Source organism: Falco biarmicus, chromosome 8 (assembly GCF_023638135.1).
Source record: "Falco biarmicus isolate bFalBia1 chromosome 8, bFalBia1.pri, whole genome shotgun sequence".
Taxonomy (NCBI): Eukaryota; Metazoa; Chordata; class Aves; order Falconiformes; family Falconidae; genus Falco; species Falco biarmicus.
Window position 1 is genome coordinate 62827849 of NC_079295.1, and position 112761 is coordinate 62940609.

At 51.5% G+C, this 112761-nt stretch overlaps 1 protein-coding gene across 4 annotated transcripts; it reads right to left on the reverse strand.

Moving 5' to 3' along the window:
- Window positions 1-203: 203 nt before the first annotated feature.
- Window positions 204-84211, reverse strand: JADE2 (jade family PHD finger 2). Of its 4 annotated transcripts, none has more exons than XM_056348343.1 (12): window positions 84080-84211; window positions 76579-76636; window positions 73567-73652; window positions 61068-61225; window positions 40398-40567; window positions 28789-29000; window positions 24720-24887; window positions 24067-24183; window positions 17376-17837; window positions 11949-12066; window positions 7261-7389; window positions 204-4807 (listed from the first exon to the last, which is right to left on the reverse strand). In XM_056348343.1, exons 2-12 carry the CDS (start codon window positions 76634-76636, stop codon window positions 3951-3953), a joined length of 2535 nt encoding a protein of 844 aa, XP_056204318.1. In that variant the 5' UTR covers window positions 84080-84211; the 3' UTR covers window positions 204-3950. The 4 variants fall into 4 exon arrangements, with proteins under 4 accessions (XP_056204318.1, XP_056204317.1, XP_056204319.1 ...); XM_056348342.1 differs by lacking the exon at window positions 84080-84211 and adding an exon at window positions 83264-83905; XM_056348344.1 differs by lacking the exons at window positions 7261-7389; window positions 84080-84211 and adding an exon at window positions 83264-83907.
- Between the last annotated feature and the right edge of the window lie 28550 nt (window positions 84212-112761).

The window sequence follows — 112761 nt, forward strand, 5'->3', positions numbered from 1 at the left end:
CTCTGGCAATGGAAATGTAGATGGCAGCACAGTGGAAATTCAGAAATTTGTTATTCACAGGCAGACAGCAGCTGCATCAGCAGGGCCAGCCCAGCTCTGCATCCCCATGCACAGCGCTACATCCCCTGGGATGCTTCAACGGGCCGTCAGGTCCAAGGGTAAGTTTGCTCGGTGTGACCCTGCTCACTGCACCGACACAGAGGTACACAGAAAACACTGCTTTATTGACTGCTTTTGCCAACACATTGAGGAATGCAAAGGGGTTTTTCCATAAGCAATGGGCCATGGTCCCAATGTGTATTAAAGCATACACTGTATCTAAACAGGATGAAAATAATGGCAGACAGAGCTATTCCAAGGCAACACAAATAGCATGCATAATACAGTCTCACACAGAACGAGTTTGATAACATTATATTGCTTTAAGGATTAACTAACATGGAAAATGTACAAAAAGGAGAAATAGGTTTTTGCATTAATGAAAAATACATTTTTTCTCTACAAAGGAATTTCTAATACAAGAAAATAAATATTGCAACATAAGCCAAAAATAATTTAAAATTGCTCTTTTCAATATATTTTCAATATTTCTCTTTTGTATTAACAAATGGCACATCACGTTCTTTGAAACAAAGAAAACAGAAGGGTTTCTCCTCCTGCGACATTCATATCGTTTCCTGTAACTGATGTGAAGTGAGTCTGTTTTGTGTGTGGAATGGTGCAAACTGTGGGGGGCTTTCTTTAAAGAACAACCAAACCTCACGCCCTGCCCTGCAGCAGCATCTTCCCGCTGGCAGCTGCTCCCGCATCCCGCTCCCACCTCCAGGCCGTTCTGCACCTCGCCCTGGGGCAAGCTCCATCAGGCAGCACGGATCCAATCCCCATCAAATAGGTGCAAGCAAACAAGCAAAAAAAAAAATTAAAATGAAGAAAAAATTTTACAAGTGGGTGTGGGGAAAATGGGTCTGTGGAATTGGGGCTGTCCTTGGGAACGCCCCGCAGCCACTGGGGCTGGGGCTGATGTTGGGGCCGTGCTCCACAATCAGAGCAGGATGCTATTTGCATCCCCTTCTCAACCACTGCTGCTTCTCCAAGGAAACGGGTGCTCTTACAGTGCAAATGGCGATTCCTGCAGTTTATACATCTTAAAAGACAACATTACCTTACTAAAATAAACCCTTTTAATTTTTTTTTCTTTCTATTAATTTCAAAATACATTTACAGTAACATCAAAAATACTTTCCTTGTGCGCTTTCTCTTCTGAATGCCAGGCTGCCCTGCTCCAGGGTGGTGGCGAGGACGCCCCGGGCAGGGGATGCACCAGGGCGGCCGCAGCCACCCCGTTGTGGTCCAGCACTTGCTCAGCCCCATGGCTCATGAGGGCTCCTTTTCTCCTGTCTATCCCCCCCACCCCATTCTTCTCCCCAGGCTTGAGGTGCCCCACCAGCCCCCTTGAGCTTTCCTCACCTAAACGCCGTCTCCTGACGGCAAAATCCGGTGCCTGATGTTTCGGAAGTGTTTCAGACTGTTTTATTGCCTGGTGCTGGTGGTGCCGGGTTGGTTGTTCTTTAAAGTCTCCCCCTTTTTGCTTTCCTGTACTGAGAAGACAAGTAGTGCAGAAGCTGATGAATGGAGCTGTGTACAGTGAAATTTGTGGATTGCTTTTTTATTTTTTAACCATAATTGAGTGAAGCACACGGAAGCAAGATTCATTAAAAGGCAGCATATTGATTATTGTTATGACTCTTATACTAGGATACTGTAGCTAAAGCTAGCAAGCCTGATAAGATAAACTAAGTCCTATTTACTGTATTTAACATTATCTGAACATACTGAGCCTTAATTAATGAGCAGATTTTCATTTCCAACCTCAATGGATTATGCTAATTTGTAACAAAGGTGGTTCCCGTTTTGTTGATTTTCTGGTTTTTTTCTCTTTTTTTTTTTTCTTTTTTTTTTCCAGCTAATAACTTGTGTAACCTTTTTTCCGTCTGAGGAAGATTTCTCCCCAGGCATGGTCAGTCTCAGCCAGGTTACTGTTGGCTTTAGCGAGGGCTGGGTGCAGGCGCTCAGCATCCGACCCGAACCCCCGCCGCTCGCCATGCCTGGGATGAGCTAGGCTGTCATCGCTTAGCTTTGCTGCAATTTTATCAATAATAAGGACTTTGGAAGGCTGATAAAGATGATCTACTCTAAAACATCAATCGAAGGAGTCTCAGAGTCTCAAAAGAAAGCTCACAGTGAAATGAGCAAAAAGCATTGGAAATCAAAACGGCAGGATGCGGTCTCGGAGCAGCAGCATCCCTCGGAGCAAGCTTGGAACCTAACGCCGCAGCAGTGTGTTATGAGTGTGTCTTTAGTCCTTTGTTGCTAAATAACTTCCGATTCTTTTCATACTGACTAGTTTCCGGTTTCTGGCTGTGCTGCTTGACTGTCAAAATATTCTTTGGCATCCACAAAATTGTTTGACTGATTGGTTTGACAATTGCAAGGGTTTTTTTGTTTAGTGATGGGTTTAACCGGTTGCAGAAGTGTCCCAGGTTTGGGTTGCTTTTTTTTTTAGTTTTTTTTTTTAAACATTTTTTATTTTTAAAAAACAACAACAACAAAAGTTTCAGTGAATTCCTTTTTTTTTTTTTTTTTTTTTGTTCCCTGAGCTCACACTGGGGTCACTCCAATAAAACACGTAGCACGACTTAACTGTGACCTTTGAAGCCAAAACCGAAGTAATGGTGCAATTAAGTGCAAACATGGAAATTCGCCTGACTTGTAGGTAACATGGGCTTTTAAACAACATTTAAGGCTTATTGGGGACGTTTTATGCATTAAATTATTGTAATATTTATAATGTCAGCTTCTGTGAATCACCCTCCCACAACGAGTCAACAGCTTGTAACAAGGATTTAAGGAATAATAATAATAAAAAAAAAAAAAGTGATGGGGAGGAATAAATTCACCATTTCCCTTGTAGCGTTTAGTAGGAAAACAAAATGGTGAAGGCAAGCGTTTCCATTTCCCCTTGGTGACAGTACGTTTGGCCTCGGGGCGAAGTGTTTCGTTGTGCAAAGGGGATTTCAAACAGTGGGACCACGGCAGCTGTTAGAGAGAAGCATGGGCAGAAAAAACTCGCTCAACCTCCCGGGTTAAACCACCCCCGACTCCCCACGCTGTTTTTAAAGGATGCTTCTCTCCCCCACCCTGCCCCACATTTCCATTTTCCAGCTTGCTAAAAGCTGACCAATTCACCTGAGTAAATCGCTTCAGTTTTTCTAGCAACCTCAACGGGGCCGACCCGCGGGGCAGCGACGGGGAGAAATTCTGCATCCTGGCCCCTGGACGGATCCCGACCAGATGGAAAGGTGAGGGGAAAAATAACAACCGAGGTTTGGGTTTTTTTCTTTTTTTCTAAAAATAGAAATGTAACATTGCTCTCTTCCACCCCAAGCGCTTTCCTCCAACAAGCTTTTTGTGCTTTAGTCATTATTTATTTTAGTATCATTTAATTTGCTTCCTCGTATCCGCGCACAAGGCGGGTACCTCCCCTCCCGCAGCCGGCCGCTACCGTACCCTGCGCTTGCTCCCTGCTCCGGGGGCAACCGTCCCGGGCAGAAATCTGCCCCTCGTTAAATAATGCCCATTAATTAAACTGTCATCCCTGCAGAAAGCACGGGTACCGGCACCCTCGGCATCGGTCCTGCCGGGCGCCGGCTTGTGTTCCCGGGAAGTGGGATCTGGCAGGGAGCCGGGGAGGGACCACACTGTCACGGTCATTGATGTCGATGAAGCTGAAGCTGTATCTCAGGCGTATAGAGAAGAGAAAGACAACAGTGCTGAATTTCCAACTATATACACATATTAAAAATCCCCCTTCCTACAATACCAGGCAGAAATTGGACATGGCAGTTGTAACTGGGTTGAGGCCTCATCGAGCTGGCGTGGTCGGGGAGGAGTTAGGATGCCAAGATGCTCATCCTGACGATGTCCTCACCGGCTGCATCCAGCTGGCCCCGCTGCGCCCTGCCGCTGCGGGACTCCCCGTCTGAGTCGCTCATCTCTGCGTCGGAGAAGTAGCCGTCCGTCTCGGCGTCGAAACGACGCAAGGGAGCTCCGCCAGCGCCGTCGGGCTTGGGGGGCTGCAACCTCCGAGTCCCTCGGCTCTCCTTTGGTAATTTGAACCGCACGATGGTTTTGGGGCTACCTACGGAGTCAGGCACTTTGGCCGCGGGGCTGAGCTCCGGCTGAGCGCAGCGCGGCGTCTCCTCCTCCTCCTCCTTGCTGATGCAGCCCCTCGCCCCGGTGGGGGGGTGAGGCTCGCCGGCTTTCGGGACACAGCCCTTTTTGGCCGCCTTTTTTGCCTCGCCCGTCCCTTTGCGGTCAGTGGGAAGCTTCACCGCCCCTTTCTCCGACTTGCTCGGTCTGGAATCTGGAGTGAAGGGCTTGGTGGCACCATCCGACAAGTTGCTGGCGTTGTTAGTCCAGGGCTCCGAGCTCTCCGGGTGGCTCCCAGCCACGGCGGGGGGGCTGCTCCGGGGCAGCTTTTTCTTAGTGTTCGTTCTTGTTTTGCTTTTCACTTTCTTTGTGGCCTCACTCTGCTTGAACGGGGATCGGAGGGAATGGTCCATCATGAAGCTCAGCAAGGTCTCCTCATCCTGGAGGAGCTCCTCGGAGAGGCCGGGGGTGCTGTCCTCGTGGTGGGCGTTGTTGAGGGACCACTCGCTCATCGCCATGTTCTCAGCAGTGATCTGGACCGACTGCGCCAACCAGCTGTTGAAGAAGGTCCCATCAATGGGGAAGGACGTTGACAAGCCTGGAAAAAAGAGAAAGGGGCAGATTGCCTCAGGAGCCAGGAACAGCCATACTGCCCTCGACACCTCCACCAACTTCACCAGAACTCCCCAGCACCGGAGAAATACTCAAAAGGTCAAATGTAACCACATCAGGAAACAGAAGGGGGTTTGCTCCAGCACTAATGCTGAATTTGGAGTTCACAGAGGTCACAACACAGCTAGGGTGGTCCCCCACATCCAACACTCCACAAACCTCCCCAAATCTGAACTGAGCATCCTTCTGCAGTGAAGATGCCAAGGCTCAACCCATGCCGAGGTTGAAAATGCATTCCCATGCAAAGGCAGCAGGCAAACAGTTCGGGTGTAAGCCTACAAATGTGGTGACTGCTACCAGAGCGGGACTTGGACCCAGGTAACGGGTTCCCCGGGGAGCAGCTGCCATGGGCCACCACCGAGCCAGGTGGCAGTGGGGTGATGGGACTGGGGCCAAGCCTGCATGCGAAGGCAGGGAGGGGGGGAGGCAGCTCTGAAAACATCTCCTAATACCGGAGAGGTGTGAAAACGGAGGAAGAGGAGCAGAGATGACGGGCTGGAACGGGAAAAGCTGGAAAACTTCCTAAGAATTATCTCTGAGAGCAAGAGCGAGCATTGTGGGCTGGGCTGGGTCTAATTAGCAACTGAGAAGGCGCACACTCACACAAGCACACGCGGTTTTAATCCCCATAACAGAAACCCACGGGTTCAACATTAGAGCTTGTTTTATGGATGAAGAAAAGATTAGGTTTGGTTTTTTATTTCAGGTAAGAGCTTTCTTTTTAAAGCGGTCAGTCTAGCAACAGAAGAGGGAAAGAGCAGCGGCACAGGCACGGTGACTCACACCTGCAATGTTTGCCAGCCTCACTGACAGCTTTGCATCACCCTCCCCCGTGAGGAGTGATATGGGAGGTGACCCTGCACCCCCACACTGTGTGGATGAGTGACCACAGCAGGGGTGACAAACAGAACACCATGCACAATGCCAGGGCTGCTCAAGGGCAGCACTGGGGAGGTTGGTCAGGTCAGATGCCCCCTCGAAGGTGACACTGTCAAGGTGGCAGTACTGCACCTTCTGGCAGGTCACCATGGTCCTTTTGGAGAAGACAGCCCCTGCCCTGGCACCAGCCCAGTGCCGGGGAGGAGAAGCAGGAGCAGGGATAAGCTCAGGGCACCGCGTGGTACCCAGGTGCCAAACAGCCCAAGGTCTCGCTGGCAAGGGCGCTGCCAGGCTCACCTTCCCCCAGCCCTCCTCAGGTGGCTGCAGCCCCAAGCGATGCTTCAAGCCCTGAACAAAACACAGGTTACAAAACCCTGGCAAAGCTTTGGGTCGGCTGCCTGGTTTCCCAGGCTCGCAGCAGTGCTGCCTGTCTCGGAGATACCCCAGCCCTCCATCATCTGATGGAATCTGTCCCAGAAAATCCAAAGTCCCTTTAGCAGAGAACAGCGCAGAGACAAGATGAGCACAAAAGCCCTGTTTCCAAAGGGGCTCCTGCTTAAGCCCAATGGCTTTGAGATGAACAAAAAGCAGCAGAGTCGGGGCAGGCAACGGGCAAAGCAGAGCAAGGCAGGGTGGCCCAGACCTCCCACAGAAATTCTCTGTACCCCCGGCAGGGTTTTATAGCACCCTCAGGCTGTCCAAGAGCCCCACGGGACCCACAGGGCAGCTGAGCATGTGTGGGCTCATCACGTCCTGCCCAGCATGCTGGCAGAGGTGACAGTGCTGGAGGAAGACAAACAAAAACCCAATTACGTCCCAAAAACATACACAGCTGTCAAAGATCTTGTCAAAAAAGATCTTTTTGTTCTGTTTTTTCCCTTCCCTCCCAGTGCTGTGGGCTGCTGAGCAGTGGTAGGTTGCAGCTGATGGAGAAGAGCCAGAGGTGGGTGAAGCATCCCCACAGCCAGGCTGCATCTCCTCACCCCCCGAACAAATTCAAGAGACCGGCCACGCTTTGTGCCTGTCCCCGGGTGCTCCCGGACCGCTGGCACCACCAGCATGACCACACAGCCCCAAACACTATATGCCATGGAAATGCACAGCCCACGTGCTGTACCGGCCATCAGCACACAGCGCAGAAGATACGGGAGGTCAGCCCTACTGCAGGTGGGTAAGTCTGATTTTATCACCGGAATGTGAAATCACGCTTCAGCAGCACATCACAGGTTTTGTAACACATTCTCCCAATCCGGGCACAAGCCCTGGGGGCTGGGGAGGGGATTTTACACCCCCTGCCCTGCTGGGGACCATGTCTCTGATGTGGTCTCTCCCACAGGACCCTGGTAATTCAGGCTGATGCCTGCAAAGGAGAAGGAAGAGGCTCCCACGGGTGTAACTAACTCCACCGTGTATGCGCAGGAGGGATCAGGGCTGGGACTCCCCAAAACAGGGAGCCTCCAGCAGCACGGGTCAGCTCTGCGCCCATAAAATCAGACTTACCCAGTTGTCCCAATACAGTTTCGTTGACTGATTTCCTTTTCTCTTTCTTCTCAGGACTACTTTTTCTACCATCTCTTCCTTTCCTTCTCGGGTCACTTTTCTTACCCTTTGTCTTCTTCCCAGTTTGTTCTGGCATTTTTTAGAAAAAAAGGAAAACTCCGTGTGAGACGAGGCATCAGGGATGCTGTGGTGAGCAAGTTCCCCTGGGACACACCCGTGGACTGGGGACCGGGACCAAACCTGCAAACAGCTCCAAGCCAAAGGGAAAACAGCGGCCGCTTTTTGGCCAGTTGTGGGCTAAGATCTCTGTACGTTAAGAAAATCTGAATCCTGTAGGTTATATAAAAAAGAGGTTTGGGCCTCGGACACGAACGTGGCGTGGCTGCAGGAGCAGTCCCGCTGGAGGCAGGGGACTTGCTGGAAACTCTCAGCCACTGACGTGTCCTCCTGGACCAGGGCTCTGGGGCGAGGACCTATGGGAGCAACCCCGAACCGCTTGGGCACTTCCAGGAGACATAGGGACCACCAAACCCAGTGATGTGTCACCCGTCACTGACACCAGCATCTCCCAGAGGGATTCAGCTGCAAAGCCAGTCTGACAGCAATGGCACTGGCAGTGTTTTAAAACAGACCTTGATTTGCTTAAACCTTTCGGCGACAGTAACTGCTCGAATCCATACAGTGGGGGGGTGAAAAAACCCACCCAAAGCTATAAAACTTAAGCAGTGTGTTGAACATAAGAAAATGGAGTAGGAAAGATGAGTGGCACTGCCTATGGAAAGCCAGGGATATAACTCTTAGCTATGTAGACATCCAGCTAAAAATCAATATATCCTAAATGGCTTTGAACTTGTACTGGATTTATTCCCCTTGGGTAAACAGGACAAACACCCTGTAAAAGTATGACTTACATTGCTAAGCAAAGTACTTAAACAGTTTTTACTTACTCCATTAGGTCATTCTCCCACAGAAGTCCATGCTCGATCTCCTATTAATTTTTAGAGGGGGAAGGATACTGCCCTTAAACCCCAGTGTGGGTGGTTGATGGAAGTGGAGATGAGAGATGCAGTTTTTCAGTCTGGCCCATAGGTTGAACCTGCACAAGCTGTGCAGCTATCAGAGCGATGATTTGAAGAAATAAATCAGTTTGTTGTGTCGGCCAGCAGCAGACCTGCAAACTGCCACAGCAGAGAGGCCGTGGACTGGAGGGGTCAGAGGGAGCAACCTCTGCTCTCCCCTGGCTGTGGCAGTGGAAATGTACTGGGTGAGCGGGGCAGGGAATTCACATTGCACCTGCCTGAGTCTGGATTAACAGAGGATTTATAGCCCTGGGGTTGCCCAGCCAGGAACCCCTCCTGACCAAAGGACTCATTGAAAGAAACAAAAGCAAAAGCAAAATTGGTATTTGCTACGTTCCTGCCAAATAACTGGAGAAAGGCAGACACATTTTTCACTTCGCTTACAAAATAAAAATCTAACTTTGTTTAGACAGCACAATGGGGCTAAAGAGAAACCCGAGCAGTACTTTTTGAAGAGCAACCTGTCAAAATAGTAGCTGTGTTTCAAAGCCAGACAGTGTTTACTTTCCACTCCATGCAAGAAAAATACAGGGGAGAGAGGTGGGTTCATTTTACACGGGCAGTTCTCACTAATTTTATTAAAAATCTCCTGCTTAAATGATCATTTGTCAGCAGGAAAAATAAATCCCTCCAGTTCTGAGTTTTATGTGGGAGCCATTCCAAAAAAATGGTGCCAAACCCATCTTTGAAATAACCCCAACAGATTTCAGTCCATGACTACCGTAACAGCAGTTAAAAACTGGCCCCATCCAGGCAAAATACTGCACTTGGTCCTTTATCCAAGAAACCCCAGGGATGCAGAGCAGCCCGGCTGGGAGCTGTGCAGAGAGGGTGCTACAGGAACCGTCCCCCCACTTTCAAACCAGCCAGCACTCTATAATGATGGGAAAGGCAGCAGGGAGCTGGGTGCTGAGTATCTTTAGCTCTAAGCATCATCAGTTGGCAGGGAGGAGGCTTAGCAAACGTGTGGGTGTTGGGAGCACTTGGGAGCATCGGGGTCTGTAACGGTGTGGTCGGGGTGGGACCAGGATGACAGCTAGGGGCTGAAGCAGAAAATAAACACAACACTGCTTTCCACGGCTCTGCCATGCACTGCCATGCACAGGCACGGCTGTGAAAGCTGGAGCCTGAGCCCTCCTCTGATCCCGCTTATCCCAGCCGCCCCCCCGGGCAGTGCTGCCGGTGGCCCCAGTGCCGGCGCTTGCCGTCGGGTAGCACTGGGAGCTCAGCGTCAGGACCATGTGCTGCACCGGGGAGCACGTACGTACTGATGCTGTGCTCTTGCCTGCGCTATGGCTGTCACAGCTAACCTGAACACCCTCTCTCCCCACGTTTGGGATCGCAACTTATGGCTTGATGCTACGTCCCGGCAAGGGAACTCCTCCCGAGCTCGGGAGACCCTGTGCACCGATGGTGAAAGGCACTCGGGTCCCTAAAGTGCCCTGGCACTGGAAGGACCCAGATGATCAAACCACCTGGAGATCCCAGGATCAAATTCCCACAGCCGGTCCCTTTCCCTGGCAGCAGCAACTTGTGGGAGCCAGGTCCCAGCGGCAGCAGCCGCTGCTTAGGCTCAATCAAAAAGCCCGTCCTGGGAGAGATGACCAGCTCAGCTCCATCAGTTCAGAGCAGAAAACAAACCGGCAAACGCCAGCCATCTGGGGCAGGAGTGAAGAACTTTGCACCAAAACATATGAATCCCCCCCCAGCCTGCAGAGCAACTGCCACCTGGGCTGCCCTGTCACCACGGCTGCTCTGGTCGCTCACCTCCAGGCAGAACCAACAGCAGGTACGGGCAGTCAGGGCAGCCACGCTCCCCCTGCCCCGAGCACACCCACAACGTTTCCAGGAAGGGCGATTGCACCGCGCCGAGCCGGCGGTGCAGACAGCCCCGAAACGTGCCTGGCAGAGCCCCCCCCACAGCTCCTCGCCAGTCAGCACCCCACCCCACCGGAGGGTCCCAGCTCACCCCTCCCAGCCCACCGCGGGAGGAGCTGCCGGCTCCCACCCCATCGCTGCGTTAGAGGGTCAGGCACGCACTGGAGCTGGGGCTCCCCAGGGTGTTTTGGGGAACGCAGGTCCCCAAGGGCATTTCCACCCGTCTAACAGCCTGTCTGCAATGGAGGTGAGCTCAGCAAGCCTTCCTGGCCAAATACCCTGTGCCCCCCAAGAGCTCCAAACGCTACACTGGGTTCGCCCAGCTGAACTGGAGCATCACAAGGCTCCCTGGATCCCCTCAAACCCACAGAGCCCAGCAGCAACAGCGCACGGCAGCTGCCTTCAGGATCTGAGTTTCTTGTTCATCTTTTATCCACCTGCTATTCCCGAGCTGGACCTGCTGCCCCACCACCCTCCCACTGCTGGGAGCACCAGCCGGCACGAATTCCCCGGGTGCCAGGGAATGGCTCTTGGGATACGCGACGTGGGGTCTCTGGCTGGGGGGAACAGCTGGGAACACCATTCTGTGTGTGTCCAGGCTGGTGACCCCTATCACTGGTTCAGCGAGGACATATGGAGCAGCACACAGTGTCACTAATCTGTGTCACAGGGAGCAAGGACCCACATCTCCCCAGAGCACACCCTGGGGTCCCGGCCACCCCTGCCCACGCTGCCGCCTGCCTCTGGCCATCGAGAGGAATTTGCACAGGCTCCAGGTCACAAACATCTCAACGTACACATTTCTCAGCCTCCAAAACTTCAGTCAAAGGAAACCTTTGTCTAGGAAAGCTCAGCCCAGACGGTTTCTGAAGAAACCTCAACCGTGTGATGGCTTCAAACACAACTCCAGAGCCACAAACACAACAACCATTGGAAAATCCTGCCAAAGCACCAGATGCTGCTGCTGGAAAAACAGTTCTGCAGCCATGGGGTTTGCTCTGCCCTGTCACCAAAGGGAAAGGAAGAGGGAGGAGGAGCTGTGGGCTCCGGCACCACTTGTGCAAAAGGAAAAAAAAAATAGGACAGAAGGAAAGCAACTTTATTTCAGCTCCTTGATAAAAGCTGCCAGAGGCTTTGCATGCAGTAGAGTGATGTTCTCCACTAACAGGTATCCGGAGCTGAAAACTGCAGCTGACCAGAGCAAAAGGAGCTTGTCTCTAGGAGCAACAGACATCCCACCAACAGCTTAACCTTGGGTTCTTGACAGAGCCAAAGGCATCTGCAAAGAGTCCAAAGTGGGCGCTGCTGCCCTGTGCCAGGGAGCCAGCTGCTGTGCATCAGCCCCAGCCTCAGCAGCCCCGTGCCCAGGATTTGCCATCTCCTCCCAAACAGCTCCATCTCCGGGAAATTCGCCAAAACACTGCCTTAGCATCACCACCTAACCAAACGCTGGGTCCTTCCAAGTGATTCCCAGGGAGAGGAGGATCGAGAGGGATCTGTGGGAACAAGGAGCTCCGACACTCCGCTCACCCAGGGTATGGCTTTATCGTGTGCTTCTGAACGAAACTGGAGATGGGCAAAGAGTCAACATACGAACTGTGCTTAAATAACAGCGCAGGGGGGACAGCTCTGGTTTCCCGGGGTGGGGATCTGAGGCTTGGGCACCAGTTTTGGGCTTCAGGATGGCAGGGACGGCATCTGTGAGAACAAGCTCTGGTAAGTGGTACTGACCTGGGTAAAGGTCTTTCTCAATAAGCTTCATCTGGAGATGGAAGATCTGCTCCTGCAGTTTACAAATGGTGTGTTTCATTTTCTCCCGTCTCGTCACCATGTAACAGAGATTTCTAACCTACAGAAACACAAGAAACAGCATCTGGTTTAGGCAGGGTCAAAGCAGGTCTCCTCACGCTGCGTCACTGCTTCTGCCGCCCAGGGAAATCCCTGCTTCCCCGGATTCAGTCCTCTTCATCTCACCATCATCTGTGCCACACCAAAACTCCTACCAGGGCTCTTTAGATGCGCCAGGACTAGAGATGGGGGTTCTTGAGCCAAACTGCGTAACATGTATCTGGGAAAAACCGTGCAGTGCATAATTCAAAGCCTGAATCTCACTGTTCTGGCTCTGACAGCCAGGACCCATGGGGGGTAAGGAAGGCTGGCCGGCTTCTCCAGCCCGTGCACTGGTCATGCAGATGCTGTAAGGAATCTCAGGATCTCCAGAGATGTGGCTCCACTCACCCCAGCAGCACATCTCTCTTGTAGCACCAAGTGCTCCTGCCAAGCCCTGCAGACCTGGGTGCCAGGGGCACCCACCCCAAAGCAGAGCAGCTGCCTTGGAGACCCCAGCCAAGGCTCCACCAGCCTCTGCCCTGGCACGAGGGACAGCTCAGCTACCAGTGTTACCAGTGCCTGGGGCAGCAGCGAGCTGATACATTGTGCCCAGGGGGCTGGGGCAGCCCCAGGTCCAAAGCTCTGCCCACGCAGGGGTCCACATAGGATGCTACAGGTAGCAGAGTCTCTCTCTCTCTCTCCTGTCTTCCTCTGAGCACAAAAATTAAGCAAGTTGATCTTCACCTTCTCCCATCCAAGACTGGAGTGCACAGGCAGGGTTTGCCCTCTGGCATCAGTGCCTTCCGGGGCACAAAGTCAGCCCCAGTAACACAGCACACAGGGAGTCAAACGGGGCCGAGTGTGCTGCTAATCTGCTCTGATTATTCAGGATTAACTTTCAGTACTTGTTGCAGCACATCCTTTAACTCTGCTGTTGATACACATCGGCACACAATGTGACCAGGACCCATAAAATGGGAACAGAGCCAGGAGAAACAGGTAAATTATTTTGTAATCTTACCGAGGTACAGCAATGGTGTGGATGCACAGGCTGTTTTAATCTCCTGTTAATTTTCACAGATCTAATGAAGAAGTTAATGTCTCTAAAGGACTTGTTCCCATCTCAGAAGGGAAGGTGCTGTAGAAGGAGCATTATAAGTTATGCAAAAGCCCAGCAGACGCACAGAGCCCCCAGCATCTGAGCATCATGCTGAGCCCCCAGCCCAGCAGCTGCATCACACACGTGCCCTGTTCACACCTGCCATGGAAGCCTGCACAAAAAAATGCCAAACACTAAGCAGGACCTTGGTGCCCTGGGTCAACGCGCCAGTTCTCATCCACAAATTGCTCCTTTTGCAGGCAGGGAGAGACCCTCTTCCCACAGAGCCCTGATGCGACGTGCAGGGAAGGGGCACAGAGATGCCCGTATGAGGCTGCCTGTCTCCTGAACTAGAGCCTCACAAAACTGCCTGTTGGACTAAAGCAAATGCTAGGACAGAACATGAAAAATACAGCAAAATATCCAGGTGGTGCTGGCCCAGGTCCGCAGCTGGTGCAGCCCCCCTGCCCCAGACCTAGCCCCTCTGTACGGTTACTCACACTTGCTCCACATCTACCTGCAGATCACTGGTGCATTTTGTCCCAGTTCAAGAAATTTTATTAACCAGGCGGGAAGCCCTAAATGCAAACAGCAAAGCACAAGACAGAAATCCTGGCGTGAGCTAGCACAGCAGCGGTTAAACCTCGCTCATCACAGGGGGTTGCTGATAAACACCCCCAGCAGCCCAAGATGACAGAGCTACCATGTGACACCCGCTGGCATCGGCCTTGTGACGAATTTCAGTGCCGTGCTTTTTGCCAGCCCCGTGTAAGGGTGGCTGGAGAGCCAGGCTCTGTCACCATGGCTGCAGTGGGGACTGAGGCTCCTGGAGGGAACGGAGGGTTTCAGCTGTGAAACAGAAAATGCTGTTGGCAGCGAACAGGATTTGACAGCATTTACTCAGCTTCCTGATGCTCTAAAGAGCAAACCCGCCTGTGATAAGGTAAGGAGGAGGTGGCTTGAATGGAGGCACGGGCAGTAACTGGAAGGGTATGTCCACACTTGCTCCTATGTCTCCGATTCCTCCCCCTCCTCATCCTCAAACCCCTCTCTGCAGAGGGAGCTGGGGCATTTCCAGGCTTGGGGGACTGTCCCTGTGGGGTCGGGAGCCTCTGTGCCTCCCACAGGGACAGAGCAAGCCAGGACATTGTCCCACGCTTACCTGACGCCTGCCACCACAGGCTGGGAAGGCAGCAGGATGACTGTGGCCATCCCCTGACGGCACTGGTCTTACCTAAGGACAATTTGGAAACACGAATACAGGAGAAAAGGCTGCCTTTTTTATTGTTGAATCCCCCAGCTGTAAATACAAAAGAGCAAGCTATATGCTGCATATTTTACTACGTTCTCTTTTTTTTGTTCTGGATTGGAGAAAACATCAAACTGAAATTTCTTTATGAGGAAAACAACTGCCTCTGGCAACCTGCATCTCAAAGTGTTTGGCGGTCTCTCTTCTCTATGATTTGATATTCCTGGAAGAAAACATTGCTTGTGCTCTGCTTAGAGACTGCTGGTATTTACACACACTTACATGGCTAAACACCAGCCAGCGCTGCTTCCCCAAGCCAAGCTTAGATGCTGGTATGAAAGCCTGGAAACTACAGCTTTTTGTTAGAGCTAATTTAAACAACCAGTCCTTGGAAAAGGCTTTTTTTTTTAAAAAAAAAAAAAACAACAACCAAAAAAAACAAAAATGAAAAGAGGGTTAAAAACAGTCAGAAAGAAAACAGGGGGATCGTATCAGGATTCCTGGGCAATACCTTTAATTTGCTGACACCGTGAAGTGTAGAAATGACAGTGGTTAAGAGAGGGCAGAGGGAAAGGCCATCACCCTGGCTGTCCCCACATCACCTGCCTTGCTGTTTTTGCCTCCCCAGCTCTTGGATCCAGATACCAGTATCAGCCCTGAAATCACAACCAATCCTGACAGATTAATTGCTGAAAACACTAAAATCAAATGTGATGCTCCACCGACACCCTCTGAAAGCCATCCCTCCTGGCTGCTCTTCTCCAGCCCCTGTCTGGTGTGATGCCTCACTGCCTGCCAGCAAAACGGGGCAGCTGTGAGCGGCGCTGACGGACAGGATCAGATACCTGGGATGCACTGGCAGCAATCGGATTTAGACCCGTATCACCCATCTGAGCACCGGACTTTGATCCAGCCAGTGTTTATTGTTCCTCCTCTTGGAAGCAGAGCAAACAAACAGCTCTTCCAGGGCCAGGCAGTGAAACCTGGCAGGGAGTTGCTAAGCAGAGGCTGAACGCCGATGGGGAATGACCCCACGAAGCCTGGAGGCAGCTCTGGAAAATGCAAAATCTGGTAAAACATGTAGTTTTGACACAAAGATATCAAAGAGAAGCTGCCGTGCCGTTGTCTTTGAATTAGGCAGTTCCTGGAGCAAAGCACTGTACCCGGAGACGCACAGTGGTTCACTGCAGCCGGGAGAAGTCAAGCTGGGAGCAAGTGGAAGCAGAGCGAGGCAGCCTGGTTTAGATTTACAATATAGAGAAGCAGATGAAGGAACAAAGTGAGATGAACTTGACGCCCTCGGATCCGGCAGCTGCAGCCTGTTGCCTGCAGCTTGGTACTGGAGACCCGTTAACGGCGGCACCAGCCCAGGCCAGGGGCAGAGATGGAAACATGACGCAGGAAAGGCAGGGGCCAAGGAGGGACAGTCTGGCAGAGCGACGGCAATGATGTACGCAGGGATGAAGGTTGCTACGGCCACAGAAGGGAGACCAGTGGTTTGAGATCTGACTGCTTTTACACAGGAGAAGGCTCTCGGGCTCCGAGACCCACCGGGAGAAGTGGGTGCAGCAAGGGACCAGTGAGCTGGTCCACAGACACGACTAGAGCGCTCACCCGCACCACCTTTCTCCCCATGGGTTACATTATACCACAGACCCACAGCAGCCTGGAGAGAGAGTTCAGGGGTAGCTATGCAGGGGCAGCATCACCATCACCTTTACCTCCCAAGGAACAGCATGTCCCCTGCAGCACCACATCTCCCCTGCTCAGGGCACCGTGGCACCACCTCCACCAGGTCAAAGCAACGCTGTTTTCCTGCTTTCCTCCTTCCTCACCTGCTCCCAGAGACCTCCTGAGCCCTGCCACGGCTTTTGCACCTGGGGTGGGTGGTCAGGCAGGGGTCATGGCTTCACCCCTCTGGCAGGAGCAGGAGAGGGGGGACACCAGGCAGGGCTCCGGTTTTAGGTAGAGGAGGAGAGGGAGCTTGGCCCTGCATGCCAGCCTCGGCAGCCCTGCCCTGCCTGCCCCCATCCCACTGCTGCCCTGTGCTACGCCCCTGTGCCCCTCCTGCAGCAGCACTACTGCACCCGTCCCCTCGCCTGCCTGCTCTGCCAGCTCATTCTGGGTGCTGTGCTTCTTCCCTTCACTGCTTCTCGCCTTCGCCACCCCTCCTCCTCACCAGCCTGCCTCTGCCCCATCCCTGCTCCTTCCCTCTGTGCAGCCATGGCAGCCAAATCCGCAGGCAGACAGCATGGTGCGGCAGTGAGCACAGCCCGGGGGGCTCCGGCACCGCGGCTCCACCGATGCCTGCTCTCCCCCAAAAGCTGCCGTGGAGACGGCTGCTGCCTCCCCTGTGCACGGATGCCCTGCACTGCGGGAGCTGCGGGTGCCTGCATCCCCTGTCTGCATCCTCCGTCTGCATCCTCCCGCATGGCTCTGCCTCCGCCGGCAGCTCCCCGAGGAGCCGACCCATTTTTGGCTGCGGCAGGGCAGGGAATGCCCACTCCCACTCCCGCCGGCCCAGCCGCTCAATCCTGCCATTCACCCTTCTTTGCTGTTTAATATAAGTAAATAATTAAGTGTTCCTGTGCCTTGCTGCTGGAAAGCATCCGAGGGGCAGCACAGGATAGCTCTGTGGCCTGAGACTAATAAAATATAGTGAATATCAGCTGCAGCATCATCTGCCTCCCATCCTCCCAGCCCTGCAGAGGCACCTCTCCCCACAACTTGTTCTTCTGAACCCCCAGCTGGGACGGCCACTAACTTGTTTCATCAGTGTCAGTGTTTCGGCAGTGATGATACCTGCATGCTGAGCACCGTTACTCTTCCGAATAATGCTCTAGATGGAGGGGCGCAACTGCTAGGGGAGACCAGCTGAGCCAGGAGCAACAGGGCTGGTGCTGTCTATAGGCACCAGCAGACAATAAAGCAGCCCTGACAGAGCATATGGGTACACCACTGAAGGACAAGCTGTACTCACCCTCTCCAGGTCTTGCCTGAGGTGCATGAAGAGCTTTAGGCGTCGGTAGAGAACGTCCTGTTCTTGCTGGGCCAAGTTGTCCACTTCATCTGTTTTTGGTGTCAGCAGCGGTTTGTTGGAATTTGCTTTCCTCTTCAGCTTCCAGTACTGGTAGACAAAATCCACCAGCGATTCACTTAAGTCAAGGTTCTCTGCCACCTCCGAAGGCTTCACGAGTTCATAGAAGTCCTCCTCCAGCTGCTGGAGCTTCTGCTTTCGCAGCGTGACCTTCTCCAAGTCCAGCTGGGCTTGGTCGGGTTCTGTCCGCGCCTCCTCAGGCAACTTGGTGGCACCGGTGCTGTGCTCAAGGCAGAAGGACTTGAACTTCACTTCATCGTTGTCTGCTAGAATAGTCCGCATGTCGAGGTTGTGGTCGAAGGCGCAGGTGACGTGGAATGCGGTGACGCAGGCGGGCATGGAGCACTGTGGGGAGAAGGACAGGGCTTACGGCCAGGGCAAAGCACCATCGGTGGGGGGGGTGCTTACCAACACAATGGGACACCAAGTGCTTGCTACAAACCCGGTGACAACCATGCAGTGACAACACCTACCATGAAGCGATGGATGCTCCACAAGAGGTACTCCTTACGGAGAAACACCTGGATTGCCCAAGTCTTAGACACCCATGAGCCAGACACCATAAACCCAAGCAGAAGAAACCCAGGGTTCACTATCAGCAGGCACCTTCCCACCTTACCTGCTTTAGTCCTTCTCTGTGACGGGCCCTGCTCGACTGTCACCCACCATAAACGGGAGCTTCCAATGGTTCTTCCAACAAGATGTGGCAACAGGCAAAGACAACAGCATGGGCTAACGGGATGCTCAAAGACTGCCAATGGATTTCTCCTGATGGAGAAATTTTCATCTGTATTTCACCATTAAACTGCTCCACTCTGTTACCACATCTAAAGCTCAGATGCCACGTTCACTGAAAACATCCAGAGTATGTCAAGGTTTGTGAGTGAATGTGGCATCTCAGAAGCAGCCAGTGCTCCCGGAACACGATGCCTTTCTCCTCTGGAAATTACACAGCCTCTAATTAGCTCCATTAAAAAAAGAAGAAAGAAAAAAAAAGCAACTCAGCATATACAGAGCAAAACATCACAAAATGAACTTTTTAGAACTGGTACAGTGGCTACAGTGTTGTCAAACTTGTATTGGATTAATTTTTTAATGATTTCCCTAACTTACCTCAGGCTTAAATTACTTTGGATCCCACAGGCAACAAATCTCAGCCTGGTTTCCTACAGAGAACCACCCCCAGCCAGCACGGTGCCTGTGTCCACACCAGCACCCTCTCCCCCTCTACTCATTAACCAGTTTTTAATGGCTCAGAGTGTCAGGTAATTATTTCAGCCATAACCCATACAAAATCAGTCTACTCCAGCTGCTAATGACCAGTTAAACTGCAATAATGAGGCATTTTAAGTGGGCTATTACTGTAGGCACCATATTTTGGCATTTACAGAAGAATTGTTCTTGTGGGGGATGAAGATGTAGCTGTGGCCTGAAGGACCAGGCAGAGGCATATGAAACTTCCTGGATGTTGATGACAAACCATTCGGTTTTAGTGGGGCTCTGCTGCACTTGAATTCTCAAAAAGAAAAAAAAATAGTAAATTTCTGGTAGTAGTTGAGGAACAGAAGTTTTATGGCTTTTTATCTTCATCCCATCAGCCCTGAATTCCTGCTCAGTCACCCAGCATGTGAACTTTTGACTTTGCTGCTTTTAGATATTTTCCCTTGACTTTGTTTATGTATCTGCTGGTGCTTATGAAAGCGAGAGACTTGCGCGGCTGCCAGGGCCAAGAAAAGCGTAGGCAAGTGGTGTCCAAGTCCTCCACTTCCAGGACTCTCCAGGCCCTGCTCCAAAACCTCCGAAACCAGCGGGAAGAGCTGGATGCAGCCCCGCCACGGCCGAGCCCTGAGCTGTACCAGCACGGCTCTGGGCAGCGATGCCGGGCTCTCACTCCTGCAGGCACCAGATACAAGCGGATTATGAACACCTACCCCCTGCTTACCCCGTTTAAACACGGCCAGTTGGTTCTCATTTCAGCCTGAAATTGCTCGTGAAAATAGCTGAGAGCTTGCAAAAACCAGCTCCCTCTGCCATGGTGCCGGCGCCTGCGTGGAGCCTGGCATCGTGCGGGACCTGTCAGGGCTCCCCATGCCAACCCGGGGCACCCACCGCAGCACTGGGTGCCTGCCCTGCCCATCCCACGGGATGCGCCCTGCCGCAGCCTCCTATGCAGCTGCAGCACCGTTTTCAATCTTGAGTATTTATTTTTTGTCGTGAAGGAGGGACAGAGGGAGCCCAGCCTGACGTGCAGCTTCCAGGTTTTTTCGGTGCAGTCAACATACCACACACCGGCTTTCAACAGCCATGGAGCGAGCAGCGGTACGAGGAGATGCGATGCTGCTTGATGGAGTCACCCCTCCTCACTTCAACGGCACTTTCAGGCTGGAGTTTTGCCAGCTGGAAGTTCCCATGATGGAGCTTTCTTCTTTGGTAGCCAAGATGGTAATGGCACTGCATGGAGCTAGAGAGCTCCTGATATACTCCTGGCATACTCCTGACGTAACTCCTACAATACTTCTAACATACTCCTTGATGTCCTCCCGACGTACTTGATATACTGCTGATGTACTCCTGATGTACTCCTGACATACTCCTGATATACTCCATCCTGGCCGTTTCGGCATAACAGCTGGGGGTGCTTCAAACTACAGCAAACTTTTGTGCTGTTACACACGTAAATATCTATGGCACAGAAAGTGTCATAGATATTTATGACAATTACTATGACAAAACAGGTATTATGACGAAGAGATAAGAGAACCGGCCGCCAGTGGTGAACTATGTGAGCTAAGGAAAGCCATGCAGCAACGTCCCCTCCCGCCGGGTTCTGCCCCCGGTGCTAACACCAGCATCAACACCACGGCTGTGCCTTCTGCCCGGCCAGCGTCCTGCTAACAGGAACGACCATCGCTCCACCTTAGGAATAAAGCAAGTGCAATGACTCCCGTCCTGGATCTTTCCTCCAACAGATGGCAAGCGGCATTTGTCAGAAACCGTGCCCAAAATGCAAATAGAAAATAATTAGGCAGCTCGGCTGACAGGGCCACAAAGAAAGGTACCTGCTTGGCCACGGCTACCCAAGGACCTTGCATAAACTGACAATAAAAACATATTGATCCACCCCAGAATGGTGCTGGAACGAAGCCACTCTTTGTGGGAGGGAGGGATGTGCCACGCAGAATAAACCAGGCTCAAAAGACTGGCGCAGTCCCTAAGCCTGCTTTGTTATCGATCATGCTTCGTTATCTTACAGCACCTTTCATTCAAGGACTCCAGCATGCTTTGCTTATCCAGGCAAATCCATTCCCAAACACAATTCCAAGAGAGAGGGTGAAAACTGCACTAGAGATTAATGTGGGCTGTTAATTAGTCCTCAAACCACTCTTACTGGGAAGAAACAGAGGGAAATGCAAGGCAAACAGGAGTTGACCGGCTTACAGTGGTGCTCCGCCGCAGCCTGGGGCCGGCGGGGAAGGAAGCAGCTCCTCCAACAGACCTGCGAGGGGATCTCGGGAAGGAAACATTAATTACCGGTGCTGAACTCCGGCCAAGCCATCAGCCACGACACTTCTGCATCCTTACAAAAAGTACCATGTGATTTTTAGTGACCACAGATGGTCTGGATCCTGGTAGCGCTTCTCAGCTGCAACAAGCAATTTCAGCATTACAGCCACCCTCGGAGGATGCGGGGCTGGGGCAGAGGATGGCGAGGGGGCTGCACGCACGCTTGCTCCTCTCCCGATGGCAAGCTGTATGTTTTCAGGGCTACAGGCACAACCAGACGACAGCTCCGGGAACCACTGCACCAGTTATCCCAGTGGATGGGGACCAGTGGCACAAGCAGCTCAAGGGGAGCAGGCAGCAGCGGGCAGAGGAGCGTTAACGAGTGGTGGAGGACACTTCCAAGAGCTTTTTCTCCAAAACAAACCAACAAAAAGAAAGCTGGAAGATGCTGACAGCAAAAGATTGTGCCCTTTGGAGAAACTGCCAGCAACTAACACAGACCTGGCACTCTGCACTGCATTGCAAGGCTTGGTGAGCTCTTCCAGTTGCTCCGAGAAGCGAGGAGGGAGCTGGTGAGGAGGGAGCTGGGTCCCAAGCGAGCGTGGTCAGGACTCGGGCTGTGCCAGAGCCCGGCTCCTAGCAGTCTCTCTTCCATCTCAGCAATGCAAATGAGAAAATTCCTGCTGGATTCTGAGCTCTCTTTGGCATCTCATGATGTCTGACCACAGGAACCACCATGAAGTCGTGATTTCCCCTTAACAGGAGCCAGGGAAAGGGTGCCTCCAGGGCAGCATCCCTGCCCAGTGCTGGGGGGCTGTGGCTCGGCTCTGGCCACACCAAGTTACGCTGAGTACACAGCTCCGTACCAGAAAGCAGGGCAGTAATCACCTGCAAGCAGCAAGGTCAGAGGCATGGAGAGCCGTGGGGAGGGTTCCCCAGGACTCCCTGGGTTTGCTTCCCTTTTGATGGTCAAATCTGGATGGGTAAAAAATAAAACCCTAAGCAAAAATATTTCATGTTTGTCTCTGCAAATGTGGTCGAGGTGGGTGTTTTCTTAAGCTGTGGTGCTGCCTCTGAGTGTTCCCGTGCCCCACTGGGATGACAAGTCTTCTGCTCCTCCAGCTTGCCTTCCAGATCTCGACACCCGTTTTGGTGAAGCCCAGTCCCAACTGGCCACTGGGAAACCCCCCTCCTGGAAGCAACACCCTTCCTTCCCCAGACCTGCCCCACCTGCAGCACCTGAGTCCTGCTGCCAAAAATAAAAGCTCTAACAGAAAACAATCTCCTCCTTTCAGAGCTGGGTCACACGCCTGAAATGCTGACAAAGGTAGTTAGATTACACCTGTATAAACAGGCACTACTCAAAAATATGCTCCATAAACATAAGCTTTCAAAACAGAGCTCTGTCCCACTGATGAGTATGAAGCATGTTTATTTATCTATGGGTGAACTTGTTGATTTACCCCATAAATCCTTAAATAAAGGCACTGCCTGCCCCCTTTTTTTTTTTTTTTCCTTTCCTTCTCCCCCTTTTCCTTGAAGCAAAACCATCCCGAGCGTGCTAGGGTGGCCTTGGCAAAGGCTCCGGTGACAATCTTGCAAAGACTTATAAACCGTGAGCTGCCGACACATCAGACAATAAAGCTCCTGTTCCATCTCAGGTGACCTTTAATACAAATCCATTTGGTCCCCGGGATCTCACAGCTCCCATGCCATGCTGGCACTAAGAGGATGAAGCCTCAGAGAAGCTGAATTCTTTTTGATGCTGCCAAGCCTGTTTGCCTCCTTCCCTGCCCTTCCGTTCTTTGAAAGCAGTTGCTGTTATGACACAGTATCTCCATCTGGCAGGGGGAATAAGCAGATCCACCCAGAGTCATCAAAAAAGAAGTGAGTCAACGCTAGCGATTTAAAGAAGTATTGTGAGATTTCATTCCAAGCTAAGGGGATTGCTTTTTAAATGACTCCCTTTAAAGTATTAAACCCGAGGTGGGAGCAAAAACACAGTGGAGCCTGCAGACCCCCCTGTTCCTATCGCCCCCCTGCAGGCAGCCAGCTACTTCTGGTCCCCCCCCGTCTCTGCCGCACACGCCGACCTCCGAGGTGCAGCTCCTGTTGCTGTACAGGAGCTGATCTGTCAGGATTGGTACACATCCTAGACTTCCAAGTTTTCCAAGCTTAATGGCTATTCCATGCCCTCCCTCACGCCCAGACTGCTTTGGTGCCTGCTCTGCCAACAAAAGCAGTGGGCACCACAGAGCGGCCGATCCTCCAGCCTGTCCGCACGGACCACGGGACATTACGCTGCTGGAGCAGCGGGAAGCAGGGAGAATCAGTGGATGCAGCAAGGCTCCCCGAAAGCTCTCACACCAAGAGCGCTGCATTTTGGATGGGAGCTTCTGCTCCTCGCTCCCCAGTAAGAGAGATCATTGTCTGGGAAGCTGTGTCCCACTTTTGCAATCGGAAAGCCCAGAGCGTCCTGCTTTCAGTCTGCAAAGAGAACGTCTCGCCCTCCCGCTGTGGGAAGAGCAGGCAATCAGATGTCTGCAGTGGTTTTCTTAGATGTGGTAAAACAGGAGAAAATGTGGGAATGTAATACGCAGCAAGTACTCTATTTTCCAAGCCAGCAGGCTAGTGAGGACTACCTAATCCTGGGGTTCCCTGGTACCCCTGCAACAGAACGGCTTCCCAGCCAACCTCCGCTGGTTTGTGAATACTTGGGCTACGTATCTGATGAGTATCTCACTTTTCTGGCAGCTATGCCAAGCCCTTCTGCTGGAAGCTCCCGATTTCAAACCAAGGTCATTTGCAGTCCCGGTGATTAGTGTCACTACAGCAACATAACTGTGTTATGCAAAGAAAGTTAATCTAGATTCCTAGCACTCAATACACTAAATGATTGCAAACAACATCTGATGATGTCTGATGGGCGCTTGTGCTCCCTGTCGTTAGGTTTACTCAGAGCAGGAATAAGCCTCTGCCAGATCACGTTCATCAACATCTTGAGAATCTCCAGTGGCTAGTACAGGCACAATCCTGGAGGTCTGAATTTCTTTGGTGCCGACTTACATACCTGAATACATGTCCCAGTGCACTCCTTGCAGAGGCTGCAGGACAAAGCCCATCGACTTGCTGGGATATGTGAGATCTTCGTTATGGGTTCCATTTTTTCAGGACATCCAATGCTAACCTGGCCACAAAATAGAAGGCAAGTTGTAAATACCGGCTATCATCCCAAATCTCCTGCAGGGGGACGTCTGTGGTAGTTTGAATGAGGGATGGATTTTAATTTTTTAATATATTTTTCAGGTTCACTGGTCATTTGGAAAAAAACCCCAAAGCTCTAAAACCAGAAACAAATCTGGATGAAATGGAAGGAAGTATTTATGTCGGCGTTTCATCTGAACTAATTCCTCATGTGGATGTTGCTGTGTATCTCAGGTAGGCACGTGAAGTTATCTTTACCCTGCCCAGAGGTCCTGTGAATGCCCCCACCTCCGTGCCCTGGCACCCCACACCTCTGTGCCCTCTCTTAATAGGGAACCCTTTGGCTGCTAACTAAACACACAGCCCTCCAACCGCCCGGCCGCGTGGCTCTGACCTCGGCACAGCCCGGTGAGCCAAACTGGGCTTGCTGTTTAGACCATTAATGACCATCCTGGGCTGAGACTTGAAACCAGGTCTGTGCCCACCCATGTGTCAAGAGGAGACTGGAAAACATCTTACTTCAGGTATCCATAAGGCACAGCTAACGTGGACCCATTTCGTCCCGCTCCGGGTGGGCTTCAGCGCTCCCCCCCTCTTGGGGCACAGCAGACACTTTGGCTGAACACCGAGGGCGCAGGTCCGGCACAGCCAGCTCCCGATGGGGACCTTCAGGATGCCGTAGCACGCCTGCACGGACAGCAGGGAGGAGGGTTAGCCCCAGCAGCCCGGGAAGAGCATCCTCCAGCCCTCCTCCTTCACCCCCACCTTCTTCACTGGCTTATTGCCACCACATCTGGGCAACCTAATGAACAGCAGATGAAAAGCAGCTCCGCAGACAACAAGGGTAAGTTCTTCCTTCCTTGCTACCTTCCCTGTTTTCACAGGGATACTCCTGCTGGATCAGTATGTCCTGGGTTTTAATTAAAAGCTAAGCAGAAAAATGTGCTGCCTATCATGGCCAGCATCTGCCCGGCTCCAGGTCGGGGGTGGGCAACCAGGCTGCTCCATCAGACCCCCCACGCCGGCAGCTCTGCCGTGCGGACACCTGCCTGCCCATCCCCGGCCCGTGTCTGAACAGCTACCGGAGCCATGACAAGTCGGAGAAGAAATGCCATGCGGAGGAGACCTCTGAGGCAGCTGAGGGCTGGAAAGCCACAACCCCATGATTGAGAAAGATGGCCACACTGGTTACACACCCCACACAGCCCAAAGGGAAGTGAAAATAACTACGGAAAGGTAAAAAGGGGAAACCAATAGTCATGAATATAAATCAGAGGGAAGGAACCATGAAGGATGACACATCTAAAGGACGATAAATTTAAAGGAGGCAAGGACAAGTCTACGGCCAAGAGAGTGAGAACAAAAGGACTCGGGTCGCTCACAGAACTCCCTGACCTGCTGCGATAGCGCAGGACGCAGAGGAGCCAAGTGTTTCATAAATATTTCTCTTCCGTACTTGGGGAAGAGCCAAATGATAAGCCGTATCGCATAATGACGACGATAAAATACTTTCCACTTCAGCCATAAGTTATGACTGTATCAAACAGCTACTACTAAAACTAGACAGTTTTTAACCAGCGTGTCCCAGTAACTTGGACTGAAAAGGTTTTCAGAGAGGCAGAGGACTGCCCTGGGTGCTGTCGTGGGGCTGTGCCACGTTTTAAGCAAGGCAATGCAATTTATTCTGGACCTGGTGCTCTGATGCCCTTCCAGAAGGCAAGCGGGCAGTGCCAAAAAGGACCCCCAGCACTGTTGGCTGTAAATGGAGCCCAGGCCTTTGTCAACACCATTTCTTGAAGTTTTTGCCAAAAAAGAACAGCTTTTCATCCTGCTGCCGCAGGTCACCATCACCCCAAGTGGCAGTGCTGCAGGCAGGGACGGGGCAGGGGGCATGCAGAGATGCGTGGGTGTGGGCAAAGAGTCTCCTCTGCCTTTGCTGGCCACAAACAGACTTTATAACACCACTTCAGGTTGTCCCAAAGTACAAATGCACTCTGATAGTGATTTCCAAGGGGAAAAAGCTACTTCATGAACAGATTATTGGGATAATAAGGAATTAAGGGAGGTAATGTTATTGCTGTGAGTCTAACACGGTTCAGAGAGACTTAACTGTGTGTTTCACAGCGCCTCCAAATCTGACAGATAGGTAAGTTCTGTAACAGAGGTTTTTAGAACATGCGATTTAGTACCAGACAAAAATCAGCCTGGTATGTACTACCAGGAGAATAAACTGGCTGCCTGATCTCAAAATCCAGGGGTAAACAGGAATTATGACCAGGTATGCATCTCTGGCAGAGTCTCAGCTCTTGGCTATTTATTCCCAGATGTTTCATAGCAGCTCAAGATGCAGCCCTGCTCCTAGGAGCAAATGCTACAGGGCCTCTGTCCTAGACTAGGCAGGGATCTAGAAACAAGGTGGGTTATCAGCTAAACACACTCCCCTGGTCCGGCACCAGAAGGTGCTCTGGGAACACGGAGCAGAGCAGCACTGTGTAGGAGCACAGCAGCTATTTTTATCGCTGCGCCTGTCACGGGTGCAACATCACCAAAAAGGGGACGCCAAAAAACCAGGGAGGATGCTGAGCCACAGAAAAATGTGGTGTGGTCCATGTAACAGAGGGAGGGCTCGGCCGTGTCCCCACACTGGGGAACAGGAATTTGGTAATGACAGGACCGTGGTGCGGTGGCTGGAAGCTGGAGATGGATCACTCCCATGCTAAGCAGAAGTGCGACGTTGCCACCGCGAGAGCGATGAACCACAACAATTTAGCAGCGGGGGGGGAGATTCCTCCTGGCTGAATATTTTAAAATGAAGATTGCCTGTGTTCTCTAAAAGCTACGCTTCACAGGAATTAATTAATAGCAAGCCTCATGGCTTGTGTTATGCAGATGAGATTATCACAACGATACCTTCCAGCACCATAACCCACCAACGTGTGTCTGAGCACCACCCTGCTTCTGTGCCACCCCGCTGGGATGCAGGAAGACGGGACATGGCTCCAGCCGTGTCCCATGGGACCCCAGCTCCCCTCCACCACTGCCTGAAAATGCGAAGCCCGCAGCATCGCTGCCTGGATGCCCGCAGGAAAGCATCAACCCCAGCAGGTTGTGGATGCGGGGCTGGCAAAGGCACAGGGCAGCTGAGATAAAAACCACGATGCCACGTAACACCCCGTGCCATGGCTCTGCACTTTGTGGCTCAGGGTGTAAATTGGGGCAGAGATTAAATCACCAGCAGCTTACAGAATGGCATTGGGCTTCAGGTTAGACTCTGCTCCCTGAAAACTATGGAAAATCTCCTTTTTCTTTCAACAGCCTTGAAATCCAGCCCCCCGCATCCCCTTCTGCAGCACCGCACTGGTCCCAGCGCCAGGACCACTGCCCAGAGCGGAGCTGGTGGGGTGCCGCGGCCGGCGGTGGGCACAGCCGGGGTCCACACGTCCCCTTGGCAGCCCTGCTCACCGCCACTTGGGCACGTTAAAAAAACAAAAAACGCAACCCCCCCCAAAAAAACCCCAAACCCCAACCCTGAATCATCCTGGTATTTTGTGGAATCTGATTCACTGATGGAAACCATTCAAAACACCCACCTCCCGCAACTATAGATATCTCCAACGCTCTCCCACCTCCAGGAAGCACTGATGGAAAAGCCGCCCAAAAGACGAGCAAATGGCTCTTGAGAGGAAAAAAACCCAAACCCCTTCGCACAGAGGGTGAAGCCCAGGAGATGCTGCTGCCATTCCAGTTGCCCTTGCAGCAGGACCAGCAAAACCTCCCTGGACCCACGCAGGACCCAGGAGACCCTCCCACGGCTGCCTTCTCCTTGCCAAGGTTTCCCCAAGTGCAGGAGCCCACAGACACCCCCAGACAAGGGCTCGAAGCACTTGCATTCAATTCTAAAAATAAAATTATTTTCCTCCAGGCAGTAAAATAAAATGAAATCCTACACTCATACAGCAGGGAAGCTGGGACAGAAACCCTGTGAGGTGAGGCAGCACTCGTGGAGCTGGAAGGTGCTACTACCCATCGTGTATCGCTGCAGAGGAGGAGGCTGGAGGTCTGTGCGAGCCCACCGCTGTGGCAAGGGCAGGCTGCGTGCCGGGCTGCGGGGCCACGTCCCTCCCAGCCCACCAGCCAGGCCCGCACACGGTGCCGGCCACCCCTGGGTGCTAAAGATCCCGCTGCAGCTTAATAAAGCCAGATGGGGTAAAGAAAGAAGAATAAACACATTAATGGAAGAGCGGGCATAAAATAAAGCATCACAGAGACCAGAGAATAAGGAGGAAGGGGCAAAGCAAGCTTGCAGGGAGCGGCTTTCAGCCTCTGGTTGTGTATTTCCATGGGCACTTTGGAAGCGTTTGGGCTAAAAATAGAAAAAAGCAAGTTTGTTGCCTGCCAGCTCCCCAAGACCCCATTTGCTACCCTCGCTCCGCTGCAGCTGCACTGGGAATCCATCTGAAAAGCTCAGCAGGGCTGTACAGCAGCTGAGGGAAAGGGGGACAGGGACAGGGGGGACCCAGAGAATGGCACGGGGGCGCGATGCGCAGGCAGCCAGCCCTGCTGCTCTCCCCCCGCCACGGGGGCTCACCTGGTGCACGCAGACGTTGCACTTGTCACAGAACACCATCTCGTTACCGTCCTCCCCCTCCGGCGAGCGGCAGACGTCGCACACCACGTCCTCGTCATACTCGATGCCCAAACCCTCCTCTGTTTCGATGGCGATGTTCATGTTCTCGTAGCACATGGTCTCCAGCTCCTCCAGCACTCGCTCCAGGGTGATCTCGTCCAGCTCAGGCTTTTCTGCAAGGCAGAAGGCAGAGGAGGACACTGATGCAGCTCCAGAGCAGGAGCTCACCCGCCTTCGGGGAGCGTTTTGCAAAGGGCTGAGCATTTCAGATTGCAACTCAAGAGGCAAATCCACGGCGACGGTAAGAGCGGCGATTCAGTAAACGGCTGCTTCTAACTCGGGATGCAGTTTATATTTCATAGACAGTAACAAAATATTGCTGCTGGCTGAGAGGAAAGAAACCCATTCAGCTGAATCAATGCGGATAATTAGGTCTGACAGTTTAAATGTTCAAGGAGACAAGTTTTGCAAAGATGCTTTCTGCAGCAAGGGCTCAGACAAGCTTTGGCAACACAAAGTCAATGCTTTAATTGTTATAACTGAAAATTGACCCTTTTAAGGCCAATTAAATGGAACTGTAAAACTGAAGCCAAAGGCTGAAATTGAGGACAAATTAGGGTTTTTTTTCCTGGCTGGGTTTAGTGGAACCAGAAGGGCAGACCTGGGCAGGGGTGAGCTCAGATCCACTGTGTTGTCTTTTATTCCCCCTGTACCAGCATCTTTAGCGGAAAGAAGTGGCAGAGGTGCTTTACCAGAGGTTTCTGCAGAGTGACAACCAGCAATACAAGGCCAATACCAGGAGAGGCTTTTTCAGAGGAGCAATCTCCAGCAGCAGGATACCCGGCCACTGTTACAGGGGGGATGCTGCTGCCAGAAGTTCAGCAGCACTGGAACAGTGCTGTGCTGAACCCAGCCCTGGCAGTGCTGCCTCTCACCCACACACAAAGGTCCTGGTGCCACAAATGCAACGTGAGGACACTCCAGGTAAGGAAAAAAAGAAGCAAAAATAATCTGTCAGCAGTAGGAGTGAGGTTCTCCGTGAGGAGTAAGAGGCACAGTTAAGCTCCCACTGCACCCCATCTCCCCGTAAGCACCATTTCATCACTTAAGAAGGCATGGAGATGAGGATGGAAATACCAGCAAGATGCAATAAAAAACATCTAAACATCGCATTTCATTTGCATTTCATTGTTTCCTTGGATAATATTATTCGGGCGGCCAGGATGCTCCAGAATGCCACAGACAGCGGAGGAGCCTGACCCACGCTGCTGTCCACCTTTCTTGATGCAAGGCAATGGGAGAAAATATCTCATTAATGAGCATAGAAGGGGAAAAAAAAGCCTGAGGAAGTACTAATATGAAGCGGTTATTAATTAAATGTTCGGTGAGAAATTTGCCATCCTGGGCATCTCTTGAGCCACGGTGCGATGTCCCTGTCCTGGGCCAAGCTCTGGGGCCCAAAAAGGTCCCCAGGGCTGGGGTGGGATGGGGCCGCAGGGGTCCCGGGCAGCACTACTAGCTGCACCTTTCCCTGATGGCCACGGACCGGCTGGAAAAACTCTGTCAAGGGGGAAAGCAACCCGTAGGCGAGCTCAGCAAGCAAACACACCATTGTCTGCCTTTTTAAGCTCTTCCCCGATGTTTCGCATTGGCACGGTTTCCTTTGGCTTGACAAGTCTCTGCAAACATCTAGCCTGGCATTTTACATGTCTCTGTCGAGTCTGAGATACCATCTAAGACAGACAACACTGTTCCCTATCGCAGCCCTTTCAAGTGTGGGGCTGCTGAGCCGCAACACGCCGAGGAACCTGCCAATACCTGTTCCATTACCGAGCAGCCCTGGCGATGGGCGCAGGACCTTGCAGAGCCCCGGGCTGGCACAGGCTGCCCGGGGACCACTGGAGCTCGGCCAGGTGAAGCATCCTGCGCTGCCACGGTGGCACAGCGAGCCCCACGCGCCGGAGCCAGGATGGAGCTGCTGGCTCGCTCCTGGCATCATGCAGGTTGGATGCAAGAGGGCAGGGAGCAGGTTACAAAGCCTTTTTTTTTTTTTTGCCTTAATGGTGCATACACACCACCAGAGTTGCACTTGCTCTATGGAGAGCTGTAAACCACGACTTTACATGAGTATTAAACAAACCCAGCAAGAACACACTCCTCTTGGTCAGCGTTTCAAGTCCACGTGGGTGACTAGGATCCCAGACACCGGAGTGTCAGCCTGGAGTTAACTCTCTTTCTCCCAGCATTTCAGGCTCTGCTCTCTCTGCTCTTCTGGAAAGCAAAATGATCATTAAAGTGCTCCCGGTGCTCTTCCCCACGCACTTGCTAGAGCCGCCCTGTGCAAGGGGCAGGGCAGGCAGCAAGCTGGCAGCTGCAGGCAGCGCGAGGAAGGAAAGGGAGGGGGTTTCCACAGGAACCCTGGCCCTGACCTGCCTGCAGGGTCGGGATGCACTGGCGTCGCCACTGCCCCCACTTCACCTCCAGTGGAAAGAACCCGCTCCCATCCCATCTCCTGTGTTTTCCACCCATGGTGATGCCCCAGCATCACCAGCTTAACCCTGGGGAGAAAGTCCCTGCCCATCCCAAAAATCTTGCGCCGGGGCAGGACCAGCACCCGATGGGGTTTCCTTATCAGCCTACATGCCACATAGCTGTTACACCGTTACACCGAAAAATATAGATCTCTCCCTCCTGCGCACACACACACGCACGCTCTCACACTCCATTTAGATGTAATTACATTAGGAGTTTGTTTGCCAAGCGCCATTCAGAATACCTCGGAGCTTATTGAATTGACAATTGCACTTGATGGGGATGAAGCGATTAATCGTTTATGAAACACTAAACAATGGGGCCTGGGGGTGAAGTGCTTTTTCCATTTGTGCTCCATTTATCTCCTTCTGCATCATGTAAAGTTTGTGCTGTTAAACCCCATTCAAAAAATTGTCATCTTTTTGGCTGCATAAATGCTATCTGCATCAATCGTGGTCAGCTAAATAGCAAAACCAAAAAAATGCTCCACCAAAACAGTCTCTGTGTACATGCACAAGTGATGCCGTTGCTGTCCCCGGGGAAGGAAAAGCAAAGACCCAGATACTGATCTTGACTACAATTAATAGATCCAGCGATGTCCAGGGGCTAAGTCATGTCTGAGACCATCACCAGGACTGTGGACTCTACCTGCTGACCAAGAGGAAGATATTTTTACCTGGTTAAGGTAAGCCAAGGTCTTGTACGAAAGGTGGGGCAGAAAACGAAGCTTTTCTGAGCCTCCACAGAGAAAGGCAGCGTAGCTGCAAATTCCTCCGTCGTCTCTCTCCAGAGGGACACAGGCAGAAGTGAGAATGCAGTCTCATGCCAACATAATCACCAGTGACTTGGAGTCATGTTCAGAGTAAAAGGCTCCATGTTCCACCACCCCTGCCTGGAGGCCACCCGCACCACCCATACCCTCTCCCCATTAACACCGAGCGTGTTAATGATGCTGGGTTTTGACGTAGCCACGCAGGCTCCCTGGGACCCCCCGACACTGCCCTGCGCTGGGAAGGACTGTCCCCGAGGGAGTGTTGCCTCCTGCCGCATCCTGGCTGGAGAAAAGCTCTCCTCTCTGGGCCCACAGCGGGATGCTGGTGGCAGCGCGTATCCCAGAGGAAGCATCCCTCGGAGGAGAAGGCGGCCTTTGCTTCAGAAAGGGAGGAGGAGGAGAAGTGCCAGACAATGACATGCTACAGGAGGTCTCCAAATCTGATTCAGAAAGGTAAAACATGTAGGAACCGACCCAGCCTTTCATCTGAACTTTGCTCCCAGCAGAAAACTTCCCTGTACCTCTCCCGTCGGGGTCTGCCAGGATCCCTGCAGCTGCCCAGCATCCCCGTTATCCCTGGGGGCCTCCTGAGGGTCCTGGCCTCAACCCTGTGCACTCAGCAACCCCAAACCTCACAGCAGCTGCCCGTACGGCACCTGAAATGCAGAATTTAAACACTTCATCCCAAAGGAGCTGGGATCGCTGAGCTGGCACCGAAGTCACAGCACCGGGTCTGGAGAACCACCAGGCACATTCTTTTACACAACGCCGCTCTCCGTTATAATTATTTCTGTAATACCGTAATTTATGTGGCATGAAGGAGCAATATTCTTCTGCTAAATGAATTCTCAGCTACTTCTTGTCGTGGTGTGAGCCGATTCACTGCGCAGGGAGAAAAACAATAGCTGGTGAAGACACCTTTCACAGAATGGAGACCTATTTCTGACTAAATTGTGCTCCACTAAAATCAATTTACTGAAACAATAAATCCTTTTACCCTGTGGAGGTTACCTGGAGATAAAACAGCTAATGAACAAACAGCCATCAGGACTGCAGGCTGCGCCACTAGCTGATTCAGAAGCTGTAAACCTTGGCATCTACTTTTCAGTATAAAAATATATATAAACAAGCAAAACTACTGGGTTTTTTTAAATTAAAAAAAAAAAAAAAAAGGAAAGCACTTGTGAGATGATGTAGGCTTGTCTCTTAGCATCTTTGAATAACTGAGAGTGAAAGGCTGCCAGCTCCCTGATGGGATAGGGGTGTTCACACGCAGCATGGGGACCACGGGCTTCTGAGATCTCCCCCCAGCTCACTGTCCCTCCAGCTCGCCCTGGGTGAGTCACTTCAAACCTGCCTGCTTCAGCTTCTGCCTCTGCAAAGCTCTGCTGAGGATCCTTCCCCCCTCAGAGGCCAGGGGAATGAAAGCAATCCGGAGATAAAAAGCACTGGTTAGATGCTGAAGCTGAGCTGAGGCACCGGTGTGCAGAAAGACACGTTGGGAGAAGCACGCCTTGCCTCTGGATGAGGCTGGGAGCTGAGCACCCACGCACTCCAGGCACCCGCCGGGACACCAGGCACCCCTGCCCCAGGCTGGGTGCTCCCCTGGGCATCCCAGGTCCTATCCCAAGCATCCTTTGCAAAGGTCAGGGGATGACAGCCAACCACCTGAACACCACGCTAGACCGTCTGGGACTCCCCCAGCCACCTCGAAGCCATCCCCTGCAGGCACACAATGCCTGGGAGATGCAGCAATTGCACATTAATCCTTTACTGATGTTATTTATGAGCAGAACCTCAACATAAAAGTAAGACCAACAAAACAAACAGCGACATGCAACCTGCGTGAGCTGAGCATCCGCAGTGAAACTTCTAGATATTTTGTTACAAACACAGCCTGCTAATGCACTTTTTAAAAGATTTACAGGAACCAATTATCACTCTTTCTGCCACCCACCGACATCAATTATTGCTCAAATTTAAGATGATGACAAAATGTTTTAGGAGCCACTTTACAAGCTGCCGTCTCTCTCCAGCGATGCTCGGCACTGGCGGAGCTGTCCTGGAGCACTGCGGATGAAACCCTCCTTGCCCCATCCAGCAGCAAAACTCCGAGTATCGCTGGAAATACTGCAATTACTGCGAGGAATTCATGGAATAGCAAAACAATGATCTGACATAAAAACTGATTCTGCCAAAAAACGGGGAGGCAAAATGTCTAAAGCATCTCCCACTGATACCCAACCCTCCTAAGCTATACATTAATACATGATCTATATACAATGAACACATTAATCTATACAGAGCTTTGCTGCAGTAGCTGTTTCTACGAGCTCGTTTAGCTCAGCTTCCCCTTCCAGAGGCTTGCAGTGTTTTCACCTCTGCCAACAACCTACAGAACTGCCACCTGAAAATATTTCTGGATTTCCTTGCTGAAAGATCAGCTTAAAGGCTGAGGCTATTTTCACACAAAATTAGCCTGGATTATTGTGCTCGGATTGTTCTTCTTCTTCCTCCCTCCCTTCCCTCCGGCCGCCCCATGCTGTGGCACCCCAGCAAGCTGCTGCGGCTCGCCCAGGCAGGGGCACCGCAGCTCCCACTGTGCCAGGGGCACCCCGGCCGGCGGTGGGGGAGGTGATCACGGGGGGACAATGTTGTTCATCCAAAAGAAGAGCAGAAGTCCTGTGCACCCACCTCCAGCTCTCCCAGACCCCCGCCGTGCTGCTCAGCAGCTCTCCACGAGCCAGCTGCAGTGGGCTCTCACCTTCATCATTTCTGACTGCCATCACTTCTGTGCCTCTTTACCCCCTGGGCTCGCTGACTCGCCTGTTCCCGAGTCCTGCCCTCGCATCCAAGTGGGGTACGGACCCCTACATTAAAGAGCAACAGCCTGCGAGCAAACACGAGCGTGGCACCTGCCTACGGGCAGCTCAGGCGAGTCCTTCTCCCCGTGACACCAGCGGCATTAATCCAGATAACGGCGGTGTAACTGAGAACAGCTTCCAGCCCTAAATCTGTTCCCAAGATACTTGTACGCTGTACGTTGGCACTCTATGAAATACATCTCTTGCTGGCGATACACCACCAAGTAGCAGAGGATTTGCCGGTTCGCCTATCCACGCACCCAACTGCTCTGCTGCCGAAACAGTTACTCGTGCAATCAGCTTACGATCTCGGTGGAGAACAAAGATTTCAGGCTACGCACGGATGTTTGTTGTGGGCTGCAGCACAGACATGTTATAAAACAGCTCCAAACTGGCAGGATTTCTTCAAAACAAGAGAAAGGAGAAAAAAAAATATTCCCAACAAGCAGACTCTGAATTATTAATGGGCTAAGCTTTGTCAAGCGGTGAGCAGCAAGCAGGGTGAGCCTGGGTGCGGGGGCATGGTGGGGAAGGGCCATCGCTGCGAGCGGTCCCGACAGCTGCGGTCTGCGTGGGGAGACGCTGGAAAGGGGGAAGCTGGGCTGGTGGTTAAAGGAAATGGATCCCACTACAAGGACAGACCTCCGCACATCCCCCTGCCAGCCAGGGCTGGGGAGCACTGCCGCGGGGGGCCGGCAGCCCCTGCATCCCCCACATCAGAGGGCAGCGGTGCCCACCACAGGGCTCCCTCCAGCCGCCTGCACGGGCAGGGAATGGGGCTGCACATCTGCTGCCAGCACAGCATGGCGGGGATTCACCCCCAAAGTCGTTAAAATAATGGAAGAGATTCAAATGCCAGCTATAGGGTGGCCCTGCAGAGCCGACGGAGCTTGGCCGTGGCGAGGGGCACCCGTGGGTGGGTGGCAGCTGCGTGGGGACAGGCTCTGCCTGGGCAGCACCAAGACCAAGCTGTCTTGGGGGGAAAATAGGGCTCCCCAAATCCTGAAAGGACGCTGTGGGATGGGGCAGCCTCAGACAGGCACTCCCGGCACTGCCAGGGAGGCAAGCAGCCGCTCTCTGAGGCATACGTTTAATGTCAGCCTCTGCTCTATTGAGCACATCTTCCCCAGGGTCACTCCACCGACTTCGGTTTATTCCAAGTCTACTTGACCAATCTCACCTCCACCGAGGGAGGTATCATCTCATTAGTACACAGACATATCTCAAGTATGCAGTGATGAATTCCCCCTGGAGCTTCAAAAGCAATGCATGTGACCTTTGCATGTTCCTGCCATAAAATACCAGGAACACCTCCAGCTCCCAAGATAGAAGCTGTGGTGGGCATATGTGAGCAGCATACACCATATGGATTAAGTCAAGGGAATACTTAGAAACTTCGGCTCTGCCTTCAGCAAAATTGATTCCGGCAACGTTTTTAGCCATTTCTTGAGGATTTTCCGTGTGTTTATGAAGTGCTGATCACTGCAAAGGCATCTTTCAGCCTTGGTCTTTGAAGTGTCTCTAGCCCCACTCTTACAATAGCTTTGGATTTAGTGGAGATCACAAAATACAGCATAAAATGTTAATATAAAAACGAAGACTTATGGCATGGCTCCTCTCTAAAAGGAAAGGCCTGGGCCGCCTGGAGTGGCATGTACATAAATCTGGTTCAGGGTTTCATTCAGACTCCTTCAGACCTACTTTTTAAACTCTCTCATATTGCAGCAGCAACAAATAAAACATTTAGGCAGGGTTAAATACTGATTTCATCTCCAGCACACAGTCCTTTAAACAGTACCTATCTCCAGTACAGCAACAGCTCCCGCAGTATCTTACAGGGCAGTTCACAGCTATTTAAAGCTGGTTTTACATGTAAAACTTTTGCTTTTCAGAGCCATTTCACCTAAGTGGGAGAGGAGCCTGCGGAGCGCAGGGAGCTGGAGCTATCTGGAGGTTTATCTGATCTCGGTGATAAAATTCCATCCCTGGGGTGACCTAAAAAGGACTGGAAAAGGCATGTGCTGTGTGCTACGTGGATCACGGCGGCAGGAGCGAAGCGAGAGGGATGATCTCATAGGTGTTTTCCAGCTCCCCTCCCCGCCACTCCTCGAGAGCCAGTCACAGATCAGGCTCCTTCTTTGTCATTAAATATTTTGGGAATGACACACTGTGCCCCTGGACTGCCCAGTGACAACAGCTCAGCTAAACACCCAGGAGGAATTTAAACTCCTGCCTATCTCCTGAGCTGGGAGATAACTCCTGACTTCTCTCAACAGGAGAGGCTGCGGTCCTCCAGTTAAGTCACATTAATGATCTCAGAGATCAGCAAAGCTGGTCTGGAGATCTCAGCCTGTCCTTAATGTCAAGGGCTTCCAGGAGAAAGCACTAATTACGGACTGCCTTCAGCCCAACCTAAGGCAGGGGGCAATCTTCTGCCTTGGGTGGTGAAGGGCACCCAAATCCCACCCGCGCTGTGCCCAGCTGCCTGGCTTCTCCCGTATGGGAAGCAGAGGGAGCAGAGCTCTGGCACAGCCCAGGCGGCGAGCAGCCATCAGATGTGCTGCAACAGCATTCCTCTCCAGGCACCCAAACCCCACCACTTCCACGGGCAGGAAAACACGTCCCCCCGAAGCAGCCCGCCGGCCACCCCCCCGGCGGCACCAGGCACTGGCGGGCGAGATGCAGCCGCGGTCCCCGCAGCCCGGAGCGCCAGCACCCAGCCTGCTCCCTACCTGCCAGACCCCCAGCTCCCCACGGCGCCGGGAATGGGGTATTAATCAATGCCACATGTTTTCCCTTTCAAGTCACTGGAAAAAATGCACTAGCCCTCGTGCTGCTAGAGAAGTCAGGAGGGCTGGGGGATGGGGCGAGATACCAGAATCCTTCAGGCTGCAGCCGTGTCCGCGGTGGATTTCGCACACCAAACGCTGGTTTTCAAAGCTGCTCCCTCCCCGGCATATTTAAGCATATTTAAGGCTCAGCCAGTAATTACAGCGCTCTTTCAGCAACAGAGACGGGCTGCAGAATGGACAGTGAGGCTCCCTGCATTATCGCTGCTGAAATCCCCTGGGTTCGTTATTACTGTCTATAGCTGGCTGCGGCAGGCGGGCTCAGGGGCTTCGTCAGAGACCATGGTGCCATCCAGCCTGGTGCTGCACAAACACCTCCTAAGGACCGTCCTTGAAAAAGCTGACTGTCTGATAAATGACAAGGAGCTAGAGGAAGAAACACGCAGCTTGCTCAGAATTACAGAGGGTCAGCAGCAAACCATCGCCTACGTCCTGACATCGGGTTTGGGGCGCACTCATCAGGATGCCGCGATGCCAGCCCACCCAACGCGCCTGCAAGGAGTGGTGCTACCAGGGGTATGTGATGCTCCATGCTCAAGCTCCCCTGTGACAATGTTCAAGCTCCCCTCCTAAACCCCAACACGCTCCCAAGGCAGCGCCGCTGTGCCAAGGCGCACGCCAGCCCGAAGGTGACATGGTACTGGCAGCTGCAGGGGACAGGCAGCTCCCACCTGGCCTGGGGCAGCAGCATCCCTGCCCCAACGGCACCCATCTCATCTCAACCTTCCAGTTATCCATCAGCACAGGAGCTCCACATCTGAAAGCCATTTAAGACCTTGCATTTGTAACCTAATACTTTGAAGAAATAATAAAAGCAAGCCAAATTTAACCCAACTGGGCCGGAGAAGTCAAATCTCTGCCCACTGCCTTCCTAAAGACTTATGAAATATGTACAAGGGGAAAGTAGAAAGAGAGACAACCCTTCTCTGGAGTCCAGAGACACAACTGATGGGCACCTAGCAGTGGAGATGGTGAGGGAAGTGCAGCAGGGGATACAGTGAAAGCACGGCGGAGTCAGAAGGATGTCCAGTGTAGCACAAGCTGCTGTCCTGATGCAGTAACGGCAGCTGTGCAGCGTCAGGAAGGGTGAACCTTCAGCAAGGTACCTGAGCAGGACCAGGCCACTCGGGGCTGCCCAGAAGCACCCTCTGCTCTGCCCAGGGACTTGGCTGTAGCTGCCAGGAGCTCAAAACCTGGGTGTGCTAATGACAGAGCTGAGGCTGCTAATACAGGACCAGTTAATGAGGGCAAAGCTGATGGTGATTTGCTAGTGATACTATGGGCTCCACAATGCCGAGATTACGGGAAATCCAATATACAGGATATGTATAATAGATAATTAGCCAAACTGTAAAAGCAGCCTCTACAACCTTCTCAAGGTCTCAAAGATCACGGTAACAAAATTTGGCTGCAAATTATGAGAACATCAGAAGAACAGAGATCTTCTGCAACCAAGACCAGCCAGTGCAGTGGCCTGCTTCTGAGCTCATTTACATTCCTGTGCAAGTTTACTGAAACTAAATCTTACTGCAATCTTACTGAAACTCACTGCAGCTCTTAGCCAGCGGGCTGGGAGACTCAGCACAACCTTCCTGTTCAGCGGTGCATGACCCCACCTGCTCAAGCACTCGGTAACATACCTTGTCCCACCCCCTGGAAGACCTTTGCAATGGGGAGTAATACTTCACGTAGGCACGCTTCAGCTTTCACCGACCTCACAAGGTGAATGTTTTATTGTGGTGTTATTCTTACCTGCGCGGCAGCCGCCACACCAGAGCAACCCTTACCTAACAAGGACTGGAAAATCCCTCCACAGTCTGGCAGGACTACAGACCCACGTGCCTGTGCCAACAAATCTGCCCAGCAGACCATGCTAAGCACTAGTGCCAGTGGTCAAATTCCAAGCCCAGGTACTTGCACTCAACCGAAACGCACGAATGGATTTTAAGAATGTGCAGTGATGTAACAGCAGTGATGCAGGCAACGTTATGCCATGATACTCAGAGACACCTGGGAAAGAGACAACCCAGGACCAGCATTTCTGAGAGCTACACGTTGTGCCTAGGAAATCCTCTTTCCTCTGACTTCATCTGCCCCGTTGGAGAGATGCTGGAGAAATGCTTTCAGATCTGGCCAGTCAAAGAGGAGTCGGGCTCAACGCGCCCACCCTGCACAACACCTCCTGCAGCTCAGATGCTGCAGGGATCACTACAGGAGATGAAGACGGTCACGCAGTTGGAGCGCGGTCATGAGTGATCTGAATCTATTGGTTCTTTTGCAAATCAGACCCCTGCTCCACAGGACACGCTGCACTGTTCCTACCATCATCTGGTTTGCCCCGTTCTTCCTGCACCGTGTCCAAAAACTCCTACGTGAGTGAGAAGCATCGAGATACACTCAAGTTCCTGCACTGCAGCAATCCACATCGTCTCTTTTGGAGAGCCTGAATGAAGATTTCTTCTTCAAGACCTTTTGTTCCACATCATCACTTAAGAAGCATGAATGCCCACTCTGGGATGCCCAGGCAAGGAGAAAAACAGCAGCAATACTCACCCATCTCCTTGAGCTCCATATTAACAAGTTCCAACCAGCAAGCATCGAGCTCATCCAGGTCATAGCGGCTCACCCCTTGCAAGTAAGTCCTTGTAGCTTCCGAAATCTCGGAGCCAGGCAGGCTGCTTGGTGAAACCTGTGAAGGCGAGTTCTCCAGCTGCGGTATGATCCTGGAAGAACAGAAGAAGACGTTGAGAAAGAGCTAGAACTTGCAAAACTGTCCCTTTTCTTGCCATGGAGGGTGCAACGACGCCTTGTACAAACCTGACTTTAAGAACAAAAGCAAAGGGGTTTTGTGCATTTGGTGTTGTCTGCTGTGCCTCGGATGCCCTGAGGACTACAACGTGGTCCCAGCCCCAGAGACTGCCGGTGTGGGCACCTTATGTGATGGTTTGAGTTGGGATGCATCAAAACAAGCCAATTTTCAGAAAACGCTGAGCGCAGCCTGGCTGCCAGCTCCCCTTCCCAGGACCTCAAACCTGGGGTTCGTGCTTTCCCAGTGTCCCAAAGACAGGCAGCGCAGGGAGGTGGCAGCATGGTGGCATGGCTCCAGCACCGCACCTGCTGCCGAGGGCCAGCCTGCACCCCACTGCGCCATGGCTCCGGCTCCCTCGCGTGGGGCTGGCTTCCTATGTGGCACCATGGCCACCCGCCTCAGGCTGCGACCAGGAGGGGAACGAGCAGTCTGGGAATCAGGAATTTGGGTTTTGGCCTCTGCCTCCATCTACCTCAGCGTATGCTTCCCTGTAGATCGGTGGCATAACACCGAACCCTTCAGAAATAAAAGCGGTACCAGTGCCACACGCAGGCTTTACCCCCACATCTCATTCTTCCCGAACACCCACTGATGCTGTGCAGTATGAACCCGCCCGCACGCCACACGGCTCCACGCTGCGGAGCAGCCCCAGGGAAGCACCACGCGGGCAGCTCTGCACCGGGCTCTCCGTGGGAGCACACCTGCTCTTCAACAGTTATCCAATTCCCTGTCACACCAGGAGAAATTAAGCCACTTTTCCACTTTGCATGGCTCCTTTCTTCCTCCCCGCCTTGCATTACCACCAGCCTGGTGGCAGCAGCCTCCTACATGTTTAGATTCCTGAGTCAAATAAATCGACCTACAGCTACAGCTGCTGGCATCAACCTCACGTTGCTCCCCTGATGTTAGAGGGTTGCTGCTCCCCATGGGGGCTTGCAGAGAGGCTTGCACAGAAATGCCACATCAGGGCAGAAATAGCTCGGTCAGGAGAAATACATTGTCCTGCCTGTGAAACCAGGAAATCTGATGTGGAAAGTACATGTGAGCACAGGACCAGGGCTGTTACAAATAGTGATGCTCTTGCCTGGAACCAGAGGCTCTGCCAGTGAGGGGAACCATGGCACCAGCCCATCCCTGCTCCATGGCTATGCAAGGCCATTCCATGCCCTCGGAAAGGCTGGATGTGCCCGAGCCGTGGGATAAACACAGGGACAGGACTAAGGCAAGGGCTCCTGCTCGCCGTGCTGCCAACCCAGCACCCTCCACCCTGTGGGCAGGATGGTAGCACGCAGGCACTGTGTTTGGCACCACCATGCACCCTGCGCCCCGTGCATGAGATTCTTTGCCCGGTGCATGAATTTAAGTGCATTGCTCTGTCCTACTTACATTTGAAAACCAGAGCTCAGCCACCGCCTTCTCCCCACTGTGCCCTGCCCAAAATGCTCAGCAGGAGCAGAGGCATTTGTCCTGTCTCTCCAGAGGTCCCCCAGGACTGGAGGAAGCCTCAGCTCTGCCAGTGCTTCCCCTCACACCCAGGCCAGGACCTGACTGCAGGGACGAGGAGTTACGGTTTGGTGACCAGAAGCCACCCAGCTTTCCCTGCTGCCCTCTCCCCGAGGCTGCGGGCAGTCTGGCCAGGCTCTCCGCCTCCAGCCCCACCGCACCAAAACCAACCCACAGGCTTGCACTGACAGCCCGTCCCAGCACGGGTCCGTGGCAACTTCCCTTTACCTACAGCAACAGTTTTACCATTCATCGATGGAAATTAACTCTTTATATGAGAAAAATTAGGTCCAATGGATGCGATAGTCCGAATACCGATAGCAACAGCAACTCCTCCAGCCATTAACTCCTCAAGCAACTACTGCTAATTTACCAGGGCACAACAGAAAACAGATCCTGGTCTTGGGCCGCCCAGATGAGATGCCCGAACCACTCTGTGCAGGTATCCACTCGCCAGACACCCCTGATCTAAACCACCCTCTAGCCAAGCCCCTGCAACCCAGCCCCACGTTGCAAGCAGGCTGCCTGCCGCCCGCCGCCGTGGGGTGCCTCCGGTGTGCCATACACTTTAGTGCCACACTCCCACCGTGCCGGGCAGCACTTTGGCAGGCTCGGCAACAGAGAACATCCCCCAGTGGTCTGCAAGGTTTGTTCTGAGCGCTCTCTAATCACAACCACAGGGACAGGGAGAGGAGTTGCCTCATCTGCTGCAAACTCCCTGCACAGAAAGCGACAGGCGCTGGCTGTCAGCTCTTCTGCCTTTTCTTGGCAACTCTGCAGCAATATGCATGACACTCGCGATGCACATGTCAACAGTGTCATGCGTAATGACATGCAAGCAGAGGACAGGCTGGAAGTGAAACGCAGCCCGTGGTGCCAGCTGACAGATCTCTGCAAAGCTGGGAGCTGGAGCTCACTGCAGTATTTGCACAGCACACGCTTCCTCCCCGAAATACCACCTCCCAGCACCTCCCAGCACAAACATCAACACAGAAAGATGCTGCAAAGAAACAAACAAGCAAACAGCAACCCACTGCAGCGCATCACCCCCTTCTGAGCAGCTTCTCTGACATGCAAACCCAGAGGATCCAGCCCTGCTCTTGCACCAGCACCATCTGGGAAGCCTGTTGGCCCCTGCAAGACTTTTATCTGCCTTCTGTCCTGATATGTAGGTTAATATGGGAACATCAAGTGCCTCGTGCTCTGTGATGTGTCTGGGGCAAAGCCATCGTGTCCATCACGGAGCCAGCTGAATCGTGGGACCAGATGCTCCAAGGTCTGTACACGCCAAAGGAAGATCTTTGTGCACAGCTGCCCTCGGGAACAGCACCCTACCTGCCTTGCCCAAGATCAGGAAAGAAATCTGGCATGAGAGGAAAATGAACCTGGAGTTTCTCCAGACCCAGACCTGTACTTTAATTGCTCTCTTCTGCAGTCACAACCATTGGACACACTTCCAGAGCCACCCACAGAAGCAATAATTTGATTGCATGGAGATGGATACATCAAGAAAGGGCTTCCTTTTGCCTCTTTTGCCTTATTTTCCCCACTAGGAAACTGAAAATAAAGACATGCCCCAATGCCCTGAGGACATCTCCCGAACTTCAGTCCAGGATCTGAAAATAACCCCATGAAAAGACAGCTCCCAGTCCCCAGATTGTAAAACAAGCTCACTGTAATCTAGGACAGGGCTTGGGGATTCAGTAACGTCTGTATTTAATGCAGACAGCAGTAATAACACTGAAACCAGGCATGCTCCAGTCAGGCTTCGGGAGCATCATCTAAGGAGCTCCCAAGCCCCGAAACACACCGGAGTCGCCGGCACAACATGCGTTGCTCCAAGGACTGAACGCCTCCATCCCACGAGCCCAGGGCCAGCTGAGCTCTGCAAAGTGCCCCGGCGAGCAGCAGGCAGGCGGGACACAGCCGCCTTACAAGAGCAAGCTCAAAGCTGTTGAGAAAATAAAAGCCTCCAAGCGCGATGAACGTTCCCGTTGCAAAGAGCTGCCCGAGCAGGCAGGGGACGGCACCGTAAGCCTTCATGCAGCCAAGTCACACGAGCCACTCGCCAAACAGCTGGCTGCAACAGGTGATAGCCTGACACAGGGCCAGCCGGGGATGCTCGGGACGGCGGGAGAAAGGAGCTGCCATTTTTAGCCTGGCATAAAAGTGTGAAGATTAATGCTCTGTGTACATATCAAAAGAGCGGCCTGAACAGATCATTTACTGTATTGACAGCCACTGGAACGCACTCAGTCTGGTAAGGATGCTGACGCTGACTGCAGAATCCTCTGTGGGTTATCTATAATGCAGTACATACCATCCCGCCTGCCGAGAGAGCCACCGCGCTGCCGGCATGCAGGGGACAGTGGCCACCCAAGCTGGGCAAGTCGGCACCAATGTGTGCGTGCAGCCTCTGCCTTCTCACTGCGGCATTTCATGGAAAAGGGGAGAAGCTGATGCTCAGAGATGGGGGACGAGTGACTTTCCCCTTCCACACAGCCACCTGCCAAACACTGCTGGTCCCTCCAAAACCTGAGTGTGTGTTTCACCCCCCAGGTCCTGGCTCTGCACAGACCCCGGTGATGCAGAGATCACAGGCAGCTTCCTGGGGCCGCTGATGATAACAGCACCGCCGCCACGAAAGCTCCATGTTCAGCTTCTCCTGACACTGCGTCGTTAAACGGAGTTTGCTTTGGTTTAACGGCAACTGGAATTTACAGTTCCTTTCATTTACTCACCACATCACTGATGATGAAGATCAAGTTAATTAAGATACAAAGATCTAACAGCACGCTCCACATGCTCGCTGGCGCTCAGTTAAAAGGTTTGAAAGATGCCAATGTAGCGATGACAGGTGCCTCCCCCCGTCTGGAAACACACGTCGCAGGGAGGGCTGGCAAATGCTGCAGCACTCGGCTACCGCAGTACTGCGCTGCCTGCACAGCTCCCATCCACTGCAGCTTGCTTCCACTGCTAATCATTAGTCCTACAAGGAATGAGCATTACTATGACATGTATCTCCTTAAGACTGCCACTAAACTTTACTTTTGGAGTTTTCTGTTCATGGGCAGGACCCTGTGTCCCCACACTGATCCAGCAGCATGGGCTGGGAGGAGTTAACTCAGACATGGGGATGCCAGGACACGTTCATGCCATTTTGTCACCATTTCAAATATCAGCAGCGGAGGTCAGAAATGAAGAAACTGCCCAAAGGCGGCACCTGGTGAAGAACTAACCCCAAGCCTGTTGTTCGTAGATCAGGGAAAACGAAAACGGAGACATCTCAAATGGTGTGCAGCCCACCGAGCCCCTCGGCATGGAACCTCCAAGGCCAACACAGCCATGGAGGAGAAAAGGGCATCCCCTGGAGCCTCTCTGGGCAATGCCCACGCCTGGGGGATGCTGTGCTCCTCCATCCCAGGAAGATAAATGCTGCCCTCGAGACCTCACCCACAGCTTACGCACACCCAGTGATGGCCAGGCTCAGAGAGGCTGAAACCTGACGCAGGATACCTATCAGAAAACAAAACCTGCGGGTTTGCATCTGGCTCCTTCTTCATCTTCTTCTGCACCTTCCGCCAGTTTGCTGCTGACGTGAATTTTATAACTTCAGCTAAGCCTGATTTGCACTGGTGGGAGATGAGACTCCAGGGCCAGCTCTGCACCTCTGCAGGGGCAGCAGCGCCCATCGTTGGGACACTTTGCCCTGTCCGGTGGCTTTCAGCTGTGGCTCGAGCAGTGCTCACACGTGCTGCCCAACAGCACCTCGGAAATAACTGCAAAACTATTTTTTTATACAACGAGCAGCCTGTATAACCCTACAAAGTCTTGCTGGAAGCCTGGTCCAGACTGAACCCCTGACTCATCCACAGCACTTAGTTAAACACGAGGGTTTTATGGCTTGCAAATAATTCAGCAAGCTGCACAAGAGGCTGTGCCTGCTCCTATGAGCATCCCTCTCGCCCCGAGGGGTGCAGGAGGCTGCCAGATGCTGGGGCTCACACAGGGCACCCCGAGCCTCTGGGAACACCAAGCAGGATGCGACGCCTCGAGGTGCGCAGCCTCCCGTCAATTTCTGGATTTGCTTTAGTGCATAAAATCATGTTCCTAAAAATCTACCCATTCCTGCCTGACACATGCTAACACACCTGCAAAGAGCTTCTCGGTGTTCAGATACAAAGATCAAGGACTGCAGAGACAGTTGCCTTGAGCTAGGAGAAACAGTGGAAGAAAAAGATCCTACAATTTAATACAAGACAGCAATTCTTTGGAAAAACCCATGCCCTGATTTACAGCAAAACAGAAACCAGACCATGCTGTGCACCCCTCCTCATCTACAATAAGATCAAGAAAACTTGAGCTTGAAAAGCTGTAAGGTTTGTGCTGCCCAGACACACTGGGGTGGAGATGCAGCTAGAAAAACAGAACAAACCGCGGAGGCCGCCCTCGCCAGCATCTCCTGCCCATCTCTTTCTGGGCTCTGAGAGCTGGGGCTGGCAGGGACATCATCAGGGTTTTGATTCTGCACAGGAACAGGGTTTAATCCCCTTGGAAACATCCACGTTTTCCAAATAGCTGCTCAGTGGAAAAAGAAAAAACCCAGGCTGGGTGATGAGGATGTCTGCACACACGTCACCAACTCACATCAATCTGGGGTGAATTCTGCATTATGTACTAATACACTTCACATCCCAGGTTCAGGCGCCAGTGATCCCATAGGCATCAATCCCTTCTTCTTATTTCTAGCCTTGTTTTCTAGTTTTCCTCTCCTATTCCAGCCCCAGGCATGGATGCAGGACTTCCTACTTGCTTCAGGATGGCAAGCCACCGCCTGCGGTGCGGGACGTGGGCGATAAGCGATGCCCACTGCGGGCAGCAGGGCGCCCAGAAGAGTCTGGCAATACCAGGTACAGGCTCAAGGCGACGGTTTTCTAAAGACTGATGAAAATACTTGTTCCTCACCCTTGGCGAGAGCCAGCAGCATGGCCACGCTGTGCCCTGGCATCTGCCTCAGCTTGGGAGAGCGCCTGCATCCCCTCCTGCTGATGGCATCACTGCGGCTGCCCAGGCGCTGCATTGATTTTTCCTTTCTTGGAGAGAAAGCAAGAGTCAAGCTCTTAATTACCTTAATTACCAGTTTTTCCGTTTCCCTTTATCCATAGCGAAGGGCTTCTGTTGGCTTGTTTAGAAAACTTCCTCCTTTTTAAAAAAGCGGAACTAGTCAGGTAAAGAGCAAAAGCGGTGCTAGGAAATTCCTCACCGGGGCATTTGTGAGGCTGGGATCTCATCAGCCCGGCTCGTTTGTGCTGCCCTGACATCTCCATCGGGGCCAACCCCTGCCCGAGCAGATCTCCACAGCACAAGAGGAATTTCATACGTCTTGGAGGGTTTTTCCCATTCCCTCTATGTTTTGATGCTTTAGTTATTCATCCCTAGACTCGGTTCAAAGAGGGAGAGACACGGTCACCCCAGGCTGTATCAGCCCTGGCATGTTCCAAACAAATGTTGACAGTGACACACGAGCATCCCTGCAGTCAGGGCATGTGCAGGGCATGACCAACCAACGCAACGAAACCAGGGCTGCAGGAAAAGCAAGAACATGCTCCAAAAAGCCCCAAACCATCCCTCTTAACCTAAAGCAGAGCGAAGGAGTTCTTAGGTAGCCAGCAACATGTTATAAAGCAGATGGAACAGGCAAGATCCTGAGCTTCCAAGGCTCTGTGACGTGCTGGGGGCGTTGAGAGAAGAAAAAGTTATCACACGTGACCTGGGTTGGGGATGGAAAGTGTCATGAGGCTGGGGTGACCAACAGAGAAAGTCTCAACTGCACCAAACTGGGCAGGTGGTAGAGGATAAATAATGCCATGGTAGGAAACGAGAACTCTACAGAAACAAATGGCATGGCCTGAAAGTTCATTAGTACAACACAGGTGCATTGCAGAGAATCATTACCCTATTACAGCAACACAATCATCTTCATCTCAAAAAATATCTTTCGAAAATTCAAGCAGAAACTTCTCAGCTGGACCCTGCAGTTTTACTCGGGTGAAAAGCCTGCTTTCACTGAAAGTAAGAAAGAAACGCTGCGCTGCTGAAGGGCACAGCCAGCACCATGCTCCCTGGATGATGCTGTTCTTGGAAAAAACCCACGGTCCTGGGCAACAGCTTCTCGGGGGTGCCACCCAACAGATCAGAGAGCCACGAGGTGCCCTGGCCCTCCGCCCTGCAAATGCTCTTCACCACCATCCCTCCCACACCCCTCCAAGGGACTCCCAAAGCCCTGCTGGTCCCTCCAGCCCCTCCGGCAGAGGATGCAGTGCTGGGAAGGGATGGACCTACCTGCATGTGAGCACCGTCACGGAGCACCCAAACACAGCAGACCCACCACCACCAGGTAAGTCACTTCTTGCTGATCCACAGCAAGTGGCTGGGGACTTGGGTTGCCCTCCTTAAGCCAGAGCATGCCAGCAAGGCGGCTTCCCAGCAGCAACTCGCTGCCACCCCAAGGACCCAGGACAAGGGCAGTGTGTGTCCTCACTGTGCACTGCACCACTGAGATGCCTCATTCTCCAAGCAGGGCTCTGATGATGGGGCCACACGCCTTGCCATCACAGCTCTGGCGCTGGCTGGTGATTGCCACCACTGAGATGCTGCGGCTCCCCCTGCACCACTGCAGCAAAGCCTCCACCAACTGCCAAACCATTTGCAGAAGCTCAATTACGCCGGAGGAGCATTTACTCCTTTATTTATCCAGCCAGCCAAAGACATGGCATTTTAAAAAAAATATCTCTATCAATCAAGGGCTTATTTAAACGAAGGGTTGGAAAGTGGAATCAGCCTGAAAAGCACAACAAACCTGAGGCCATTAGTCTGAAAGTAGGTCTCAAGGGCACTTGAGGAAAAAGAGTAAGTGGACCCCAACACTCTTGAGAATCACAACTGTCCCTGGAGAAGATTACGTGGTAATAAAATATACTCAGGAAATTCCCATGGTTAATCATCTCTGTAAACTGAATGCTTCACTTGGCTGAAGGGAGAAGGCATTTCTTTTCTCTATGCCTCCTTTTAATACACTAGATAGAAATAATTAATCCTGCGTAGTGTTTCTCTTCTGAAAATAATTTTGTAATGAAGGCTTTAGTCAGGCATCTTTTCTTTACCTACATTCCAGTCTAAATTAATCTTGTCCAGTGTCCATAAATACATCAGCTTAGGAAAGTCAGTGGAAAGATAACTGCCAGAAAACTCCAGCGGATCCTGATACTGTTCTTACTGCCAGCTCATAGGGGAATTCTCCTGTGGCACACGACAACTTTAAAAAGGCAATTTAGAAGCATGATTTTCATTTTCTGTTTATTAAATTAGTATCTAGCAGGCCATTTGGACCACATGCCCAATCTTCTTATGAACTTAAGCTAACAGATTTTATAGATGCTAGTAGATGTTATAGATGCTATTGCTTCTTGATAGCAGAGCAGAATTTAAGATGTTAGAAAAAGAGCATGGTGCCACAAGGACAAAGGATGGGGCTGCGGACAGTGGTGGACAGTCACAGTAATGAGCTGCTACCCACACACAAGATTCTGTGACCCTCAGGTCAGATTTACTGACCATGTTACGCCTACTTATTCCATTTTTATGGTTTCTAGTAAAATCTGTAAAACCGTAAGCCAAAAACTCTACTTCCAAATCTGGGTTTAAAGAGGAAAGGGAATGCCAAGAAAATATTAAATGGGTTAGGTTTTAATTTAACAGGCCTGATGTTTAGACCTGCAGGCAAGCTGGCTGGATGAACCTAAAAGCACCTTTAGGAGCCACATCTTGGTGGCAAGGGTACCTGTGCACTTCACCTCACCCCTCCTAGACTGAAGATGCTCCAGGCAACATTGGTGACATCCCCAGTCACCAGCACAGGGTGCTCAAGAGCTCAGAGTCCTGTGGGCACCCTGCTGTCACCCCGGCACAAGCCACTGGCAGGAGATCTGAAGCCAGAGCCCCTGGATCCTGTGGCAAGGATCACTGGGACCCAGCATCTGCCAAGGCGTCCTCTTGCATGACGGAGCAGAGAAAGAGCTGGAGGTAGCTGGTCCCGGAGTCGACAGGCCACCATCACCAAACCCTTTTATTCTAAAACAAACAAGAACCTCAACAGAATTAAATCCCCGTTTTTAGCTGGCACTGCTGGGACCACTTTGTGCAGAAAAGTAAGAATTTGCAGTATTTCCTTACTGGCCGTTGAAGCCAAAACCCCTCAAGATTTGGCAGCAGCTTCTGCAAATCCACAAAAATTCTTATGCACATAAGAGCACAGCCACAGGGCTCTGCCCGGGGGTCAAAGGTGGGTCTGAGAAGGGGAACCTGTGGTGGCTTACCAGTCTGGTGGCCCAGTCTGCCACCCGCTTCATGCCATCCATAGGCTATCCTCATGCCAGGGGCTGCAACAAGCACATTTCTAGCAAAAAAGCTGATGGAGGTCACACACCACCAACCCTTCCCATGTACATCTGTGCTCCAGCAAGCTCCTGATGGGTGTGCGGATGGCTGGGCTGGCACTACCCTCTGGTATAACCTAAATCTTCAGTAAAATGCCTGTCCCAAAAATCTACGCAGGCTGTAAACGCTTGGTTCAGCCCTGAAGCTCTCATTTGGCTTCTTGCTGCTGTTCCCCAGAACAACCAAAGCATCTGGATTTGGCCCCAGGAGGATCCACCAAGCTCCTGTAACAGGAGCACCCCTGCCCAGAAGGCACCCCCTGTCTCTGTGGACAGCGGTGGCCAACGCTCAGCCCTGTGAAGGTCCCTTTGTGCTGCCCCAGTGGCACCGGGGATGCTCAGGAAGGGGTTAACGCTGCTTGCAGCAGTGTCCTGCCCTCCGGGTACCAGCAGCCAGTGAGTGTGGCTCCGGGTGACGTAATGCTGGTGGCTGCGCAGGCTGCACACCCCATCCCTCCTGCGCTGGAGACGAGTCAGGGACCCCGGGATGCTTCAGGGACCCCGGGATGGTTGGGGACCCCAGCATCCTCTGCCAGGCAGGGACCAGCCCAGCACAGTGCGGCTCAGCTACAGCCACCATCCCTTTAGCTGTTTTTTTCCCGGACACTCAGCGCTATCCAGTGAATATCTGAAACGATCATTAACAGCCCCAGCGGTGGGAAGCGCACGGCCACCCGCACCATGCAGCTACGCAGGATGCAGCCCTGGCACCGCCCTGCCGCCCGCCGCTGCTGGCACCTACCCACCTCTCGCTGGGAAACTCCTTTTGGCTCCAGGACCATTCAGGGTCTCACTGTTTGGGTCTGGAAATCCCCCAGGACAATCCCATTTCTGTGCAAAATGTGAAGGATGAGGTAGGGTGGTCCCTTCATGTGCTGCTGGGAGTTTAAGATTCTGGAAGGTTCTGGAAGTTTTACAGAAATGCAGCTGAAGCTCCAAATTGCAATTAACAGGTGCAAATAAGAAAAATGCTCTGTTTTCCCCTCTCCATCTAAAATCTCCTCCAGTAACAGCCTGTAACCAGAGCGGGTCCTTCCAGGCTTCTGGAATAATGTAATCCTCTAAGGAGAAAGTGATTCACTCTTCTTTGATGTGATAAGAAGAGGAAAACAAGTGAACAGGAGGCACTAAACAGCCATCTTGTGAAACCCAGACAGCTTTTCCAATTTCATTTCTGAGCTGTTTATCACCATATAAAAAGCCTGATACTCAGCAGACGAGAGAAAGACCAGAGTGTTGATGTCCTGTCTTTCTCAGGTTTATATTCCAGCCTAAATCTCACTGAGATTTAGCTCAACAAATAAATTATTTAAGTCTCAACTCTGACTCAGTGCCCAGAAAATCATCTCAGTGTAGACCAGAGAAAGGACCTGGTAAAGCAGTGTTCAGGTGCAGCGCTGGGAAGTTGCAGGGCAGCCTCTGCCCTCCCGAGGCGGAGGAGAGGACGGGGTTCATCTGCACAACTTCTGCACAGAAGGAAACCACGGCTGCACGGACAGACAGCGATGGCCAGGCAGTGGTTTACTGATGGGCTGGCTGGAACAACAAAACGCAGATGTTTTTCTGGTTGACTAGACAAAGGCAGCGTCTGGGCTCGAAGCAAAATACACACATAATTTCTGATGCTGTGCAATGATCTTCTTCATATTCCCTTCCCCCTTTTCTCTCTGTGCCATTCAGCCTTAACAGCAGCATCGAAGGCAGCAGGAGGGGACCCTGACCTGCTGCTGGGAGGAGGCACAGCCTGCGCTGCTCTTCTGGCTCCAAAACCCAGCAAAACACAGCAGTCCCTGATCGCCGGGCAGCTGCAGAGGATGCTCAAGCAGCATCTGCTCCCCATGGGCAAGCAGGACAGAGCCAGCACCAGCACCCATGGGTGCTGCTCTCCTCCTCCTCTCAGAGCACCATTAACCTACCTGGTGGCCCTTCAGGGACCCATGTCGCATGCCAACCTTTTCCAAACCCAGCTGGCAGGCTGCTAGTATTCTGCTCATTTCCATTTCAGCAATATATATCTCGGAATTGCTACTAGGGAAGCCAGGGACACTTGAGCGTATGTTTTCTGGATATAAAAAGACAAAAAATGTTGCTTCTTTATGTAACTTAAGCCAAGCTACTAACATTAAAGCATCTGGAATTAATTATCTCAGCCAGATAATGTTTCCACAATTATTTTAGTAACGCAAACTGCTCCACTCGGTATTTGTAGCCACCTCCTAACAGGGGCCAGAGACAGAGGCTGTGAGCAACAGCAGCACCTCTGCACCTGCCATAGTCTGAGCAGGGGCTGCGAGCGTGACCCACAGCAGGTCGGGAACCGGCCAACCCCCCCCAACCCTGCTGCTCACCAAGCTGAGCATCGGAAAGCTCAAAATGCAGAGGAGGGCACAAAGACGGCTGCTGCTGTGCTCAGCACGGTGCCATCACACGGGTCTCCTTACAGGGAAACCAACCCAAGGAAAGCAAAGCTTTGAGGAATTCAAAAAGGCAGCATCCAGCTTTTTCTAATGTGTTTTGAATCACTGCACTAACGCTGAACCCTGAAACACATGAGAACAGTTTTGACGCTGAGTCACTTGAAGCAGCGCACAGCCCATCCCACAAAACCAGGAGGGATATGTCTGCCCCTTGCAGCATCCACGTACCGCTATGCAGCTATGCTTGTTCCGGTGCATCTTCCAGATCTTCAAGAAAACCCACATACCAGCTCTTCCCCACCTCACCGAGGTGCTGGGAACATGGTAAAGCTCACTTCCCAGCAACACAGGCTTCACCTAAATTCAACAGGATTATCCACAGCAGCACCCAGAACCCAGCAGCTGCCGGGCTGCCCTGCTCCGCCCACCACTCTGAGGAGCACTTAAAAATAATAGTTTCTTGTATGGTTCAACAGGGACACAAGGTGCACTAAATCACTAAGAAGTGATTTAATTACTGCTGCGCTTGCAAGCAGCAGCCATCACATCTGCTAGGGTTTGCCCAGCTATACGCTAAATTCACGGTTCTGGATGGAGAGCGGAGGTGATGGAGCGAGATACGGCGGCTCCCAAGGCTGTACCAAACCAGTGTCCGTTCCGAGAGCTGTAAACCTTGTTGTGTAGCAGTGGGAAATCAAGCCCGCTCATTCTATACATTTGCTGCTGAAATACACTTGATTTTCTGTGCGCTTGATCCAGTATAAACCACAGGCATCCACTGGGAGGATTAGCAAACATTCAACGTAAGTCCAAGTGGCTTGGTACTAGGTAAGAACAGGCTGGATTAACACGTTTCCCGTAGCAAACTAATAAAGGTGAGGACTTGCTGAAAGCCCACACAAGAACTTGTCAAGCAGATTGTAAAACAAGTAACAGACAGAATAAATCACACTTACTCCTTCGCAAAGCATTCGCAGGCATTGGGCATGAACTAACGACCCTCTACAGCACTGATGCCACCTTCTGCGCTGCCCAGACCCTCCGCACCACCGAACAGCTGCTGCCACGGAGGCGACTCACCCCGTCCTAAATCAGGTATCTAAAAGACCGGCAGGACAGACCACCCTGCAAAGCACCCGTCCCTCCCCACTGCCTGCAGGGACAGGGCTGCCTGAGCCGATCCGACTGGAAACCTCCCTTTCCCAGCGGCAGAGCTGCAGAGGGAACTCACTGCTGTTACATCACTGGGGGGTTTTTTGCTGTCCTGGATCAGTGCCACCGGCCAGCCAGTGCTCACTGCAGCCGGGTGTCACTGCAGGGGTCCCCGGCAGCGCAGAGCGCGCAAGCAGCAAGCCTTCCTCTCCCCACGCTCCCATGTCCCAGGGCTTGTGATCTAAACATTTAGGCCTAAGGTGGTTGGGATTTTTATTTCTTTTGATCAGAGCAGAGCCTCAGATCTTGAAAGGGAAGCGTGCATGTATTTCTGAAGCATACCAGAATCCCGGCATATTTAAGGGCAGGCAGCCACAGAGCAGGGATAACTGACCCAAGAAATAGCCCTTTGTAAAATCGCCAGCATGCCATCTGCAAGCTCCAAACTCACATGTTTTTCATGATGAGCTGGAAGGAAGGGAAAAAAAAAACCCAACAACAAAGAGGGGGAAAAAAAAAAGAGCAGGATCATGTCAAAAAAAAAAAAAAAAAAAAGCTCTGCTCCAGAAGATACACAAACTGCTGCAGAATCCTGCCTGCCCCTTCTGCAGCAAAGCCCAAGGGAAGCTGCTGATGAGTCAACAGCCAGCCTGCGTCGCCGACCGAGGGAAGGGAGTCCAATCTCAACGCTCAAGAACAAAGTGTGCTGGTTCATACAGTACATGCTGAGAACGACGCTTTGGAAAGCCCTTCCCGGGCTGGGAGCCGCACTGCTGCAGGGATACAGCCTGGCCGTCATCCAGGGCTCCCGCTGCACACGGAGCGAGAGGCAGAGGGAAAGGGGCAGCCCGGGCATGGCTGGGATGTTTTGCATCATGCCACCCTCAGTGCCACCGTGCTCCACACCGCGGCAGAGATTGCTCCCGGCATTATCTTCTCCCTTTGCTGGAACCGCTCCCTCCCTGCGCTGGGTGTTCTGGATGCGGCATCCAGCCCCGCCAGGATAAGCCAAGGTGCCCACTGACCAGGAGCAGAAGGGAAGGGCAGGGGTATGCCCCAGTCCTACACCCATTACTGGTGCACCAGTTAATTCTTCTCCCCACCCCAGCACACACCTCTCCAACACTGCTCCCTGCAAGGAGCTGGCTCTGCGTGCCTCCTCTTGCCCCCTTTTGCAGTGATGTTGGTATCACAAAACCATGACATGAACAGCCTGCCAACAACTCTACACCCCCCTGAAGAACTGCTGGACCTCCTGGAGGTGTTGGGGCAACTCCTCAGGGGACTGGAGTCCACTAGAGAGCAACACAGCTCCAAGGAGATGAGCACTGGGCAGCTGGACATCACGATGCTCAGGGCGCAGCCAGCCCCGCACCAGCTCAACACATGCCCGGCAGCGCAGCAAGGAGCTGCTTTACCTGCGCGTGGGGCTGTTGGGAGCAGCAGGGCCAGAGGGGACCCGAGGGAGGAGGACAGGACAGTGACACAAACACCATACCGACACGGCAGACAGCATCTGTGCTGGTGCCACCGTCATCACTGAGTTGGTACTCGCAGAGGTTGTGCCTTCCTGTTGCCACAGCACTTTCTGTTTTCTGTTAAAACAGGGCCACAGCAATGATGCAAGTATAGATCTGCAACGCCAAGAATATCTGGGAAGCCTGCCAGCAAGAAGCAGCCTTCCTGCTCGTCCTCCTGCTGTGTGCAAATTCACAGGAAACAGAATCTACAGCACATACTAATGTGGCTTAATGCAAGATCCAAGAGCCACCTCTAGATCCTGCCTGGGGAAGGAGCCACATGCCAAAAATGTTAAATCATTAAATAAAGGAGGAATTAAAACCTGTACAGGCGCACAAAATCCTACATAGGTGCCGCGGCTTTACGGCATGATGCTCTGCTGAGCGAGCTCAGCGTGCTGCTGCGTACGGCCCCGGCATCACTGCCAGTGGGTAGGGACGAGCCCAGGTCACATCCCTGCACAGCCGCTCTGCAGAAAGGGCTTCACAGCCTCCTACAAGCACCCATAGCAAACCAGCAAGGCCCACTTTCCTCTTGGGTTTATCACAGTGTGACGCTGGAAAGACAAACCTCATCTAAAGCTTCTCCTTCCTATTTACAAAAGCGGTGGCACCGCAGCCCCGATGCTCCAGAACTGTTGTGGTATCTCTTCATCTTGCTTAATCCTTAAACTTAAACCATGCTGAGATGGTCCAACATTGCGTCAAGCACCCAGCTGTGCCCCCACACCAGACCGGGACCTCACACCTGGCTCTACCACTGAGCCATAGTAGAAATGCCCGTGCCTCAGTTTACCCAACTGTAATATAACGTTAGAGCTCACATGGGGGCTGTAAGGCTCATCTCTGGTTCTGGAAAGGCAGTGGAGACCTTCTGGCTACAGGCTCTAGCGGAAGTGGGATGTAGTGTCATCACTGGGATGCAGCGTCATCGCCACCCACGTCCCAGGGCGGGTGACCGGGGGATGCAGCGGCAGGATGCCTGCTGCTCCCTGCCTGGCGAAAGGGAAACTCGCCTCCACTCTTCATCCCCTGCTCCCATCTGACCCCAAGCGGCTTTTCTCTCCAGGCTGGAGCCCTTCAAGCTTTGGGCAATTCTCAGGTGTGTCACCGTATAAAATAAACCCCTTCTCAGCAGCGATGAGCTGGAAATGAATGTGAGAGGGAAGAGCAGATCTCCTGCGCCGCCTGATAGCCCTGGCATGCGGGTGGCCATCGGCAGCATCCGTGCCTCCCGGGACACCAAGCCAAGAGATGCTGCACCTCTTCCCCCACCACTTCCCTTGCGACTGCACTGCCATTTGTGCTAACCTAGAAAGGACCCTCAAGTTTAAGGTGGCTCGTACTGGAGGCATTTTGAGATGGCTGCTTCTGGGGAAAGCATTCCTTAAAACACAGTGCTTTCCTTCTGCCTCACCCCCGGCTTTTGACATTTTAGAGCTCCAGAAAAATAAAATGTATCAAAAAATCTAATTTCCAGCTTTGGAGGCACAAAACCTCAAGGCAGGGTGCAGGTAGGCAGAGCTGGTTTCCAGGAGCCCAGGCGGGAGATGAAACAGGAGCCCAGGTGGGAGATGAAAGGAGCAGCGGCGGCTGCGTACAAGGTGCCTCTTGGGGGGCAAGAGCCACCCCTGAGGTGGGATGCAACTCTCGCACCCTCCGTGGCAAAATCTGCTCGCTGCCGACCACCCAGCCCAGGAAACAACCAAACCGGGGGTCCCAGGGTGGTGGGCTGAGGGTTATTCTGCAGGCAGTGCTTGCCTGCTGTCCAGCTCCCGGGCCCCCCTCCCCACCTCCCTCTAGGAATTTCCCATGGAAATGGCCATCCGGAGCGACAACTGGATTACCACCGGCACCCTGCTGCCACAAACCTAAGGGCAGGATACTCTGTCTCACCCTTGTGCTGCACCTTTGAGATGGGGGGGAAAAGCAAAATGCTGCCCCGACAGCGAGGAATAGCGGCAGCTGCTGGGCTCCACATTTCCCAGTCTACAAAAAGTATCACTGTTGGGATTTTTTTCAGCAATTTGGATTGGCCGTATCTGACGCAGGGAGGACCCGTTGGGTTTATGTGAAATTTTTTGAATAGGGAAAAAGAAAAGTTTGGAAGCCAAAGGGGACAGTGGTGCAGAGGCTGTGGGGCAGCAGCTCAGCGAGGTACCCACGTGCTGCTGGGATGGAGCCAGGGGCAAATTAAAGCAATTAGACTGGGGAGGTAAATGGAGTTGTAAGGCCTTTTAAGGCTGTTCTCTTTAGGCAGTTGAAATAATAGTCATCTCTTGTGAAAAAATAATGACATTTCTCCAAAAGAGGGCAAGTCGTCTAGCACTGGAGATGCAAAAGGGACTGCAGCCTTCATCTGTCCTTGGCAGTCTGAACGCTGCTCTCCACGAGAGCGCTTCGACTCTCACATCAGTGACCCAAGCGGGACAGCACTGAGGGCAAGGACGCTATCAGAGGGAGAACTGCTCAGGAGGAGCACACCCACCTCTGCCGTGCCTTCTGGTGTGCGTGTGGAGAGATGCTGTCCTGATGTAAAAAAACTGGCAGTGTCACCGCCTGTCCCCCTGAGACATGCATCATGGCCACAAACCAGGTGCAACCATTAAGGCTGCTGTAAAATGAGCTCTTCATTCCACTCACATCGCACTAGCGAAGGAGCAATATCCTGAGCAGGCTTCAGTCCGAGGACAAAGCCATTGGCGCTACGCTTGCTGTCTTGCCAGCAAAGAGACACAGTGCAGGACAGACAGACAGAGCAACAAGAGAGGAAAGACTTCCGAGGAAGCTAAGGCTGTGAATAAGTAGCACGATCCCGCAGCAGTCCGGGAGGAGCAGCCTGGGATGAGCGGGGCATGCTGCAACCCAGAGGGACTGCAGAAATCCACCTGGGATTAGCTGAGAGGGATGGAGCTACTAACCAGCATCTCTGAGAGGTCACAGAGAACGGGTCAGATTTCCCAAGACCAGAAGATGACGCATGTTATCTGCCTTTAAAAATAAAACTCAGGGAAAACCACTGAAACACATCAATAAGCCATCTAGATGAATGCAGGCAGAAAATAACATGGGATAGGAACTGTCTGACATGGGCTGGGACCTCTGTGGTGGGTGGAAAGGAGCAGATGGGACCCATCTCGACATAGCAAGGCTTCCACGTTACCTAGCAGGAGATGCTCCCTGGTGTCCGTGGGCTCTGCTGAGACCCCTGCGGGGCCAGGCTGCCTCCCGCAGCACGGGGTACGCCTGCTCAGTCTGCTGAGTCGAACTCTGATAAGTGGGAAGTCACAACGTCTTTGGAGAGCAAGGTTTGAACTCAAAATGGTGTCAGGGAATTGAAGACAGAGCTGGAACTATTGCAAGAGGCAATCTGTCAAGGACTAGGGAACAGTGCCGAGCTCAAAAATAATCAAATGAGTAAAATAACCCCAAGAATTAGGAAATTCTTCAGAGGAGAATCTGACAGCAGAAGTGAAACCCAAACTCAAGGGGAGGGGGCAGCACCAGGCTGGGGGGGGAGGTTCTGATGTCCCCTCCGAAGTTTGTAGGCATGTCCCTGTGGTGACATGGGTGAAACCAGGGGAAGCCTGTTAGACGGCCACAAAAACATTCACAACTGCAGCAAACACAGCCTTTGATGGAAGCTTAAAACAAATGGATCTGCTTAGTCTCAGGAGAGAGGACCGAGAGGAGACACAATAGTGGCCCCCAAAAATGGCGGGGGAAATGGGAAAGGGCTGGTGCCAGAGCTGGACAGAGTGGGAAGGATGGCCTGCACCAGGCTCCGCTTGAGGAGCACCCCTGCACGGGAACACGTGGCACAGACAGAGCTGCCCCAGGACCCCCAAAAACAAGCACCTGGAGAAGAGCAGGGGGCGCATCTGCAGCCTGCCCCGCACGCCCGCAGCCCCTGGCTCGGAGGGCTGGGATGCAGAACCCCGGCCGAGCGCTGGGGAGCCAAGCCGTGCCCTGCAGCCCACTGCTCCGGCTGGCTTGACACGGGCACTGCCAGCGCCGAGCTATCACTTTTCAGCTGGAAATAGCACCGGCATGAGCCCTCAGTCGGGGAGCAGAGCACTTGTGAGTCCAGACTGCGGTTAGCTGTCAAAGACAACTAAAAAAAGATATTCCGCACATAGAGGGTTTTTTTCCCCTTTTTTTTTTGGCGTTTTTGTGTTGGGTTTTTTTTTCTTCCAAGGATTAAATCAACTCAACGGCCCCCTTTACAACTTCCCTTTTGATGTGTTCAGACTCATTAAAGTTTCATTTCTTTCTCTGCTGTCCCCGGGGGAGGAAGGGGAGTGTACACAAAAGTTTACTTCAGAAGCGGGGTCGGCAGCTGCAGCAGCAGCTGCTGTTGCTGTGGGACAAGCGGAGCCTCGCCGGCCCCCGCGTCGTGCCCAAATCCCTCGGCAAAACACATCCCCCCGCAGCCGCCCCGCTCCCACCGCGGCCCCAGCACCATGCCGGCACAACGCTCCCGCCACTGTTTTTGCAGGATGCGTGCCCAGGGTCACACGCCACCAAGGGAGCACGCCCGAGCTGAGAAGCTCCTGCAAACCCCACGAGCTTTCGGGTCTGACCCTGCAATTTTTGGGTCCCACCCTGCAATTTTCTGGGTCCCTTCCCAAGCTCCAAGTTCCCCCCACCGGCAGCACCAGCTTTTCCCCCACGGCATCGGCCGCTGCCCGGGGATAATCCCCTGCACACAGCGAATGGGCAGCAGCTCCCCCACGTTATTTTTTGCTTGAGCAGCTGTTTAAGTGTCTATTTTAAAACTCAGTTCCCTATTTTAAAACAGCTAATGAGACACCGATCTAGGCCAATAGACGTCGTCTCTACAAGGTCTGGGAGATGCCTGTTTATTCGCTGGGCTCCCTTTCCCAAGCCCCAGATCTCAGCATGCCCATCACGTTTCCAATATACACAAACCGCTTACATGGTAAAGAGGGAAGTTTTTAATTTAAGGGCCAGCTCCCGCACTCCTGCCATGAAATACCAGTGGTACAGCCACGCGCTTCTAGGCAGAGATGCACCAACCAGCCAGGCAGAGCCTGACATTCCAGGTGGTTTTCGGCTGGTACTTTTTTTATCTTCCCTTTGACTTTTATCAGGTCTTTTTTAAAATTCCCCAACTAAGAGCAAACAAGGAGCTGGCCTGCCTGGCACAGCTCCTTGCTGCCGCCTGAGAAAAGCTGGGCACACAGAGAGGGACTTTAAGAAAGCAGCTGCCCATGGCAGGGTGCATCCCCTTCCCGTGCTCTCTGAGATGATGTGCACCCCAGCGAGGCCGAGGGGACCCCGCAGAGGGGACACCGCTCGCTTACCTGACCACGGGCTCGGGGATGGCCTCGGCACTCGCTGGCACCTGGACGCCCTTCTCCCACTCCTGCCTCCAGGGATCGGCCAGGACGTAGTACTCGTCAGGGCTCAGCTGGAAGGAGTCGGGGATCTTCATGGCCGTTATCAGATCCGTACGGAAAACCTGCACCGGAAAAAAATAAATAAATTCATCCAACAGGCAGAGTGAAGGGGTCTGGCACAGCCTGGGGGCACGAGCACCCAGGGGGGTGCCCTGGGTAAACGGTCCCCAAGGGAGAGCGCGGCAGGTGCCTCTGTCCCCAGTGGTATGGCATCAGGGCATTGTTTAATGTCACCTACAGGGTGAGGGTTGTGCAGGAGAGCACGACGTGCAGGTAGGGGCTCCCCTGCTTGGCCACGCAGCGCCAGGAGCCCCAGCCCTAGCAGCTACAGCCCCTCTGAGATCCCTGAGACAGGGCAGACATGAAATCCAGCTGCAGGGTGCAAGCTCGGCCAGGACACGGGCTGAAAATTGGTATTAAACTAAAGAAACAGGCTGCTTTCTCTTAGGGGATGGATGTTTTCAGCATAGCCAATATGTACTCCAAATGCCAAGGGATGTATAGCACTGGGCTTCTCCACATTCAACCTTACCAGGGCAAATGATGGTCTTGACATAAATGAAGCTGTGCGAAACACAAAGCCATCTCATTGCCCCGAGCACCTTCATGTCCCCATCACACCACCTCACTGCCCTGAGCGGGGACAGCCAAGTGCTGAGGGTACCCACCAGGCCTTGATGGCTCCACTGGTGATTGCACACCCAGAAGCAAAATAAAGTCAGGCTGGGTTACGTTAGAGCTGGAAAACCCCAACTAAAAGATGATCTAGGTGCCTGCTTACACACCCACAGCCAAAGACACGGAGATTTTTCCTGACTCAATAAACCTCCTGTGAGATCACTCTGAACCCCTCCTCTATGAAAATCCTCCGGCCCCGTGGACAGTGAATGGGCTCGTCCTCCATCTCACTTCTGGCCCTGCAGAGTTTTCCTCCAGTATACTACGATGAAAAACTCATTCCAAAAAAATCCCTCACGGTAAATAAGGTTTTCCTTCCAGAGGGTTGCCTGACAGCAATGATTCGAGCAATCCTGCCTCTTGCAGCACAAAAATAACTTGTAAATGAAAATGGATGATTTCTCCTCTCTACCATCTGCTATTAGCTGAAATAATAACTGGCGGTGCCAGCAATCATGCCTGGACACCATCTCACTCCATCCACTCCATCCCCGTTACTCCTGCGAGGCAGGGATGGATCAGGTGCGTTCTTCAGACACCGTTTAATCTGTTCGCAAAGTCTATTCTCCAAATGAGTATTGCTTTGTCAGAACCACAATAAGTAAGACGATATGGTTTTACATTTTCGATACAAAGATAACACGCTTTGCGGAGTACCTGGGAAGCCAAATCAGCCGAGATGCAGGAAACTAGACATTAACTAAGACCGCTGAGACCAGTATTTAGGTCAGTTTGTTTAATCCTCAGAGTCTCAGCTGCTAACCCAATTAGAGTTAAATACAATACAAACAACCTTTTCTATGTTGGGACCTCTTTGAATTTTACCGGCACCTTCCTCCTGATGATGCATCTGCTTGCAGACATTTCTGATTACGTCTATATAAACCTGATTTGAGTTGGCCAGACATAGTCTCAGCGCATCCTTCAACAAACATAATTAACAGCCTACATATTACAGTCAGAATTAAGCTCAGTTTGAGAAAGATCAGGTTCCTTTAAGTCTCTGTGTGCTACAAATGCATGGTTAGAGATGCCACAGTAACCTTTTAATATGCTGCGAGTGTGAGAAATCCAAAAAAAAAAAAAAAAAAGATAGATGTTAATTAAACATGAGAAGGGATATGCGAAATAGCATTGTCCTTCCAGTGCTGTGTCTCTGCATATCAAAATAAGTGAAGTAACGCTGCTGCGGCTTGTTTTCTAAAACACGGTGTAGAAATACACGTTCTTGACACACCGGCACTGCCAGGGTCACAACTTGAGCAACAGCATCTCTGCAACCCAGTTCAAGATGAGGACAATGAAAGCCCGAGCGTGCCTCCCCACCTCAGACCGCTCTGCTTTGGTGGACGAGATGCTCCCTGTGCCTGGACCACATGCGGGTGAGGGCAGCACCCAGGGCCAGTGCCAGCTCCCTGCTCCAGCCACCAGCCCTGGGGCAGGAGCGTTGCAGCACTTCGACACTGCTCGGTTTGCACAGGTGTTACAGAAAACACCAGCTTTGGAGACGCTCGCCCTCGGGGTCTGTGGGCAAGGCCAGGTAGGAACGGTTTTCAAAGGTGCTGGCACCCAGCTGGTTTTCAAAACTCCTCAGGCTGCACCCTGCTGACAAGTAAGTGCCCTCTACCTCCCTCACCACCCACTCAGTCAGCTCCTGAGGACATCCCCCTCAGCTCTGCGGGGTGCAGGAGCATTGCATCCCTCTTTCATGGCATGCAGGAACACCCAGCTGCTCCAGACAGGTGCCGGCACAGTGCTGGCAGCGCAGGCAGGGCCCCGGCAGCAGCGCAGGGCACAGGCACACTCATGCTCCCGCTGCGGGGACACGGCCGGGCAGCCAGAGCAGAAGCAGCGATGGGGGACGTGGCACTGCCCTTTCCAAGGCAACCAGCCCTCGGAAGGGTCCAGCCATGTCATTAACCTGCCCTGAGAGGTATCCCCCCCTCCCTGGGATGCTGGCACCCCCACAGCAGTGCCCTTTCCAGAGCCTTACCCAAACAAGGATCCCCACTTTCTTTTGCAAAGTCAGCACCAGGTGACAGCTTGAGAGGTGACAGGCCCCATCGCTTCGAGGTAACACCAGATTTATGTCAATCCTGGCCCATCACCTTCCTCCTGCCAATGAAGAGGCAGACGGAGGATCCTGCAGCGCATCAAGGAACCAGCCCAGGGAGGAGCTGGCAGTGCTGCTGGGGAGCCCCGGTGCCCCCCAGGGCTGCCATCCACGGGTCGCAAATCAAACAGCTCCAGCTGATTCTCGTGTCAGAAACTAAGCACACTTTGCTTTGTTTATAGCTATTACTCAGAAAATCTCTTTAGTGCTCCCAGTTGTTTGCTGGGGTCATGGCTTCAGCGGTCCAGGTGCTCCAGCAGCTGGCCGTGCACCCCACGCCACTCACCGCCGCTCTGAACCAGCAGGACCAGCCTCATCAATGCTTCGCAACATCCTCAGCAGATGCAAAACCCTCCGGCAAACTGCCGCGCCTACCTCGCAGGCTCTGTGCTGGAAAATGCAGCAATGGGATCAGCCCTCGGTGTAATTTCTCCCCTCTGCATGATGCAGATCCCAGGCTTGTGTTTTCCTGCATTAAGTCTTCCCCAAATTCATCCCTTCTGGCTTTTCAGCTCACATCAGCATAGAAGATTAGTTTTAATTTTAAGCCAAATAAGCACGATTGTATCTATTTCCCTGAAGATGATAAGGCACATCGCAGGCTGGATTTGCAATCTCACTACTTCATTTATTTAGTCCTTCTTGGAAAACAGATAAGCTCGCCCATCCAAAGGCAGCATGCACGCCCGCACTTTATCACAGCAACGCCTCTGTCTTTTCATGAAGAACTGGAAATGCTCAAATTATTAACTATCAAAGCAGAACACTTTAAAAATGATAGAACGGCACAGAAATTGTAAAGGAAAGCAGATCAGTTGTCTGGAAATCTCCCAACAGCTAATACACTCAAATTGTAATCTAAATGTCTTTTTGTTTTGAATTGTCTGGGATTAGGGTTGGGAAAAGACTCAATTATTCTACTCAAACTCTTCTGAATTATTTATGAAAACCAAATAAAGGATAAATTGGGCACTGATGAACTGAGGACCTGGCGGGGAAGAGAAAGTTGGGTACCAGAAAACAAGCAATTCTCCCTCAATAGGAGTGTTTACTCTTTCTCCCCGTCCGCAGGAGCTGACAAATTGTCTCGGCAGCTCAGCTGCCCCGCTCCCCCCGCCACCACCGCAGCCTGGCCAGGCGCTGCCCTCCCCTCCCAGCCTGGCAGCGGGATCCAGTTTATTGCCTATCGATCTGCCGGCAATGGGGAAGGCCAAACCGACACGCTCACTTTATTACCTCTGCTCGCTCAGGAACTGCAGGCAGGTTTCAGCAACGCCTGGAGATGCATCGCCCCGATGGCCAGGGGCCAGGCTCGCCCCGTGCTAGCATCAGCTTTGAAGGTGGGGGCAGAGAATGTGAAATTGCAAAATCCCAAGATATTTTTGCCTTCGTATTTCCAAGCAAGAGGGACCGAGAGTCAGGGTCGGAGTGCTTGCGCAGCCTCAGACCCCAGGCAGAAGAAAAGCACATGGAGAAAACCTCCTTCTTGGTCCCTGCTGATCCCACAGCCACGCAGGTGAGCAAAGAAGAGTGTTTCACAGCAGGGCAGGGCGAGGAAAAGGCAAAAAGAAGGGAGGTGCCCAACATTCCCCTGGGAATTGCAGCAGGGAGGCAGACGCAGCTACTCCTGCCAGGGGCTGCAGCTCTTGCTCCCCATCACCAGCCCCGGGCACCCACGGCAGGACCACCCCTGCACCCCACTACGGGTCCCAGTGCACCCACCACCACCTTCCTGCAGATTACAACACGCAAAATGTGGATATTAGGAGTGAGAAGTAATAAAAACACTCCTGAAGGTACTGTTCCTCGGCACGGCATACCCCACGAGGCAGCAGCAGCAAACCAAGTCCTGTACGAAAGCAGCAATCGATGCAGCAGCTCCCATCGCCTCCTCTGCCGCTGCCACTCCCCAGCCTCACGTCTCCCATCGGCCTCACGTCTTACTTCCCAGACGGCTTTCCCTGCTCACACCTGTGTCACTCCTACATGAGGCAGCAGGTTAATTCCCGGTGTGATCACACCGACCTCACGCCATGGAGCAGGCTCTACCAGAGCATCCCAAGGAGGACACTGACCTCCCCCAGCAGCTCAGGCCACCAGCACAGGGGTCCTGCTGCTCCAGCTGTCCCACCAGCCATCTGGAGAAGCTGTCTGATCACACACACAACCCAGCCAGATCTTTTTGTGTAGGAAACAACTTCTAGGCAATTACTGCTCCCTGGACCAAAGAACCACTGGGCAGCCAGACTCGAGCTCACCCCTCCTGTCCCAGCACCACCACTGCCACCCTGGTCCTGCGGATCCAGCCGCTCTGGGTCAGCTCCACTTCCAAGGTCTGCAAGCCTTTAAGTTACCCTCGGCACTCACACCTCATCGGCCAGGCAAGGCTGTATTACCCAACTCTACTATCTCCCCATCCTTTCAGCCCACCAGTTTGTGGTGTTGGACTGATTACCTCCCCGGGACAGCCCGTCCCAGTGGTCCAGGAATGCGAAAAGTCACTGGGACACCAAAGCCATTACATTCCCCAATGATACATCAGTATTTTTTATTATTTCTGTAATTTGCTGTTGTGAAGCAAAAGCTGTATCAATTTCATCTCTCTCAAAAAAAAAAAAAAACAAACCAAAAAAAACCCCAGCTAATTAAATAGAACACATCATCAGATTTTCACATCCTAATGCTTTACTTGGGTCCAGCCTGGTGCGGGAAGGATGCTCCTGTGGTTATGGCAGAGACCTGCAAGGCAGGGGCTCGATTCAGCTCCTCTCTGAGCTGCACTGCCTTGAACACCGAACATCGGCCGCTCCGCCTTGCCGAGGGTCTGCTGCCTCACCCTTCGGATGCAGCCCTGCAGCCGCTCCCTGCACCCTGAGGCAGCTGCGAGGCACCTCTGGGAGCTCTCACATGGACCAGCACCAATTCACCGAACATCTGGACAACCTCAGAGAGAAACACTGGCCCCTGGGAGGAGACGTCCCGGCACACAGTGCCTTGCCATGACGGGAAGAGCGATGGGCATGCCATGGAGCATCACAAACGCTGCGCTCCCATCCCTCCCTGAGCAAAGGGCGCTCAGGCTGTGCTGCTCTGCAGCAGCGTTCCTGTTCCTCCTCCTCCTCCGCCTCTCCCCGCAGCCGACCAGCCCCTCTCCCAGCCTCTCCCCCTCTCCATGCAATCCTCCTTATCGGTTCCCTCCAGGTTCTTTGACTCACTCACAAACCCCTCTAATAAAGTGGCCGGGCGATCTCACCGCCATTCAGCTCCTGCTTTACATGCTCCGTCAAGGCCTCTGCTTTTCAAGTGATTGCGCCGCAGGTCTGAGCCCGCCACTTACCCCCCCAGCCCCACACACCGACCCAAAACCACCAAACTCGGATCCCGTGGCGATGACTTTTCGCTCCTACGAAACCAGCTCCTGGGTGAGAGCCAAAAAGCCGTATCTGTTTTGGGCTTTAAATCAAAACGAATAGAAACACTCGTCTAGCGCTGGTTTTAATTAGCTTTTCAAACAGCAGCCGGCCCAGGGATTGCCACAGAGGATCCGGCACAGACGCTCGCACCTGGCGAGGCCTCGGCATCGCCCAACGGGGGTGCTCATCGGGGCTGCGGGCCCCAGGCGCCTGCTGCAACCCAGCCCAGGTGAACACCAGCTCGGAAGGAACCAGACAGCTCAGGCAAACACAGATGGGCTCCAGCAGGCCGGGTCCCCACGCACCCAGCGTTCCGAGCCAGCGGGAATTGTGTTACACATTTTCCCCTGCATCCGCACCCAGCTGACCTTGGAGCTCTCAGACCTTCCTCCTGGGGCAGAGGGACAAGCTCCGTCCCGCCTCCCAGTCCCGGGATGGGATGCACTTTTTCTTACACGCAGTAACAGCTGTACCCCTGGAAAGTTTTAGCAGAAAAAAACCCTTTGCAAAGCACTCCACACTGCAAAGCACCACTATGAAACAGAAGAGAAATGAAGCTCATCGTTCAAAACTAAGCGCATGCTGGGAAGCACAACGTGCTCACTGGGAAAGGGTGGACAGGAGCGATGGGAAGGGACTGGCCACAGCCTGCATCTGAAATCACACATTTGCATCTGTCCCCTCCTATGACCCAACAAATCTGCAATCCTTCCCCGATGCCCTCACACCCGCAGCAGCGATGCAGGACCTCGCACAGACGACCTCTCCGTAGCGCAGGCAACACCGAAGGACGGGCAGCAGCAGGTCACCGCACCAAGGATGCGGGAGTGCTTTTTGACACCGAGATAACAGGTTTTCTTTAGATTTTAGCCCAACACACCTTTTTTCCCTGCCTGGCTGCAGTCCTGGCAGCCATGTCCCATGTACCCCCCTGGCCATAACCCCCTTGCTCCATTCACACGCGGACCAGGGGTCTCCGACTGCCTTGGCTGCATGGCTCCCCCCTCATTTCCAGCCACTGCTATTAGCCCTTCGCTCTCTCAAGCATAAAATTGTTTGTTGTAGCTCATGAGTCACAAGGATTTTTAGAGAAAGAGAAAACAACGGGAACAATGGGAGCCCTGGGAATACTTTTTGGTTGTACAAACTGTCTTCATATCAGCTTGAGCCGGCACCTCCATGGGTGCAGCCCTCGGCTGCCCAGCCCCACTCCCCTCCACCCCCCCCCAGCCCTATTTCCCTGCCATTATATCACATTTTTCTAGCCCCTTCTGAAATGAGACGAGCGGTGACATTCGGTAGCAAGGCTCTGAAACTCGGCAATGCCTAGTGTGCATTTGTAAGCAGTGACATTATCTGCCTGTGGGGAAAAAAATACTTACTCTTATGTTCATTTGGGAGCCAGCCTGCTATCTCTTCATCTAGTCTTGTTTCCTCTTGAAATGCTGAATGTTAAAGATTCAATGAACAACAGAATTTAAAATAGGAACAAGAAGCATTTTTGTCTGGCCCTTCTCAGCCTTCAGAAGACAATAGTATTAATCTGTTATCCCCATGTCAGCTTGGGAAAAGTGACAAAGCCACTGCAGTCAAACCTTTCAACAGAGACGGATTTTCTCCTCATCCAGCCCAGTAGAAGCATGTCCAGTCTTGCCTGGCCATACTCATAAAAGCCTTTCTTCGAGCACCGAGGGCCCAAGGACTAAATTCGCATTGCACTGGCCATTATATACCTATCACAGGGAAAAAAACAGGATCTAATGCACCAAGAATGACTTTTTAGAAGGGAAACGACAAGCGTGTTTGTTAAAAGGGTTAAATCCCTACAAAGAGATATAAAAAGACATCTTTCAAAACTCGGAAGTAGTATCTAAACAAGGCAAGCGGAAAATAATGTAAATTGTATAAATTTGTGGTTTCCCCTTCATCTTGAACCCTGCCTGCAGCTGTGGTGCCCTCGCCTCCAGAAGGTCCAGGCCGAAGGAGAAGGGCGATGAGGATGTCCGGGGAGACCAGCAGCACCCTCAGGAGAGCTGAGACTGCGCAGGGCTCCTCAGCTCAGCAAAGGGATGGCTGCAGGGGTGTGAGGCAGGTGGTTTGCACAAAAAAAGCAGGGTTTCTCCCCTGGCCCAGCAATATACTCCAGCAGCACAAGTCCCTGCAGGGTCGTGTTTTGGAGCCTAAGAGCTAATGACTAACACAGCGGCTACGGCAGTGACTCAGAGGCAGCATCCGAGGGAGTCCCCGGGCCGCTGATGGCTGGGAGCTGGCAGATAGAACCGGTGACTATCATTACACACTTGCCTTGTTCTTCTGTTCTCTCCTCAGACACTGACAACTGTTCGCTGTCAGGAACAGGAGAGAGGGCTTGATGACTGCAGTCTAACCAGCGAGGCTTGTGCTCAGATCCCCAGCAGCCCTATAGCCGGGGGCAGGATTGCACTAATGTGCCACTAAAAGAAGCAGAAACCTGTACTCAGGCACATCCTATTCCCCGCTGCAGACTCAGCATCCAAGACAGGCAGGACCTGAGCGAGCATCCCCCTCGCCCCAGCTCCCGGGGCAGGGAGGGCTACCAGCATCCACTCGCAGGGCTCCTTGGCCAGTGGCACCCAGGGGTGGGTACTGGCCACCACACTCTGTCTGAGGCCAGGTTCAGCAACAAACCAGCTCTAATGAGATTAATTAAAATGACCAGACTGGTAGACCGCTATCACTGCAGATGCAAGAAGCTGCTGGCAGCTGCCCACATCCATCCTCTGCCTACAGGCAAGGGCAGGGCAAAAGAGCCATGCCCCTGCCTGGGGCTCCATCAGCATCGCACCGGGGCTCTGCCTGGAGGTCTCTGCCACCCATGCGTGGGGCAAGGGAGGACAACTGTCACCTCCGCAAGGGAGGCAGCCGAGACGGGGGCCTGGTGCCTGGGACATGTCGCGAAAAGAGCTTGGGCAGAGCCCCGTGACAGGCACGGATAAATATAATCACCCTCCCTGGCAATGGCCCCCTTCGCGGATGTTTACAAACAGCTCAGTACTTTTCCATGTTAAGAAGCTTGTTTTTCCAGATGCCTTGTATAGGGTGGTTTTTAATGTGTATAGTTAATCCCTTCTCACAGAGTCTTTCATAATAAACATCACCCCCTGACCTGGCTAATAACTATGTAACACTAATGGTTTTGATTTTTTTTATCTCCTGCTCAGGTTGTCAGGGGGAATGCAGACAGCAGCTCGCGGAAAACCAGGGACACGACTTTGAGAGGGGCAGGAGAGCTCGGCGGTTCTCCATGCACACAAACCCCCCAGCTCCCCCAACCCATCCTCCAGCGTTGCTGCCCCTCAGGATGAGCCCAGACCCTCTGCACCCAGGCAGCAACTCAGCTCTTGATAAAGTTACAAGCCATACATAAACCTGGAGATTAGCGTTTTAAAGGGCTTGTCCTGCCCCAGAACATTTGGGGCAGACTGCTGGGGGGGGGGCGGTTAAACATTAGATAATACATTCACCATGCTCCCCCCTGTTACCCTCCTGTGGTTTCCATCCTCCGTGGGATAGCAAGGAGAAAGTACTTCCCTGCTCCATGTGAAGTAGTTTGACAGAGGCTGGGTTTACATTTTACACTACTCAGTACTTGCTCCAGTGGGCCACGACATCCATCCCAGCCTGTGCCTGAAATCCTCCAGAGCTCCTGCGAGAAATCCCTGAGGACATGCCGAACCCTGCAGCGTTTGGCAGGCAGGACCCCACACATGGACCAGACGGATGCTCGCCCTAAAAGCACAAGTTGGGTCTCTCATGGAAAAGTTTGGAGGACAGTGTCATAGAGGAAATCCATAAACCAGCGCTCACTGGAGTGACCTCCAAACCATGACCGTTCCCCACTACAGGTCTCGGACCTGCCGTGCGGGGCAACCCCACGTCCAGCCCCAGGGACACACTCGGCTGACCCTCGGGTCTCACCTGGAGCCGAACTGAAGCAGACCTGGCTGCCAGCAGGAGCCCTGGTAAGGGGAGCGAAGCGGAGGTCTGCACCGCTCTCGTCTGCTCGGGCTCCCACCACGCTTCTGTACAAGATGGTTTGTCAGCTTGAGAATCCTGGCCAAACTCCAGCTTGAGTAATTGCACATCGCCTCCAAAATTCCCCTGGAGTTTCAGTTCAGACAGGCCACCGAGGTTCACTTTCTGTCCCAACAGTTGCTAAGCCGGGCACTCTTAAGCCTTTGCTCCACTTTATTCGTTCCAGAGCTACATTTTGCTGAGAACTGTCCTCTGGGCGTAATGGAGCATGACGCAGAGGGACGAGCCTGGCCTCCTTGGGCCCCACGTTTGATGTCTCCCTGGGTGCTGTGGACTAAGATCTAGTTTTCACTCCAGCTGTTGTGCAGCAGCAAAACTTGGAGCCAGGTCTGACCATCCTTCACAAAGTGCCAACGCATTTTCACTTGAAGTCTTGAGCTTATACCCAGTGACTTCACTAGCAGCCAGGTAAACTCCTAGCTGGGTGATAAACTAATTCATAGCAAGGACAAAAGCATGTCTGTACCAGTGGTGCAGACAGAGGTGTCCCAACACAGGCTCCCTGGGAGGAGGGTTCTACTGGGCAGCAGAATGGCACGTATGGCACTGTTGGTGATGCACGAGTCAGATCCTCGTGCATGTGGCCAGCTCTAACGCCAGGCATCTCTGTGGGACTCCCGAAGGCACCCACGCAGCTAAGGTGGTGCCTTTATGGACACATCGGGCACAGGGACGGGCAGTTATTTCAGAGAGGGGGTAACAGTGTCCCAGGAGGAGGAGATGCCCTAAATGCTTCATATATTTAATGGAGGATACAGCTCACAGAATACAGCCCCTCCCCCACTTCGAGAGAACACATCTATAACAAAAAAATGACATTACCAGCCCTAAAGTGCAACTTCCCAACAGCCCTGTCAGCAGCCAGTGCCACCTGCACCCCTGGTTCTTTGCTCTCTGGAGTGCTTCCAATCACCCCAGCTGCTAACAACAGCGTCTCAGCCCCTCTCTTTACCCAAGGCACAAACAACTTGGCCTTTCCAAGTCTCTGTCCACCACCAACACATTCGATATATCAATGTAAATCCATCAGAGTGGTAAGCACCAAGTGCAGCTGTAATTCAGGCAGTGACCACAGGAAAACCTCAAAATCTCTACTCAGCTAGATGCAAAGGGAGTATGTTAGGCTTCTGCTTACCGGGCCACAGCCTCAGAAGAGGTGATGTGGGGACTTGGGGAGGATCTTACAGCCTGCAGGTAGGCACTAGCCATGCCAGCTTCACCTGCTCCTAAACTCAGCTCTGCTTGACTTCGGAGCCTGGTCCAGAGGAAAGGGAATGTGAGAACAACGTCCCTCCAGCTTTGCTCACGCTGCTCTTGAAACAAAGATGACCACCACTAAACAGTGCAGTTGCTACAACAGCAGCTCATGCCTGGTATAGTTTCCACGCCTAGTGGAAATGTATCCGAGGTAGGCAAGGGAAAGCAGGGCACAGCATCATCCCTTCCAGCACGCTCCCGGGAACCACAGCTCCTCCTGACCTGGCCCCAGACCCTGCGGGGTGGGCAGGGGCAGTCTGGGCAATGCCCCCCAGGCTGGGCAGCACTGCCTGCACCAGCTGGCAGCCAGGGAAAACCTCCAGCAAGGTCAGTCACCAGTGGCCTCAGCTTAATGCCCTTGAGCCCCGTGACAGGAGGAAACCAACACAACATAATCTGCAACTCAGCTGTGCTGTCTCTCATTTCACGGCGCTCTTGTACCTCCCACTTATCCCCGGGGAGGAGCCTCCACGCCACCACCGCACCACCCTCCCCTGGCACCAGCACCACCCCTGTGCCATCAACAAACAGGCACCCAGGCAGGCACCCAAACCAGGGAGCCTCAAGACGCAGCCACCCCAACGCCACAGGACCTCCCAATGCCACCCAACTCAACCTCTTCCCCCTTGCATCAATCAGCAGGGATGGAGCGGGCACAGGACCCCCCACCCTTCATCAGTGATGCCCGCCAGGTCCCTGCCAGCTGGGCTGGGGCTCTGCAGCGTGCGCTCGGGCTCCTCGGGGGATGCCCTGCCCTGGCACCCACTGCCCGCAGCCAGCCATGGGCACGCCAGTCCCCGCTGCACCCGAGCGAGCACGACCCTGGGGGGAAAACTCTCCTTTGGCAAAAGCCTAAAAGCCCACGTACCTCAGAGGGCTTCTTCTCCTTCTGCCGTGACCAGGTGGACTTGGTATTCGGAATTTTGGAGCATCTGGAGGCGGACGTGGCGTGACCTGCAATGAGGCAACAGAGACAGGTTACCTGGAAAAAGGACGAAGGTTTTTCTGTATCTTTGTCACCAGCCCCACTGCCACTGCTACAGCCTCCACCAACACCGTGGGTCAACGCTAAGAGGCAACAATACCTTGACATGGCATTACTTTCATGCATATCTCAGGGTACTTCACCAAAACAGACTAACATCACTCTCCTGCTGCTATGGATGATGAAACAGAGGCCTCTGACATTTAAAAACATTGTTTTGAAATGCAGACACAGAAATGAGAAACCCAAAGTCATGAGTAAGAAGAGCTTCTAAAAGGAAATGAGCCAGGGCTCCCTCCTGGAATTAGGAATCTATTGGGATCAGGAATTAAGGAGATAAGACTAAACGTTTTCTAACAAGGATGCTTAAAGACAAGCTGCTGAACTGCTCGAGGACTTCAGACCCCATGGTCAAAAATATTCACCAAATTGGGTAAACCTCCTCTGCTCATGCCAGGACTAATAATTTCCACGCCTGTCTGCAGCTCAGCATCTAGTGGGAACCACCCAACAGGACACATCAAGCGAATGCACTTAACACTTTTCAGTAGTAAGAGAGCATCTGCTTTGGGATTTGGGATTACTTTACTCTGGGAATATTACAAACGGACTCTCAGCATTCCATCTGGAGCACTGTCATCACCACCGCTACTGCCTCCACAAGGCAAGGGCAGCCTGAATTGTGCTGGGCTCATTATGTTATTGATCTTTATTTCCAACCCATATGCGTTACTATCACTTAAAAAAAAGCTCTATGTATTTGGTAATAATAAATAATAAGCTAATTACTGGCATCTTTTTATAATAAGATCTTCTAAATTGCAGGACCCCTCCAGATTCCACTATATAAAAATCCTTTTGCAGACATGCAACAAATTAACTATCAACAGGCTTATTTAATGATTTTATCCTTGGATCGCTAAATAGGAAGAAACAACACTTCCACATAAGCAACTGCCAAACACAATGGAGCCGTGCACGCAAGGACTTCAGGAGGACCCCTGGCCAGGAGCCAAGCCGGGACAAGGGACCGGGGCTGTCTGGGCTGTGGTACCACCGCAGTGGGAGATGTCCCTCCCTCCACCAGCTCAGGCAACTGAGTTTTGCTGTAGTTCACCCTGCACTCTTTGCTTGCGAAACCCACTGTCTTGCACTTCCTAAACTGAAGACCAGATCCGATGGCACCAGTCGTTCCCAGAGGACAGCTGTTCTTCTGACTGCAGTGCCAGGCTGGATGTCATTAAGGTGGGCTCCACAGGAAATTTTTTTTTTTTTGTTACCATTTTGGTACGTAACAGGACTGCATAGGCAAAGCCCACAGCAGAAGTTCCCATGCTGCAGCCACTGGGAAATGCCGCTTTACTGGGCGAGCTGCTCTCAGCGCTGCAGCAGCAGCCCCACAGCGTGTCCTGAGCGATGGAGTCCCTAACTCCCACCTTGCCCCCTCCTCCCAAGCTACAACGTGGTGCAACAACTACGGAGACTTAGATAACATGCCGCTACCATCCTTTCCTGGCGGAGGCATAAAAAAGAAGGTCATCACTTTCTTTACAATTATCCTGCAGGAGAGCATTTGTCAACAGCTTAGATACCACCTGCAGCATAAATATCCAAGCCCAATAGAGATAAGGCCACGTTGTTTAATACCATGATTAAAGATGCCTTACCCCCGAAAGGCAGAGAAGCCAGCTAGTGCGGCTCGGCTGGGTAAGCCTTTGAGCATCTGGGGATTAGGAGACGGGAAGTTTGGAGCACAGCTTCCAAAACAAACCCCTTTCTGAGATAGAGATGTTTTATTTTACAAGAAACAAGTTGGTGTTGACAGAGCCTGAAACACTTTCTGTAGGCACGGCTCAGCCCCCGACCCCGCCGGGCTCCGGCAGGACGGGGGTCCCCTCTGGCAGCCAAACAGCAGGTTCCTGTCGGTGGTAGCGGTGCAAACTCCACTCACGCTGACAATTTTTTTGGCTAAAGCTGTGGGAACGGCAGCCAAACCCAGCAAGATCAGCCTTTCCATAACCCCCTGTAATCTCCCCATCATCCTGTTAGGAAAAGGCCCAGAAGTTTAGTGTCTTTAGCAAAGTCCCTTTCGTTCTCGGATATCCAGCAGCCAGATCCTGTAAAGTGTGGAGAGCAAATTCCTAGCACAGCCCAGATGAAATTACTGTGACATTCGTAAGAAACCAAGAGCAACTAGTAAGAAACTCCGGAGCCCAGACAAGGGATTAGACTAGTGCCTTGAGGGTACTGAACGCTACGGCACTGCGGTATGTCTGCAGTGGGTGAAACCCTGGAATCAGTGGGAGAGGAAAGCGCTCTATTTATAGCCAAAATGCAGCACATTTGCACATGTTTATTGTTGAGCACATGCTTCTGTGCTTTCCTGAATGAGGATGAAGTGAGGTAGATGTTGAAAAGCAAGCGTGGGCTTGCAAGCTTTGCCGGCTTGCGCCTCATCCCTTTTCCCACATCACTCTTCAGCTCGCAAGAAAGGAACAAGGTGGCTCCGGTTTTATCCTGACTCCAGCAAAAACTTCCCCTTTACCCAGTACAACTCAATCAAGAGTTAACTAGTCTAGGCTGCAGCTCCCAGGAAAGGGCAACTTGTCTACAAAGGGTGCTTGCTTTGTTAGCAGCTTTACAATCGGCAGCCCTCCCTCGCCCAGACTCCTCACACGAGGGAGACACTCTCATCAGTTAAGAGGAGCCACAGCCGAGCGTTTAAATTGGTATCAGCTTGTTGCTGCATTTCTGACAAACCCAGCCCGGCACACAATTCATTGTGCAGAGACTTCCCAGTAAACGCAGTATCTTCCGCTCTTTGCAAAGTAATTATTCAAGCGTTTTCCCTGCTGGAGGTGAATCTCATTCAAAGCCTTGAATTAAAGGTCTTACTGTCAGTGGTGTCTGAGTTATCACTGCTGATCGAGTACTTGCGTCGTTTTTCTTCCATCTGTAACAAAAGAAATTGAACATTACACTTAATGTCCAGGAAACTCAACTCAGCACCAAATCACTGTTATTCTGAATATCCGCACACCGTGTTATCCCAGCCCCAGCCTCACCACAGGCAACTACCCAGAGGCTTAATAAAAGGAAGAAAACAGTCCTCATAAGGCTTTTTTTTCCTAAAACTTTAAGGGTGTCAAGCATCTCTCCACTAGCTTTCCCCGCTCCTAGGAGGTACAGCCAGTACACTCTGATCACTCAGCTTCAGTGGCAACCTGCCCATGCAGGACTGGTGACCAAATGGCTCTCCCTCTGCAAGAGCATCGCCACAGGAGGATGCCCCACCATGGACCGCGGTGCTGTTGGACAGGACAAAAGACATCCTGTGAACCACCCATCTGGGCTGCAAATTTGAGCAGCGCACAGACAGAAGCATGGAAACTACGCACACTCTCAGTATGTCTGCAGGGGGAACTCCGAGCATCCCCAAGCTGCAGAGGACCCCTGTGTACAATCAGCCTGGGGTTTTACCCTCTGACTCATCTTCCCACTCGGGCAGTAGCTGCTTCTTTTAAGACTTCTGCTGTATATGTCACACGCGTGCCAGCCAAGCCTGAAGCACGCTTCCCATCACCCAGAGCTGCTCTGCTTGTGCCAACACAGCCGGGCAGCCCCCCACCGGCACCACAGCTCCCGGCGGGGCCAGCGAGCGGCTTCTGCACAGCTGCTGTGACTTCTCCATCCTCTCAGAGACAAAACCACAGCAGCGGGTACCACTGCACCGATCAGGACAGGAGACCCACTTCAACCTAAACTGCTGATTTGCACTGTGACCATGAACAAGCCACAGAACCACTTGAAATCAGCAGGTCCCCCTGAACTCGCCCCTCAGGAACCCAGCGCTCAGAGCTGGAAGTCAAGCACCTGTACCAGCAGATGCTTAAAAAAAAAAAAGGCGGCAGAACCAAAAGAAAAAAAAAAAGAGAATTAAACTTTTGAAGACCCCAGTTTACCAATGTGTCTGGTGGACGATCAATGTGGCCCCCAGTACAGGGCTTGGGGAGCTCTGGATGGGAAGGGCTACCCACGTACCTGACATCTACCCAGCAGGCTGTGAGCTAAAACACACCCACAGAAAACAATGTGATCGCGTGGAAGTCTCCCTAGCACCTTCCGAGATACTCTGTAAGAATCTAAGGGTGTTAACATAGCACACACACTACTGCTGCTGCAAACGATTAAGCGGGAATGATAATAAAACACTGGTTTTGTACGGTTCAGTCACAGCAGGTACTAGCAGCCCGCAGACTGGATAGCAGGCTAGAGCATGCCACTTCCCCCCAAAGAACAGGAAAAGTTCCACATAAGCATATAAAACCCTTGCAATGCCTGTATTTTACAATATATGTGCTATGTTTTATCACACCATTATAAGGGATAATACTGCAAAGTACCATAAACATTTTAGCTATCAGTGTTGTGGCAAGGCATTGCCCTGTCAAACATGACTTAAAACATTCCTTGAGAATATGGCAATATCAATACTTTCCCCCAGTGATTCCAGGGGAAACAGATGTTATTAGACCAGCCTTGTTCCAAGTAGCCATTAGATTTTGCTCGAGGAAAATGATATTGAAGACAGCTCTAACTGCAGTTTACTTACTTTTAGTGGAAATTCTACCTGAACCTTTTAAACTGGCTCCTACTGGTTTGAAGTGACAAACAAGCTTTCGCAGCACAAAGCCAGAGTTATGCTTTTATTGATTCTGGAGTTCCTAGTCACAGAGATTAAAGAAGCCAAAGCCAATGGGGAAAAGAAACACCGGAGCTGAAGCAAAGGAATGCTACTGATAGCCAGTGAGGCTTCCAGTGTCTTCCATCCTTGCCTTTACAGCAAGACATCACTACCCTTCCAAGGGAGGGAGAAAAAGCCGTATGATTAATGCACAGCACAGGTGTCAGGATGCCGGGACTGGTTTTGGCTCAGATATGTATGTAAGAAAATGCACTGATCATCCCTTTAATTGAACTTTGTCCCTGCATCCTGCCTCCATCCTACACCTACCCACACAATACACTCCTAGGCGCTTGCTCTATGAAAGCATGAATTCACATACAGAAGTGGTTCACAGTGCAGGTAAATAGTGGCTCTACTTCAGTAAATCATTTTGCCACTGTCTGGCAGGATCCAAGACAGCATCCTCTGAATCAAACTGCATTACATTGCTCTGAATGAAATTCTAGCTTGAGCAAAGTACGGACATCTGCACACAGCAGCACCGCAAGGCAATCACTGCCTGGGTAGGGAAAGGCACACAGCAGCCCACAGGTACACGGGAGCAAAATCTGGGGCCAAAACCTCAGGGCTCAACCAGGCCCTGTCAGAAATCAACTTGCAGGCAGCGCTAAGATGATGCTGTTTTCCGAGGGACTCATATTCTTGAGCAGCCAAACAGTAGTAAACCCCACGGTACTTAAAGAGGAATTTACTGTAGAAGAAGGGTTATTGGGCCATTTCCCCATCTGGAGCACAGGGTTATAAAATCTGATGGTGGCTGGGTGAGCCATGGGCTCCCCACACCCCTCCAGCAACCAGCGGGCGGGGGACCCATTGCCTCCATCCCTCTCACTGCCAGGGCTGGAGCTCCTCGCAAGGAGCGAGGTCTCAGAAGCAATCCAGTTGGTGTACTTAAGCAACTTAAAAAGTCTCCACAAAATACAGTCTCTGCTCCCAAATTAATCTTCTGTTTACATTAGAAGCTAATTTCACCTTTAACTGACCCATTCCCTGCATGGCATCGTTACTAAAGTCATAAACAAATACCAAAAAAATTTGTAATACTTTGAAAAGGTCGCTGTTAGGTCAAACTTGGCCCAAAATCTAACTTTTACAGAGCCAGAAACCAAGAGAAAGGTTTCTATGTATGCTTGCTTAAAAAATTCAAACAGAAACAGATGTGGGTTTCTTTTATAAACAAATGAACATCCCCCTGAAGTGTCTGCAACTCAAATCCACAGGCATAGCCCTGCTCTAATGCCTGGAAACCCAAAAACGGAATGGCTTGCAAACTAGCACATGTTCAGCATTGCCTTTGTTCAAGCTGAGAAAGGCAGATAAATGCTAAACCAAGGAAGATGAGGGCCCAGCATCAGCCTAAACAAATGTAAATCACTAGGGCCCAGGACAAATTAGCCACAGGACTGGCGGTAAAATTGAGATGATGGCCTCAGGCTGTCTGATGCTGCCTCACAGCAGGGGAAGGCTGAAGAAGAGCTTTTGGAGATGCAATTTTGCCCAGCCCATGCAACCTGGGAGAAGTGAAGGCAGCAGCACCCATCACACACAGAGGTGCATGTGCCCTGACCCTGCGCTCCTGTCCCACCTGGGCACTGCTCCCTGGGCAGCCCCACACTCCCACGCACACTAAACTGAAATGCCTCATCCAGCCTTCCACCAGCAAACAACTCCTCCACCATCCCTGTGCTCTGGGGAATCCGCTGATGCTTCCCAGCTCCCCACAAACTCTTCCTTACATCAAGTCCACGTGGGATTCAAAGCTCGGAGTGGCATCACAGCACCCTGCGCAGGGGCTGTTTGCAAGGATGAACCATTCTGGACCTTGGCAAGCAAACTAGAGAAATTCATACATGCCCACACTCACTGCTTCCACAGGGAAGAGGCAGAGAAACCTGCATAAGTTGCAGTAAAAAGAAAAAGTATTTGGTCATCACCTCTTCCCAGCGCCCACCCGCACGTTAAGGGATGCGCCGCGCTCGGTCCCCCTGCGCCGTCACCTCTGACGCCGTGACAGTTGAGCAACACCGGCTGAATTATGCGCTCTGTTTGCGAGCTGCAATGAGACTGCAGAAAAACCACTTCCCTGTTTGTTCTTCCAGCACAGAAATCGGAACACAAACAGAAAATAGTGCCCCCAGCGGCACGCACACCGCTCCGGCCAGCCCGGACCCCGCTGCCAGGCACCCCCGCTGCCAGGCACCCCCGCTGCCAGGCACCCCCGCTGCCATCGCCCGTGCCCAGGCGGGTGACGTGGGGTCGAGGGGCTGCTCTCGACGGTTCCCCTCCGCGTTATCTATTTGCTCTGTCTAGGAATACCAGCCCGTTGTTAGAAAGTTGAATAAGGAGGGTGGAGGGCTGGAAGGTCCCAGCCTCTACACCGCAGGACGGCTGTCCTGGTCGGATCGCCGTTTCTCATTAACAATAGTGGAGTCACGCGCTGCTATAGGAGGCTCTGAGAGAGCAGCAGCATCCCCCACCGCAGGCACAGCCCCAATTCCACCGTAACAGAAGAACAAACTTTTTGACCGAAGGATGCGTGTCGGCGGTGCCAACAGACCGTCAGCAGACCTTGGTGCACAGCCCTTCACACCTCGGGGGAAGCCACGCTGCTCCTTTCCGAACCTCCCTGGTAACCCTGCAGAGTGTAAACGCAGAAAGGCGCGATGCTGGTACCCAGGAACGCTCGTTTTCTGGGCAGCGGGAGCCTGTCCCCGCCAGCCGGGGCTCACCTGCCCCTCCGCAGCCTGCCGTCAGCTCCAGCCTCTCCAGCACCAGCCCCGGTGCCCAGGTGAGGAGCGAGCCATGCCTCTGCTGGAGCAGCTCTGCTTGCTGCCTCGGCTCCCTGGGGCAAAATTTCATCTCATTTAAATTTAAAACAAAACAAGCCCTGGTTTACTTCCTGTGCTTTGCCTTCTTCCACATCTACATGGGGATTTTTTTTCTTTGCTCTTCACATTTATAACTTCGCTTGCCTCTTCTGACTTGTTACCCTCTAATTATCCAATTTTTTTTCTTCAGCAAGCCCAGGCAGAGCACAGGTAATCGCAAAGGTTACTGCATTCGGGGCCACCCCTGCCCTCAGGCAAGGAGGGAGCAGGCAGGGACACCGGGCAAGGGCAGGGACACCGGGCAAGGGCTGGGACACCGGGCAAGGGCTGGGACACCGGGCACGGCTCCTCGCCGGCAGCCGGCTGCCCCATCCTGCAAGTCTCTGAGCATCCGCAACTCAGAGGAAAATCAACAGGAGCTATGGGCACTCCAAGCCCTGTACCAAATTCCCAGGGTAAGGCAAATTCCCAGGGAAAGGCAAAGTGCAGATCTCATTCCAAACGCCTCAGCCTGAGGACCACCTAGCCACCAACTTTCAGAACTTGGTGGCAAACGCTTTAAATGAATCGCATCTCCCTGCCTACAGACCTCACGTGCACCCTCCCATCCTTCCCTCCAAGCCTTCATTTTTGGACATCTCCCTCAATTTTCCTAGGAAAAACAAATTTAACCTTTGATTTAACCTTTCTGCCAGCTATTTTTACTTCTATCTCAAGCTTATTTTAACCTCAGTAGCCAATAAATGCTTAAAGGTCAAACACCATTCCCAAGAGCCGGGCTCCCTACCCCTGGGAGAAAGGCTGAGATTACTGATTTTTTTCGTTTAATGTTTGTTCCCCCCAAGCAAGATCCCCTCTTAGCTATGTCCCAGCGGTGGGAGGGTCCAGGCTCAAACCCATAAGTAAACAATTTTCACTGTGGGTGCTCTGAGGAGCTGGGAGTTTTCCTTGGGAATGCCATCCTTCCTACTCAAAAAGCGCTCAAGATGTGCAGGTATGACGATATATATATATAAATACATTAATTTTTTTTTGTTACTGTTATTTTTTCCCTCCCGATTGCACCCGGGGCTGACACCCAGCAGCCCCCCACCCCCCCCCGCCGCCTTTGCGGCGCTCCCCAAGTTGCCGGCCGGTGCCTGCAGCCCCCGCGGGGGGCGGCGGGGGGCGGCGGGGGGCGGCGGGGGGGCCCGGCAGGTGGGGCGCTGCCAGCCCCGCCGCCCCCCGCCGCTCGGCAGGTGGGGAAGGGGCGCGGAGGGACGGAGGGGAGGCCGGGGACCGGGAGCCGCCCCGCGGGACCCCCGGCAGGGCCGTGCGCCGGGGGATGCTGCAGGGGAGCGGGGCCGCCTGCCGAGGCTGCCGAGCGCGGGGAGCGGGCGGCGGGGAAAGCCCCGCGGCGCGGCGGCCGGGAGCGGGGGGAAGGAGGGAGCGGGGGGAGGGCAGGCGGGAGCCGGCAGCCGCCACGCCCCCGGGCACCGCCATCCCGGCCCCGCGCAGCGCTCCGCGCCCGCGGCCCCGCCGCTCCACGGGCCCGGCCCCGCGGCAGCGCAGCGCGGGCGCGCAGCCCCGCACCCCGCGGACACCCCCCCCGGGGCCGCGCATCGCCCCGCGGAGACGCGGTGCGTGCGTGTGTGTGTGTGCCCCCCCCCTCCCCCCCCGCGGGCAGGGCGCGCAGCAGCCTCTGCCGCAGTCATTAATTCGGGAAATAAAACGGCGAAGCGGCGAGGCGACCCTTTAAAAGTTCTTGTTTACATTCCCGCTGCCTCCCTCGTACACTTTAAAACAAGAGTGACCAACATGCGCAATCCACCCCTGGAAATGCTGCACATCCCCCGCCTCGCAGCCGGGGGGTGGGGGGGGGAGGGAGGGAGGGAGGGAGGAAAAATAAAAAAATAAAAAAAAAATTAAAAAAATAAATAAATACGAGCAAAGCAGGGGGAGCTGCAAAATAACCATCCGCTGCAAAATAAGCCCGTTCCCGACGCCAGCCCCGCCGAGCCTTTACCTTTGCCAGGAGAGTGTCCTCCAAGAGTTGAGCCTGTCTCTCGGGTGACGGGCGGGAGGAGGCGGGGGGCGGGGGATGCTCCCGCAGTCCCCGGCCGGGAGAGCCCCCTCGCCGGCTCAATCCGGTGTCATTGCCGGGGCCGCGCCGCCCGGGCCCTCCTCAGGAGCGCCCGCCCGGCAACTCCATGGCTGCGGCCCCGCTCCCAGCCGAGATGGCCGCTCCGCGGCGGCCGGGCGAGCCCTGCCCGCCTGTTTCTCTTTCTTTTTCACCCCGCACTTCCTCAGGCTCTGCTCGCCCCGCCGCCGCTCGGGCTCCGGCAGGGAGGCGGGGAAGCGACTTTCGGAGCGGGGACGGATAATGGTGGCGGCGCTTCCCCCCCCCCCCCAACACACACACACCCCTCCCCGCCCCAAATCTTCAATTTCTCCCCCTCCTGCGCCTTCCCCCGCGGCCGGGCGCAGCGGCAGGGCCAGGTGCGGGCAGCGCGGGTCCCATCCCGGGCCGCGCCGCCGCCGCCCGCCCGTCACCCCCCCCGCCGGCCGCCGGGGCCCCATGGCGCTGCCCGGAGCCCCGCACGCCCGCCGGCCCCGCAGGCGTCCCGCCGGCCCTGCACACGCACACACACCCGCACACACACACACACTCCCGCCCGCCCCTCCGCCCCCCCGGCTCCGCGCTCCGCACAGGCGTACACGGGGCGGCTTCTGCAACCTTAAAAAAAAAAAAAAAAAAAAAAAAAAAGCTTATACTTAAAAAAAAAAAAACCACACCACACACACACACACACAACCTTTTGGCGCCATATTAATGACGTACTTAAAATTTGCCATTTCTCCTGCGTCAAAAAGACGGTTCTTGCCCATCGCGGAGCGGAGCCGCTCCCCCCCCCGCGTAGCAAACTTCCGCGGCTGCGGGGCGGGCCGCCGGCGTGGGAATCGCCGGGGAGGGCCGCGGTGCCTCCGCGCTGCTCCGCGGGCCGCGCCGGAGACGCGCAGCGCCCGCGGAAAGGCGAGCAGCGGCGGGGCTGGGGATGCGGCTGCAGCCGCAACCCCCCCGGGGGGAGGTGGCGCCCCCCCCCCCCCCCCCCCCCCCCCGGAAAAAAAACAAACCCCCAAAACCCCAACTTTGCAGAGTTTCCGCGGGGAGGACCGGAGCGGTCCCTCCCGCTCCGGGGTGACCCCTCTGTGCCCCTCGGGGATGCCTGGGCTCAGGGCTGCCCCTTGCCAGCTGCTTCCCACCATTAAAACCAGCAAGAGTGCAGCTGTCAAGACAGAAGTGCTTTCTTAAATTAAAATAATACTCATAACGGGGTGGAGCAGTCCATACAACATAACATCTTCCCAAACTCCTGTGCACCCTATGGTAAAAGAAATTGCAGGAGTTGCCTTGCACTGTTTTAAACCATTGCGGCAGAAGGTGAAAATTCAGGTGCAAGAGAGTCCTTCAACCCCAACCCGCCATCATCTCTTCAACTTGTTATGCTGGTCAGCTCTAAGTGTGAGTTACCGGTTGTTGAAAACCATTGGGACCACTGCTAGAGCCACTCAGACACTCCCTGCCGTACATCCCTGTTCGGGCTCCTCATAATTTGCCAAACTTGAATGAATTAGGCTGCAACTTTCTGCCTTGGCAGTCTGTGCCGGCCATTTTCCGACCACTCCAAGTCCTTTGGCTCTCCCAAGGATGAAAGCGAAGGAGGAGAGGAGCCTTGCTTTGGTCATTCGAGGGTTTGCTGTGGGTTTTTGGACTGTAACTCTGGAAATGGGGTCTTGAAATTTAGCATGAGGCGGCCTTTTAGGTAAACCCGCCCAAATTAGTCACATTATTGGGCTGTGAAGAAGAGTAGTAGCTCATAACGCATGGCAAACAACATGCCTGGTTCTGGCTGCTGGAATCTCTCAAGATGCTGTTCTTGGGGCAGCGGATGCCCCAGGTGCTCAGAGCCCGCTCTGCAGCCCCCCAGGGAATAGGAAACTTCATCTCTAGTTAAGAAAAGCCTTTCCTGGTAGTCCAAGAGGGTGGGACGCAGGAGCACAGCCCCTTTCTGCCGGTCCCCACCAGCCCCAGGTGCCTCGGTGGACAGCATTCACTGCCAGGACGTCACCTGTGGATCCCGCCTCATCCACGTGCACAGGCTGCGTTAAGGGATATTTTGCAAGTCACTATGTTACCTGGTCAGAACATGAGAAATGTCCAAAGTGAGGCATTCCATACCAATTTATGGAGACTTTCTTGTTCACGCATATTCTAATGCAGTTCTTAATTACATCGTCACAATCTGTTTTTCATATGACACCTGCATTGTCATGGACCTGCTCTGCAAGTCAAAAAGGAAACAAATTTTGACCAGATCCTCAGCTTACCTGTAGAATCAAAACCTGCCCACGGAGCTACGCAAGGGCTGCAAGATGCGGATGCAGACTGCGACAACAGGGTAAAACTCTCTCTCGAAGAGGATTCTTCTCTCCTTGCCCTTGCCACGGGCTTTGTAATGCTAACAAAGTCATTAAACCAAACTTTTGGATGCTGATGGTTGTGTTGGCCACGTTGGGGGTGCGTAGCTCCTTTAGCCTGAATTGCTGACATCCATCTTAGTACAGCTGGAAGCAGTGGGTGCTGTGCTTGCATGTTTGAAGTGCTGTATCATGTTAAATGCTCTGAAAAAGCAGACATTCCGCTTCTCAGATGGAGTACCCAGAATTAGTCAAAACTGACCTTAATCCATCCATGTGTCACCCTGACCCATCTTCATAACGGGTGCTTGGGGAGGATTAATGAAGGTGCTGAAGCACTGATGCAGCGTAGTGGAAAGTACTGTAGGAAAAGCCACGAGGAAATCAATAATTCTGTCTTCAGCAGAACCTGCCAGCGTTCCTGCTCTGGTCCTGTACAGCACACTACAGCCTTACGACCCTTCTGGCCATTTCTCCAGGACTTCTGGCCAACACCTCTAAAGGAGGTCATGGCATAGCAAAATCCAGGGACGTGGATCAGTCCCTCAGGGCAGATAGGTTGCGTGCAGCAGGTCCGCAGCATCCCAAGGCACAACCCCAATGATGCATTTTTGCCACCTGGAAGATGAGCACCATCTTCTGCTTTGAAAACCACACACAGAAATATGGGAGCTGTATTTTCTATTTGCTGTGAAATCCAAAAGTGGTCAGACATGTGAATAATGTGCTGAGCTAAGGCCTAGGATCATGTGCTGAACAACAGGAGCGAGCCAGCATTGCTGAGCCCCTCACTGACCATCTCATGCACTGCATGCCATTGTGATGCAGAAGAAAAATAATATCTGACCATGCAATTAAAATTATCTTCTGCTTCAACAAAAGGGCACAGGTTAAGTTGCACTGACAACAAGAATTCGGACATTTCTGCATTTTGAGTACTTTCCTGGGCAGTAGTGATCACATGCTTAACAGATTTTTGGCTACCATATATGCACACTCAAACAAAACTCATATACAATTGTGTATATGTAACACGTACATATATAAAATACACAGAGATAACACCTGACGGATGGTTCTACAGAAAGGTCATGTATATGATATATATGATACTCAGTTTACATAGCATGACATTTATGTAACACTTACGAAGAGCTGTGACAGGGTGTTGTCAGTTGGCATTTGCTAAGAGAAGAAATAAATCTAATAATAAAAACAACAAAAAAACATTTTTGAAGAAATAATACAGCACAAATCCTCTAAAAGGACAGAATTGTCTACACAACAAAGGCTCGGCTGATTGATGCTAAAATAAGCAGTTATGCAACAAGTAAGAAATACGATCTCCAGGGAAGGAACCAGCAACATTTTCCTTTCATCTCCATTCACCGGAGCTTATTTTTGCAAACCTAAAATAAAAATATAGGCAACCTTTTGGCGATGAACGCGTAAGTAGAATTAACAGAAGTTTTTAAGTGATGTACGGAGTCTTCATGAGTTTTGCGTGAGTTCTGCAGAGGTGAATCCCATCAGTAAACACAAGCCCCCAAAAGTGCTGCAGAGCTGGCGTTCCCCGCTGCCACCACGCTGTGGGGCAGCACGTTGCCAGCGTGACTGGGGCGAGTACGTTGGGTTTAGGGGTGAATGGACTCACCCTAGAGCTATTTTACAAAACTATTAAAGCGACTTCAGGAGAACAAGCATGTAAAATCGTTCATCTCTCAACACTTTGGTTTATGAAACTTCTCAGCAAGACTTCAGACCAGTGAAAATCTCGGTGCAGGTGGGTCTCACTGCAGAGGAAAACCTGGCTGCCTTGCTGGCATCACATCTGATCACCACAGCACGTGAGCACCAGGCACACAGCTGGGACAGGTCCAGGGGAGGGCGAGTAGTCCTCAAATATATATGAAAATCCAACATCATTTTGAAGACCTTTAGAAACAAGCCATTTACTAACGTTAGCTAGTGAGAAACCACGAGGAAAGCTCAGCTGCCTCTGCCTGTGCCTGCTGCCATAGCCACCTGGCCCTAGTGGTGGCCACTGGAGGACCACCACGGGGCAGGGAGGTGCTCTGGTGACAGAGAGCTCCTCAGAAGCACCACACAACTTAAAAACAGTGTAGGAGACATGTGGCTGATGATTTACTGCCTTAGATGCCCTCTTCAGAGGCCTCTGGTAGCCAGAAGCCATCAAAATGGCCTCATGGCTACTTTAATTTCTATCAAGGACCAGAGCAGTACACAGCCGGTCCAGGAGGGGAACACAAAACCTTGCTGCATCCATATCCCAAGTAGGGTTGTCCAATATCCCGTCTATAACCGGGATATTTAATGTTTATTAAAATATGTGTTAATTTGGAGAGTAGTAAGCAGATGCAACAGAAAGAGAAAGAGCAAGCTCTGTTCTAAATTGCAATAATAATCATTCCCATCTTTGAGAATGAACTACTACAGAAAGATCAAGCGAGAGATGGCTGCTATGGTCATTATATAAACTAATCCCTTTTCTTTCTCATTCATTGTGCATAATTCTTTTCCTCTCTGAAGCTCAGGAAAAATACTATACTTACAGGAGAAGAAAATTCGATTTGGCAGATCAGTGGATAGCGAGATTTTGTTTGCAGTCTCAATTACCTTCAGTAGCTAGAAATTTGGTGTCAAACTAAACTGTAAACAAAAAAAAAAATAGATATAGCATTACAAATGTCCATCCCTTGATGGATAGCTCAACAATTCTCTATGTGCTAGCAACAGCTGCTTTAATATCTTTCAGAGAAATGGCAGCCTGCCTCTGTCTGAAGGGATTACCTTTAAGGAAATGCATCTGTAAGTGGTTTTGTGCAAAGATGCTCACATTCTCCATTCTCGTGGGTTTTGTGCACTGAATTTTTTCTGCCAGATTTCAAGATTCCTTCTTTTTTTTCTGGTTGGATTCTCTGTTTTCTCTAAGTTCACTTTTATTGCAAAGCACATCTAATACATTGTGTATTTCATGCAGTCCCCAGACTGGAAGAACCGGTGCTTTCAAAGGACCTTCAAGGGTGGATTTGGGGAAGTAAAGACCAACAGTGGACAGCTGAACAGCTTCAGTGCCCCTCCTACAAGAGGAGACCTGTTGTAGCTCCTCCTGCTTTAGATGGATCCTTGGGCATGGCAGCAGAATCCCCTGCAACACACTTCCCCACTGTCATTCCTTTGCTCCCTTTTTGCTGGGGTTTAGACTTTCCACGTTAGATGCGGTGATGGGATGACACAGTGATGGGATAAAATGGCTCCTTGGACTGCTGGGAATTTCACCTGAAGACATTTGACTGCTACGGGCAAACTCTGTAGTTCTGGGTGATGGGTGTCAGAAACAGAAATAGATTTAGAACAGTTTAGAATAGAATTAGTTGGAAGGGACGTACAAGGATCATCTAGCTCAGCTGCCTAAATACTTCTTTCTCCTTTGCAAAAGGCAACCCCCAAATGCAGGACATGCCATTGCAAACCCTTGTCCTGCCCATTCCCAGCCCACAGTCCGGGGAAGGATCCACCTAGGTGTAAAAGCAGTTGTGTCTTACTCCCCTGAGCAGGACAACTCTGCCCAGGCTTGGGAGGCAGGTTAACAGCCAGGGGCCAGCAGATACCTTCCTACCGGCGGATCCCACCTCCCACCACAGAGCACACGATTACTCTCCCAATTAAAAAAGAGAAAGAGACATTAAAGATCTGAGTCACAATTCAATGCGCCATTTAAGTGGATGGTACATATGCTAAACAATACATGCATCAGGACTGCATTAATCCACATTTTATATGGATTCCCTCTAGACATTCAGTTTATAACAGAGTTGGCTATTTCCCTGTCTTTCTCTGGAGTTGGAGGGTGTGAAAAAGACATTTCCATTTCATTGACTAAGTTCCCAAGGGGAGAGTTTATGAAAGTGCAAGTGCATAATTTACTGCCTGACAGGATAAAGATGATATCTGGTTTTAAAAAAATAGTGTACCCTGAAAAACAAAATTGCTAGAACAGACATTTGTTTTCCATAAGTACCATATTTTAGAAGCATTTAATTTAGCTTAGAAGCACTGTTAAAAATATATGCATTGTAAATTGCAGCTGTATAACACGATATTTATCAGATAATGTCACTGAATAGTCTCCTGTTGCAATATAAATGCCAAGGCATTTATAGAAAATAAATGTTGAAGTAGAGAGCTTTCTTTTCAAAGTGGGAAACCATTATCTCATCCAAAAGTCATAAATAAAATGATGAGGGTTTGCTTACAGGGTTGGTTTTAACCATAGGGGGGCTGACACGGACACTCCATTGCCTGAGCAATGTTCCCAAGCAGCAAACTTTGCCTGGAAGCAGCAAGCAGAGAGCGAGGCACACGGGACATGGGGCTGGCAACGACGGTTCAGGAAGACCTAAGAGTAGCCAGAAGGACAGAGCAGCTGCTAGTGCACTTGAGGAAAGAGATAAAGATGGGAAGTGAGGGATTGCTTGAGACTTACAACTTGGCGCAATATTTCTTTCAAGAAAATTCATCAGGTCTGAATAGAGCCAGGACCCAGTACAATGTGCTACAATATCAGCTTTTGGAAAGGGCGCCTGAAAGCTGCCTCCGAAAGCCACGTCTGGTCTCGTAAATGCGTGGTCTGATTTTCAGAGGATGAAGCACCTGGCAGTGCCTATGGATTTCTTCAGGGTTGGGATCAAGTTGTTCATGTGCAGCACTATTTATTAGCACAACATGCAAAGGGCTGTGAGAGAGGGATGGCAAATAAGATTTTGGATCCAAGACCTCCACCTTCTGCTCCTCTGAAATTTGAGGACATCGATCCAGTCTTTTTGTCTCCTGTCAGGACGGGACTAAAGCAAGGCTGATGCTGCCGTCCATGCAGATCGACAACGCTTTGCCGAGCCAGCTGCTTGCCATGTAGGCAGTTGGGTCCCATCTCATGGGCTTTTTCCAGGACAGCCCCGTTTGCCAAGTGTGGAGAACATTGCTCTGACGTGACCAGGACCCACCACGTGAGCTGCCTCTCCGTTGCTGCTGAAGCCCCATTGCTGGAGGTGCAGCATCACGACATGGGAGGAGCAGCTGAGGAGCACCCATTGCACCAAATGCCTCTGGAGCAACCCCGCTAATTTAATTTCAATTATTCTGGGTTTGACACAGCCAGATAATCCACATTTTATGGAATTTGTAATTTTCAAATCACCTGTAGGCTGCATAGTTAGGAACGAAGTCTGCCCATAAATTCAAGAAAGCCGCAGCCGTAACACTCATTTCTCTGTGTCTGTAAAGCCCGAATGGCCACCCAACAGTCCATGGGCATGCAGCCATCAGTGCCGGGGTGGGAAAACCAGGGCCTCTGAATTTTGGTCACAAATCAGACACTTTTCTGGTTAACGGTAGAAGCCAGAGCGGGTTTACCACCTTCAAATGCCTCTAAGAACAGCCACTGAATCTGCCTTAGCTGAGCACTGTTCTTCTGAAAGCAGCAATGAGATTCCTGCAGCCCTCTCCTGGCTTCGTGAATTTATCCTTTTGTGGTTCCACTCCTCTTTTAGCCACTTCTTGGGTGGCTCATGTGGCGTATTGTCTGCTCCTTCCTCCCTCTATTTCCCCCCTCTGCTACCCACTGCATTTTTCTTTGGACAATCCGGTCCACTGATCCTCTTCAATGATCCTATTCCTATCAAACTGCTGGTTACCCACCTCTCCACGCTTGCTCCTCGCGTTCCATTGCAGACATGCTTCAGTCCGCCCCATAACATCACACACCTGCTGACACAGGCAAAGCTGAGACTGGATGCGCCGAGCTGAGCCGAACCCCCCGTTCTTCTCACCCACCTTCCTCCAGCCGCTCTCGGTCAGAGGAGCCAAGGCACACCTGGCACGGCTCAGCTGATACATTGTCAAAAGCACTTTACATGATGAACGAGATGATGAATGCCATAAATGTGTCTAAAATAACTGAAATAACTTTTACATACAAGAAGCGGCTGGCTGGCTGAATGGATGGAGAGCTGATTCACTGGCTCACCGGCCACAGAGGGGAAGGACACCAGCAGGACAGCTTTCTGGGCCACGTTCAGAAGAAAATACTTCAGCACTGGTAGCTCCTGGCAGAGGGGTTCCCCCAGCAAGCATTGCCCTCCTGCAAGCAAGGGGGGTCCTCGAGGCTGTGCACCGTATTTGTAAAGTACCACAGCAACAAGAGCATGAAGACTTGTTAAATCACAGAGTCTGACATCCCCTAGGGTGGGACCTCAGCCCTCCCGCAGAGGAGGTGCCGGCTACTGAGCTGGATTTACCTTCGCCCTTTGGAAACAGGCCACTCTGAGTGATGCTGCCAGGCTGCTGAGCAGCCCCACATCTGTCTGAGCCGTCTTCTAGCGAGCTCCATGGATGACAGACAACCACTGAAGCAACAATTCCTGCATGCCAGGACTTTAACACATTGTATATGCAACGCATACCCTCTTTATAGTGGTTATAATCTTCAAATCAATCGTACCTGGCAGCGGAAGTTTAACATTAATGACTTTCTTATTATGGATGGAAAAACCTTTCAGAGCTAATGAGCAGAAACAAGACCGCTTAGCTCCTACCTGAGGAGGTGACTCCACGGTCATGACCAACACTTGGAGCAAAGCTGTAGCAATGCTTGCTTTAGCACAGCAAATCCAGAAGAGTTGTCCTGGCAGGCTACGCTGCCCCTGCCTTTGGAGCCGAGACCTGAGCTCAGAAAGGGCTTTAAGGATCTCAACTCATGCCCACCTAACAGCAGGGAGGAGACAGCTGCCCATCAAACAGATGCTGACCCAGGGCATCACCCTTCCCTGCAACACCAGCTGGGATTTGCAGTCCCAGGGGAAGCTTGCTCTCCCCAGCCAGGACAGCTGTCAAGGTGTGAAAGGTGGTGGGTTCAATTTAATTTTATCTTGAAAGCCAGGAGAAAACAGGACCCAGTGAGTTCCACAGTGAATTTCCCGGCTGGTCCCACAGGGCAGGAGGAGCGGGTGAGCCAGGGAGGGTGTGCACCCTGGCCCAAGCATGCAGAGCATCAGGTGGTGGCATCTGCCTTGGCATACCTTGGGGAGCAGCACGCCTCCAGCCTGGCTGCTGGAGGAAAAATAAACAAATACAGTCACAAAGGCAAGTGGCATATGACGGGGACAGGTACTTATGCAAATAGACTGTTAACACCCAGCCAGACAGAGCTGATAAGCCTCCTAGGCCAGCTGGAGGCTTCTTCATCCTGCTGGGGGGAGGAGGAGGAGAGCTTTAGGATAACAATAGAAAAGCGAAAAGCAAGAGCAGGCAGCTCTAGGAAGGATGCACAGGGCTGCCCAACTTTGGTACCAATCTGCTGCTCCCTGCCACGCCAGCATGTCACTGGGCTGCTCGGCTCTGGCAGCCGCACTCTGCTTCCAGAAGCATCCTCCCATATCAATGCAGGTTAGCATATGCTGCAGTGCCTGTTGCCGATAGCCCCTAGAGCAGGGGGCTCCTGCCAGCCCCCATCTCCCTGCACGTCCGTGGCAGCAAGGTATCAGTCATGCAGGAAGGTTTCTCAGATTTGAAAGGCTGCAGCACCGGGGGTGCAGGAGGAGCTACCTTCCCCCAGTCTTGTACCGTTCCCATAACTCTCCCCCGTTTCTGCTAACCAGCCCCCTCCAGGATCATAAATAAGAGGCAAATTATCCTTCTGCAATGCTGCTGGGGGTCCCCCAGGAAGCTTCGTATCTGGCCTGGCTGGGCTGCTGATAATCAGATGGAGGGGGCTTAAAATAATCAAGCCTAAGCAGCTGAAATCCAAACTGGAATAGGTAATGGGGTCAGAAAACAAACACTGCAGCCAGGACACAGCCTCAGGGTCCACAGGGCCCAAGGGACAGGGCATCGTGCACGCACCGGGTCAGGCTGAGCCAGGAGCTGTGGTGAGTCTTCCGGTGCTGCCCAGAAACCAGTCTCCCAAGACCTATGTTTTTCTGGTACTGGGAGACCTGTACGAAAGACCCCACGTGTTTCACATGGAGCTCTGGGAGCTGGGCGGCTCCTTCTGCTCCATTGCATCCATCACTGCAAGCTGGAGTTGTAGAAGGATTTTGCTGCCCCAGAGCTCTGTTAGTTTCCAGTCCTGGCACTGTGAGCAGCTCAGAGGATGCCAGACACCTCCCTGCTCCCATGGCATCACTACGCACAGGCTGCCGGTCCCCTGCTCCGCATCCCACACTGGCTCTGCTGATACCTTCACCTGCCTTACCCAGGGGCAGGGAAGAGGAGACAGAAGCACCAAGGAAACTGAGGATTGCTAAATTTAGGGAATATTTGTTTTGCCCGCCGCTCAGATTTCTAGTCCATATCAATGATGCAATGCTCCAATGGTGAGAAGCCAAAGTTTGCCCTTTCTGTGGTATTCCCTTTGGAAAAAAATATTACTGCAATGTAAAACTGAAAATTGAAACAGGCTGGTGATTCACCAGAGAAAATGCCTCTCTCCTTTTTCCCTATTCAGTGAGGCGGAGATGGATGTTGTGAGGTTTGAAAGAAAAACTGAAAAAGCCTTTAATTAATCCCTGGAGGCTAAACTATACCAGATATGGACAGGATTTCTCCTCTGCCTCCTTTTTGCAGCAAGAACATGCTGCTGTCTTCCTGCTGCAGCTCTTTCCGGGGGATTCTCTGGTCCCCAGAGGAGGATCCAAAGCATTTTTCAAAGCTTTTTTTCAGGGAGAGGGTGGCTGCCAGGGAAGTCTCACTGCTGCCCCAGGGCAGTGAGGAGACCAGGAGCCCCCTCTGGCATTTCCCATATCAGCACAGTCTTTTGGAAGCTCCTACCTGCTGGGAGGAAACTTTCCAAGTTCAAGGTCAGGTTTGTTTGTCTTCCATCCTGACAGACACAAACTGTTATGCAATATTCAGGAAGTCACTTTTATCAGACTCGATTCAATTTATAAGATTAAGAGCATGGAAAAACAAATACTAGTGCTGGATGGAAAGTGCTGGCACTAACCCCACCAATGCTTTGTTTGGACAAGGGTTGTTAATAGGGTATCTCTTACTTCCACAAGTAGTGGGGCAGGATAAAAAGTGTACTGCTTTTTATAGGGGGCTGGTGATGGTGAAGAAAATTAACCTTTGCTTCGAGAGAACAGAAACTGTAGCAAAGTGGGTTTTGGATGGGTTTGGGATTTTTTGGTGGTGGGTTTTTTGGTTTGGTGGGTTTTGGTGGTTGGTTTGGTTTTTGAGAGCAACTTCTGTGTTTGCTACTGGAAACAGCTCGGGCTTGGGAGCAGCCCATGATGTAAAGCTGGGGCTCAAGCCCTGGCAGAAGGCAGGGAGCTGCTAGCGCAGTACCTGTGCTGCCGGCTTTGCTTGGGTACGGCTGCCTCAGTGCCAGGCAGCACACGGCAGCGATCCAGGCAGAGGCTTCGCTCACTAAAAGCCCAGCTTGCAAAGTAACGGGTAAAATATAGAGCATGTGCAATTTTCACGGGGATCAACAGCAGCTGGCACAGCCAGACAACCTCATTCAGAAAATGCACTGGAGGAGAGAAATCTTAACTTGCAGAGGGAAAACAGCACCACGTTAGAGCCAGGCTGGCCCTACCTCTTATCTGCGAGTGCTGAAGTCTGGAAAGAAAAGCACCAGGTGCTGCAATGGAGGAGCATCGATCATTCATCCCAAGGAGCAGTGGCCCACGCCAGAGATCACATCAGCCACAGCCTGGAAAACATCCCTGCCTTCCTGACGCTTCTTCCAACCAAAGCCCTTACAACATTTCAGTAACCACTGCTGGGGGCTACTTCAGTCCAGCGCTTTCTATTGGTGCAAGAAAAAACCTGGAAATTTAGTTTCCAGCACTGTGAACTCCCTTGAGTACCATGTATAGGTATATAGATATAATACACAGAGAAAGTTAAAATGTCGTAATAAGGACCTATGGAGTTTGATAATAGCTAAGGGAGAACCTGAGGTTTGAAAGAAAACTGTTAGCAATAGCAGCTTTGCAAGTTCAGCTATGGGAAGTACCACAAAATCTAAGCACATGCCGTATATCTTCCTTTGGCTGCTTTGTGGGGGGCTGCAGTTCTTGAAGTTGGGAGCTGCAGACTGCACTCTGTGTTGATTCTGATTATAGAGTGGTGGTAATTAAACCTCTGGAGCATTAAGTTACCATTTTAACCAAACGCCTGCATTTTATCTTGATGGGAAATTGAGAGCAAGATTCAGATTTTCACAGTAAATAAAAACTGTTGGCTCTTTTCACAGATAATCCATTTCCTCAGCTTGTGAGAAAATCCTCCTGTGCCATTTCTCCTTCCTTTTTGCAAAGGCACAGACTCCTTGAGGAAGCTCTGCAGCAGCACTGACAGCTTCTGCACACTGTCCAGCCCGTAAAATAATAATAATAATCAATATGCTCCTTAATAGCACTTTTAATCCAGGGCCCAGCGTCCTCCATGTAAGAAACCAGCAGCACACAAGATTTTACTTCAGTGATGTAAGTGGCAGAAGCCAAAGTCAGGAATAGCCCAGCACCCAGGGTTCACAGTCTGTCCCTCAGCTACATCCACCGCCTGGCTCTGAAGTAATGATCTTATCTATGAAAAGATATGCAAGGTGCAAATCTAGTTTATTCTTAGACTCCGTTCTGTGATGACAGACACAGGCCTGCGTCACCACACACCTGTGGTGTAGGAATTGGGCAAATTGAGCCATTTCAGGTCACGCAGACACAGGCTAGCCATCTAATGGCAGTTATTTTCACCACGTACCACCCCAAGCCCACTTGAACAAGCAACCTAAGCTGTGAATCCCTTAAATGCACTATTTGATCGCAATTAACAAGACTACACTGCTGGAGTAAGATGGAGATGCTCAGCAGCACTAGCAGAAGGCTGCAGCGCGCAGCGGCTCCGCTCCGTGCAGGCAGTGGCTTTAAGTGCTTTGGGAGATCACTTATTTTGATAATAAAACAGTTGCTTGTGCAGACGATTGGGCTCAGTCACTTTCAAAGCACAGCCGTTGCCACAAAGGCTTTCATCCTTTGCTTTCGGAGTAAAGTGCATCCTCCCTGCCCAGAGCAGCAACAGGTTTACCGCAAAATACTTCCAGCATTTGATGTCTGCAGAGGCAAGTATTACTCACCCAGTTGCTTCTTATGCAAATGCGCTGCCGTGGCTGGGATAGGGGTGAGGAGTCTGCACTGAGGGCTGCTGGAGGTGCCCATCCTTGTGCATCATCTGAGTCCGAAGCAAAGAGCCACAGGGCCGGCTCGGGACCATTTTTCAGGGCACATACAGTCTTCCCGCAGATCAGCGGGTTGACTTGCCATGTTACAGCGTCAGGAGCTGCCTGTTTCAGTGGGTACCAGAGTCCGCATGGCTTCACCTTCATCATCACTGCACCTTGACCATCACTCCAGCTGCAGCCACTTGTTGGGTGGCACTAACGGCTGTCACAGCACAGAGGTGTACGTACACAGAGACCTCTGCAAAGCCTCGGGCGAGCTGCTGGCTGCACAGCCGCCTGGTGCTGTCAGTGGGAGATGCCACAGGCACCCAGAGCTGCTCCCTCCCCAGTGGGCACCAGCTGGGCCATGCAAGCCCAGGCATCATCCCCAGCATCACCTCCTGGAGATCCTCCCTGGCAGGGTGACACCAGCAGCGCAACTCCTCACTATCCCACCCCATCTGCAGGTCAGGAACTGCTTGGGGAAACCCAGGCAAACAGAGCCAGGGTTGTGACGAAGGTTTCTCCTGACAGAAATGCAATTGTTGCTGCCGTGGTTGAGAACTAAAATAGAGTAAGACAGCCTCCAATTCAAAAAAACTCACAAAAGTGACTTATTTTAGAGAAATCAGCATTTGACCTTGAAAGAGTATGAATTATTCTTTTATTCATATCTAATAAAGGAAATTAAAGAAAGTATTGCAACTGATGTGTCTGGATCCAGGATTCCACACCTTCTTTCCATCACCCCATACTGGGATATGATGCTCTCCAAGTCTAACTGATAAACCCCCCACCCATATCTAACTGTTCTACATCTTGTTTTTATACCGAAACACGAAAAAACCAAAAAATCAATAAAAAAAGAATTTTTTTCCGATCAAGCAAATTAAGGAAGGAAAACAAATCTACTTCTTAACATTCCTTAGATGTAAATATTTGGGGTAGGAGAAAGAAATAGCTGATTGTCTTCTGCATTTGACAGGAAAAGTATAAAAGTATCTTTTTTGAAAGACTCATCTAGGCGTTATTCTGCATTCTGACATTAAGGGAAACATTACTTGATTGCGTCTTTTCTCAGGAATGGGTAAACTGGTCTGGTGGTTTGGAAAAATATAAGTAAGCATCTTTTAAAATTATTTTTCTTTTTTCCATAGACCACTGCCATTTTTTATTTGAGCGATGGCCAAAGTTAGAAAGGATAAACCACCACAAGACAAGATTTTCTCAGAATATTTTTCTGCTATGAGCGATTGGAAATAGCAAAAGAATCCTCGTTTGCGTGAAGCTGGTGTCAGCCGATGATGAATCTGGCTGAGTGCATAGCCCGGATACCCCCTGCAGTCACCTACATCGTGCGACACGGGGTGAGCTACTAGAATCAGTAGTGATATAAAAATAAAGATCCATTAATCAAAAAATAAATTGGAAAAATACTCAAAAAGAGCCCAACAGTTCTACAGAGCAGCTCAGGTCACTGCTTTCCACCCCTCCCAATGAGGCAGGTGTAGGCGCCCTGCTGCCACCCTCTCGCTTTTCCCTGTCCTCACCCAGGTGATATCCCCATCCTCCCACTCACCCACCACATACAGACTGGATTTCTTTGGAATCATGTCTCACACTTGCTCTTCTTCTTATTTAACACCTCTAAACCCTTTTTTTTAAAAAAAAAAAACAAAACAAAAACAAACAACCCAAAACATCCTCCTCCAAGCCTCCCTCTCAATCAGTTACTGCAACTTTCAGTTTTAGCAGCTGCCCTCAGGACCACATCAATTCACAACCATGCTGGTCCTTCCTTTACATAATTTACAAGCTTCTTGTCTTCTCCTCTTTATTCCTATTGCCTTTCCACGTCTCCTCTTACCTCGCTGAACCAATAACCTCCCTACGTACGGCCAGCCCATAACCTTTGCCCCACCAGCCTCTATAATCAGTCTGTCAGCTTCTCCCCTAAGCGCAGACTCGCTTTCTGCCCAGCTTTCTTTTAAGCCTGGGAAAACCTTCCCGATAAAATCTGAACAGCCACTCCTTTCTCCTCCTTCAAAACCATCCTTACCACTCACTTGTGCCAAAAAAGCTACCCAACACAACCTTGGCTATGGCTGGGCAAATGGTGAACAAAGATTTTTCTCTCCAATTTTCCTTCTCCAGACCTCTACCCTCAGCTAAGCATTAGCCAAACCAATTACACTACCAAAGAAGGGTCCTTGCCTTATATATATATATATTTTTTTTTTTTTTTAAAGCTGTATCCCCATGGTTATGAGTGCATGCAGAACATAAGATCCTCAGGGCAGGGACTGCTTTTCCCGCCCCCCTGCTTTTGCAAAGCACCTAGCACAGCCATGGCTCAATTCCCTGTACAGACTCCTAAATATAAACACATACAGATAACAGTGCGTTCCCTGGAGGAGAGGTACAGCAGAGCTGAGAGCCACCAGCGAGATGCAAAATTGTCACTGGCACAGAACAGGAGGACAAAAAGAGATCAGACTAATTGGACAAGAGTGAAATCCGAGAGCACAGAGCCCCAAAACCGGTGCTATCGGGTGTGGGGGCAAGTGACCACCGGCACTTCCAGAAGCTCTGGTATTTCTGTGCTCCAGCCCACCACAAAGCTTGCAGGCAGTTAGAACTGTCCCAGTTTCCTTATACTTAAAGCAAACTTTCTTTTCAGCAAAAAACAGTGCTTCACTTCTAAACCAAGCCCATATTATGATAGCTAAAATGTCAGAGCTAATTAAGAAGAGGAAGCTGTGCACAAACCAGCCAAGATGTGCATCTGCCACCAAAGAGAAAGCACCCATTTCCTACAGCCCTCGCCAGGAGCCGGCGTGCACGTCGAGTCTTCCCCTAGAAGCAGATAGCTAGCTGGCAATTTGGTCAACCCTGAATTACATGCTGGAGTGCTAACTTCCCTTGTGGTTGCAAAAAAGAGAAAGGCTTTAAAAACACGATTTTAAATGATGCCCAGGGGTATATTTAAAGAATAGCTAGCCAAATTCCACCCTGCCTGCTGGAGCACCGACAGGCTCCAGTGGGGTTGCACAGCAGATAAGCAAGCACGGCGTTCTGCCAATTAGTTTTAACCATCATTATATAATATTGATGTCATATTGAATACACATATATATTCTGGCATAGTGACTGAAATTACATTGATTTATTAAGTTGATAGCGTGCACCGGTGCCAAGCTACCAGGTAATTGATCAGCTGCCTGGGCTGAACTTCAACATGTAATTTCCAGCGCAATTTGACTGATCAGCAATACCATAATCGGTTGCAAATGTCCTTCCTTCTATTTGTTTTGTTAAGTGGCTTTTTCATTAACACAGCAGTGCCAAGCAAATAAATATGACTTTACTGTTGGACGAAGGCAGAGAATAGTTGAGAACTGGATGCAGACTGGGATGGGACTGTGCGATATTGTCAAGCCAGCGCTCTTTTATACTCTCTCCATGTTGCTTCAGAAGAGATGTCCTTTTAGCAAGAGGGACTTGGCCAACGCTATGCTCAATAAAACACAAATTTATTGAATTTATGCCCCCAGATGCCCTAAGTCAATAGGTTTATTACGAGGCCAAGCAACTTGATGCCTCCATTTAGAATATGGTCCGTGCTAAGAGAGGAAACCAAGGCGAGTCTCTGGGAACAGGCTCTCTGCTCTGTAGGGAAGCACTCAAGCATCCGAATGAGCTGGCAAACTCTGACCTGGGCACAGAGGCTTTAAGGGAGGTGGCAGCTCCCTCCTCCAACCCGCTCCCACACCAAAAGCTAAGCTGAACCAGGTGGCGGGTCCCGCCTCCAGAGCCGCATCCCAGCGCAGATCTCCTGCAGCACGCTCACAGCTCCACACTTTTACAGGGCCACATGGAAGGAACCTTGCTATTTTAAACACCAAAAAGCATCAGATATGGTCTGCGGCTAAAGTGGCAAAGTTCCTGAAAATGTTGATTCAGGCATTGTGTCGATACGCAAGTGCAATTATTTGAACATGAGAAGGGGAGAATCGCGCCGCTGTGGCACCAGTTATCCCATGACATAGCTCTGTACATCAGATTATCACATGCCATTTCTGATTTCCAATAAAGCACTGTTTCCTGGGCGTATGATTCCTCAGTACATGCTTTCTAATGCTCTTTCTATCTGTTATTGTATCCTACTCTATCGATGTCGGCCCATTTCTGGCTATATTTTAAACATCCATGACCACTATTCATCCCCTGGTCTAATACAGTTATCTGGTGACTTCACAGCAACGGAACATTATTACCGACCTTTCACACCAAGTCACCGCAACACGTTGTAGGAGCAAAAGCAATAAAAAAATAATGTCAGAAAGAATAAAGGCATTGAGTCAGGAGAGAAGAACTAATCCATTATTTCCAACTATTTTCAGCAGTTTAGGACTTTATACCTTTGATACTTTTCATCCACTGGACTCTGCCAAATAGAGCCATTGTTTTTCTGCTATTAGCCCCCTGGATCCGGCATGAATAAAATTAAAGGCTAAGCTACTTAATCAATGTGTGTTCTTTGAACTATCCCATTTAAATCTCCAGGATACCAGCATGTTGCAAACAGGCCCACTTCATTAGCCAATTCTTAAGCCTGTCTCCGGAAGAAATTGGGATGGAAGTGTTCAATACCTCTTAATTTTTTTTAAAACTTTTCCTGTTGCAGGCTTCGAAGGGGCTCTGGACTGCTGCTGTGTGGGGCTGCCGGAGCACAAGCCCTGCAGCAGCAGCACTGGGAATAACGTGGTTTGACTGAAGAGGTGATGAACAAGGCGTCACCCCCAGCCCATTTAGGGTGTAAGTGGCACAGGGCTGAGGTTTCAGATTTTGTATACGCTTTATAAAAACTTAGTGTAGTCATTACTCGGCAAACAACCAAAAGAAACAGGTTTTTAGTTTGTTCATTCAGACAGTTGTAAATCATTAGCATTTACTGTGCCCTGGTGCACGTACAACCCAGGAGAAAACACCCTTCTTGTAAGGGCCTGTCCTGCAACTTCTGCTCAGACCGTTTGCTCCTGTGAGCAGGGTCACAGAAACCATCATGATTATTAATGCCATTAAGCAGCAGGTCCCCTCCCCGCTGCATTTAATTTTGAAAGTGCTCTTCAGTGCTCCAGTGCCTGGATCGTGCCAAGCCCCCACCTGCCTCCCATCCCGACTTGGCTGTGCAGCAGCTCCTTCCCACATCGCCGGTTGCTTCTGTCCCTTCAAACTGCTTCTTCTGAAGCCTGAACCCCAACCTCACGGGAGCACCACCTCCCCAAAACCTAGGGCAGCACTCCCAGCAATGCATGCAGCAAACAAGACCATTGCAGACCATGCAAAGCACAAAAATCTGCCTCGACTAATTGGAGGGGACGCGTTAAAGAAGCCTTGCATTTTTCGCCCCTAGCTCTTCCCAGGGAAGGAGGCTGGCTTGGTTTGCAACAGTTCCAGAAGTCAGACGTGAGAGGGAAGCGCGCACCAGCTTTCAATGATCTGTCAAGGGCAGTGGCTGCTTCTTGGCAGGAGCCTCTGCTGAAACATCCGTGAGCATCTCTCCCACTCCCAGCACAGCACTAGTGCCAGTGACTAAGCAGTTTCTATAAATCAAGCTGCAGCAGAGTTCAGAAGCCTAATAATAATCTGAAGACGTAAAATAATAGTAATATGGTGGTTTTAATGTTAAGAAGGTCACAGATAAGTGTAATAGGCATTCTGATGTTGAGACTTGTAGCTCGGTTTCAAATAATTTTAACACTCTATTTGATGTCTAGTCTTACAGCACTAGAAACTGGAATTAAATAGTGCAATTAAAACACAGCAAAGCTGTAACCTGATCTTATTTTCTACCTCTAGCCTTGCTGCTTCACCTTTCCCTCAGAGTCCTTCGCATCTCACACATTAAACGTTTTTGCCATCGCCTGTTTGGGGGTTGGTACCAGTTTGCCTGCTGAGACATCAGCAGTGTCCCTGCTCCCCATCCTGCTCTATTTAGCAGCTGGGTGTTCACAGGGTGGCTGCGAACCAGCAGTGTAAGGGTGCGGGCATCCTCCCCCATAGCATAAACATCCGAGGCTTTTGCACAAAGCATCCGAAATGCCTGACAGTGCCTCTGCAGCTGGCACAGGACGAGCACTGCTTATTCCATTTACTGTAACTGTCTCATTATTACTTTGTTTATATTGGTACAACTTAATCCAACTAATTACCATCATGAATTGCAGCACATTAAGGCCCTGGCTATAAAGGACTATTGTGCTGCACTAAATGTAATCCTTCTTAAAATGTCCTGTGTTTGTACCTACCAATTTTCCAAGATTACATCTGTGTAACACATCGACACCGAAGGCTTTGCAGACCTTTGATGTACATGTGCTGAAGCAAACTTCTCCCAGGCAGGCACAGCTTTGTGCTGCCGGCTCTTTTGGGGCAGGAACAGTTTGTTACACGTATGTTCCGTACCGAGCAGTACCAGACACTGTGGCTGGAAGTAATAGACATTCCCAGAGCAAGACTAATGAAAACCTTACGAAAATGCCATCTCCATAATGCCATTGCTTTAGTTTTATCAGGAGAAGCAGTCTTCCTGGAGTTTCCAGCCCAATCTCAAGTGCAGCGTGGTTCAGGACAAGGCAACTCTCCTTCTCGAGGAAGCTGAAGGATCAGCTCCGGATGTTTTTAGGGAGGATGGGGACCAGGGCCGAACCACTGCTGATCCAGCTCAGCCCAGTGCTGTTCACACTAGCCAAATTTATTCCTGATGGCATGAAAAAGCAGGCTCTTTGGTGCTGCCCAAGCTTTGCGATGGCCTGCTGCATGAAAGCAAAGGAAGGGCAGTGTCCCTGGGTGCAGAAAGCCGTCCCACAGCAGCAGTACACCCCAAAGCACCAGCTTTGGCAGCTCAGGGAAGGATTTCTGTACCAACACCAGTCCTTTGCCCAACTGTCATCCTTTACTGCCCGCACACACCATACATCCCAAAGCTGCTCCATCGTTAGGGAATAATAACAAAACTTAGTCCACGCATCACAGTGTAACGCATCACCTTGCAAAACAACGTCCTGCTGGTCAAACATCCCAAGAGTCCAGCCCCTACCACAAATAACACATCACCCTCCTGTCACATAGTCAAAAGCCTGAAACTTGAACTGGTGTTACTGGGGAGGTCAGCATGAAGATCACACCTTAGAGCAAGGCCACCCCCACAGCAAGCCAGGATTAAAAGGGTTAAGTTTGAAAATAAGACTTAGTGGTTCTGATGCTACTACTGAGCTCTGTGGAGCCTGCGGCTTTGTACCCCAAAGGAACCCTTCTTATCACGTAGCCTCAGGTTTTGCGTAGCTCGGGTTTGAACCAGCATCGTACCCAGCAACAGCACGGTCACGTCCAGGTGCGTGTCAAATCTGGGGTGTGAGAAGCAATTTTACTGGATAATAACCCAGCTTTACGCTGCTTCAGTGCGGTTAACTATTGCCACGCGTGATTTGTGGATGGGGAAACTGAGGCGCAGAAGGAGAGCACTGCGTTCGGTAGCTGGGAGATCCTGCAGCCTCACCAGGAAGGAGCCTCCTGCTCCATCCCACGTGTGCCCACGCCGCCCCCCGGGGAGCCCCGCACCCCACCTCTGCCCAGGCCCCCCAGGAGCCTGGCTCTTCTGCAGCCCCTGACTGAACCTAAGTGCAGCTGTAAGAACTAACCAAGCCCCCCCCACCCCTCCCCCCGCCGTTAATCCCCTGCCCTGCCGGCAGGTACACCACCATGATTTAAGCACCTAAACCCAGCCTAATTATCGGGGGTCCTGGGTGTCTGCATTGATTCAGGAGACATCTGAGGATCCTCAGAACTGCTGAGAATTAGGGCACTATTCTTGAATCAATATTTATGTCTCTTAATAATATATAATCTCAAGCAAAGGGAACAGCAGAAGCCCACGATACACTACCTGCGCTATAAGCTCACATGAAGGTGGTGCCACAGTCAAGCTGTTGCGGTGGGTTATAGGAAATCCTGCAGAAATCAATTCCTGTGTGCCCTATTTCCACATCTGTGAAATGGGGATAACAAGACATCATGTTGCGAGGTGCTGAGCCACTAAGAGTTATTATGGGAGCTGCAGAAGTTGCTATAAATACCTGAAGAACGAGGGCATTCGGTGTTACACTAATAGAATACAAAGTCTATAAAAGCCTTTGCATTTTGGAGATGAAGGCTTGAGATAACTACAGAAAGCCCAAAAAATCCTCTCAGACCTTTGTCCGCAGCCACTGATGTTCCCCTGCGGACCGGGGCATGTTGATACGGTGGGAAGGCAGTATTTTTTCTTTACAGGGATGGGGATCTGAGAGCCTTCCAGCTGGTGACTGGGTGAACTTCACTTTCACAGGGAGAAGGTTATAGTTTCAAAAGCAAGCAGCAGGGCTTTTGAGCTCACTTTCAAGCTCAAATTAGGCCAGGTTTGGAGAGACCACAGACCATTTTACCACTCTTGGCTTTCTCCTGAAGTCTACATCCAGTCCCCTTCACATCCCCCAAATTGTACAAAAGGGCTTTAGAAGAAACCCATCCCAGGCTTCCCATGGTAGCTCTAGCCCTTTCCCCAGAGCAAAAAGGTGCTCAGCTCCTGCATAGCTATGACCTCCTGTTCCTTGGACTTACAGAGACCCTCCTGCAAGATTCAACAGATGTAGATAAAACAAATGCATGAATTTGAAGGAGAGGAGAAAGACCTGCCCCTGCACAGGTGGCTCAGCAAAGCTTGTCTGGAATCATGAACCTCCCTTTAGGTGAAAGAGTCTGTTTCTGTGGGCAGCCACAGCTGGCAAGTCTCTGCAGCGCAGCAGGGAAAAGCAGACCCAGACAGCAGAGCTCCACCTGGTTGTACCTCCGCTCCCGAAGGAGTGCTCCTCAGCCTCTCCAGCTTTGTGAGCCCCCACTATTTCCCCTAAGGGGCTGCAGTAGGTTTGCTTTCTCTTAGTTACTCTTCCCAGACCTTCGGAAGGAGCCCATCACACCTCTCCCCTTACCACAAGTGAAAAATTTCTCTGGAGGAGTCTCGAGACTCCTGCAGATCTTAGAGGATCAAAAGGATTTTGAAGGGCTAATCCCCTTTCTCCTCCGGGGCAATCACCGGTCCTGTGTAGGTTAATTCAGCAAAAAAAGGCAGCAAAGGAACTTCATGGAGGGTGCTTTCCCCCATGCTGTGCTGGTGGCTGTGATGAGAGGCAAGGAAGAAAGAAGTGGGGAAAGCCGTCAATAGTCCCATCTCACCACTGTTACTATCATCTCATCTGTATATTATGTCAGCAGCAAAAGGGAGGTGCCTCAGGCAGAAAAATAACCATGAAAAGTATTTTGCTACCCCCGACCTTGTCAAACAATATTTGTTCCTGGTGAAATGTTTCATTTCTCCAATTCAGCTGTTTTCTCAACAAATGGATCTACACCTTGCGCCGGGTGCTTCTGCAGGTTAAAAATTGACTGAACACGCTGATTTCATGAGCCCTCTGGAGCTCTAGCAGCTTTATCAAAGCTGCAATCAAATGTATTTATTGAGCCATATGTGTGAGGGAGATTAAGATGAATTGTAAGTCTCTGCCCGTTAATTGCAGAGTCTGCCTGACCATCCAGCATGGGCTTCTGCATGTGCCAGCTGGTGCGGCTGGAGGGGTGGATGTACTCCGATGGAACAGCCATGGATAAATGTGCTGGACAAGGCCAGTCTGCAGCGCTGTCCTGGCAGAGCTGCTGCCCAGCTGCCTCCACAGGGAAAGCGTTTGGCAGAAGGGAATGGGAGCCCAGACCAGTAGGCAGAGCTGCTGGAGGCTGGTGAAAACCAGGTGCCTCAAAGAATGAAAACAGTGTGTACCATAGCTCCTAAAACCCAGGGAAACCTCTAAATTACAACTGTCAACACTCACCCTCCAGTGAAAAAAATTGTTAATGTAATTATCATCCTCAGCAATACGTTCATACACATGGCCAGGAAAGTTTCGAATGCATTAGAATCTAAGCCACGTGCTCCAGCAGTAGCCTGTAAGCAAGGCTCGCAGGTTTGTTATGACCACGTTTCTGCATGTTGCAAAGTGGAGCATTTAACTTCAAGTGTCCTCTTACTCAGATTTTAAAAGTATGTCTTCTGTGTTTCTGCTAGTTACACACAAGAGAAATGCTAGTGTCAATATATATTTTAAATTAAATTATAAATAATATATAAAAATATATATTAAAATATAAATAGATATAGTTTGTACTTACCCAAAAAATTGCAGTTTCTAGTAACTATTTAGAAATAGGGCTTTTTAAAAGGTACATGGACACCTAAGATATCCTTAACAGGATTTTTGGAAGTGCCTCAGCCTCCCCAGTCAAGCGACACACTCAGATTTCCCACCTGTAATATTTTACACCTGCTATTTTACCTGGCAGCACAGTAATACCCACTCCGGCACATGCCCCCAGCCTCTTACTGGGCCATGGCCTCAGCCCTTCTGGGAACACACCCTGCCCTTTCCCACCCGCTCTTTGCCCCTGATCGTAAGAGGAAAAGGGACATTTAGGCAGTGCAGACCCCTCCTGTGCACAGTAACCTTGGTTGTGTCATTACACCTACGCTGCATTTCTCAGAGGCATTGCGTGCTGGAGCCAGTGGAAAGATACCTTGAAGATTTCCATGTCATTCCTCTGGGCTTAATTCTTATTAATATGAGTATATTGCTATATAAAGAATAATTTAACTGTAATGTTGATTAATTAATGGTCAATTAGTGTTCATTAAGGTGAAGTGGCAAACTCAAAACTGATAAAAGGCACTGTTGGATTTGCTAGAAGAGGTCATGGATGCTCATAAATCAGCAACAGTCAAGAACAGACCCGAGCCCGATGTGGGTAAGTATATCCAGAGCCACAGCCTGGGCAAGGATCAAGATTTAAGCCAGTGCCTACATATTAGGATAAGATCTCTGGAGGGAAGAGAAAAATCAAAAGGAACAGACTTCTGTGCATGTGCCTGACACCACATCTCACACATCCTCTTCTGCAGCATCTGGAGCTGCCACTGCTGGCGACAGGGTGAGGGGGCCAGCTGGACCACAGCGCGGCACAGTTTGGGACTGTATACACGTGACAAAAGCCAATCTCAATCACGTGCCAATAGTTAGGAAAGAACCAGCTTTTAGAGACCTTGACTGCAGAGGTATTTAGTCACATCAGAAGTAAAAACTGACCCCGGTAAGAGTCCTAGCTTTACTCCGCCCTGTACTGGGCAAGGATTCAGAGCAGCGAGGATGCAAGGGGCAGCCTTACATTCTGCAATGATAAGATCTAAAAGCCTCCAGACTCCAGGGAAGTTCAGGTCCAAATCCACCCTTTCCAACTTCACACTTCACCCTTGTTTCTGGTATCTTGTTTCTCTTGGCACTCCTGTCATGTTTTTCAAGCAGACGTGGAAGCCTATTGGTTTCACTTCTGACTAACATTCTGGAAAACAGTTCAGACACCTGGAATTTGACTAAGACGCATGCCTAAGCGCCTCCAGACCCTTCAAGCACCACCGTTAGCATTTTAATACTAAAGTTTCACCCAGTTCTCATCTTAAAGCCATGGATCCGAACCTCACCCTTACGCAGTCGCTTATAACCATGCGGTACTCCACGGTGCTGCAATCTGCGAGGTGCCTCCCCTCGAAACAAACATCCATTCCCACTCATTAGAGAACTGCCAGCTTATTGTTACAAACTCAAAGCAGGATCAGCCACATCTGGCCCCAGCCCCAGCATTCTGGTTAAAACACTCCTCAAAGCCTGCGTGGGGCTCAGGGGGGGGAGACTTTGGGGCCACCACGGCTGCTCCTGGCCAGCAGCAGGACACTGCTCTGCCTCCAACTCAGCCCTTCCTCGTGCACCTTGAATAAGGCTCCAGCTCAGCTATGCAAACTCCTACAGCAGTCTGTTTAAGTGTATTTTTAAACTTCCAGCACATGCATGTTTCCTCTTATTTCATCAAAGGCTTGAATTTCCTTTTGGTGACATAATTTGTCAACACATGCAGCTCATAACAGAAAAAAGGGTTGATCAAAGAATAGCAGGTAAGTCTTATTTACTGCGTGATAGCAAGCTAAATTGCTGCTATAGCTTTGTATTAGCAGCTCCACATTTAGTGCTTTTATCAGCATTTCAGCTGCAACACACTCTTCCAACTCCAGGTAGACAATTTAATAACCAGAAAACAGGGGGTCTTTTTCCCCCCCTCTGACAGCCAAAGCTCAGTGCCAACGTTCGGATGCAGGAAACCGTTACATACAGCTAGTGATTAACCCCAGATAAAATACGGGATTTGTACTTGATGCAGGGAAATGGGGAGCAAAAATGGTTGAAAAGATAAAAGCAAGCGGTGGATGGCAGTGGCTGTTGGAATTTAGATTCAAGTTTCAGTTTGGGATAAACCCTCCCTTATTTGGCTTCACCAGTTCAATTCTATACCAGAATAAAGCTGTATCATTCCCGTATCATACAGCCTTCTTTAAGAAAATATCAGACATGAAAGGACTGCTTCACAGACGTCACTAACTCCACCTCGCTTCCTAGTGATCCCAACATCCCTGGGTTTCACTGGGTTTGGGTGCCAGTGGGTCAGGTAGTATCTTCCACACTGATAACCTGGACATACAGTGGCTATGTTTTTACCCATTCATATCACCTGTGATTATAATCCTATTTTTAGGGAGTTTAAAGTGCTTCAAGATACAGAGCTCTGGGGCCACATGGTAGCCCTGTGTCAGCTGGAGTCTATGGGCTCATCCGAACACCCCACATCCCACTCTGAATAACCGGTTGTCCTCCCACATCCAAGAAAAGACAGGTCACACCCCACACTCCATAAGTACATGCGATCTATCTACCCCCCAAAACCTGGTATTTCATTTACCAACTAGAAGGCAGCCCTGGACGACACCATCTCCCCAACACAAGCCTCATGGTCCTGGGGAAGAGTCCCATTTTACTGAATTCTTCTGTCCCTGCCATGAGCCAGCGCACCAAACTTCAGCGGGAACAAACCGATTTAAGTTTACACGTCCTTGCAGGGACAGGGAGGCAGGAGCCCAGCCTGGTAAGACACCCAGCAAGGCGAGCAGAGCAGACCCACAGGTTCCAGCCAAGTTCAACCAAGAGCCCACCCCATCAGGCAAGGTCAGGGTGATGGGGCAGGTCTGAGGACAAGCCACAGGTCCAGGTGACACCCCGTGAGGGTAACCCAGGTCAGACACCATCCAGTGATTCCCAGGCAGATCCCTCGCAGCATCAGGGCTGTTACCAGGGCAGAAAGTCCATGGATCAGAGTCTGATCGAGGTGGTCCATGGCCAGCACAGGCACGGCTGGGGCTGAGCTGGAGACCAGCACCTCCTGCACAGCTCGGGGAAGGACTGAGGGTCCCAGGTGGAGCTTAAATGGGCTCCTGGGTGGAGGGTGCGGGTGAGACCCCAGCTGGGGCTGCTCAGGGTCAGTAATGCCTCGCAGTGCCCTCACCTGCCTCGGGAGCCTTTCCCAGGGAAAGGACTCACTTTCCTTAACAGTAAAGCGTACAGGACAGTACCTACACCGGTACCTGCGCCTATACCATGCTTCGAATTATGCCAAATCCAGCCTGGTCAGGATTAGCAACGTGTCGTAAGACTCTGCTTCCAGTTTTCTATATGAGCTGTAAATAATGCCTAACGGTTCAGGTGTCCGTGAAGGAAACACACCGTGGGACGAGGCCACCTCCTTGCTCACGGCTACATCAAAGGCAAAGCCGCTTCCTTCAAAGGCGGAGGGAAGAATCTTTTTTTTTCTGGAGAAATCCACATCCCAACTCCTAAGCACATGTGAAAGGCAGGATTTTTCAACTTGTGACTTAAATGACTTGAAACGAATCAGATGTTGAACCATATGGGCTTGGGGCTTTCTGAGACTGTAAACTTTTTTCATTACAGATAAAGCTAATGGTGCTGCAGCTGCGCACGCCGGAGCTGCAGGGCAGGGGGTCTGAGGATCGACGGATGGAGCGAGATGGAGGATGAAGCTGTAAGAACATACAGGGAGATAAAATTGCAACAAACTGATCTTGCTCTTGGCTTTAGTTCAGCTGAGCAGCCCGGGCAGGTGAGAGGTCTCAGACCACACATTATATCTGTACAAGTGCCATTAGTCACCCTGTACAACTCCAGAGGGCCGCATTTTGACTTGCAAGCCGTGTACTGGTCATTTATCTCCTTACTTACCTCTGGTTTTTTTCCTGCTGTGCCCATCTTCGGTTCCCTTACAGTATTGCATCAAGGATATTTCAAAACCAAGATGATTGCTCATTCTCCACAGCCCCCCCCCCCCCCCCCATTTTTCATTCTCTATTTCGGTGGTCTCCATTAAGTAGGTTTAGTAACAGAGCAGTTAGGAGCTGCAGACTTCAAAAAAAAGAAAAAAGAAAAAAAAAAGGGGGAAAAAAGATTGCTGCGTACCCTTAGCTTGGCTGGCAGCGTTCCGTGGAGCGGTAACGTAACTTGAGGGAAAGAAGGAAGGTTTGAAGAGGGGATGTTGCTTATCACAAACCAAACACTGATGCACCAGCAGAATAAAACTATCAGCACCGCGAAACTTCTGGAAGAGGCAGAGGCAGATGGAATGTTGCAGCTTTTATTCTATCTAGAATAAAGGCAAAGAATCCTTCTGCACCATAAACTGATGCTCATGTTTTGACCAGAGGTTACCTCTCTGCTAACTGTAGAGAGATTTTATGATACCCGATAATCACAAAGCAGTGATTGCTGTAGTTAAGCATGACCAGAAGTTTGCTGTTAAGGAAAGAAACATCCGTGATGAGTGTTACAACACTGCTGACGTGCACAGGTAACGAAGCAGGAGGGAGGCTTTCCACGGATTTCTGCGGAGTGTAAGGGGCATAATCCAACAGTCCGACGTCTTCGTTCTTGTCAGTACAACTGCGCTTACCTCACACCCAAATACATAACATATTTTGTTCAAAATACCAGACTTTTGGCTTGCTTAAGGAGCAACAGAGGCAAACAAAAATGATCTCTAAGCTGCAGCCTTCTGCTGCATTTTGCGTTTTGCAGTAATTCGTTTCACTGCCTTCCCAAGGAGCGCAGTGGAGATCTGCCTGTTAATCCCCATCAGCTCTACCAGCCCCACCGAGTTACTGTGAACGTCTCCATCGTGTGTCACACTGATACTACCGCTCCAGGACATTCAACAAAGAAATTAGACATAAGAAAGGCCGTACTGTAAATCATACACCATTGTACAAGGTGCAGGTATAGTTAATGGCAGACTTTGGCAATAGATCATCCTGTAGTCTACATTATTTTGGTAACAGAATAATTTCTCATAACTGACATAAACCTGACCCTTAAAAAAAAGGGCCATATATTACAAACTGGCTAAGTTTAAAATCCAGTACCCAAACTGCCAAAATTTGGATAATCACTCACAGTCTTGCAGAGAGAAGACATGAATGTGGCTCCATATTCAAGGTTTTAACTTAAATGCATTATCCCCATCAATTAATATTACGTTACCAGCCTTGCGAAGAAATTAACTCATTTTTAACATCCTGACCTCAGCTGAGCCAGGAAGGAATTACTGGGCCAGCTGCCTCTTCTGACATAAGCTTATCCTCAGCCAGGCCAGCTACCTTAAATCCTTAGCGATTGTCTCACCAGTAGAGATAAACTGAATTCCCAGATAATTCCTTAGGGGATTCATCTTCCTCACCTTCACCTGTCCAGGCGCTCGTCGGCCACCAG

Bases quoted from the DNA above. Each gene is read 5' to 3' on its own strand.
- JADE2 (XM_056348343.1), bottom strand. From the start codon at position 76,636: ATGGAAGAAAAACGACGCAAGTACTCGATCAGCAGTGATAACTCAGAC. The intron at 73,653-76,578 runs GTAAGACCTTTA...GCCTCATTGCAG, and splicing joins TAACTCAGACACCACTGACA to GTCACGCCACGTCCGCCTCC. The intron at 24,184-24,719 runs GTAAGATGTTTT...TTTTGTGGCCAG, and splicing joins GTGCCTTATGGATACCTGAA to GTTAGCATTGGATGTCCTGA.